Raw genomic sequence first — 106860 nt, forward strand, 5'->3', positions numbered from 1 at the left:
AACATGAATTATTTCATATGTAAAAAAATGGTTTTTCCATTAAAAAATTTGAAATTGAAAAAAATGTTTAAAAAAACACACTTTTTTTCGACTTTGTTCGTCAAAAAAACATGTTATAACAAATAAATATGAAAAATCATTTCATTCATGTTGTGGAGAATTTCATTTTAAACATAAAGCAAAAAACCGCATTCGATTGAAATGAAATCTCTGACCTGTACATTGCACGGCGACTTTGAAAACACGACTTTTCAGTAGAAGCGTTTAAAGTTTACCACTCACTAAAGTTTGCCACTGACACGCACTCACTAAATTGCGTATTACTTTGAAAATAAGTACCGGACAGCTTTATGCTTTTAAAGGCTTATTCCCAGACATATTTAGAGTACATTACGACAAAAAAAAATTTTTCGAAAAAAATCAATTTTTAATTGTATATCCCCCCTTAAAGCAGCAATTAAATTTAATCTTTTGTTTTGGGCTTTGAACTTCAGCCCGAAAAGTAAACCAGCCAGTTTATAAATTTTAATTACTTATTGGCTTACGTCTGTATTAAAATAGTACTAGAAATAAATGAATATTATTAAAATTATTATTAACTTTTAATAGTTTATTCATAGGGAAGACGTATCACCTTTTCTTTTAGTTTAGTAAAGAATTTTTAAAAGCCTTATATTTAGTCAGAAAAGTTTGGAACTTCTAAAATCACACTATAAGGAACCTTTGTTAGAATTTCGAAACTAAAAAAGGATCCACCTAATAGTAAGCTTTTCCTGATTTTTAAAAAGTGCGCCAAAAGTGCATTGGATCCTCCTTATTTCAAAGGAGTAGTATTGGAAAGTCCCAACCTCCCGTGGTGACTTAGGAACGTTGAAATTAAAACAAGAAAAATCTGGCAGCACGCGATCGGACTTTACGTTTCTTAAGCTTATTTACTATTAAAACGTGTTAAAATTATTATTAATACTTATTTTTTAGTATTCAGCTTACTATAAGAATCGGTAAGTGCAGAATAATATTTTTAAGCCAACTTGATGAGTAACTCCTGAATATTTAGGAAAATTACAATAAAAGCTCCTTATTGGCGAGTTCAGATATCACATATTGGGACTGCGAATCACTCTAAAGAGCACAAGCGATGGTATGTACAGATCTTTAACAACATCAAGGGTATACCAAATTCGTCCTACCCCAACAGATTCTTAATCTTTTGGTTATAAATAGCAAGTATCGTACAGATTTACGATCTGCCGCAAGATAAATAAAATTATATTTATGATGATTGCTTATTTGCTTTGAGAGTAATTGCTGAAATTTGTTGGCTGTGGAAACTGGTGTGTGGAAACCCATTTGGCTTCCTCGTAGGTGTTGCGTAGGTGTCAAAGGTCAATGGGTTTTCTGTTCAACGCAGAAAAATGCCTGTGGACAAACTTGCTCAACGGCTCCAAAATGCCAAGCGGAACGTCGACGAGTTTTCTGCCTGCCAGGCTGGCTGGCACTGCAAGCCTGCCAGACTTTGCTTTTGACAAACTTATTAAAAAAGTTTCTGCCAGTTGGCAAATATCGTAATCATCTGCATTTCAGCTAGTACAGAGTTATTTCCCTCCTGCGACTCATCATTTCCAGCATAATCGGCCCCTGCTATCTTTGGCATATGCCCTCCAAGTTGAACTCGTCATTCCCAGACGATTTCAGAGGAAAAAGTTCAGTACTTTTCAATATGCTCTATCCAAAGGCCTTCAATAAAGTTTTGTTGTTATTAACATACCTATACTTTTTTCCCCTCCTGACTAAGTACGTTTAAGTTTATTTAATTATATTTTAAATGATAGAGAGTATTTGTTATTTAAGCAAAATATTCTTCCTCTATATGTGTGATTAATATGTAAATAGTTTTAAAAGGCTGCCAGAGTTCAACTCTATAATGAAAATGCTTATTATCGTTGTTGCTGCAAATTAATATTTGCATAAAAGTTTACTAGTCATTTGCCTTGCCAACAATTTTAATTAAAAAATTTTCCCTAAAGTGTATTTATATTAATTTCGTTTTCTCGCACATATTTTTATTGCTCATATTTTTTTAGTGAAAAATAATACATAAAGTATGCAAATTTTTGCTTTATAAGTTTTGTGTACTGAGAGAAAAGTTCTGAAAGTCACATAAACAGAGTAATATAATCTAAATTATCTTTAATAACATTATTTATATATTGGCATACTTTTGGGGTTTAGAGAAATAGTTTTTATAAAATATATACTTTTTAAGACAAACTATTTTCACACTGGCTAGCCATAGGGGTCTTTTGGCTAGTAAATTACAAATACGGACAGTTTCTGGCCAACGGCCATCCCCTTCCATTTCCACCATAAATCTTTAATATATGCGTTTGGAAAGTTAATGCAACAAGCAAAAAGCAATCACACAGAAAAAAATTTCATTAAACGTGTAATTTCTAATCTAGTCAAAGACTATAATTTTAAGGCGTTTAATAGATCTTTTTCTCTGTGCAGTGGCCACAAAAACCAGCATCCTCTCGGACTTCATAATTGCCTCGCGGTGCTTTGGCTAATAGAATAGGATGTGCACCACATGGGCAATTTTCAGCAAATTTGTCGCACAGTATGAGTGTGTTTAGAGTACGTTGCAGCTGTGGCCACAGAGGCCACGAAGATCGCAGCCTCCTCCTGTCCTGGCCAGGCTAATTAGTTGGCCATGAAGCCGGCAACAGGCGGCATAAAATTCGAGACAAGAGTCTCCTTCGCTATGCCATGACCATGTCGAAGATCGGAGGATGCCAGGAGGACCGGCATGAGGAGGGGGCCGGTGTCACCAAAGGTTGATTGGGATCAAGGTGAGAACGAAGTTGTATCTTGTATCTTGAAGATGCAGTTGCCGCCACCGCGGAGCCATGAATTGTTTATTTAATGGTGGGTGAATGGGAATGTGAATGGTGTATGCCAAGATAACTTGGTCCAGACTTGGTAACAATTTGGTAACAAAACAGTGCCTATTGAAATTGAATGGAATATTATTTCTGTTGGCCACTTCCTTCTGTATATCCATAATATCATGACCCATTCTTTGGAGAAACTTTCCTCTCTCCAGCTAACGGTTAAACTATAGAATTACTTATTAACAACAAAATGCAATTAACTGAAACCATGACCGTCCGAAAAAATTGCGACTCTGAAATTTCAAGCCTGAATAACGAAAAATACTTGGCCCGCCACATGACAACGGAAATTAAATTGCATGAAATTGGAAAATTATTACACGCAGCCACAGAGAGATGGAGGAAAATGCATTTGCATAGTATTGGGTAGCCATGCAATTTGGCCGGCCATTTAAGCCAAATTAAGGCTCCGCTTGGCCTGGAACCCCGTCTTCGGCGGCTTCTCCTTTCGATAGCTACACTATTCGTACCAACATGTGTGTATATATGGAGTGTGCGTGCTGGGGACCGTCGCATGCAATCAAGGCTGCAATTTTCTTAACCAGTTTCTTCTAACCAGTTGACAATTCGTGTGCGTAACGCGGTCTATAGCCTGTCCGTCCGCGTCTCTCGGGTTCTGGCCATTTTTCTAACGATGACACGACGTGGCTGGGAATGAAACCGAGATGCCGACTACACCTAGAGAAGTATTTTTTCCACTAGTCTGTGGTTAGTTTTAGTAGCTTGTGGGTTTTTTGTTTCAGTGCCTAGTCACATCTTTGGTTCTAGCATCGGCATGCATCGCCAATCAGTTGGCAGTTTGTTTGGCTTAATCGCCTGCGTAATTGATATGCGAGTGTCTGTGTGTTTGAAAGGCGGGAGCCGAGGTTCTCCTTTTTTTAATTAAACTCCACAGCTCGTTGGGTTTTAGCTGGTAATTTAACAGAGACATTAAAGCCGCGAAGAGAGACGAAGCTGGTCAGCAGAATGGACCGGAGATTGGGCCAGATGCTAAATGGATGTGGAAATAGAATGAGATGACAGCGATTGATCTGGGGGAGAGCTTGTGGTGGGTCTATGGGAGATGGATTGCTTGGCTAACAATTCCACATGTTCTGGACGATTAGATACACCTTAAATAAATCGGTTCTGCTCCTTAATTCCATGCTTTCAATATAAAAAGAACATTTCATATAGTGATTTAGAATTTAGTACAAAAGTTTGCTTGAAAATATGAAATATATTTGGCTAACCATCATGGCTCTGGTATATTTTGCTTCTGCCCAAAGAACTAAGGAAAATTGTAAAGGCCTTCACTATTGGGATGAAATAAATCAAATTTGCCTAGCTTTACCAAAATAACGTAAAGTGAAATAATAAAACTTGATAAAAATTCATTTATTACTTTATTATTTTTATATTGAATGTCATATATAGTCTAAAATGGGGGTATAAAATTCTGCTTCTGGGAGTAATGACCTTTCCTTTAGGCTATGAACCTTTTCTAAAGGAAGGCTAACCATTAAGTTAGTAGTAAGAATAACAAGATAATAAACAGCATACTTACATATACAGTCAAAATAAAGATCTATATCCTAACTATATTAGGGGACCTACATATACATATACATATGAACATATTTTCATATATTAAGAAGCAATGAATTTTTTTTGATAATAGCCTTTTTGAGTCAAATGATTGGAAGACCATTTCTTTGTTTCATTTATTTATTCGAATGTGGCAATTGTAATTACAAATTGCGGACTATCGGACTATAGCCAGGCACGGGCCGTTAACCCCTTCCGTTTAACCCCTGGCAGCCGGTGGCCAGTGGCCGGTCGAAAAAGACAAATATTGGCCGCAATCACTCAGCTGTGAAGATGCCGCAGAGCAAACACAAACAGTGGGAAAAGCAGCCACACAGTGGGCTCCAAAAGCAAAACATTGGCCATCATAATACGCCAGATAGCCAGACAGACAGTAGTGGCTATAAATATGCGAGTGCCAGCCAGAAAAAGGACGAAAAATCGAAATGCGAAATACGACCGATGGCAGCCAAATAAACAAAAACGAAACGGACGTGCTGGGAGCCAAATGAAAAGGGGGCGTGGCAGCCATTGAAATGCCAAAAACGTAAACCAGAGGAGAGAATTCAAAGCCAAATATTGTTTTTAAAATGGCACGGGGAAGGGGATCCAAAGAAAAGCCACACATACCCAGAATGATATTGTTTTTTAAAATGTTTAATAAGAAGAGTTTACAATCGATTGGAGTCGAAAATGTCAAATTCGAAGAAGTATTCTATGAAATATGATTGCAATTCTTAGTTACCCGCATAGTCCTGAAATTTGTTGGACCAAAACCACACTAAATTAAATAACTAGATTCAAATTATACTCTGGTTAACCAGCACAAGTATGTAGATGTCGAGGGAGTGGATGCTTCGAGTGATTACGAGTCCAGTGAAGCACACTCCACACTTGGAATGTCGCAAGTACACTAGCAACCACAGCAACGTTGTCAGTAACTTGAGCAACATTCGGGGGCAACATCGGTGGAGAGCAATCTTGAAATTTCCGATTATGTGCGTGACTTTGACCCTTTCCGAGAGGCAGACCCATAAATTGGGCTGCAAATCAATTATGTTGCCCGTCTGCAAGTTCTTATCTTGCATGGGGCTTGATTATAATCCAAGGTCAGTCCGGGTCCCAGATCACCATGAATATTTTAAGCACGTTCCCAGCATTAATTGATATTTGCAGTAATACGGATAAGTCAAGAGCGGGGACAGCAGCGAAATGAATAGCGAATGTGCTCTAAAGTGCCATGCAAAAATGTTAGTAAAAGGTGATACTTGTAAGAATAATAACCTATGATACCTTTCAACTTTAAAATCATATTTAAATTAATTATGGAGCCTTAAATATTTTTTATAAAAAAGGGCAACATTTTTAAGATTTGTACAAACATTTATCCTAAGGGTGTCTGTAAAGGGAGCCTCTATAAAAATTTCTTGTAGAGGATTTAGTGCAAACAAAACGCTTTGGCAAACGCAAACAGCATACTAATTAATACCTTACGCAGTTAGTATGTTCATTGACCTTGGACCTGGGCCAAGAACTTCATCTTAAAGGTCTGAAATAAATTACGGGCTTAAATCAACTTAGGTGAAGTCGGCATAGCTTTAGTGCAAATATTAGCATTTTAATGGGGCACTTGAAAGAATTTTTAAGTAAATTAATATACTCTAGTAATAAAATACAAACAAAAATTAAATAAAAAAATTTACTTGTGCGTCGGCCGGGAATCGAACCCGGATCAACTGCTTGGAAGGCAACTATGCTGACCATTACACCACCGACGCCCCTTGAATAGTTCTGGAATTTTAACCCTCATGGGTATCGTTCTCTCTCCAAGTCCGAGCGACTAGTGTTCTATATATAGAACAGCTGGCAGTCGCGCTTAAAAACAAATAAATATGGAAATCGCTGATGCTCTCTTATCAAATGGGGTCGCTGTGGCGGCGACTGTGAAGAAATCCGGGGTTTCGATGAGTCTGCAGTATAAACAACCCGATTTGGCACGGTTATGGCGACACTTTTGTGCTGATAAGAGAAAATTTAAAGCAGGCATTGGGAAAGCATCAATTAATATAATTTGAAAAGGTTAACCCACAACAAAAAAAAACTGACATAATCATTTGATAAATTGACCACTGACTTCGATTGATCAACTTTAGTTCCACTGGCATTGTTGTCTCCGAAAGCTTTTTCATGCAAATGCACAGCCCCCAAAGGTTACGCACCCACTCACTGGAAACAACAGAAACTGGGTAACAAAGGGTTAAAGCCAAGCCACAGCATGCGGTCCACGAGCCAAACTATTTATTACACACCAACCTTAGATGTTTTATTATTTGTATTTTCCGGAACACAAATGAGCCGTGTAAAAAGAAGCCTAAATAACCGAGTCGTGTTTGGCTTGATCTCTGACACGGACTCGGACTCCCTAAAGGTTTTGTGAATCGATCTCCCTCAAAGGTATTTAATTAATTTGTATGATCGTCGGACAGCGTGTCGGTAATTTCCCGTATCCGAGGATGGAACAGAGTGAGTATTCTGCCAGTCCTAACAAATTGCAGGCCATACATCAAAATCCATCAAATGAATGCTCATTTCGTGTGGCTACCTTTTTCGGTCATTCTAAGCGTCCCATAATTGATGGGACACGGCTTGGCCTAGAGGCTTTCATCTTGGCCTAAAGGCGGGGAGAACAACGGGTTGACACTGATTCCAAGTGATGTCATTGGCGGAGTTACCGACTCTGGCGCTGGAAATTGTCCAAAACCTGTTGCTCTCCCTCGTAACTTATCCATTTCTATATGGCTTTTTGTTGGTTCGCCTATTGAGTTGTCTACTTTGGTTAATTGGGTCCATTATTTGGGGTTAATCGCCTAACAAGGTCCACTCTTTTTGTCCAGTCATGCTGGATTATTGAAGAAAGAGAACGGAGTTAATCTTTATTTATATCGAACATAGATTCGGTTTTGGAATCGATTATGCCGTAGCAGCTCCAATGTGTAAACTTATATTAAAAACTAATAAAAGCAAATAACATTTTAAAAGCAAATAAGCTCGCTCCTTCAGAACCCCTCAGCCAGCAATTCACTCGTAATGGCTTCGTTTAATGGCCGGACTGTAAGAGTGCATATAGTACGCGGTTCGAACTAATTATGCACTACAAAAACTCGGCATTTAACAGTCCTTGAAACGCATTCCGTACCAAATTACATATGCAAACTGCCATGAAAAAACTGAAGAATGGAAGGAAAGCCAGTAAAAAACGAAACGGAAACTGCATAATCAAAAATCACAGCAAGCGGTAATCAACGGACCATATATTTTCAAGATGCCTCCACCCCGCCTGGTCGATGAGGTCCTCCATCCTCCACATGCTCCACCTGGGGGAGCCCACACACAGCAACTAAGTAAGCTGGAATTGGTCAAAACAAGTCCCGAGAACCAAAGGATACCTGCCCAGCCACACTCGAAACAAATGGGATAAAGGATGTTGTGTCCAAATAATGCCCAGGATTGTATAGATTCTTGGTTTCTCTCAGTGCTTGCCGGTGAATGGGCAAAATTTGTGCCGCGTCTTCAGAAACCCCCTCATGACCCGCCTTATTTGCCTTCCTTGCCACATGCGGCGTTCTGTTGAAAGCAACTTAGAGAGCGGTTGTCTAAGTTTCCAGACATTGAACTTGAATATGAATTTTTAATTGCATGCGGCATGCGAAACTTGCTCAAGCCAATTAATTACGCATCGATTTGTGACTCGGCAGGTTTTCGCATATGGCCCCAGCTCCATCTCCAGCTCCATCTCTAACCCAGGTCTGGCCAGAAACCAAACCGCCTGATGGGCAGTAACATTTGCATTTGACAGTGGGGGCCACTTAATTGTTGGCTCTCTCCGCCTTCTGACTTGGCAACTTTCGGAAATTGCTTAGGGGCCAGGCTCAAGGGACGCGGTATGCCAGCTGGATTGGCTCGAAGAGATCAAAGTCATTAGTTCTCGGCCAGGGGAGATGGCCAATTCATCAATAATTTCCTGGTAAATCGGTGCAAAACTGCAGTCTGTGTGATTGACAACTGAGTTGGGCGAACGTACCTCTGACCTTAATTCCTGGCCATCATCCGGAGGAGAGCTCATGAGTCATGGCCCGGAGTTAACCAAGTTAACCAGCTAACCAAGTTAACCTGTTTCAGTTTCTGTTGCCGTTTCTGCTCCATGGCTTCGGCCTGTGGCTGAAATGCCAGCCTTGCTGGTAAATAATTTTCAATTAACTACACGTATGTCCCGGCCACAGGCCCATGCAGCGATGAATAATAATTTCATTTGGGCTCCAGAGCTCCCTATATAGGATATATATAGTGCGTTTATGTATGGCCCTGAATTCCATTTAAAAAAGGAGCCGAGTATATAAAGAGGTGCGCACTCTCCATAAAAGCAAACTAATCATACAATAAATGAATCCTCATCAATTCATAGACAGCAGGAGCCGGGATGAGAGCATCCATCCTGTTGGCCCGGTGAGTAAGCCGGGCCGATAGAGCTCCGAAGGAGCCTAGCCCCCAAATGAGCAAACAGAAAAGCAATAAAATTTATGTTAAGTAGCGCGGCCATAAATAGCCAAAAGCGGCTCTGGGGTGAGTGGCTATCGGACGGCGTCGTCATCATCTTCTGTCCTTGACAATAGCCGCAAAAAGTCACAGCATCCACTGGAAGAAATACATCCCCAAATGTCTCCATCAAGTACGAGATGACTGTCATAAGGAAGATACCTTTTTCCGAAGTGTAACTCTGCGGCGTTGGGGAGTGATGCAAAAAATCATGAAATCGTGGAATGATAAATGTCAAAGCAAATGACATAAATAATCGAATCGAGCGCAAACTCAGTCAGCCATGAAAGCGATGTGTTCCGAGGAGTCGGGACGTTCCCGGAGATAGATAGTATTCCTCCTAGTAGGAGGAGGAAGTCCGCGGCACTCGCCTTGGGCCTAAGGGCATCCTATCATCGACATTGGCTCCATAAAGAGAATAATCGCAGATGAAAGAAAAGGAACTGGGGAAGGAGGCTAAGAGAAAAATCCTTTAACGTCACCAAGTGTGGTCCATGAGCACGAGCCTCTTCTGGCCATGATTCCAGTGCCAATGCCAGGAACACGGCCAGGGCCAGGCAAAGAGGCATTCTCAATTATTGATAGATTATTTACTGTCCGCTTGTCCGTCTGTCCGTCAAGCAGTCAGCCAGTCAGGCAGGCAATGACATTGCCAATGGCCATTGTGCTCGGTTCCTGGAAAGAAAAGCTCCGTCACAGTCCCATCCCACTTTGCCTCTTGCCCGCCGCCTGTGATTCTTGTACGCGACTTACATTAATCATTAAGTGAAGCACTCTGCCTCAGTCCATCCACTTTTAGTCTCCCTCTGGGTGCGTGCAATTTGTAATTCCGCAAAAAGCATCAAGCTGGGACTCCATGCATCATAGTTCTCAACTGGCAGAACTGGAATTTGCATTAACACATCAACGAATCATCACCAGGGAGTGGTCACCGAGTCCCAAATACTTCGTTTATCTTAGACAAACGTCTTCCGAGTGACGAACCCTACTGAAAATTTTATAGGCATTCCCCTATCTATAAATCATTATCGACTAGCCGGTAATCAAAATAAAGAACTTCTTCTGGCTCATAAATCGCCGAAGAGGAGGTGGAAATCGAAAAACACTTTCGGAACCCAATTTTCATTTCCCACCTTGTCGCGGCGGGACCTCGGGGAGTTCCCCGGGGGCTCCCTGCCCCTTGATTTTCGATTTCGTTGCCTGGCGGCACGGCGGTGGTGCCTGCTGCACACCTTTATGGCTCATTAACGACATGTCGTGGCAGCCACGATAACTTTTGCATCCAACAAGGCATCCGGCCAACCGCCAAAAACCTGGAGCCTCCTCCAGTCCACCAACAAACAGAACGAGCCCAATAAAAATAAAAACTGTCTGTCGACCGGGACTGGACGACAATAAAACAAAATGGCAATTTACGATTTTATTTACGAGCTGCTTGCAACAGGAACAGGGAATGGGTGAGCTGAAGAGTCCCACACTTGAAAAATATTTATTGAATGCCACAAGGAAAACGTCTTAAACTTTCAGACTTCACTGTCCACAGTGTTACTAATCATTGTTAAGAAGCTGGTGTTTTGATTGTTTCTCTATGTGTAGAGTACAGATCCATCTGCGAAGGTGACTTAAGGAGTTTCGCGACAGGAAACTTCAAAAGCAGCGTGCGCCCCAAACAAAAATTTGTCATGCTCATTGCTTGAGAGTCTCGAGTCCCTAGTACAAACCCCTTCGAGTGAAATGGTTGTCTAAAGTTGTGGAACTGCATAAATTATACGATTCTGGCATAGATGCGGCCACCAGGCGCAGCTGTCAACGCCCGTCCGCCCCATGGGCCTTTCCCATTTCCCATTTCCCCGCGTTCCGAGTCCGATTTTCCGCCCACAATTGTGAACTGGAGCAAATTGTCTTGTGCCTGCAACTTCAAACAAAAAGAGAAAATTGACCGACTGCCGCACCCTCGAATAATGCATTTTAATGGGCGTTCCACCCAAACACACGCACATTGCACAGAGACGCCTCCTATTTTTGGACCGGGTCCAACCCCATGTCTATTGTGTGGTGTATTTTTGGGCTTCGTCTTAATTGAAAGTTTATTAGAGGCATTTGTTGGGCCTTTAATGAACTGTGTTATGGGCTTCAGGTGTGAGTTTTTATTTCGATTTGGGGGAGGAAACCGCGGAATTTTGGGGTTAACCGATTCTAATGGCAATTAGTCTGGAGGAGGGATAATTCAATAAGTGTCAACTGTGAACAAATTAAGGGATTACGGAGAACGGTCATAGGTGCATCTCAAGTCTGAAACTACACTTTCAGCCAACATCCTTTAACATACGTTAAGTTCTTAATTACCAGTCCCAGTACTTTGATCTCTCGTCACTCTGTACTCTTGCATTTATTACAATAATAAAAGTTCACTTTAAATTTCCATCATAAGAACATCCAAAAAAACAGAAAGAGAGACGGCGAACAAATCGTAAAAACTTCCCCAAATCTGTTTTTCATTACGCCAGAATAAAAAGATTGAACCACTAAAGGAATCTATCCATCTAGACGAGTTAGGTGTCTCGGAATTTAAGAATATGGCTCTGAATACGAGGCTCTCTAGTGGCGGTGGCGCGTAATGCATCATAAATTCACATTAACACTTTGCAGACATGTGCGCGGCTGGCTCCCTTGGGGGATATACCATACACCCGTACACTTTTTCCCGACTCCCGACCCCCAACCTCCTCACATTGTAGTCTGCTCCGCATTTATGGAGCTCATTTTGCGTTTTAAAAGATACATTTTGTGTGCCATTTGTGTCGACGAGACTGGGAGAATTTGTGCATCTGTTTTGGTTAGATTTTAGATGCTGTTACACACGACTTTCATACACTACTTGTGGAGGGTATTATTGGACTATGAGAGGTTTTGCTTAAGACTTAAGATACATGAAAAGATATTTTATAAAAGATACATCAGTGAAAGGTAATTAACGAATCATTCCGATGATAGTTCATGCCCTTAATTGATATCTCAGTTTTCAATCGTCCCTTGGAACTTCATGACTTCTCTTGTTATTCTTAGAGTATTTAAAATTCTTTATGATAGCTATCTCCTGCCCGCATCTTGGTGGCCTGGGTTATGTTTTTTCTGCTGTTAAAGATGCAATAAAGATTTTTTTTCATCTTTTGTGGCTCGACTTGGCAGGCAGCGTCACATCCACAATATTTACTTTTTAATTTTTTATTGCCCATTTGAGTGTGTGGAAGCTTTTGTGCATTTGTCAAAATTTTCACGATTTACGATCGACATCATCATCATCAGGAGAGACTCCCCATCCTCCTCCCAGAGCCGAGGCGCTTAAGTCCACAGAAGGAAGGCCGCCTCGGTTTCCATTTCTAGCCGAAAAGCCGCCCGACGACAGAACAAGATTTATGTTAATTTGTTGTGATTTATTGAATGATTTTTTATGGGAGTTTCACGCATGCTGCTGGCCTGAATTTTTCGTCCGCTCCCCCAGAAAACAACGCATAGTATTTGACAAAGCCAAATGACATTTTGAGTGCTCCGCATGTTTGGTTAATTGAAAAAAAGCAAAGGAAACCGCGTATTGAATGGAATGAAATTGAAAGACTCCTTTTGGCGCAGTTGGAGCTCGTTGTGGCATGTTTGTCCCCCTACTCCTTTCCTCAATCCTCATTCCTCCACTGCCTAACCCGCCGCCAATATGATCAATGTGCGTCTGTCATGCAAATTTAAATTTGTCCAAAACGAAAGGAGAGGGAACCGCAAGAAGTCCCAGCCAGATCTCAACCGAAAAAGTTGAAACACAGAGAGAAAAGGTATGAGATTTTATAATCCAAAGAAGATAAATTATATCTTGCTTTATTTACATTTAAAAACTCTATTATTAACTGCTTAATATTTGAGTTTTTAAAAAGATCTACCTTTTTTTTGGCTCTGCAATAGGCTGATGTTGCTGCCGGGCCTAGACAAGCGGCAAGTTAATTTATGCACAACAGCAACAACAGGCGGCGGCACGGCAACAACACAATGCCAATAAAGGCTTCGAGGCAGACACAGCCACAGCTAGAGCAACAGCAACAGCAACAACTAGTTGCAACTTGCAACAACGGCAACAACAATCTGAAAATTGTTTATGCGTCTGCGCAGCCGCAACTTGGTCGTCGCCGTCGCCTTCGCCTTCGCTTTTTCTTTTTATTTATTTTGCTTTTTAGCCTCTGCAACTTGTGGCGCGTTTAGTGTTAAACGCTTGATTAAAATTCTTGTAACTGCAACACTTTTGTGGCATGTGTTGCATTCGTATTGTTGTTGTTGTCTGCGATCTTTATGGAGCGTGTTTTGTATCCTTTTCTTTTCTTTTCATCGCTGAGGCTTGAGCGGAGTACGAGTATCGTATGTTGCATATACGTATATATGTACCTACCTTGCGGCCATGCGTCCCGACTTTTGTTGTTGCACGTTCATCTTGTTCTTTTTTAATTGAATTGATTTGCATTTTTCACGCAGGCGTTGCTCATTCAGTTTGCACTGCTGTCCCGCTGTTTGCATTGTCGTCAGTGGGTTAAGACGAGGGGTTTGTTGAAGGTCGGCTCGCAGGGAAAGATTAATATTGGCGAAAGCAGGAAATGTGGTCATTTAAGACTGGCATGTAAATTGAGCCAAACTTAGAAGAGCCAAACTTGAACCTCCTCTGAAGGAAACTAGCTTTCTTGAAGTTCTTTTTCCCCCAAAAACCATTTAATTTCGGTTAATTATAGCCTTACATGCTTCAACACGCCCCAACTACTGATTCGAATTGAAAATTGTTATTAATTAATATGTAATTGTAATGGGCAGGCGACACGCCGCAGCCCACATATGTAGCCCACTCCAGTGGGTGGCTAGTGGGCGGTGGTGTCAAAATCGCTGCCGGCCTTAACAAATTAATAAATTTGACCAGACACGAGAAAACCACATAAATCAATTTCAGTAAAAATGCGCTAAACAATCATAAATAATAATTAAATGCGCTTCTCCAACTATTTTGGGCAATAAACTCGCCTTTTGTTGGATAATTAAAAACTGTCCGTAATTATTGAAATTTGTGGCATCAGCGGGCAGACACTGGTTAACCGAATGGCGCGTAAATTGAAAAAAAACCAACAACAAGAACAAGAACAAATTACTCACCAAAAATTTAATTCGATTAATTGAGGAAAAGTTGAAAAATTGAAAAACGAGCCGAAGGCTGTCATCTCTCTTACATGGCTCGTTAGATCGGTTCCTGTGCCTATTCCTGTCATCTATCCCGGCCATTTGTAACGGTTAATTGGGCAAAGGGTAGCTGCTACACTTGGCCCACATCCACATATATCCGATAGCATAAACATCCGAGCTGGTCAAAGCCAACTTTCCACTTCTAATTGCACATTTGTATGCCTAATCGATCTGTCGGATTCGATTTGTTTCCCCGTCTCTCATGGAATTTGTGTGCCGTGTTGACTTTTTTTCAAATACTTTCCAAATACCTTCCCACTCCCCAATGCTCTTTATATTTCTGTTTCATTTGCTTCTAGCCCGGTCGAATGGCTTTGGCCAGGTGTCCGTTTGAACCGTTAAAACAAATGAAGCGTGACATTTTCCACATTTTCTTCTCGTTTTTCCGGCAAATGTCAGGAAACTGGAGGGGATAGGGGCCGAGCTCTATGTAAATTGGGTGCACGACAAAGGATTTCCATGTGATTGTCTGTCTGAGCAACCAATTGCTCTTAACTGGTTGGAATTACATTGATGAATAGGTGACGAGGGGGGTTAAGGGTCAAACGAGTTATAAAGGGTCATTAGAAACGGAAGGGGCAGTGATGTGATACCTGGTACGTACCCCTTTCATAACCTCTCTCGAAGTATAGTATCAATTAGAGGGTATCCTTTAGTCATCTGTCATTGTCCTAGCCATTTGGAGTCTACCAGTCCTGTCTGAAAAGAAAATAACACCCATTGGCTTTATATTTTCTTCTTCAAACTGTCATAAGCTCTTTGAAGTTGACTTTGTCTGCCTTCTCGCTTACATATCCATTGCGTGTTGCAACAAATGCTGGTCATGTAAATCCCGAGCTGCAAGTTTATGTGTTGCATGCACTCTCCCCATGCTGATACACACATTTTTATAGATATTGGAATAATGCCGCTGCCCAGACAGCCACAAAACCCACATGCAATTCCATTTCGCTGTTGCACGCAATTAAAATCTTCATTAGCCGCGTTTAATTTCCACTTTTGATTAAAATAAGAAAAAAATACAAAACAACCAACAACTGGGGAGGGAGAAAAGCGAAAAGCAGGCAGAAACGCAGAAAAATCTTGTGACATGTGTCGTTGCTTATCGCAATCAGCCGCTAGCAACAAGTGGAGTTGCAACAGCACTGGAAAAAAAGGGGAAATCATGTAACTATTTAGGAAATATAAGCCAGGAGAAGTAATGGGTATCATACAGCTATGAAGTTTTAAATCTAAGAGGAAAAGGATAGCAGAACAAGTACCGGGTATCACAAAATTGGAGCATTTTCTCACTGTGTAATGATGGAAAAGGAGTCGCCTGTCTGGGGCTTTCGGTATCCGGTCCTCGCCCGACTCCTCCAGGACTCCTCGGACACTTTGTCTGATTAACGTTGGCCGCGAGTCGCTATCAATATTGGGCCTAAGTGACAGTTGAGTTGTTTATCAATTGACAGTCGTTGTTGGCCCGTTGCGGAGATTTAGTTTTGAAATAAAATATAAAAAACGTTAAGGACGCGGTGGCTTAGAGGGGTGTGAGGCAAGTAACTGTTAATAAGCTTGTTCGGCGGCCTGTGAAAATGTTGATTTTAATTAAAAGTCGTTGCCGCTTGGCGGAATTTCTGCTTTTGGCTGCTTTGCCTGCTGAGTCTCTGCCAAGTTTCTGCTGTTTTGTAAGCTGTATTTTAAAGCCCGATGCTGTCACGATAAAAAGCCAAAGAGCTCATGTTCAACAACTAAGTAGTTGCCACAAGTCAAGATATTGTGCGAGTGCATAAATATTTTTCCTCGTGTTTCCCATTAAATCATGTTCAAGTCGGGCGGCCTACGCAATGTGAAGTATACTGTTCTCACCGAGATAACGATACATTCCCCGATTTTAACCATTTATTTGGCAATAATAAATACGCCAAGTGAAGGGCAATTTTTTAAATATTTTTCAAACTCACAGACTTAGAGCTGAGACCATTTGTTTGCACTTTCCAGTTGGTTTGCCTCAAGTTCTGCTTTTAATTTCTGAGGCTTGCTTCTTGCCGTTTTAATTGGATTTCTTTTGCGGCCACAAACAACAGCAAACTTCTTGGCCAGCCAGAACTTTTTACCCACTCTGGACATGTTTATTACTTGGCCACAATTAAGCCGTATACTACTGGCTAGGAGACAAAGGCAGCTCTCCTGCTGTTCTTGGTCTGTAGGTCAGTGGATTCTCCATAGAGTTGCAGTGGCTTTGGATAGCCCACTCTCTAATGAGCTCTACCGGGGGAATGAAGTTCAATGTTGTGGCTTGTAAATCTCCCCACATGTGCTCCACTTTCCGGGGCCGAATCCCATTTCCATAAATATCAATTAAGCGAGAGCAGAGACTATCAAAAGTGACAGAAACATGTGGATGCGTCTCAAGTTGCCTCCGGGCTGCATGGCTGCCGGACTGCCTGGGTGCCTAGCTTCTGGTTTCTGGACCGGCTAACTGGGTGACTGGCTACCTGGCCTACGCAGTTTTATAATTGGACAATTTAGTGAGGTGCTGCCAAGTTACCCCAGCCCAGCCCCCTGACATTTCCACTTAGACCATCCAATTGAGCTCATCAAGTTTTGTATTCCGTAGTCTATAAAATGTGAATGCTACCATTTGGGCGTTGAAGCATAAAAAGTACTCCTCAATGTGGGCGGGTCTCCATCGAAATTGGAGTCGTGTGCTGGGGTTAAAGCTACGCTCCAATGGATATACCCCAAATTCAATTAGTCAAAGTCATAAAGCTCCGCGCTGTGTCGCCTAAGCGGCTTAGTCTTCCACAAACACTCACGAAAGTATACGAAAATTGTTATGAAAATGCTTTCACTAATTTCCAGAGCTGGCTGGCTTCTAATTACTCCAGCAAACGGTGGGGGAAAACCGTTTTCTACCAAGATGATGTTACTTAGTCACTTGGCATCCACTAAGCGGTCACTAAGCGTCAATATTTCATGCCTAAGCCTATTACAGATTATTGTGCCAGCTTACACGAGACGCGGATGACAAGTGTGGCGGATGGAATTCAGTTCCAGGACGGGGGGCTGCTGACAAGCCTTGATTGGAGCCCTCATTGGGCGTCTTATTTGCATAATGTTGGATAAATAGTTGGGGAGCCTAGCAGTTGTCAATTAGAGGGGAAAAATGCCTCTTCCATAAATTCAGTTTAACTTCTGGCTCTCATTAAAGCCTCGAAATTTGATATTTATGAAAAGTAGAGCCTCCGATTTTGTTGGCCAACCTGCCAGGCATTTGCACTCTGGGGCTGCAAACATTTCATGAATTCATTTGCGCGACAGCCCGGAAAATGTGTGTGTTTGCCAAAATGAAAAGTTGCCCAGCCAGGCGGTAGAACAAACGTGATTACCAGCCAGGCAGGCTTTCCCCTTTAAATGGATCGGCTCATCATGTGGCAGGCTTAGTTGCAAAGTAGCATCCCGCAGAGATGAAGCTTCAGCTTTTCCTGATCGTGTGCTTCGTTGTTTTCTGTTCGGGCAGGAAAACGAAACCCTTGAAAGGAGAAATTTTAAACTGGATAGGTTCTATAGTTTTCCCGCCAACCACGCCTTCGACAACCACTTCCACAGACTCATCCAATTCCACCAGCACAAACACTACAAGTACCACAACCACAACAACTACCACCACTACCACTACCACTACCACCACACCACGGCCGGTCGAAAGTCCCTCCGGTGAGAGGGATTGCCCCAGCTGTCGATGTGGTCAGATTAATACCCTGAACAAAATAGTAGGGGGCCAGGAGACCCGGGTGCACCAGTACCCCTGGATGGCTGTGATTCGGATCTACAACACTTTCTACTGCTCCGGATCCCTGATCAACGATCTCTACGTGCTGACAGCTGCCCATTGCGTGGAAGGGGTTCCTCCTGACCTCCTTTCTCTCCAGTTCCTGCAGCACAATCGTAGCCAGCCGCATGAGGAGCTTCGCATCCAGAGATCCGTCAGCAGGGTCAAGGTGCACGAGCTGTACAATCCCCGGAACTTCGACAACGACATAGCTCTGCTGCGGCTCAAGCAGCCGATGGATGTCACCAATCCTCGCCTGCGACCCATCTGCCTGCCGGTATCCTATCACAGTTTCGACCACGAAGTGGCCATCGTCACTGGCTGGGGAGCCCAGAGAGAGGGAGGTCCTGCCAGCGACACTTTAAGGGTAATCTCTTCCTCTAATCTATATTCATTTTTCCCAATTATATTACTCCTTATCCCCAAGGAAGTGGAGGTTGTGGTCCTAACCCAGTCAGATTGCCGGAATCACACAACCTACAAGCCCGGACAAATTACAGACAATATGCTGTGTGCAGGATTCACTGCTGAGGGAGGCAAGGATGCCTGCAGCGGAGATAGTGGAGGCCCTCTTCAGACCGTCTTCGACGAAATTCCAGGACAGTACCAGCTAGCCGGCATAGTGTCTTGGGGAAAGGGATGTGCCCGACCCCAATCCCCGGGGGTCTACACGAGGGTGAACCAGTACCTCAACTGGCTGGCCAGGAACACGCCAGGAGCCTGCCACTGCATGCCCTATCCGGAGCAGGATTATTAGCAGAGTCTTCCAAAAAAGAAAATAAAATAAACAAAAAAATGTCCCATAACATCGATCATGCAAAGTTTGTAACTTGTTGGCCAATTTTAAGCGAATGTTGCAGAAACTACTCCGGGGAGCATCTCCCCCATATCCATAACCACATCCTTGACTGCAGCTATTGGCAAATAAAAAAGCCACTCGAAAACTGGGTTACAACACTCGAAGGCAAGACCAGACCCTTCTAGTTCCTCCTCCTTGGAGGAAAGTTTCGAAAGCCAGAGGAACGAGGCCATGTATCTCGTACATATAAATCCCAATTTGCCAGCGAAATATTTTGTGCAATTGTGATTGTTATGCATTTTGCATTTTGCATTTGTGCAATCGTGAAATAACTCTCTCCCAAGGACACGGCAAACTCGCAGGAGTAAGTTTCATTTCACTTATATTTGCGGTTAGTTTCTGGCAATCCAGGTAGGGCTTATTTATGAAGTTTACGACTCGGAAATGGCACAAGATAGCCGGAAAGTTTATAACAAATGTACAACAAATTACTTGCCGTGGGAAATGGCAAATTTGGTTTCGATTTGTTGCTTATCGGGACTTAAATTCGAATATATTTGGGAAGTTTTATTCGTCATATATTTGGGGTAAAGTTGTAACTGTTCGGCACCCAAAAGCGTTTCCCATCAAACCAAAAATCGCCGAAACCTCACCTCACCTCAAACCTCTGGGAAGTGCCGTGTGGAGCTCCATAAAGCATAAAGATGCATATGTAAATAGTTTCTACCAGCATAGCGGCCATGCAACATTAAAAATCTTTACGACTCGTATTAAAGCCGAACACAAAACCCAGGGGGAATATGCGAACAGTAAAGTAAACATTAATGCCTTGCCAATAAATTTGTCTCACCACCAAAACTCGTAAAGATTTCCTACTCAGCCCCATAAAGCAGTCTCGAAAAAACAAAAAAAAAAACAACCGAACAGGGAAAAGGCCTGGGTATGGGCCTCTGATGTTAAAGTACTGCCGACCTGCGTGGATTTCCAGCTAAACGACAAATAACTTGGCATTTAATAACTCAACAAGCTCCCCTCGCCTCCTCTATTGGCGGCTTCATTATAATTCAGCCAAAGTCCCGACTTTATTTCAGGTTCCATAACTTAATACTTGCGCGCTTTGTCGCAAAAACGAATTTATGATTCGAAACGAAAGCCCGGATTGGGAATTATTGTGTGTGTTCCAGAGTGTCTGGACGGTATAAAAAAAAACGTGAGAGAGAAATAATTATTTATGGATTAGGAGAGTTCTGAATCTTAATTTTGAATTCAAAAATAACGACAAAGTATCGATTAATTAGGGCTGTCACCATTGAACCCCAAAACACCTAATTTTTCCAACACACATGCTTTTGTTTTCAGGACTACTTGACTGACAAGTGCTTTCACTCCTTTCCCATATTTTGGTCTCTCTGTCAGCTGATTGGTGACGCAGTCAAAACATTTTCCATCCAGCTCCCACTCACATTAAAAAATATATAAAGCTTGCTGAATTCGATTCCAAAAAGACAACAAGATCATGTCCCGACCCAGGGCCAATCGGAGCGGCCAACAGATGCGGCGTATCCCTTTCGACGAGGAGTTCCTGGGTATCGAGGAGGCCCCGAGAACCGAGGAAGAACAGTTGGTCGAGATGCTAGTTGAGCCGGGTCGGACTTCCCCGACGGACCACCTGAACCTGCTGGAGTTCCTGGACACGCTCGAAGTGCCCCAGGAGCTGGCTATATCGGAGTGCGACGGCGATATGCAAGACAGCACAACATGCGAAGCTGAAGAGGATAAGTGGCCCACTCCGCCCCCGAGGAACCACACCGCCGTCAGTAGCACCAATTCCAAGCAGAACCAAGAGGACGTGGAGAACCACCGAAGGATCTTCCGACAGCTGGGAAGGAAAGTGCCTGAGGCGCCCACGCAGCACCCCATTCTGGACTACCCGTTTGTGATGAAGCTTTTTCTGGCCGCAGGCAGTGAAGCGTTTCCTTTCCTTAAGTGGACGGAAAGCGGCCGGGAACTGCAGGTGGACTACGTGGACTTGCAGGACAACCTGGCCAGCGGTATGTCGATGTTCCGTAGTCGCAGTGTCGTAGAGTTTACGACGCAGCTTATGGAGTTGGGTTTTGAGAGGCTCTGGTCAATGACCTCCGAGGATCCCGAACGAGGCCGTATCCACCTGTTCTTCCAGCATCCCAAGTTCTCGAAGGGCCAGCTGGTGGAGCTGAAATCGCTGGTGGAGGATACCGGCCAGGACCAAGTCGAGGAAACCCCGGGTCAGTATCGAGAAAGAGAGCGAGATCAGCAGAGGGCGCGGATACGAGCCTGGGATCTTCACAAACAGGAAGACGAAGAGGAGCTGCAACTGCCACCGCTCCACCAGGCACCCTTGTCCCACTTGGACCGGATGAGCAAGCGGGGCGACCTGTGCAGCTCGATCCACAACTTTCGCGCACCGCTGCAGATCGTCCGCTCTCGCTTTCAAACTCTGCTGGCCTACCAAGTGGACTTGCAGGTGTTGAAGGATCACAAAGACAACGCCACTTCACCGAAAGGAAAAAAGGCTCGCAACATTTCCAACAATCAGACCACGGAACAGACTCCAGCACCTCAGGATATCACCTCGAAGTTCGTTAAGCCGCAGGAGTCTGTGATAACCATTGGCATCGGCCAGGCACCGGACTACGCCGGGTATTATGGGTCCGTGGATTTGAGCAAGGTGAACGAGTTCTTCTCGGAGTACCTGCCCCGTTACGGCGCCAAGATAACCGGATACAAGGAAATCGTCATGGACGCCACCAACAAATCGAACGGCTTCCAGCAGAACCTCCCCATCGGCATGGACTACTCGGACGAAGACGACGATGCTCTGCCGCCTATAGCCTCCTGCAGCATGGAAGTTGACATTGACAGCCAGCCCTCGACTTCAGCAGCGGCCAAGTCTAAAGCCACGAGTCGCAAGCCCGTAAACGACGTGGACCTGGAGCTGGCAATGCAGGAACTGTGCGATGGTCCCAACCCGACTCAGGCCGTGAAGAATCAGACCGCGGGGCCCACCAACAGCAAAGCCAAGCCCAAGCCACGGGGCAGGCCCAAACCCAAAAAGCGCCTTGAAAAGCTGCTGCAGTCCAGTTCCAGCGAAAACGACGACGACAAGGAGCTCCACCCATTGACGCCGACCAAGGAAGCACCAGAAGTGGTCCCTTCCAGGACTATAATGAAAGAGAAAATAGAGCTCGTGGATGAGGAGAATGGGGGGGTGACGTACATCATGGAAATCGAGGTGCCGGACGTTGGTCAGATGGCGCAGGAAAATGAGCACAACCCGGATCACTTGATAGAGGAGCTTCATGAGATCGGCAGTGATTTTGACGAGGCCGAGGTCGTGGAGAAAGAGGTGGAGGAGGAAGAGGTGGCGGAGGAAGAGGTGGCGGAGGAAGAGGTGGCGGAGGAAGAGGTGGCGGAGGATGAGGTGGCGGAGGAAGAGGTGGCGGAGGAAGAGGTGGCCGAGGAAGAGGTGGCGGAGGAAGAGGTGGCGGAGGAAGAGGTGGCGGAGGAAGAAGTGGTGGACGAAGAGGTGGAGGCAGACGAGGAAGATGTGGTGGAGGAGGTGGAGGAGGAATCGGAGGAAGAGGATGAAGAGGAGGATGAGGTCGAGGAGGACGACGACGACGATTACATCGCCAAAAACGTGCAGTACCGGACCGATCCGCCGGCGAAACGGAGGCGCTACGACCTCCGCAACTCGAAACGGAGCTCTATGTGATGGAGACTAAAAAATGTTATTGATTTCCAACCAAATGTGGTGTCCCTAGTTAGGAAAAAACTTAAACCAATTGTAGACAAATTCAAACGGCCGATGGCAATGCTGGAGGCTAAAACTCTGCCTTCAAACCAATAAATGTTACTCTTAAAATACTATTTTCTATTGAAATCTCTATTATTTGTATACTAGACTATCTTTTGGTCATTCTCCTCGAATCGAATCTTATTTATTACTTACCAAAACGCATTCTTTTGACCATCTCCACTCGGCGTATCTGTGGGCCTTTCCATTATAATAACTTTTGTGGGTTTCCTCGGCCGGGACATATGGGCAATTAAATCGCTTATCGCCCTTTGATCTCTCACGCCCTCAGTGCCCCATTACCGGGCCAATCAAAAGTGTAATATCATCTGGAAATATCATACCGCTCCGAGCCGAGAGCCAGCACCCACACAGACCCATCGGGGGCACAATCAGTCGAATGTTTACAAGTTTTATGAGCCACCAAATAACAAGACGAACAACAGGCAACAGGCAACTGAAAACGAAACCAAAAACGAAACCTGAACGGTCTTTCGAGGCGGGCCAATCGAGAGTTCATGTCGAAGGGTTTCCAGATTCCGGATATCTGCGGGGAGATTGGATTCGTTTCGGATTCGCGAGAGGCGCAAAAAATAAGCATCTTTTATATATAACTCAGCGTGAGCTCAGACACGATTTTATCGTCTTTAATTTGGTTTTTATTTGATATCATATTTCAAGACCCGGCCGAGGCCAATCGAAGAGCCTTGCCAAAGCCCCAGACGCGGCGCAGGTCGGTCGGCGGATCCGAGTCCCTGGAACGCTTTTTTTTTGGGAGAAAGAACTTTGAGTCAAGACGTCATAATGTCATAAAAATGTCACATACTTTTAATAATTTTATGACAGCTACAAAATCATAAACAAAACGCTCTGACAGCAACAACGCACTGCGGCTGGGAGAGATCTTTTGGGAGTCATCATAATGAGATGTGTCATGTTTTGCCTTCCGAGAAATGTTTCTTGTTCTGCGTTTCTCGGTGGCTTTTGGCTTAAAGGGAGAGCGGGCCTGATGGCCTGGCTGCCTGCCTGTCTGCCCCCCAAGAGCCTTAATTGTGAACATGACAGCCTGATTATTAAATTTGATGTTTAAATGATGAACTGGAAAATATGGTGATATTCGATATGAAATAGTGAAGAGCAGAGTGACAAAAAGTGGCTTGGCTTAAATACCTTGCCATGGTTACTGGACTCCCAACTTCGTATTAAACTTTGGAGCAAAAACAAACACCCCACTACCTTGGTTTCTGTTTGAATGCATTTTGTGTATTGTTTGTCATAAATCTATTGTGATACATACCCACCTCGTAACGCCTCACCCTTTCAGCCGCGGTGGAGTTCAAAGGAGCTCCCCGTATCAATAATAATGGGACAACAAAAAAGGCCGCCAACTGGACTGCCGCCCCCAGGATGGGGTTGGAGGTAGTCACCAGAGCACAATAGCTTTAAATTGACATTTACATGAATATTTAATGAACATCCTTTAATCACGAGGCTTCCGCGGCGCACTCCCTAAAATATTCCGACTGATGGAAATGATTTCAATGGATTCGTGAGGTCGCTTTAATTTTGTTTTTTTTGGGGGGAAGTGTGATAAACCGGGACTATGTAGTATGATATTCATACGATAATTTCACGTGTCAGCTCCTCATAAAAAATATTAAAGCGTCGTAATTCGAAACTGGAATTAATGAAAAGCCTGATACTCTTTTCGGGTCTTCTTGGCTCGTATTAAGTCCAGAACTCTTTATATATAATATATTCATTTGATTAGTGAACCATTTCGTTATTTTACTATTGCTTTTACGACTTGTACACAACTGAAATTATTTTGCGAAAATTTTCGCTATTTGATTGTTGTTTTTATTGCTGGAATTATGGCGCTTTTTGATGACAAAGTTATAATTTCTCCAAAAAAATAGCGAAGCCCATGAAAAGCCGAATTTTGGCGCAAAAAAGAGTGTTCCAGCACGCACGTGATTTTGACAATGTTTCACCCTCGAATTTTTTCATAGTTTCCTGCACTTTTGATGACGAAATGAACCAAACTTTTTTGTGACGGAAACCCTGCATGGAATCATGAAAAAAGCTTAGCCGATTCGGTTTCCAAAGGGTCTTATCTGTTACACTTGATAGCCGACGATCGACTTTGTTTCACCGCCCAGCGAGATCTCCCGGACGAATCAATATTTTGAAATCACATTCCTCATTGAAACGAAAACATTTAAAGGCCACCGCCGGCTTTTTGTTTTAGTTTTTATTTAATGCGTGTCAAGTGGTCATAGATTATGAATTTTTATGGTTTCTGGGAGCTACCCTTTTCTGTTTTCCAAGCAATAAGCAATAAAACCCGGCTATGACCTTCAACCCCGTCTTTTTCCGGCTGTCTTCCTTCCTCGTCTGGCGTCTGTCTGTCAATTGCATTTTTACGATCTCGATTTCCATTTCGATTATTTTCGTTACTGCCAAGTGAGTCACTGCATCAAAGATACTGTCCCTGAGAGCTTCACTTACTTACTCCACTGGAGTGACTCATGGAACGGCAATGGAGATCCAATCCATCAATCAATGTGCCAGAAACCAAGCCCCGAAGAACCTACTTTCCTGCTAAACTCTTTCTTTGCCTTTAGCACCAACTAATTAATGTCAATGAATTATTTTGAATAATTTTTAACCGCACTGGTGTGGGACCTTTGACAATTAGCGGCTAAAATATGGCATGTAAGAAAATCATTTTTCAAAACACAATGCATATTAATGATCTGGCTTGCATGTTTCTTTCGAAAGAAGTGCCATAATTAAAGGGTGTACAATGAAGATCATTAAGTGGAGAATTTCTGGGAAGTGCCAGAGGCTAAAAAATTGATAATATTGGCAAAAATCAGTCAGGAATCTTTCCTACAATCTCTCACCCATGCTTAGCTTGACTAATTGAACGCCTAATATCGTTTTCCCCTTCTGCTGCTCCAAAAAACTCACTCCCATCAACACTGGAAGGCGACTCCCGGTTTCTGTAATTCGATATTTTCGTTTTCTAAAAATTTTTCACTAAATGTGTTCAAGTCCACGATATCGCTTTCACCCTTGTGGTCTCTTGGTTGCAGTGTCTTGTCTAATGAAGCGTTTAAACTCCCGTCTGTGGATGATAATTAACGCAACTCCATTTCCTAACTGAGCTCAAAAAAAAGGGATCTCATTAACCCTTGACATTTGTCACACGAATTTCTGAAGGATTTCGTGTCCTGCGGAGTCCCGGTGGAGTCTCGAGTGGATACCGAGTTGATGTTGAAGTTTTGAGCTCCTTTTGTCTGCCCGTACAAGTCAATCTACGTGACATCCTTTTTGTCCGGGTTCTTACTCCTGCTTACTCCTTTTTAGTCCTTGCTACCCCACACCCACTCCCACAGGCACTCCCCCACCCCTGGAGCTACCAAATTGTTGAAACAGATGTCAAATTGTTGTGCATTTTGTATTTTTTTTCCCGCTTTTCGCTATTTGTTTTCTTTTCTATGTCGTCGGTGGTGGTGGCCCCTTTTGTTTTCGTTTGTTTTGGTTCATTGACTTGGCGCGGTTTCGAATTTCTGTGAAATAGTCCACTCCGCCCCCGCATTCCGAGTAGCACCCTTCTAGGGCAACTCCTCCAGGGTCCCTCAATCGATTGGCAGTCCTCAAATGGAGCAACCTGATATGTGCTCACTCACTTTTGGACCGAAAGACACACATGTGTGTTTTAAATTCGGAGATCCTTCGCTAGATAGTGCCATATAGAGTTATGAGTCGAGGTCGTATATTTATAAAACCACATTATACCGTGAAGTTATGGTTGTTAGCGTAGATCTCTATATAGATCATTTAGTTCTGAATTTACAGGGTCACATAAATTATTCATGTATTGTAATGTGTGGGTTATCCGCAAGATAAGATATCTAAAAGATAGTTTATTCAAACTTAGCGGGAAAGTAACCCTTCCCTCTCGAAAAGGTGGGCAACTTGTGGCAGACACGCAGAAAGTGCGAAAAATCATTTTGCGATAAATAATACAACTTCATCAGCGACAAACGAAGAATCCCCAAAAGCGTGTTCCCCCCTCAGACTCCGGTTCCGAGGCCCTTCAGCCAGCTAAGCGTGAGGCGTGCATAAGTGAAATGTGCACAAGATACAAGATACAAAGATACATCCAAGACAGGCAACTACAACAACAGCTGTAGGAACGAGAAACGAGGCACCCGAAAAGGTAATTAATCATCGTCATGGGGCGTGTGCACGATTCGCTTAACGTGCGCCTTTGGCGGTGGTGCCACCAGAACCCCAGTCCCCTGCCCCCAGCCCTCAGTTCGGATGGGGGTCAGAGTTTGGTCTGTGCAGAGTCAGACAAAACATATTACTCAAGGCATTTCCATATGGTCTACTTGAACGTGGCTCCATCCCCCCAAAGAGGGCGTCGTGGCAAAGGCGTGGCCTGGCGTGGCAATAATCATAACGAGCTAAATTAATGCGTTTCATTCTACATCAAGCAGAATTCCCGTGCAGTTTTTGCAGCCTCCTTCTGTGTGACACATTTGCTGATTTAGCAACTTCTCGTGGGGTCGGGGATGTGGTGGGGGATGGGGATATTTTCTAATATTTTCTAAGCGTGTGCATGGCGCCTTCAAAACTCTACTCCTGCTCGAAAGTTTTGCAGAATATTTTTAATTGATTGTGTGGATGATTTCAGCGATTCTGCGTGCCATTTCATTTGTTCAACAGGGCATGGCGGGCACGTATTTATTTCTTCTGCCAGCTAATTGGATGTTGGCTAATTAGATGGTTGGTTGGTGGAATTATAGAATCACCTCTTCAGAATAAATATATCGAAAACCCTTATAGATCTGAGATGACTGGTATTGGCCAAGTTAAGCTCAAGTCTACCTGTGGCCGGGAAACAAATTCCCTTAGTCTCTGGGAAAAAATCCACGTGCTTATCTGTCGCGATTGCGAGAGAATTTATTGGAATAAACAAAAAACAGCTGTTTATGGCAAACAACAACAAGAAAACACGAAGTATCTGAGAGATACGACAGAGAAAAAGTACCATCCACGAGCGAGTTGCTATAAAGAGCAACGAAACCAGTATTGGGGATATTTATGGCAGGTTTTTAACTCATGCGATAAGCCAAGTAAACAAAGCTAAGAAATGAGAATAATAATTATTATTTATACATAAAAAATTCTGCTAAAATTAATTAATAATAATACAAATTTAGAAAAATTTCTAAAATTTATTTCAAAATTATTTGATTATTTTTTAACATTATTTCTGGCTCCAACAAACATTCCCATATACCAGCCGGTTTCCTCTTGAAAACTCCCCCATATCGCTGCCATAAACCCGACGACCGCCGAAGTGCCGCACGAACAAAAGTCGGGAAACGACGGTGCTGCGACGAGAAAAACTTCTGTTTGGAAATTCAGTATCAAACAGAAAATCGTATCTTGCGGATGCGGAGGTCGGACGCCGATTCGGATTGGAAGCCCCGCCAAGATACATTTACGTAAAAAAAAATCGCAGCGCGTTTTCGGCTTTAATCAGGGAGGAAGCGAAAAGTTTTCCGGCCAAACCCTCCCGAGTTCTGGAGGCCATAAAATACAATTAGAAAGTGCAAACATGAAAAAGTAAAGAAAACAGCGAATAATAATAATAAAAAGTGGCTTTAAGGATTCTCCTCTTGATGCCCTGGGTGTGTGTGCGTGTAATTGGCCTGATTGATAACCGCTGACAGCCTTCCGTTTAGAATTCCGGCAATTGTATTACCAAAATCAGCCGTAAAGTGTGTCCAAAGTGTACCAGTTCCAGTACCAGTGAGGTAGAGGGGACCCGGGTCCAACTGCTCCTGCCCAAATTTTGGGGAATTTTCAATTAAATTTAATCACATCATCACGGACTATACACTGACAGGGACTTGTGTCTAACAAAATAAAGGATTAATTGATATCTAAAGAGTTGTTTGTCAGGAGTCTCAAGTGTTTCCCAAGGAGCTGCAAATATCAATAATTATATTTTCTAAAAGGTAAGTCTGATGTGTCTTAAAAGAAAGTGTAGATTCTCCAAAAAGGCCATGGAGCCACCGAAAGTGTCAATTGATTGACAGTCTGGTAGCTTTCCGGCCCCTCCTTCTAACTTCCTACCCGTTATGGTCAATTTCAAATGGGTCAAGTGGGTAGGCTTTTGGGAATGCCAGGCAGGTCTGACACTTTTTTCGGGAAACCAGCCCGACCCACCCCGGAGTATGAATTAGCATAAGTGCATAAAGGTATTTCGGAGTGTTATCCCAAGCTGGCATCTAATTAAGGGCTGCATTGGCTGCACTGCATTTAAATAGAAGTTGGCGGCAGTTGGTTGGGGTCTTTGTTTGGGGCCTTTTGGGTGCCTCGGCCTGTCTGTCTAATTATGCGGCGTGAAAATGCAATGCATGTACAAATATTGACGCGTCACAGTCAGGCTCTTTGAATGTTATTGTGGCAGTTGTTAACAGTAATTTCTAGTTGTTGGCTTGTTTGTGTTTCGGTACGCGTGTCTATTTAAAGTGGATCTCGTATCGAACAATATGAGCTTGAAGTTTAAACAGTTTAAAGTGCCCGATATCCCTTTGTTTAGACAGGGGGACATGAATGATTGATTCAAGACAAAACAAAGGTATAACACCCACGTAGTTCAGAGTATCTTAAAGTTTAAGACTAATCCCAAGATGATTGCATTTAAAATGCATCTGAGACAAGGTCCTGCTTTCACCTTAACCCAAAGCTGTCACTCCTGAGGAGCTGGTTGGATTTAAATCTAGTTCAAGTGCTTGGAGAGTAATTAGTGAACATGTGAATGGTCTTGCATGAGGTCTAGAACTAGAAGAAAAGTGGAATTCTCCCCAAGTGGCCGCTCAAGTGGCTACGAAGGCCCAAGGATCTCCGCCAGCATGTTAATTATAAACATTAGAGCCGCCAAGCTGCAGGAATGGAAATTGCTTTTTAATATTTTCAGCGTGCGGAGGATAAGAATGGAAAGATTTCCACTTAAAGATTAGGAATGCCTGCACCTACGCACTCCAGTGACAGACAGGGGTTAAGAGTCAAGTGAGAAGTAGAAGGTGCAAGCGAGAGGGACGACAGGCTCTCGCTCCCGGATGACAGCCACTGTCACACGTTACGCATTAGCGATCTGCCATCTCGCTCCGATCTGCTGGGATGTATCTTGTATCTTTTGTATATTTAGCTTGGGGGCTTGTGCAATGTTTGTGTAAGTGTGTTGGATCGCTCACAGCTGACACAACTGTTGGTCTTAGCCCTCCTCCTCCTCCACCTCCTTCCCTAGGCCTGTAGTGTGAATGAGATGTGAGCTGCATTAGTAAATGGAGTTAAGAAAAGTAAGTACTTTGTCCCGGTACTTCCGGCTAAGGTGTTGACTCTTTCCGAGTAATTCCCAGAAAATGTGGGTGAACAGCTGCCTTTGTTTGGGGAAAGTACATACTCTCCTTTTTTTTTTTTTTTTTTTTTTGAAAATTAATTCAAACTCTGTAGGAAACTACATTTAATTTTATTCGGTCCTATCTTTTAATCTCACCTTCGAGAGCCGCACCTAGACCAGAAACCAGAAACTATCTGCGAATGAATAATCCTTTTGTGACGTGAATAATTCCAGCACATTATCCCCAACCCCTCCCCCTCTCCATGCCACTCCATGGCATTTGCTGGCCAAGTGGTTGCATTTTGGCGGTTTGGCGAATGGCGGTTTGGACGGTTCGGCGGTTTCGTTTGGCGCTCGTTTTGGGAAAGTTGATTTGTTTGAACTGATTATGGGCATGCTCGGTGCGGTTTGGCTTTGAGCTTACTCCTGCTCTCGGATAACAGTTTGAAATAAGTTGAAGTCGAATTTAATTGGCCAAACTATCTGGCTAACGCTTGCCTCTGCCCACTCCAATTAGACGATCCACAGCCCCGTTGACAAATATGCGATGACATGGAAGACGTGACTTATCAGCCAAATACAAAGCAACACCAGAAGGTGGAGGAGATGCACGTTTTGATGTCATTCTCTACCTCCGCCCTAGGTGTGGGGCATTAAAAACTAAACATATAGTCTTCCCTTTACGGTTTGCCCAACAGATCTCACAGATGCCTACACCTGTCGTCCGACTAATTTATATCTCGCAGATAAAGCATCGCATGACATGTGGTGCACACTCAAAGTTATGGCCAGCGTTGACCAATATGAAATCATTAAACAACAAGATAAAAGGAGAGATGACGACAGCCAAACAAATTTGTTTAGAGTTTCTGTAATTTGCATAATTGAGGAGGAGCCGGAGGAGGGGTCTTGTCTCTCTGGTCAGTATTGGGTTACAGATACAAACATTCAGATAGAGTCTAAAGTGCTGGACGGAGCAAGGTTGGTGACATTTTCCGTGGAACTCGGACGGTCTTTGAATGATTGAGTTATGGCCGAGATCCCAAAAGATTTTGTTCATATACTTGAGTTTTGAATTTCAATGAGGTACATAATAAGTCTGGCATGTTTATGATTGAATTTTGAAGACTCACCTGAGCAAGTTTTCTATTTCCCACTCGTTTGAGTTCATTTCCTAATAACCATCAACGGCAGGATATATAAGCCTTCTGAATGTTTCAGTTCTGACCAGTTAACTGTTTTTTTATGAGTGCCTAGAGCCAGTGGAATATAATTTGTGAGCAACCCATCCATCTGCCCACAATGATTACGCAATTTGCATACCGCTCACGTCGGCGCCCGGGTGTCAGGATCTCGGAATCACTCAGAGCTACTGAGAGCTGCCAGTCCAAAGCCCAAAGCCCAACCGAACTGGAAACCGAAACCAAATAGAAAACTGCGTTAAATTATGATAAAGCCAAGTCGTTTGGCCACAAAAGAAGCCCATTCGCTTTATATTCAGCTCCCTGCCGCCTCGACCGCAAAAATGAACTGACCAAATGGCTCAGACGAGAAAACATTTTGCTAAATGCAGTTTGGCCGGGGAGATTAGTGCGAGTTGATTATTTACTTTGGCTTCAAATTGTGCAACGCAAATAAACGGAGTTGGGCTCCAGCTCCAGCCACAGCATTATTATGTTAATGGCAACGAAATGCAGTTGCAGTTTGCAGTTTGCTGCAAGCAGTTCTCGGGTCTGTTGCTGAACGTGTTGTCCATGCGGGTCGTAAATTTCACTCCATCTCCTTCTGGAAGCCAACATAGCTCCCAAGCCAAACAGCCAAAGTCCACAGCCAGAGCCAGACCGAGGCGATGCATGTTGATTATTTTTATTGCAATTGACAAAACCCGGCCGTTGTAATTGGCCAGCTGCTGTTGGCCTTTCCTTCTGATTTCTCCGCCTCTAAAGACCAAAATCTTTTCTTTAGAAACTGTATTGTCATTGTAATAAGCCACCTTTATCTTCTATCGACCCATAACTGTAAACTTTTCGCACATAAATCTTGGAAGCTCCTCGTGGGTGATCGCCACACAAAAGCGCATCTCATGATTGATCATCTTTCTATAATTCATTAATGTGACACCCACGCCCGCTAAAAAAAATAGCCAAAAAATAGATGAGTTTCTTTTGAATATTTTAATAATCAATAAATTATTTCAATCAAGGAGGGGAGCGTTGCACGATGATGCGCCCGCATACGACTCGGTTGTCTGAGGAGGAACGGGATGAAAAATGATTCTGCTGAGTCAAGATAGCGCGAAAGAGACGGCACCAGACGGGGGGAGAAAGGCGGCGAACGATTGGCAATAGTCCCGGGGAGCTAATCTTGTCGGGGCAATCGCGTTGCGATTATTAACCCTCATAAATAATGCCCTCGCACACACAGTAGCCATAACACTCGGACTTGCGACACAGACTCCTCATTTTCATTAGCATGTAAGTCCCTGGGAGTACACAGGAAGAAAAGGACCTGGCCTTGCATTCCTCCTTATCACTGGGCACTCTTCTAATAAATGTTTTCCAATTTTCATTGTGGTTAGTAATTTTTTCTTGGCAAGCCTATTGTTGTCTGCGGCTTTTCGGTGAAAAATAAAAGAATCAGAGGTCGGGTAGAGGCCGGGAAAATGCTTTATCATCTCAGGGAGTGGGGCTGGAGGCTCGTCTTTGTTGGCTTATTGAGCCGTAACTGCAACTCTGTTTGTTTTTCTCTCGTTATAATTTTTTTGTGGTTTTCCTCATTTTTTTTTGGTTATATCATAATTTTTTTTTTGCTGATTAATCATCCTTTGTGGAGGGGGTTATCTGGCAGCTGTTCTTGAAAAAGCGGTGAAAGTGGCTGGAGCTTAATTTTCTTGTGTTTTCATAACCGAAATGGGGTTATCGATGAAATTAGTTAGCAAAAATTTTAGAAATCAATATTGTATATCTTTAAAAATATCCTCTATTTTACCCTCTAACCTCTGCCATCCTGCCAAGTCATCATTTTTCACGTTCTACCCGCTTATCCTGTCAAAAAATGTATTCCTTTTTTTATACTTTACCCCAAAAAAAAGGGAACAGAAAGGTGACCAGCTAATGCCGCTTTCTAACCATTATAATTTGCGCGCTTTTTTTGTGCCATCTCACCGCAACCAGAACCAGAAAGTTATAAATCATTGGCGGGGCTATATTTTTAATAGAGTTGTTACTCGTGTTTCCATTTTTTAAGGGTCGATTGCGGTTGATTTTCCATCTTAATTAAATGCCAGGCTAGTTGGCCGTTTTGAGAAGGGTTGTGCTAACTCTGCTGTAATCTTTTAATTAGCAAACATAATTCTCGTTTTGACCTTTCGATAACCCAAGCCTTTTTCTTTTTTTTTTGCAGGTGAGTGGACTTTCCAGGAGATATCTGGGTGTATGACAACTTTATAATCAACAAAAGGAGAAATTCGTTCATTGAGAAAACTCAAATCAACTGAAAATCTTTTCACACCCGAAAGATACCAAGATACAATAGAGGTAGGGTGATGGCACCGGATAGGGAGGGCTTTCCTTTTTTCTTTTTTTTTTCCAGCCAGCCTGGCAAACAAAGCGGTTTTGTCTGTTTTGAGTGACAAAACCGCAACAGACATTGACTTTTCACTGGTTTTCCTCTCCCCCGCCCAGTTCTGCCATTGGCGAAATCCCCAAAAACTTTAAAGAACCAAAGCCAAGAACATTGTCATCATCATCATCATTGGGTAGCCCAGCATTTCCTTCCGCTTGTTAGGAACGTTTTTTTTTTCTGGGGAGCATATCCTGCTTTTTTTTCTTCTGGAAGCTAGCGTCACATTTGACGCCCCAGAGAAAGCGGGATTAGAGTGATGGGGTGGTTTTCGAGGGTCTACTATAACTACCTTTTGGCATATGGGTTGGCTTGTGGTCTTTCTAGGCCCGCATGATTGATGGTTCTACCAAGTTTTCCACACCTGTTGTCACTAGAAAAGTTGGCGAAAACTAAGCCAGGCCGAAAGATGTGCCCTCGATAGGGTGAAGCTCTATAAAAATGGAATAGCCCAAAGGGAAATATCCCTTATTATGGTTATTATTGTCGTTTTCAGATGGGCTTCCCCAAGGAAATGGATATTAGAAGTTTATTATAATATTTCTTGAAATAAGGATTATTATTTGGTTTTGAAATTGCAGAAGATTTGAATACTCAATTCTCAATTCTACTCCTAACTCTCCAATGACACGAAAAACATCTCTAAGTCTCCTAAACAAGCTTCTCTTTTGGGTTCTTCACTTCCGGGACTTGTACGTCAACGTCAAACTTTGACAGATGCCAGCCAGTCAGCGGAGAAAGGAGAAAGCAGCTGGCGAGCAGATGGGTGGGGGGAAGGAAAAAAAAACCAAAGCATGGATTTACTTTTATTTTATTACTGTCATTGTTGCTCGCTCGTCTTTCCTTGCCAGCTGCCGGGTGGGGATGGGGTGACGAAAGGGGGTTGCGAGTGGGCGGTATCCTTTGCCGTTATGTGGCTTTTGCGTAAGGATACGAGCCCCGTTCATGGTCGTCGTTATCCCTTTGGCTCGGCGACTGAGGCGCCTTTATCATCCATCTGAGTTTTCCCCACCCACTCCTCGTCCTTTGTTATCTGCTGTTTAGTCAGGCCAGGAGGGAGGGGAGATGGCTGGCTGATGTTCGGGGAAAAGGGAAAGTCCTTCGCTGGCTGCTCCTTCGACTGGCAGCTTTTTGGCAAGTCGTAAATTAAAAATGGCTTAATATGTAAATCCTGCTCCCCGGAATCCTGTTCCTGTTTCTGTTCCTGCCGTCTCCCTTTCTGGCTGCAGATTAGTTTTGTGGATACTTCGGCTTACGCCTGTCCCTGTCTTTGCTCCAGTATCTAGCTCCATGCATCTGGTCTTCTTTTCTTGGACATGGTGCTGCAAAATGTGTGCTCACTCTTTGTGTGGGGTTAATGCTGTTTTTGGGTCCTTTTCACCCTGCCGGCCTCACATGTCTTGTTTTTGTTTTCTTTGCTGTTGCGACACTGATATGCTTGTGTTGTCATTAGTTCCCCAGCATCCGATGAATCTCCATGTTGTCATGTTTGTTGCAAAGTCAACTCTTGGATAAACTTCTGTCCCCGGATGTTGGTTACCTCTCGAATTGATTCAATAAGGATTACCAATCTGAAATAGTTCAAGGCTCGGACTTAATGTGTCACTCCTGACCCCATTCACTGGCCCATAAATTCCCACTAATGGCCACTTTGCATCACTCCAATCCTCCCGAAATGGATTTCCATTAATTTATTCCCTTTTGCGAAATGCAGTGTCATTTAATTTCAGTTTTTATTCTTATTTCCCCAACAATTTGTACCTCCCTCTGGCCTGTGCATGTCGAAATGCATTTTAGTAATTATTTTAGCTGCTTTTCACTTTTGTTGAGGGCAGTAATTAACATTCGAGCGGTGGGGCAAGGGTCATTGCAGAGGGGCTTGGGGAATGGTGACCCACTCGACAGTTCTTTGCCAACTTGGTCATAATTTAATTGCCTTTATGACTTTACTAGATGAGAATTAATGTTTATAATTTATCAAATTAATGTACATATATTACCTTTTACACGCAACTAAAAAACTGAGTGAAATGTAATCCCTTTTTGTCGACTATAATGAATTAACGATTAATTGCAGTGTAATTGGTCAAATTTATAAAACTAGCCACTACTTGAAATTTAAACTCTACTGTTGAAACCCCACAAATACCAACCTCTACAAAAGCCCATCACAAGCCCTTCATGACCGAGTGACCGATTTCCGCGCCGGCTTCTGGATGCGAAAGGTACAGAGCAGGTCCTCGTCCACGCACATCATCGCCCCGGCATTGTCGAACTCCCCGCAGTAGTTCGGCGCCGAGAATATGGTGATCAGTTGCCGTTTGGCGAAGAACTCGTACCCATCCTCGACCACCTGGTGACCCCGACAGATGAGGGTGAACCCGAACCGATGCAGGAACGAGCTGACCACGTCCGAGCCGAAGGTGTAGCTCACGCCCCGCTCGTTGGGCCCCCAACCGATCATCTTGACGTCCGGGTCCGACCAGAGGATGTCGCAAACGACCCCCGAGTCGGGCACCTCGATGGGTCTCTGTATCTCCCGGATCTGGTCCAAGCTGAACAGGTGGGGACTCAGGCCGCCGTGGCAACAGAAGATGGTGTCCTCTATAATCGCCGCCAAGGGCATGCAGTTGTAGCAGTCGACAAAGGTGCGCCACATCTTCACCGTGTAGCGTCGCTTACACTCGTCAAAGAACCCGTAGAACTGATTCAGGCTCGCGCTCTCGTGGTTCCCCCGTAGCAGAAAGAACTTGTCCGGGTACTTCACCTTCAGGGCCAGCAGTAGGGTCAGGGTCTCGATGGACCGCTTCCCCCGATCCACGTAGTCGCCGAGCAGCAGGTACGAGGTGTCCGGCGGATAGCCGTTCGAGTTGAAGTATCGCAGGAGGTTGGCGTACTGGCCGTGGATGTCGCCCAGCAGGTTGATCGGGGCTGGGAGCTCCAGCAAGGAGGGCTCCTCCAGAAAAAGCTGTCTGGCCAGGGTGCAGACAGTCTCGATCTCCCGGGTGGTCAGCTGGACAATGGAACCGAAGTCCGCCGCCAACTTCAGCTTGGCTATCAGCAGGTCCAGGTTAACACTCTCTTCGATTTTGAGACCCTTCCCACCGGAACGCCTCCTCTCGGATCTTTGGAACAACTTTTTCATTTTTTCATCGTTTGATCCCGAATCCCGATTTCATATATCCTTTTTCCGTGTTTTTTTTTAATGAGAATTTAGTGCATTTGTGTAGTAAGAGACTATTGCTTTCGTATATCGTTGGGTAGTACTATTTTGAAGTCCTCAGTGATTTGTGAGTCAAGGGGGATACTGTTTCAACAAGTTTTTGCCTGTTTTTTAATACTTCCTTTTAAATCTCGGATAAGCAGAGCACATCTACTGTCTCTCAATCAACTAAATTCGAAGTACCAGCTCCATCTACCCCCGGCTTTGGGTGGAAGCCCCCCTTCCGCTCGCATTGTCAGAGTCCGCCCTTCATCTTTGTGTGAGCCATCGCATCCGTAGCTTTTATTTTTCAAATCAACATAATGGACACTTTGCCCGACGGCAGCTTCAGCCAGTCAGTCCCCCGACCAGTCCCGGGTGTTTAGCCAGCTCCCCCCCTCTGGCCACGTCCATGCATACATATAGACGAAAAAAATGTATAAAGGCAACTTCAGTTTTGGACTTTGACAGCTGACACAGAATGCAGAAAGCAACGCACTTCGGGTGGGTGGGCCATCCCAGCCCCCCAGCCCCCAGTTTCCCGCAGCCCAAGAGGGTGGATCAACCCCCTAGACTTGGAATCTTAAGCCGAAACCTACCGCAGATGCAAATTTTTGTACAGAAAACAAAAATATTTAAAACTTGTTAATTGGTTTTTAGTTAAGGATGTTTGGGTATGAGCTTGGTAAACATCCATGCTTCTCAAGAGGTACCAAGAATTTACAGCCTACCCTTCACTAATTTCTCTCAGTGTATGCCACTCATTAAACATTTTGCTAACTGCAACTTGGAGTGTTGTTGCCGCTTTCGGGCCTGTTGTCATGGCAAGTGTCACAACAGTCGCCTGCATTTTGTTGATTTTACGAGCATGTGACAGGCCGAGATTCTGCGAATGCATCAACCCTGAACCGAGAAATGGAAATTGAAGAGCGGGATGGAGATGGCCTGTAATCTGGGAGCTGGTAGCTGGGACTTGAGACTTGGGAGCGGGCAACAAATGTAAGTCGTGTGATTAGTAACGGATTCCGCAAAGGGGCGCTACTGGGCGGGGTTACCCAAGCACTCAGACCTCCACCCCATCTCCCAGATCTCTCGTTCCTGATCCATCAAGCTGACAGGACTGTCGCGCTGCCCACATATGAGCATTTTTCTTTGAAGAAGAGTATTCAGAGCCTTGACACAGACCCTCAGCCGGTCGCAGCCTTTTCCCATTCGGCCACTGTCACCCAGCTTTGATTTTCCTTGGATTTCCTTGAAAAATCTTTGAAGTTTTTGTGGAAATTATGTCTCTTTGTTTAGGGCTGCTGGTGTTGTGCAAAAGTAAATACGAAAGAGTTTCACACGCATTATTATCACTGCACTTTGCATTTGAGGAGAGAGTGGGGAAATGCAAAGATTGCAGCTATTTTTAAGCGGCTTCTGTTTGGGGCAAGTAAACACAGCTGGACAGAGCAAGGGTCTGTTTATTTGGGAGGGTCCCTGCTGGGGCCTTGGTTTTTCTTATCTGCTCCCCAATGCTCCCAACTCTTTCTCGCGACTCTCTATCCCGCTGCTCTTATCTGTACTCTGCTTATTGTTGCCCGCACACAGAGTTACACTGAGAGAAATCATTTTAAGTGATTTTAGAGACCTTTATTACTTAAAATTCCTTTTATATTTTCCTTTTATATATTTAGTATCACTTTATTTTAATATATTTATCAGCCGGAGACATCCGTCCCCTCATTAATTGCATGTGTCGTTGTAGTTGTTAATTGCTTGCCGCTACTTCTTGGACGCACCACTCCCCCAACCTCCCAACTCACTCCACTGAGTAATCACTGCACCCATCAATGTGGTAGTTCCTTCCATACTGATGTTGCTGTTGTTGGCTTTCGCTTAATGGGTTTTTATTTGTTTATGCGACTAAGAGTAAGGGTATGAGTAAGAGTATGAATATGAGTGTGAGTGCATGAAGATGAGGGATGCCCCCTGCTGACCGCTCCGCTCCATCTATCCATCTCGCCCGTCTTCCTAGCCTCGTCTTGCCAATTTAGCCGCCTTTTTTCTGCTGCTTTCCAGCCCCCCATGAGAATTTTTACAAATGTCTCTAATGACAAGTGCTCTTTGCTGTGGGGAGTGGGTGGTGGTGGGCTAGAGTTTCAAAATTGTTTATATTTAAGTGGGCGCGGCGTAAAAATTTTTTCCTTCCAAGTTTTGTTATTAATTATTTGTTTGTTTGGCTTTTTGAAGTTCTCGAGATTTGGGGAAGGAGGCAGGGAGGTCGCAAAAGTGGGGCAAGTCTTTTGTTTTTCTAATTAATCATATCTTAGAATTTTTTTCCTCCGAATATTTATTAATTTTGAAAATAGTACGGGCCTGTCTTTAAAAAAACGGGGAATTTCTAACAAATCCCCAAGCGGAGGCTATATCTTTGCCAATTTTTATCCGATTCTTAAGCTGAGTATCTCAAAAAGATTGTAGATAGATTCTCCACAATTCTGCATCAAAACATAGAACACGATTTTTTAATGGATTTTTTCTCAATTTTTCCCATAAGACCTTTTTAAGAAATAAGAAAAATCTGATCCTGGCCAATTGCATCTGTTCCTGGTAAGGGGAATTTCCAAAGGATTAGGGATGTCTTTTCCAATTAAAATTTAATCCAAATCCATTTTTTCTCTAACTCTACCATCCATAATTTTTTTTCTTGGCTTTCATAACAAACCATCAATCAGGCTTTGTCCAATTTCTTGTTCCGAAATACAATATCAATTAAATATTTATTGGGAAGGAGATGCAGAGTTTTCCCCTACAATTTGCCCTCGGAAAACATTAAATACATCTGTACACAATCCCGAACTTAATTAACATTGGAGCTAGGGGAAATGTCATATCATAATTTCGATTTTTGACATTCTCGGGGTGCGATGGGTGCAGTTTTTGCGGGCTGTGACTAATTAAACACATTTATGGAGTGACAAACATGACACATGAGCCCTGTAAGGGAAAGTTGTTCCTACTGCCCTCATATACAGAACGGGAAAACCCACTCAGCTGACCCCGAGTGTTCATGTTTGTTGCTGTAGTTGTAATTATGTGTAACTCGGAAAGGACAACTGTTGATGTTCAATTGTCCTCGTGTGACCCCAAAAATGTTTGCTAATTAAGCAATGAAATAGTCGTCAGTAGTTGGAGACTTGAAACCATTTTAAAGCAAAGAACCGAAAGAATCTGGTAGATTCTGGCTTGTAAAGAGCGTTGGGATTCCTGCTGAGAAGGTGACGTGTGCCGCTGAAGCTTTTATGCCTTTTCGGAGCTGTCGCCGTTCACACACTGGGGTCCAAAATAAATATAAATCAACTCGGAGGATCCTCCATCCACCTCCATCGCCTCTTTTTGGCCAGAAACAAAAGACTTCGCCGAACAAAAAACTATAAAGCGGGCGGGGGAGATAGACGGTTCTTTTTTGTTTATTTATTCATCGATTTTTATACTCTGGCAGGGACAGGGGAGTGAAAAACTTCTTGTAAATGGAAATGCATTTTCGATAAGCCATTGAAAGTCGATTTTCCTCCACCGAAGGTGCCCCTACCCCTACCCTTCTTCCCCGTTCCCTATTTTCCGACTAATTGTGCGTGTGTGTGTCTGACGTTGGGTGGCATTTTCTTCTCATTTTTTAGGGAAGCTGTTGTTTGCGGAGCTCCCACCGCTGTTTCGGTTCCTATTGATTTCCAGCTGTTTTTCCCGCTGCTTGTTCCAAATTAATTTCCCCACTAAACGGACTTTCATTGTAATTCTAATATTCGGTTTTTTTTTTTGTGGCTGCAGATGCGTGTTTTTCTCGGTTTTATGGATATTTTTATGTTTTAATATTTATGGTTTTTAATGTTCATATTTAGTGGTTTAAACACGACTCTTCTAAGTTCCTTTTTTATTGGCTTGTTCTGCAGCGGAAATCGATCGTAAAATTGGAGACTAAAGCCTAGCAATGTTCACACGCAGTGTCCCCCCCTAATAATTTACAATAGTTTATAAAAATACAAGAATCTGAAAACTCAAAAGTCACGAATAGGTTTTGATTTTGAACGGAAATCAAAAGAAAACAGTCTGAAAAGGACCTCGCCACTCGCAGCCATTTCCTCTTCTTAAGTCCTGATCCCGAGTAAGTCCTGAGTCTGCTCCTTCAGTTGCTGCACTTAGGCAGCTGGAGAGTAAACAATGGAAAGCTGAAGAAATGTGGAAGCGCTGGCCATAAAAGCAAGTGCTGCACTTGATCAGCTTAAATCAAACAAAATGAGGAACAACATTCCAGCCAGCAAGTCAAGCCAACTCGACACGTCGATGAGTGGCAAAGGGGGTGGCTGACGGCAAAGTGGGCGGTAGTGCGGTCGTTGAACGTCCATCCATCCAGTCGGTGGTGGGGGAAACGGAGATCTGTTATATATTTTTCAAACATTATAGCACTTTACACTTTTCACACGCTAAAATAATATTTTTGCAGTCCAGGGGGTGGGGCGTAGACTTTCAGGAGGAAGTGTTTACTCTACTCCATTTGGCCAAATCGCCCCCCGACGCCCTGGTCCTCGGCCCTTTCTCCTTCGGCCTCTGCGGGCCACTCTTACTGAGTGTGGGCTGTGTAAACAGAGGAACAGCAAAGGGAAACAAAAGCTGAGGCAGCGCCAAATGTCAAGTAGCCGTCAATTGGACGGGCGACACGGCCAGAAGCTGCCGAGGAAGGGGGCCAGACATCAAGTTGGGACACTTTGGTTAACCAGAATCGGCAAGAAAGACTCCTGCCAGCCCAGAAGCAGGCCAGAAAGGCTCTATACACCAAGAAAAATAATTATTCTTAAAGTAATTATAATATGCCATCTAGAAGATTGACCTCAAAACGTTTCTTAAAAGAATAGTCATACTTCTTAATTTTTAATTTTTTATGAAAAATACCAAGATAGTCTTTAAAAAGTATTAGTGTGGCCAAAGTGTTTGCATTTCCATCCTGTTCTTCAGCCTTGTCTTTGGGTTTTCAGTTTTTCCTTTTCTTTTTTTTTTTTCGGCAAACACTTTTACCGTTGACTCTGCTGGCCTTCCGCCGCTCGTAAGTGGGCTTTTCCTCGCTTTTCCCTGAAAGGTGGGCTGCAAAAAACCGCTTAGCATGTTTACCGTTATGTACATTCGGCACTTGAATTCGCCGCGTTGCATTAGTTCGCCGCACACGCTCTTCCCGTCCCGAGTATGTGTGTGTGTGTGTGTCTGAGCTTGCGGTTAAGTGCAGGCGCCATTTTGAGGTGAGGAGAGCGGTGGCAAAATGGAGGAAAAGTGTGCGGAAAAAAGGAAGTTAGAGGAGCGCATAGAGGAGTTCCCAACAACTCTGCCGCCGTCGCCAATGTTTGCTCTGTTTAACCCATAAAAGTGCTTTAAGCGTGTGTGTGCCAGTTGGGCTTTGGCAAACATTTTTTGAACCGTCAAAGAGTCACGCACACACGCAGGCAAACAGCGGAAATGGAGCAACTCTGGCAAGCGGAGCCTCCAGGGTTGTCAGAGCGGTAGAATAGTGCCTTTGTGGAAACTGTACTTTGTGTAAGTCAACTAATACTGCATCTACTTCTTTTACTAATTGAGTCTTAGAGGCTTAAAAAAGACAATGCCTCATTCTTACCCAACCCTGGGGTAATTACTCGTTTATCCACACAAATCTAAAGCAATTAATTAACCCAAACATACCTCCATGTCTCGATAATCCCAGGAAAGAACTTGATCTTGGGTAGAAGTAAAATTTAATTAATATCACAAAAAATCACAAGACAATTGCAGAAGGAGAGACGAGAGGTGGGACGCTTCTAAGCCAGCGACGTGTTGATGTCCATTTAAGTTAATACTGATTAATGCTGACAAATTAACTATGAAATTAATCAATGTCCGAGTATGTAGAGCAAGTTGAACAACAGCGGAAAGTCAAAAGAGGCCTACGATGATAACAAAAACGAGGCTGTGTGGCTGTGGGGCTGTGGGACTGTGGGGCGACGGGTCCTCGAGGGGTCAGACCTCTGTTGTTTGTCACTTGTGACGATTTATCAATGCCAGCATAAATAAAGAGACGAGAGAAAGCATTTCATCAAAGTGTCAGGCAGATTATCAACTCGGCGACCGAGACGGCAAATAGAGATGGAGATAGCCACTGCGATGGAGCGGAATTGGAAGTGACTTGGAAGCCCATACAGTGCGTGTTCGCAGTCCATCAAACTACATGTGATAATTCCAGGTTCATCAGCATTATAGTCAACATAAAAAAAGTCGACTTTTGTGTTTGCCAACTCAAGTATTTACTTATTTATACAGTGAGGAGACGTCTCATTCGGCATGAGACCATTTACCATGCAAAAGTGGGCATAAAAGTTCCCATCATACCGTCATACCATCCACTTCTTGCGGATGATGCTGATGATGATTGAGCAACGGCACGCAACGACTTTATCTTCATTTTTTGGCATCCGAAATTGCATAATTTATTGCGTGTGACAAATCATTGAGGAGCTCGACAACTACTTTGCATAACTAATTAAGTCGCCAGGAAGTTGGACATGTCCTGGTGTCTATAGGATTTATTTACCCCATCAGCTGTTGTTGACTTTCACCATAGAGAGGGCTTGGGGATTATGGAAATGGGTTTGTTCAATCCACTCTGAAAGCATTGACTTTCCGATTAAAACTAGATTTTTCATTCATTCGTATCTCTAAAGAGTCACCAAGCTCATCGCCTTTGATATTCATAATAAAGACATTAGGGTTTAGACTCTCCGGAGGAAAAAAAGGCCTCGAAATCTAAATGGGAATGCGTCAGCCAGTAATTGGAAAGCGCATGGCATAAATTAGCGGCTAAAACACACCGACTTCGAGCCGGTTTCAACAAGTTCTCGTAAATATGTATCTCGCAGCCCCACAAAGATGTGTCCACTTAGGAGATGTCACAACACAAGATGGGGACCACGGATCGTGCCAGCGATGGTTAATTGTGACCATTGGATGCCGAAATTTATGGTAGCATTCGCGGCGAGCCGGTCGCGCTGAGAGCTTTGGAGAGAACCCCTGGCTGAGAAATAAAATAGCTAACTTATGGACTGCAGCGATTTCCAGAGTAATCTTGACCGGCATTGGTTGCATGCATAAATTTCGCAAATTATGTGAGCTCCCTCTGAAACAGAAACACAAAAAAAGCGAGTGTCCCCGACCGGAGGCTAGCCAGTGAGTCGAACATCAAGCCATCATCCTCCCCAAGCTAATTGAACCCGTAAATCGCAGTCCCATTGCTCCTGGCATCGAAGAGAACCTTTCCTTCAGACCACCGCTCTCGGATGCTTTGTTTTCCCTGCCTGGCTTTTTTCTGTAATTCGGTGCCATTTCCTCAGTGGATTTCGCCTAGGGGACTTTTCACTTCGAACACGACTTGGCCGTTGCATTTTGTGGCTGTTACGATTGGAAAGTTCGAATTTTTCTGCCTTTTGGGGGAGCTCTGTCATATTTTTGGGCGGTGTCGTGGCGAGAATAGACTAGAGTGCTAGAAAGTTAACAAAAAGCAGAGGTTTAGGCCAGAATCTGATGCCTGGAACTCATGACTACGTTTGACTTTGCATATTTTAATAATATCCCTTTAAAGTTGAAACCCAGCAGCTGTAAAGCAAAATTCAAATGAGATTCTTATCAAATAGGCTATATGACAACCTCAAACCACAAAGATGAAAGGAGTGTGGGAGACATGGTTACTTTCTCCGCAAAACATGTCCTGCGGCAGACTACAAGCTCGGTAGACAATTAATAATACTTAAAAGGGCAACAGCCCTGGGAGCCGAAGGGCGGGGCAGCTGTCTGGGGATTCCCCCTCCCAAATAATGGATAATACGTGGCACACACACACACACTCGCCTAGTTTCGGGGGTGTGTGTTGTTTCAGGTAATGAATAATGTGCACTCACCTGGAAGCATTAAGCCGACATTCCTCCACCCCTCGCGGTGAGTTATTTGCAACATTTTTCGTTCCGGCAAACGAAACCGAAAAATTATTACAAATTACATTCGTATGTTTTGACTTTAATTGAAATTAGGTGCGATAATGAAATGCATTTTCTGTTGCCGAGAAGAGGGTGCCCTTTCGACCCTCGAAGGTGTGGTCACAACATATGGCAAAGGTCAGAGGGGTGTTGCCTTTTTGTTGAATCAAGTGTGGTCACTTATGTGGCAATAAGCCGGGAGTTGATTTATGATAGGACATGTGGGTTCCCCTGGGAAGGGCGCTTACATCTGCCAGAAAATGAATATGTTTTTACTAATATCCTTTTTCTTTCTATTTTCAGGTAATTTTTGAACCACTTTCTATCCGTAAGTTTGAATAAAAACAGTTGCATTTGAATTCGATAATTTGGTAATGCCGCGAAAAACGCAAATCAAATAAAAACAAAATCATATTTGGCCAGCAATCAATATCGCAGGCAATGCCTTCCATTTCCAATTCATTGCTATGCAATTTTCAAATATGTTTCGGATTTTAAATGCGCCTTTGATGTCTGGTTTGGCGCCTGCCGCCGCGCTCCATGGATAGCCATTTCCCATTTTCCCCGGCTGTGCCACCGCGCTCCCATGGGAGTGGCAACATATGCAAACGGCATTTTGTGGCTGCATCATTAACAGCATGAAGCCAGGGGCGTCCTAAAAAGGGAGAAGATCATGGGGGAGGTCAAGGGCTCTCCTTTGGCAGACAATCGAGGGCCTGGCAGAAACAATTACATTTCAATTTGGCTGATGTCAAAATCAGTCTCGAGGCCCCATCTCGCTCCAGCCACTGCTCCGAATAATTGTTAATTGAAAATTGTTGCCAAATGCAACCCACACAAACAAAGGGGAGTCCTCGGCCAGGGTGCCGCATGTTGCATGCGGCCAAAATATTTATGCATTTAAACAATGCCAAATGAGAGCCAAATGCCAAATAAAAAATTCACATTCAAACTTGGCTTAGTCTGGCTCGGCAAAGCGGCCCGGAATTTCCATAAATTATGCGCAGCTGGAGAATGGCAGATTGTCGAATTTCAGATTCGATAATCATTTCATCAATTTTAATTGAAAATTTCACACAATTAAGTACCAAAAGCGCATTTGTGGCCCCTCTTCCTACAACATATTGAAATAGTTTGTCGGGAATTAAATATTTTGGGGAGAATTACGGCGATGATCCGGTTCTATTAAGGATGAAAAAATAACAAAGACCAGATAGAGAAATCAATTAATTTAAATCTTCCATCATAGACCACATTTCTTTCATTAAAATCACACTATTTGTGGCTTCTCGCCTTTAATTGTTTCATGGCTCTAATAAACGCCATCATTGAACCGTAATTAATTTAATTTGGCCTTAAATGGGAGTGTTGAATGCACTTGTTGGCCCTTAAACACTGCTAATTGCTATTCAAATAACCAATTTAATTTTAGTTTAGCCATCTGCAGACTATCAGAAACAAATCATTATACAACTAATGGTTCCAAGCCAGTTCCCAAGCTGGTTGTGTCTTTTTCTATACCTTAATTACCCGAATCATCAATAAAACATCAAAGCCGAAAGCCGGCTGCAGAAAAAAAAACTAATTTGGTTGAGGAAGGCTGAAGAAATTCGCTGCCACCTGTTTTGGGTCATCAACATCCCATCTCGGCTAATGGTTAATTGCCTTTAAGAGCGCATTTAAAACGCGTTTTCTTGGGCGGTGTGCGTGTGGAACTAATTTGCACTAGCACTGGCTCCATCTCTACCCTCCTCATATCCTGGGAAGCTTTTAAATTTTCGGAGTTTTGGGGGCGGAAATCCAATCGAAATTGGTGGGGATTTCGTTTAACTCGTTTCCGGCTTCCTTTGATATTTCGGGAAATCAGGACCCGAGGAAAAAATCAAAATTGAGCTGTCAAAAGTTTAAATATTTGCACAAACTAATTAATTTTAAAATAATTATAAATTAGAGGAAATTGAAATTATTGATATAGCTAGTACAGGGTTCTGACTTAAAGCCTAGCTAGTCTCCTGCCCAGGCCACCTACTCTCATCGAGCATATTAGCTTTCTCCGCCGTTGGCTGCAGTCATTAGTCGGAGAAGCAAACAAAAGCGTCGAGTCCTAATTAAATTATGACTACGTTAATGTACCGTTACACTCCCACTCCCCTTGCCTTTTAGTGGCTTTGCATGTCCCAGCTCATCAGCCGCAAATCGCTACTAAAACACACACACACGCATAGCGCCGCCAAAAAATGGTGTAATTTCAGTTTCCTCTTCCGCCTTTGGGCTTTGGCTTTTGTTATTCCTCCTAGCATTGTCCTGCGTCCTTATGTTGACTTCCGTTTGCCTTCGTGTCTGCCATTTGGCGAAATGTAAATAAAGTAATTAAAGTAATAAAATTTGTTTTAATGCTGCCAACGCGCCAACAGTGTGTCCTTCGGTGGAAAGGTGATAATTACGCTTATTTAATTATTTATTATGGCCATTTTGATGTGAGCTTCCCCAGTCACCCTTTTCGAACGTCCTGCCGTCTCTAGCTATCTTCTATTTTGTCACTTGGAAGGATAGTGTTTTTTTTTTCTGTGCAATTGTCGATTAATTTGTTTATGGCACGGAATCGTCGCGTTTGTCAGGTGGCTTCATCACTTCCTGGTGCCTTTCTTCCGAATCCTGCTACTATTTTCCCTCATTGTTTGCTTGCTTTTGCTTAAAGCAAAAGCATGCTTTTTAGGTGTTACCCTCTGAAATCGTTTGAAAAAGTTGATCCTGGTTAGCTCCACTCCGAACGGAAAATCCGGAAACACGACAAATCAATTAGGTGCCCATTTCATGCTCATATGAATATCCATACTCTACATATCCGTATATCAATTTTAATTTAAATAAAAACCAAAAAAAAAATGAAAGCCTGAACTGCAATCGCCATGGAAACTATGAAAGCCAAAAGTTTTTTAGCGGACACAGACGGATGTAAAAAAGAATTTTAAATTAAATACCAGACAGCACAGACAACGGGAATAGCAACAAGAACTGCAGACCCCACCATCACTCGGAAAATGTACGACCCAAAAAAAAAAAAGGAAAATACAATAAAAAACGAGCAACAAGCGAAACAGCTTCATTTGAATGGCACGCGAGGGTGCCTCTTGAGCTCTGGACATGCTCCAACCTCCTCCAGCCATCCCTCCCATTCGTCCAGACAATGTAATGAAAAAACTTCTCACTCTTCTGGAGGCAAAACAGAGCCGAGTTAGGAGTATCAAGATGGCCAAGAGAGCACAACAAATGTCTAGGGCGCGAATTAAATAGTTGCCATTTTTTTCGCCGTTTGCTGTTTTCCTGGGCTGCTGCCCCCCATCAGTAAATAATTTTCAGGTTCAAGTGCCATACCATTCCCCAGACCCACTCTCCCTCCTGGCTCCAAATTACACGGTCTCGGCACCCACCCACTAATTTTAGGCCCCGTCCCCCCGTTTTTCCGGGTTTGGCCCGCATAAATAACGCCATTAAACATGTTCGAACAAGGACAGGGGAACATTTTGGTAGAAGGGGCGTTATGAGTGGGTGTGGATGTGGTTGTTCTACCGAGCGATACATTTTTATTCAGACGCCCATTTCAAGTTTTCCTAAACCGGGGAGATACACTGGAAATAATAGCTGAGTTTCAGATGAGAAAAGGGACCTCTCGGCAGCTCGACACTTGCAGATTCGGTTTCAGCTTCTCGTCCTCGGCATTTAGCTCTGCCATATATCAACCGATCCAGCTCATGTGTCTGAGCCCTGTCGTGCGGTTTTCGGCCAGTAGATGGCGGCAGCCTGTTCAATGTCCTGCCATCCTGCTATCCAGGCAGGCATCCTGTTTCTGTTTCGGTTACTGCTCTTGTGTTGCCCCGAGTGCTCGTGCTCGTGCTACCATTTCCCCTGCCAGGCTTTGGCTTAATTGCCAAATGTGTTTAGGTGCGGTTTCGCCTTTCCATTGTCCTGGCTCTCCTGGCCGTGTGCAAGCGTTTTTCCGCACAGGAGAATTTAACACAAAAAAAAAAAAATAGGACGTGCCAATGGAAAAACAAGGAAAATTGGAGCTGGGGAATGGGAATGGGCAGCTACGTCCCGGATAGACCAGCCAACATCTGAGGCCCTTTATTCGATACATCGCACAAATTTGCATGTTTGGTCCGTTCGTTGAGCCGAGGGCAGCTTTTGAAGTTTTATGGTTGCCATTTGATAAGTTGGCCCACGAAAGCCCATCTATGGGGCGGAGAATATACTGCTGGTTTGGAGTTTAAACTGTAATTGTAATTTTCTTTTTTTTTAGATTCCCCGCAGCTATTCTTTTTAGTCATATATGCAGCCTGACAGGCTTCACATTTTCCCATTCTCTATTTTACCAAGGATACCTTTTATTTACGTTCATCAGCTCCGCCCCGGAATAATTGTAGCATTAGGGCTCTAATTACGCCCCCGCACGCAGCCACAACCTCTGTCTTTCGGAGTCTAGACTCTCTAGGCCTATTTCTTGGGGTCAGTCTTGGCCAGATTTTGGATCGAAACGCGTGGCTCTGTCTGATTATTGATTCCGCGGGAAACACTTCAAAGACCCGGCCTAAAAGAGCCGAAACACAAATGCAAATTTCGAGTAAAGTCACCCCCCAATTTTTGTGGCGCTGTCGCTCGATTCATTTCAATATGTGCCGAGGGTAAATTATGAAACTCGGGGCGTTTCACTTGTTAAAACAAATTATAGGTTTCGTTTTGATTATTTTGAGCTTTTTTCTCCTCTTGTTTCTGGTTGGCGGTAGGTATGTAGGTAGGCCCCAGTGTATAATAATACGAATTCATTTGCATATTTTCCAGGCCTGGGGAGCGACTTGGGGAGCTGAGTGGAGCAACCATTTGTCAGCTGCGAGCAATGGGAAATTGGCCGCCGGGGAGGAGGGGGAGAGCGAGTAATGAAGGCCTGGAGGAAATGCCAGTCGGATTACTGGCTGCGAGTCCTTTAAATGGGTCAAAGTTTAGGGGCTGGGCCGTGGATGATGTTTCCTCGCTGACTCTTTCTTTTTCTTCTCTCACCCATCACCGGAGTCATCCGCGGAGTCATATTGAATCCATAAATCGATCTGTCTGTCACTCCAGCGGCCCACAAATGTGTCAGACCGAAGTCAGATCAACGCCACTAAGCGGCATATTAAATGCCAGGCCATTGCATCGCAGAGGCGAGCACTCTCTTCTCATTTAAACTCGAAACGTCAGATTATTAAACTTTGATAAGGCGCACACAATTATATATCATATATACGCGGGCCGTGGGCAGCATTTGAGGATGACTCTGGAGCTGGAGCTGGAGTTCATCCTCTCATCCGTTCCTGCCTCTTCCTTCGAGATGTGTCGATTACAATGGCAATTTCAAGCCGTCTGACGTCTGATGAGGATCATCGCGCTCACGAGGCATGAAAAATTATAGCACGTAGTGCTCAGTCGGAGGAGATTCCCCGAAATGATAATCAGAGAAATCATACATACATGCGAGCAGAGGACCGACTCCTCCTATATGGAAATATAATGCATTAATGATGATGAGCCGTGGAGCCTGTCTGGTGGGAAAAGTGAACGTTTGATTGGGGTCACCGGAGAGTATTTAAAAGTCCTAGTCCTAGTCCGGAACCCAGTGCCCCGATAGCCATAATCAAATCAATCAAATTGAGGGGCTCCGCCACAACCACGCCTTGCCCCTTTCACCCCAAAAACTTAATATAAATGCAAATTCAAATCGGAGTCTCGGCCTGAGTCGGACTTGGAGAAAAGCCAATGCGTAGCAAATTCAAAATGAAATGAAACGAATCGCCCGATAGCTGGCCGGGCTTAGTTTATCCGACTTGGTCTCTACTTTTCCATGGAAATGCATTAAAGTTTGGCTGGGAGATGAAGTATGCGCACAAATCACTTGGTTAGGCTGGGGATCCTACTTCTCTTTGGCATTTTTTTTTTGTGGCCAGCAGGTAGGCAAATAATCGATTGGGGAGTCTACAGTGGGTAGCCAAAGTAAACACCAACCAATGCAGAAATACCTTTTACTTTATGGTTTTTAAATATTTTTCCAAGAATTTCTCTTAATTATTTTGAACCATCTGCATACATTTTTTTGCGTTATTTTATCTTGTGCATCCACTGTAAAATATTATTTGGGTTTATGCAAAGCCAGTTTTATCTGATTAAGCCTACACCCGCTCACAGCCTCCCCCGGCTTGGTTTCGGTTTATGAATTCCATCTCTGTTGAGCTTTGGTTACGCTTTTCGGTTTTGGGTTTGGGGCTTGGGTTTTGGCCATGGCTTGAGTTTTTGGGCCTCGGTTTCTTTCGATTTCAAAAGCCACAAAACCCAGACAAAAACGCATCGTTAGCTCTGTTTCCCTGGCCTTTGTGTTTCTGTGTTGTTGCCGTCGATCAAAATGCAATCAAAATTGTGCGGGCTCCTCCTGGCCCGAAACAGCCTCCGTCCGGGGGGCTACTTTGTTTGATTGTGTCCGGGGCACCACAGAATAGTTTGTAGCTGGCTCGTAAAGATTTCTATCGGAGCAGACGGAGAGCTGGCTGGGGTTTCGGTTTCTGGCTTATTATTTATAGTAAGTGTCTGTTTGGGTTTGTAATTGATTTTTACAGTTCTCGGCTCTGCGGTCGCCGTGAGTTATAAACCCCGGCCCAGATCCGCATCAATAGTGGCTCAAACGGTTTCATAAATAACATGTTCCGCCTTTCGTGATGGAGCGCTGAATGGAACTCCAGAGCCATTAAATGGAAATGAAAGTGGATCTGGTAGCCGAATGCATGTTTCGAGAGTCGTGTGAATAGTGTTAGTTAGTCCCGTCCCAGAACATATTCGTTTTATCGGAGAACACACCAAATCGGACTTTTCCATCGATCTTAATTGACCTTTCAATCGCGGCTATCTCAGATCCCCAATCCGAACATGTTGAGCCATTAGACCCATTTTAAATAACCCGAAAAACCTTCTAAAATACCCCTAAAATGCATTAAAAGTGAAAAGAATAGAGGCAAAGGAAGAGGAGAATGTGGAACGATATAATCCAATTAATCCTTAAACGTTTTTTAAAAGCATATAATTTAAACACACGCCGACGCCAGCGAGCGACAAAGAAGCCGAACCCGAAAAAAATTAAAAAAAAAGACGAAAACAGAAACAGGAACCCACACCCAGGGCTCTGAAAGAAACTACAATGGTAACACACGACCCAACAATGCCAAATTCGATCGTCTGGGCCCCAGTTCGGATCCAGTAGGCCCCTCTGCCTCTGGGGCCCAACCACGTCTCTTTTCGACTGCGATTGCGATCGCGGAGCGGAAGGTGCGTGAACAATGGAAACAATCGAACATAATTAGGCTAAAGTGCTGCGGATAAAGGCGACTCCGACTCCTGCTCCTGCCCGGCCTACCCAGCCCGGCTCGTTCATAAATAAAAACGACAACGCAAATAAATTGTAGCGAATTTTTATAATTAATTGTATTGTCGTCGTGCTGGCGGAGGGGCTCCCATTGAACCCATCCGCCCAGCAAGGGGTTAAGCCTCCACGGCAGCAGTTTTGCTGATTTGTCGATAATGATTTGCACAGTAGGCGGTGGAGGGAGGGCGGTGCATTAAGAGCGCATTAACAAATCCCCTAATCAGGGCTGGCAAATCATCCGCCGTGGGTGTCACTCACAGAGTCTCTTTTTTCCGGCGGCTTCGGGTTACAGAAACCAACTATAAACACCACAAGCTCTGTTTTCCATCGTGGGTTGCATTGATTAAATGTTTTTTGGACGGGGGGGATATAAGGGGGTTTAGCTAAATTAGTAACAATCGGATTAAAATGATTTATAACGAAGGGGCTAACATCAAAGGATTAACTTAATGAGTTATCTGGGAAAGGTTACTTCCAAATTGGTTCAACAAGATAGGAAAACAAGTGAGGTCTTCATTAACTCTGTAATTTCCGTTTTTTCCATTTTTGATTTAAAGACTCCATCTCGAAAATATTAATAAATTATTGATTCCCCGTTAAAGCCGAAACCGGCAGTGGCCCAAAACTAATCCAGCGACTTTGTTGCCACCTTCAAAAGGAGACTTATTCCTCATTATGCAAGTCGGTAAGTGGTATGTCCCAGTATCCTCGCTCGTGTATACATTACTTCTGCCTGGCTGCTTTAATTCGCTTACTTGGCAGAGCCAGGGCCAGATCCAGAAGCAGGGCCTCCCAGCCTACATGGACGTATGTGGCTTTGGGCCTTTCTTCTATTTTTTCCGCTTCTTGTTGGCTTAGTTTCCTGCCTGAGCGCTCCTCCAGCCGTCAAAGGCACAGGCTCTGCCTTTGAAGTTAATCCAGCTCACATACACTTCTGACCTGGCCCATGCCGGCGTCGTATAATTGTGTTTTAGCATTTAACTTTGGCTCCTATATTTTTCCATGTCCTCCGCCGCCCTCCTTGCCAATTTTGGAGAGAGCTTCTTTTCGAGTCCTCACCGGGACGGGGCTGGGGTCCATTGTTTGCCTAATTCTTCGCCTCTGGGGGAAACGAGGGCTCTAATTCCAAATTGGGTGATAGATGATTCGAGTTGGAGAACAAGTTCAAGTAGCCCGCTCGTCTTTCAATTAGCTGGGAGGGAGTCGGCGAGTTCTGAGGCCCGTAATTAGGAGAGTATGGAACTCGAACTTCCCGGGGAATGACTCCCGACAGGCCTGCGAATTCGAATATGCTTTTTATTTGCGTAATCACCACTTTGGGTACAAATTGTCATGCACGAAGCAGCCATATATCTTTAATATTTATATGGCTATATGGCCGAAAGTAAACACACTTTGTCTTCAGCCATATGGATGTGTTTTATAGACAACCACCTCCGCGAAAGCCGCAGCAGCTGTTACAGCATTTGGCAAGAGCCTCAAACGAAGACACTCTGCGCCTGCAGGTAATTTATCTAATAAAATTATTATTACCATATATTATAATAAATGAGGCTTAATAAGTAGGCTAAGATATAGGAAGAGCGCGCCAAGTGAGGTGGAGAGATTTTCCATGGCTCCCGTCTCTGGCCCCTGGATTTCCTGGGTCACGTGCCGCTTTTGCAATTTGTGGCGGCGTCTCGAGTAAAACCGCACAAATGTCTTCGCAGACTGGGACGGGCCGGGCTGGTCCGGGCCGGCAACCAAAATAGCTAAACAATTTGAAAAGATGTCGCACAATTTGACGACACGGCACGGGAGCAGCCGAGGAGAACGACACAACCATGTAGACGAGACAAGCGACACGGCGACGGCGCATTTGAAATGCAAATGGGCAACACCAGCAGACACGCCCCCCGTGCCTCCTCGAGGGGCGAGAAAGTCTAACAAATCGACAGGCTTTAGAGCAAGAGGCAGCAGGGGGTCTTAATTAAGTTTGATTTAAATTTTAAAGTTTGATTTTCCGATTGGAGTTGTGAATATATAGGCCCTATTGTAACCCCAGGAAGGTGGCCTACAAATTACTTAATTTGGCAACAAGGAGAGGGCCACAAATATTCCTGTTAAATTTTATGTTCTACAACGACTAGAATGGGAGTCCACAATTGAAATGGCGCTTAATTTTTTATGGCCATCGCAAACACTCGAGTCAAACCCCAGAACAACAACCACGTCCCCGAGTATCCTTGACACAGGGCGGGTGTCCTTATCGCCCCCAAAATAAAAACAAAAATAAAGCTTGTGTTTTTTTGTTTGGCAAGTTCCTTTTCCAACCGCCACAATTTTGCGGTTTGTAAACTTTTAGCCTTCTCCCTTTTTTTGGGTTTTATTTTTTGTTTTGGCCTTCTTCCCAGAGTCCTGTTGCCTTTTTCACTTGCTTTCCATTATTTTGTTTGCATTTGAATTGAAAATTAGTGTTCCGGGCCACTCTTTCGGCTGCTCCCTGCTAATTTATCATGCAGCATTCCTCACTTTCCATTTCCACTTTCCGCCAAGTGTTTGTTTAGGCTTTCTTACATAATTTTATTTATGACATGTTTGATTGGGTCCTTTCGAGAGTCCTTCGAGAGGAAGGCAAACACTCCGAAATCCTTACAAACGACTTCGGGTCCTGGCTGAGTTTATGCCGTGGCATGACTCAATTGCATGGCCCACTCGTTTTCCAGAACGAGCTCCGTTCCGACCTGCCAACTTGCAACTTTACAATGTAATAAAGTCCAGTCGGACGTGCCACTCGACAGACACGAAACAGTGCCCCTCTGGAGAGTCCTGGCAGACAAAAGGTGTCCACTCCAGACTTTGCAGACAGAGATAATGAGTTCCTAATTTAAATAAATCTCCGCTCATAAATTAAAAACTAAGAGAGAGCTTAATGAAAACAATTATTTTTTGTTTCCAACTTATGGCTAGCTCATTATAAAGTCAATCGCCGGTAGCTCCTTCCTAATTCATTATCCTGCAATGACCAAAAGAACTTACAAATTTCGCGTATGAGTTCCCGCTGGAAGACTCGCCAATAAGCCACATAAATCAGTTTCTGGCCACGGCAACTGTGCGCTAAATGCCGTGACAGCCGCAAAGCCAAAGAGCCTAGTGGGGGTACTCGGTACTGGGTTCTGGGAAGGAATAGGAATCGGATTCGGAGTTGGAGTCGGCGTAGATACGTGAGGCTGGGATGGGAGCGAGGCAAAAAGTTTGGCGCATACCAAAAGTCCTTGAGCCATTGAACGATCGATCGAATCGGCTGATATTGGGGGAGCAGAGTCGCAGGCATCTCAGCCAAAGATGGTCATCTGGCCGGGCTGCCTGGCTCATGCCGCATGCCGTCTCTCCCCCAGCATCGATTCACATTTTTGCTACGCCGCATTTTTAGCCAATTTAAAGTCTAATTTAAGCAGGCCCATTCGCGACGCACGTAGCCAGGTGAATCCGACGGGGCTCCGCAAAGGATTGATCTGGTCTGGCTAATTTTGAGCACGTACGCATATAAATTTCATCAAAATTCCAGCGTTTAAAATCCAGCGAATGGTGAATCGCGAATCGGGAAATGCGCATCTTGCCGCATCCAAAAAGGACATGCCAGCCAGCCAGTCGAGTAACAAAAATAAAATTTATATTAAATTATGGTAAAGGGGAGGGAATTTTTGCATTTTTTGTTTGACTTTTTGGGGGAAAAAGGAATCCGGCCTTTATTGTCTGTGTCTGGCTGGCCTTTTTGTCACTGAACGCATAATAAACATGTTTATTAACATTTTCGGATGGTGCTGCCGGCAAACAATAAATTAAGAGCGGAGGGCAGGAGACAGCTTGTGCAACATGTTGCATGCAACATTCATCAGCGCCATGGGGCGAGATATTCTGCCGAAAGCAGATTGGAGAAAAATGAAATAATTACTTTTTGGGCTCAGAATTCCTGCGGAGGACCAAAGCCAAAAAGGACAAAGGCATTCCTTTGCAGTTGCAACTTTAATATCCGAATAGATGTGTGTCTTGAATGTATTTACCAAAAAAATTACGGAAATATGCAGATTTTAAAGGCCTCCTTTAATGCAGCGCTGAATGATTGAAGCTTGGAGGCATTCCGGACTCCGGACTTGATTTAAAAGCCACTCGATGCGACTCGCCGTTCATTAAATGCACTTTATTGGGCGCGGAGCGGGGCGATCGTCGCTTTTGCATTAATTTCACATGCAATTTACGCTGATTTATTTGATCTGCAAGGGACAGGCGGTGTCCCCTGGACTTCTGGTCTTCTGTCCCGACTGCCGGCCTGGCTGTCTGTCTCTCTGTCTGTTTGTCACTCAGATAGCGGCGTCGGGGATCTTGAACCCTCTTCCTAAATTGGCTCCAACCACAAAAGACTGCTGCCTGCCTGGCTGCCTTGCTGGCTGCCTGCCTGTTGATTTGATCGATTTGTGTTGATTGCCTGTCAGTATCGGGATACAATGGCTCCTGCTAGAGGGGCAGAACGGTCTGGGGGCAGCTCTTGTTAGGTGTCAGTCGGGGCAGTCAAGTGTTAAATATATATATGGGCGAATCGGAGTTTATGTTAACTAAAAGTGCATAAAATCTGCAAAAGGAGAAGGCCACGCCACGCCATGCCATGCCGGCCACGAGATTCAAAGTCCGACAGTCGTGTCAGTCAGCCAGTCAGTCACTCATTCAATTCACTTGGCTTTTTATGCTGAAATGGATTTTCTTTTCTTGGCAGCAGTCCCCGGGTAATGTGAGATTTCTCTGCGGATTGTGTGGGTCTTGTAAAGTGATACTGGGCTTGGCCCCAAGCCAGGCTTGCGAGCTCGCTTTGATTCGGTTTATGCAAAAATCGAGCTGGGCAAATCACATTAATGGAGTAGGGGCTTTATCCCCCCATTTCGGAGATTGCTTCGGTCACCGATCCATGTCTTGTATATATATTTTATGCAATTTCCCCCTGCATAGTGGCCTTTGTTGCTGTGATATTTGAGAGCTCTGACCATTTTGGCTGCATCTTATCATTCTAACGTAATCTTAATCACTTTGCCCAATGCTCATTCATCCAGATCATCAATTTTCCCCCGTCTGTCTGTGGCCAAAAGACTTCCACCATGGATGAATTGGCTTCAAGACGTCTTCAGCCGAGTTCGCTCTTCTTAAGAGTCTCTGGTCTGGCTAGGTCGGGTCTGGTCTGGTCTGGTCTGGTTAGAGCACTTTTCCTGCTTTTCCTCAGCTCATTTCTTTTGTGTGGTGCTTTGTGTTTCTACATTTGCTTTTTATGCCGCTTCAATGGAGCTTTTGCCGCCTTTATCAGATTTTCAAGTTGAAAGATTTGCTGTTGCCCAGAAATCACTCCCCCAAACTCCCCAGTCAGACCACTTTCCTCGCGCGTGCTTCCCGGGCTTCCTTCGGGTTCCCGGGTTCTCAATGCATCAGTCAACTGACAACGCCCAGGAGTTCACCTCTTCACCTCCGATTCGACGAGTCGCTCGGTCCAATACCAAAAAACAGCATTTGCTACTTAATAGTTGCTGTTGTTGCTGTTATCGCTTCGCAATCTGCCAGTTCGACCCCTTATGGGCCAAGTTAGTTAGTCGGGAGTGTGGCGGGAGGTCGGAGGCGGGAAATTCCCCTCTGTTGGCCATATTAAAAATGTATATAAAACTCTTAAACAAACCTTGCCTCGACCGAATCTAGCTGAGATGGTCAATGGTCAGTGGCCACTGACCTCACACCCTTCTGCACAGAGAGAAATGGCTTTCCAATACTAGATATAATGCCTGGAAATGCTATAGATAGTATACTTAAGAATAAAATCTAAAGAGATGACATAGCATGAGTACCGGGTATTAGATACTCATCAAGCTCTGAGTCTCTAAACTCCGAATTTCTTTTCAGTGCCAGACTGAAGCTCCTGCTGATCCGCCTCCTACTTCTGTTGCTGCTGCTCCCTGTTGGTTCTTTATAGATTTCAATAATAGATTTTCGAGTCGGTTTCCTTCGGCTGCGTTGCCTTTGCCGTTGCTGTCTGTCTGCCATCCAACCAACCAGCCAGCCAGCCTGCCTGCCTCTGCTATTGCTGCAATTTTCGTTCATTCGGCGTGCAAAATTGTTTTCGGACTTATTTTTTTGCCATTGGCCATGAACCCGCTGACGGCTCCTGGCTCTTCCAGCTCCGCTGGCTCTTTGCTCCCGGACTCCTTCTAATGTGTTTCTTTTGTATCGTTTTTGGTTTTTCTGCTTTCGGTCGCAATGCAGCTGTGCGTTGAACCTTTTGCCAATTGCAATTGTTTCAGTTGCAAGTTGCTGTTGCTGGTCTTGCTGCTATGTTGCCGCCGCAATTCGTAGTTTGCTTGTTGTCCACTTAAAGTGCCACATTTGGTATAGCGAAAATTGCAGAATGCAATGCATGAGGTCAAGCCGAGTGAACGGAGACCCCTTTCCGGAAATTGGCAACAGCGAGAGGGTCTGGAGAAAGGAACCCTCATTTGTGCGAAAGCGATGAGGTGGTTTTGGCTTTAATAGTTATTTAGGGGAACTTATATAGCCATCGACTGGCAATCGATAAGCGATGAGGGAGATCCGGTTGCATTACTCTGGCAATCAGATCAGATTGTTATGAAAATGAATTCCTCAACCAGGGTCTTCTTAAGAGATTGCTTTAATGCTCTTTAAACAAAAATTAATTGCTTGGAAAATTGCTAATAAGCTGCCAGCAAGAGGGGAGATTCTAGGAGACTTGCCAGAGATTAAGATAGTAGCTCCAAGGATGTGTGGGATGTGACTTGGGTGCCAGAGATGCGAGGGCTCCTTGTGCGTTTCCTCAAAGTTTTCCACGCAACTCCCGGGCACAAGTGCAGGGAAAACACAACCGAGGAGGAGCACAAAGGTAAGGCCTTGTAATCGAAGAAGGCGAAGAAACAGGGGAGTCCTTGTCCTGAGGTTACGTTTAGTAAGTGTGAATTTGGTGTCATCAGTGGATTCTGGCGGGGCAGCCGCAGCGAGGGTCAAAGACAAAAGTCAGCGGAAATGTGCGAGCTTGGCCCGGGGCGCAACTAAAATTGGCAATGAAAATAAGCGTAGATTACGAGTGCCGTAGCTGGGAGTAGAGTTCCTGGCCATCAAGCGAAACCCATCAACGTGTAATGAGAAAAAGTTAACTCGCTTCCAGGCATCTTGTTGTTTGCCGGCGTGTGTCTCTGATTATATCACAGCCACGGCACCCCGAAACCTTCGCCTGGACCTCTGGTGTCATTATCTGTAGCCCCCAGACCGAAACTCCGAAACCGAAGATGCCAATGGACACATGCTGGTCACTCCGCCGGCTAAATGCTTCCATTTAAGTTGTAAAATTTAAAGGCAACTCATAAACACAGCTGGAAAGTGAGAAGTGTTAGATGCCGGATAGAGTCATTTCTGGAATGGCTTCAATGGGCCTCCTAAGGGCAGAAATAGAGAACTTCGACTTTGTGTTTCAAAAAGTGTTTAAGAAGTGTCGTTGGGAAACTTTTGGGAAGCGAGTGTATCGCTTTAATGCTCTTTAATTCACTTTCCATTACCTGAGACCCAGACCTGAGACCTTAGCCCCGAAAACCTTATGCAACATAAGGGTACCATTAACCCAGAGAGGAATAAATCAATTAGGCACAGTTTCCAGCTTACATCATTAATTCACTTTTATTTCTGCCCCATACCACAAAACATATACAGGCACAAATTATGTCAAAAATCGGTCTTTGAAGCAGACAACATTAGTGGATAATTAACACGCCCTTTTTTTAAGGGGGGAGTGTCGGCCGGACCCCAAACTTTTGGCCAACTTTGTGATGCAAATGAGATTGTAGCATGCGGCGCGCTACAATTTATAGTTCGAGTATGTGTCCAAATAATTCACAGCTGGAGGTCCGCCCCCGCAAACAGTATATGTGTCATGTATATCTATTGGATTTTGTTAAAAATTTCATGCTGCGCTTGATTTCCGACCCGACAGATGCGTTTCACGTCAGAAACTCCAAAATTCCATCAGCTAATGGCATGCAAATTATTAAAATTAGCTTTAGTTTTACCCACTCTGCGCATAACTCATCTTCTTTTTATCTCCTCTCGTTGCAGGTAAACTACTACGAACCACTATTTTTCCCACAAATCGGAGTTACGAATCCCCAAAGTGAGTTTTGAATGGGTTTTAATGCGATTTGCATAAATTATGTGGCGGGGAACTCAGCTCGGGGTGTTGTGACACTCCGTGATGTGAGTAATCCAATTCAGTTTCGATTTTGATTTTGTCATGAATCAACTAGGTGGGGCATCCGAAAAACTACAGAACTGATAAATTTAGTTACTCTTTTTTGATAAAAGTAAGCATCGGAATGTCTATCCTGGAGCTGACAGTTGGAGAGAATCCATTTAACCGCGATTATTTATCCAAAGTCGGGGAAACCCACACGGGGAAAATATCTTCACACGCCTCGAATCAAATGTCTGGCTTCGTCGGAAGATCTCCGGCAGGAACTCCTTTCCGAGCTGTCTTAATGATGCCCAGATTAATGTTTGTGCACCACAACTGGGAGAAAACCCAGCCGCCTCGGGGCGAGACAGTTTCCACCGCAAAACCAACTCGGCGGAAAACTGGAAACCCAATCAGCCACATGAGCAACGCCTTTTGTGCCAAAAACCGAAACTTTAACTATTTATTACCAAATCACTTGGGGCTGACTAACTGACTGGTTGACTCGTTGCTTGGATATTCAAATGCATTAGCTTCGAATGTCAGATATGACAGCTGCTGCTTTTTGGCTGTCCGACTGTGTCTGTATCTTTGTATCTCTGAAGTGCTTGGAGCATGGAGCTGGAGCATCTCCAGCCTTCATCAGCGTCAAAATATTTATAACTAGTTTGGTGCACTTTGGAGACAGTTGGAGAAATGGGGTAATCTTTGGATTGGAAAGTTAATATTATAGATAGAAAATAACTGGGAGTACCTATAATTTATTCATGTATTTCTCCGAGTGCCAAACGATTTCGTTTTCAGCTGCCCTTACCGCCTTTTTGGCCAACTGGCTGAGAGCCGTTGTAGCCAAATTAGCGCCTCCGGCCCTTTTGACATTGAAAAGGGTCTAATGGGTCGCGTCTCGTTGTCTGAGACTGTAGCCTCCCAGCCGTTAATGATCCAGAGCAGCATTTGGCTAATCGATTTATGATGTCGGCGGGAAAACGAAATCTGGGATCTGAGGAGATAAGGTGGCAACAGTAGCCCCCGACAAAGACACAGAAAGCAACTTTAAAATGCCACCCAAGATGGGGAAACATGCGGCTGGGCTGGGGGAAGGGGGAAAACAAACTTTAAAAACTATTTCCTCTCGGGAATCAGGACTCTGTCTGCCCTGGAAAGGATACTGGAGAAAGTAGCGTGAAATAACAATAAGCAAGAAATAATCATGTTGCGCCAAAGAGGAAGCTCAAGTCCTCTCCACGCCCTGTACTCCCGCAAGAAGCCAATCATGTGTAAAATGTCTGGAAGATGCTTCTTGGCCCAACTATTTTTGGCCCAAAGGAGTTGCATGAACTTGTCGTTGTCAAAGCCTTCAAAATGTCAGCGAAAGTGGCAGCATTCTCTCGGAAAATCGAAAGGAGTAGCTGTTGAAGTTTTCCAACTAATTGTTGTCAGTAGTTTTCTTCAAGAAACCCTTTAAAATTTTTCCTATTTCCTCCTCAGAAAGAACTGCTTTCTTTCATTAGCTTGGGGCTCTACATTCTTTGAGAATTCATGCCCTCCTAGAAGAATTCAGAGCAACATCAAAGCTAAGTAAGTAAGGCAGTTGTCGCATTAGCTGTGATTATTATCCACTCACCTTGGTATGGAGACATAGTGCCACACCCCCGACTTTCTCAGTCTCCTCCGCCAGAGACTCGGGCGTGTAGGTGTTGATTTGTGTTGTCTGCAGACTGCATTGAGGCGAGAATTCTCCGAGAGACTCTACAGGGGCAATTGAATGTTGAGCAACTTGCCATATGAGTGCGGCAGTGGATTAAGCTCTTGGGCAGCTGGCATTGAACTGTAATCAGTGTAAGCTGTCAGCCATTGGTGTATGCGGACCAGAAATGTATATTCATTCATTAAATTTAATGCCCCGTTGGGGGAGGGGAGATCAAACAAAGTCCAGGCACAAAGCTATCTCCGGGGATCAGGATTATAAACCATCGATTGGCCCTGCTCAGGCCCACATACAAGTCCGAAAAAAAACTAGGATATGAAGACCAAGTGGCGACGACTAAAGTTGTTGCAATTGAATTTGCATAAATTGTGGCCAGAGTTGAGTTCCTTCTGGTTTACTGGCTTGCTCTGCGGTTATGCAAATTCGACCTACACTCCCTCCCGAAGCCCCCTGAAGCCCCCTGTACAGTGTGTGTGTGTGCATTTGAAAATGCATAAGATTTATCCAAAGATTGCTGTCCATTAATTCAACTTGGATTTACTTTTAGCATATTTTACTACATGCACCAGAGAGACTTTTTGCATTCACAGTTCGATTCGTTTTGGGCTTTGGACTCGAATACGCAAATTCTTTTTTTTATTGCCTCAGAGCCCCCCTTGCCCGGCTCTGTCCCCTCAACTACTGGCAATAAATTTGCATTTACCCACAAAATGTTTTGAACTACGGGCCGATTTACCTTCCCTCGACTTACTTCTGCGGCTGCATTTATTCAAATCGGCTCGGATACGAGTATCTGGCAGATATTGCCCGATCCGCCAGATCCAAGTTTATTCAGTCATATTGATTAGTTTTTGATTGCTGGCATTTAAGTCGAGAGATGACCTTTTGGAGCTGCCATTGCCCATTTGGCTTGCTAATTTCGGACTAAGCTCTGGCCAAAGATGGAACTGTCTCTTTGGGGACTAAAGTGCGGACATAGCACCGCAAAATGCTCCTGATCCTGATCCTAACCGTTTTTGAACGCCTCTGGCCAAAAACTATTTAGGACAAAGAGCTTTTCTTGTGGTTTTCCCCCAAAAGGCAGCCGCAAAAATTCTATTACATTTGTGTCAAGACACAAGGTATTTGTGCTCGTCAAAACTGGGCCAAGAAATGCACTGGAAATTTGGCCGAAAAACCGAAAGACAAACTAAAACTAAATGAAATTTGTTTTGGGGCAAGAATGCGGGGCATTCGGGCGAAGTGCAGGGGGAAACCGCAGAAACCTCTGATGGAAAAATTTGTGTGTTGGCAAAAAGCAAACCAAACACACATGCAAATTTAAATCCATTAACTGGTCAGAGTTTTATTCACAATTTATGAGAAGCATTGACAGCCGGCCGGAGGTGGGTCCTTGTTTTCAAATAAACTCGAACATTGAGGTAGTTTTAAGGATTTAATGGCAACCACAGCCATGCCGGGCCAGGTCCGAACTTTAGGCTTGTTTGGACAAACAGGACACACGGTTGGCAATAAACCCAGCGCCCAAAAACAACACACAGGCGGTCTAACTAACCAATAAACCCGGAATATCTACGGTTTGGGCAGCTCTATTCTCCGTCCTCTATTTTTTATTTTGGCCACAAACGCTTTAAATATTTGAATGGACAGTCCGAAAATAGTTTGGGCCAGCTCCAGTTGACATTATTGTCGTTGGTTTTTTTTCTGTTTTGGAGGCCAAAAAGCCCGGGAATAAAGTTGTCACTTTACACACGATTGGGCGATGAACACAGCCTGCCTCTGCCCCTCTTTCCTGTCCCATTTCAAGGAGTCGGATTCCTTAAATATTTCATGATGTGAACTGTGCCAGTCAAGTCATAGGATATTTCCACGTCGAACCTGAGGAATAGGGCATCTATATAGGCTTTATTTGAACTATTTTCTCGGCAAATTATGTACATTTGGAATAAGTTTAAATTGCCGGTTTCAAAGTAAAGGTGGAATGTTGAGAGGTTGAGAATTAATCGCCACAGGACAACAGCTGTGCCTTCAAATTAGAGTGTGTAGGTTAGCTAACTCAAACCAAAAATTAAAAAAGACCAGTTAGTAATTATCTAATAACAGGGATTTATTTTGGAAATAGATTTTCCTCCATTAGTCAACTCCCAGCCGTGCCCTTTTCGACTTAAACCAGCGACAAATCAAGCCAAATCGAAGCTATAAATTTCGATATTCTGAATGTCTCACCTTCCAAGTCGGTTGAAATTCAATAGCGGATAAATGCAGCTCACGATTCTCAACAAGTTCCAGGCCAAAGCCAAAGCCAGGGCTAAGTGCAAATTTGTCACTTTAGCCGGAAGACGGGCGGCGAGAAGAGTGATGAGTCTGTTAGTCAGCCGGATAGGTTTCCACTTTAATCAGAGATTCGAGTGCAGCTGAATAAACTTTTATAGTTCACCAAAAAATACATATATTTCACAAACATATTCCTGCAACTTTCAGAAGCTCAAATTACACATTCGGAATTTTGTTTGCCAACATACAATATTTTCTATTTCTATTTTAAGTGAACATGGCTTTCATGTTGGTATTTGTCAATTTGGGGAAATTGGCATTTTATATGGCACATTTGTGGCTTATACCTATACTGTGGCCTAGATGAAAGAAATAAAATAAATGCTGGCCATAAAAATTACTCAAAATCATATTATTTTCGTTTGATGGAAGTCGTTTTATTTGCTCTTTAATATTCATGGCACTCCGATCTGGCTCTTCCCCTACCCAGGATATTCGTGCTTTTTGCTGGTCTCGTATTTAATCAATTAAAAAATGGGTGTACGTGCGCATTTGTGGCTCCACCCTAGGATTGCCCCAAAAAAAGCAGGATGGGATACCAAATGCACATGTGCAGCTTTCACGAGGACCTCCCCTTCGAGTGGGGAATTTTAATTTGAAAATAATAAAAACCAGCCACTCTCGCCCGTTTTTTTGTCCGCTTTTTGTTCGTCCTGAAGCCTGACAATGACAGGAATCGAGTTCCTCCCAGCTTTTGTCTAATTGTCGCCACCACCCACACCACCCACCATGATAATGCAGTCCCCAAGGTCTCGGAGTGCATGGAAAAATGTTCGCATATGTTGCGTCTTTTTTTTAGGGTCTGGGTCTGGGTCTGGGTCTGGGGCTGGCCATTTGGGGAGCGGGAAGTGGAAAGCTATGGCTGGGGGTGGTGTACCCCCCCGGATGACCTGCCCTGTCTGCTTACGGGGTGCGTGCTGGTCTGAGTGCGTGTCTGTGTGTTGGCAAACAAATTACAGCTGCTATTTTCAAATCATTTGGGGCCATAATTTAGGTGTGTGTCCTTCCGTCTCTCCCGTTGGCTCGTTTTGCGTGTTCGTGCCCTTCAAATGGCCAAAGCTTGTTGGTTTTTCCTGACCCTTGACCCCCTCCCCGGGCCGGACTGGCCAAGCTTGGCTGTCAAAATTAATTTGAACTGCAAATTGTGGATGCAGGGAGATGGATTTAAGTAGAATGTTATTAAAGCCCTGTTTTGTAGTCTCTACTATTTGGCTTAAAACGACCTCACCTATTTGGCTTAAAAGGACCTTCAACGAGCTGCTCTTGTTTATTCGACTGTCTGTGCCTATTGGCAATAGTAATAACCATAACAAAAATACCGAGCAAGTGCGAAATGCTGGCAATAAATCAAATATGCGACTGAGGCGGCAACCTGCACTTGCCACTTGCCACCTCAGCCGTGCAAACAAAATGTATATATGAAAACATACTATACACCTGCCACGTAACACCGCCGAATAGGAGCTGTGAAATTTTCGCTTTCCGTGTTTGGCATTTCAATTGGAAAATGTGCGCACATTCGCAATGAAACTCAGACAACGGCCAAAACAAGCCAGAATTTATGCTATAATTTTTTTGTTTTATGAGAGGACGATAACAATCATTTTGAGTGTTTGCTTTTGTTTTTGGGGGAGTGTGTACGAGTGTGTTTGTGTAGAGGACGAAGGGAAGAAAAAAAATGCATTAACATTAGCGATGTTTTTGCCTTTTTTCATTACACAAAATTATTTAATTTCCTGGAGGCGGCACGCAATTTGACGAGCGGCTGACGGGCCGAAGATCCTGTAGGGTGCGGCATGTGTCTGCTCCTGCCACCCTGCTATAATGGTGATGAGGACGATGATGATGATGTCCTGTGAAAAATGTACCATTTTTTGCCCTTCGGAATTTCCTGCTCTGGATTCTGGGAACTTTTTTTCCGTTTCCGCTTATTTAGCGTTTATCGGAGGCCAAGTTAATGACTTATGGAGGTCATTAGCATTTCAGGCAGGCTTTTATCCTCCTAGGCGACTTTAATCTTCTATATTTTTATCCGATTTTCCGAAGCAAACCCCCCATTATTCGCGTGACATTCAAAAAGTGCATTCACTTGTCGGAAAGTGAATGAAATCTGTTTGCAATAATATTCATCAAAAGCGACAACAGCCACTGGTGCGAGCTCCCCTCTCGACTCGGCTCCGGATTGATATGATATATAAAATTGCATTTATCAGCAATCATGTCAACGCCAAGAGAAATATGAAGAGACATCATCACTTCCCCCGTGGCACCATCACGAAAGAGTCAAGGATGCTTTCCGCTCCTCATATGCAGACACTTTTTTTTTGTGCTGCTGGGGAGGAGTGGGAGTGAGGTAGAGTTGCGTGGAAAATTGTTCGCCACAAGGAACAAATTCACTTCACACCTACACATGGTGGGCGCAAAAAACGAAATCGAAACGGAAGCAGGGACTGCTCCTCGCCAACAGGAAGTGCATTTGGCCCGACTTTACTTTTAGTGTCGACTTGCCACCGTGCCATCGTGCCACCTTGCTACGAGTGCAGTCTCCATTCTTACTTACAAGTATTTGGCGCCATTAAAATTATTTCTTTTTTCCCCATTTTGAGAAAAATAAGAGGAGACAAGTTTTATGCTTGTTTGTCGGCCGCCTGGGGGCGTGAAGATGTCTGAGTCGGAAAATAAATTCCCCCAAAGGTGACACATGTGACTTTTAAAAGGGTGCTTCAAAACATGCTTTAATATCTCTGAAACTATCTGGAATATTTTATACATTTTTTATGAGCAAATGCCAAACTTCATTAGCAGTAAAGAAGCCCGATAAGTTCAATGGGGAAATTTAATTTACGAGATTCGCTAATGAGACTATTTGTGGAACCTGCAAAATCGGGGAAAACTTTAATTCCCTGTTTCGTTTTAAGAATTCATTAGCGCAGAGGGGCACCCGGAGCCCCGAAAAAGTGCAGCATACAGAAGCTGCTTTAAAAGCCAATCCGAAAATAAGTGGATTTCGAGGCCTTTAAAAGCCCAAAGTGTCAGTCTGTCAGTCAGCAAGGCACTTGTGCTCAATCAGAGAGTGGGTGCTCCTCCCCCGCTGCGGAGGCGTTTGTATGCGGTGTGTGGTGAAAGGGGGCGGGGCAGCGATGGGAGTCCCATAACTCAAATCATCTGAACGGCAGAACAGCAGCCGGGGCCTAATGAAGTGTCCCAAAGTATCTGTTAATAGGTGAGGAGCGACGGTGACGGAAAACCAAATTAGAGGGAAACAGAGTAAGAAAGCCTCACTTTTTATGATCCGGCATTAAAAAGAAGAATCTCTTTGCCTATTTTATGGCTTTAAAGCGAAAAAACGGTAGACTTCAGACTGTAGACTGTAGAAAAAGTGCCAAAAGCTTGTTAGGTGGAAAAACGTTCCTCATCTCCCAGCGACAGCATTTACATTTTGACTGCTGCCCCTGAAAACAGCATCTCGACATCAGCTTCAGCATCCACCATCCACCATACAGCCATCCAGCATCAGCATCATACCACATCAATCAGCAGCACTGGGCAACATTAAAATGGTAATTTAAAACCGCGAGAGGAGCCTCAGGATACCCGGCAGTGGGAGAAGTTGGGCCAGATACGAGGGGGGACTGAAAGCGAGGGGGCGAAGTCATCATGCCGACGTTTTAATGATTGGCCGTTGGCTTCTTTCCACCGTCGTCTCCACTGCTCCACTGCTATGCAAAAATTGTATATCCTCTGACTCGTAAATCAAGGTTGCAACACCTAACCAGGTGCCCGGCGGAAGGGGCCGGAGCTCGCAGGAAAATCGAGGAAAAACCAAACTCTTGGGCAGACGCAGTAAAGTGTTTTGAGAAATGTCACCCGTGGGGCGTTTTTGTCATTTCAAAAAGTGTTCAATCAACTGTCAGCGAGCTCGATTCCTTCAGCAGATTGAATATATCTGCCAGATACACTGTATTACCTTAGAGTGCCACTGTTGGACCTCTAGGACTGGGAGTTCTACCAACTCCATAAACATTTAATAATTTAATAATCTGGACGGATTTACTCTCGGGGCAATTAGCCATTCACAACTCGTGTAAAATCAACAAGGCTGCCTGGCCACTTAGGAAGCATTTAAAATCCGCTTACCACCGGCTTTTGCTTAGCAAATGACCCACAAATGAAGCTCAAAATACGAGCTTGCCCGCCTCCTTCTCTGGCCTCTTAAAGCCCTGTTCCACCCACGCGGGTGTTGGGTTTCTCCCGCTGAAAGCAGAAGCGAATTCTTTCTCAAGTGTCTCATGTTGCAGAGTCTCCCCCACCAGGCTCTAAATCACAAAAAACCACACCTCCTCGACCCGAACCAGTTAGTGGAACTGAACTTTGAATTAAGTTGAGCGGCTTCCGTCACAACAAGCGCTTACTTGCTCCTCAGGCCTGGTAACTAAATACTTTTACGAGTGCGAAGGAGTTCCTCAGGTTACATTCGGAAACATTGTGATTTACAACGGCTTGAACTTAAGGCGCGAAAAAAGACTTTTCTCATTAGAAACATTGCTTCAATATGGTTTTTAAATTTGTCGTGTTTTTTTCCAAGGGGTACCCTCAAAAAAATTTGGGTTTTCTAGTTTCCCCACTTTTGCTCCTTCCGATGGTCATACCTCTGCCAATTGGTATCCGATCAGGAAATAAAGTACCATTTTGTAATCAGCAAACCCAGAAGCGACTTTCCTCATTCAAAACATTGTTTAAATATCGTTTTTAAATTATTCGAATTTTTTGATTTTTTTCCAAGGGGTACCCTCATAAAAATTCGTGTTTTCTAGTTTCCCCACTTTTGCTCCTTCCGATGGTCATAGCTCTGCCAATTGGTATCCGATCTGGAAATAAAGTACCATTTTGTAATCAGCAAACCCAGAAGCGACTTTCCTCAATCAAAACATTGTTTAAATATCGTTTTTAAATTTTTCGAGTTTTTCGATTTTTTTCCAAGGGGTACCCTCATAAAAATTCGTGTTTTCTAGTTTCCCCACTTTTGCTGCTTCCGATGGTCATAGCTCTGCCAATTGGTATCCGATCTGGAAATAAAGTACCATTTTGTCATCAGCAAACCCAGAAGCGACTTTCCTCATTCAAAACATTATTTAAATATCGTGTTTAAATTTTTCGAATTTTCCCTGGATACACCCCTAAAATTGTGGGTTTTTCTAGTTTCCCCACTTTGGCTCCTTTCATTTTTTCATATTTTCCGATGAGACACCTGGTGAGGACTTTTTGGAGAGGAATGCCTTAAAGGATTCGTGCATTAATCTTAATTTAAACCTAGAGGATATGTTGTTTACTATTGTTTTTGTAAAAGTGTATAATGAGTCCAGCTAAGAAGCGACTTTCCTTTCCCAAAAGAGACACAAAGTTAACTGGCTTTGGGAGTTCAGCCACGTTCCCCAAACAATTTCTGGCGAGAGCAATTATTTGTCTAAAATAATTGCCAATTGGTCGCTGAAAAAAGCGAAAAGCAAAAGCGGAGAAACAATACAGGCTAGACATCAAACAATCAAAGTTCTAGGGGTCCATCTGGTCGCTGGCTTTGACTTTCGAAATGGAGAACCCGGAGATTTGCCAATTGTTTCGGCTGCTTGTTAGTTGTCCAGCGATTTCCGTTTCCGCTTTCGAACCTTTCCGCTTTTCGACTCCCAGTGGTAACTGTAACTCCTCGGAATCCTGGATCCTGCAGAGTCCTGGCACTCTGAGCTCGGTGTCTGGCATTGAAATGAAAACAAAAGCCGAGCCACAAAGTCAAAGCCAAAGCCAGGCGAGAAATTGGCAATAGCTGAAGCGAATAGGCGACCAGTGGCTGGTAAGTGGGAGAAAGGATTCAGCGGGAGGGTCTAAGCCATCATTGGTGTTTTATTAATGGCCGAAAGGGATGGCTGGATCAGAATTTCTGCTGCGTGGCTGCTTTTGGCATTCATTTCGTGGCCCAGACGGCCGCCCTTTTGTCTGGCCCGAAACAATAACAACAAAGCAATGAAATCGAAAAACGTGCTGTTGCCCAAAAGGGAATTTTTATTTGCCGTCTATCGGCATTATTGACTTTCAGGCTCTCACCGTCAGCTGTGACCAAAAGGACGAAAAAGTAAAAGGCAAAAAAAGTAACGTCGTCTGCGGTTTGCTTGGGAAAATACACTGAAGGTTACATAAAAATAATATTTCGGGCTTTGTGGGGCGAGACTCCCACTTTGTTTGCATTTCAACTTTCGTTTTCAATTTACGGGGATTTCTGGACTCCTCGCCCTCATAAACAGGGCGTAAAATGCACCTGAACTGCAGACAATGGGCTAGAAAAAGGTAGTGGCCGGGTGGTCCTTAGAAGTTATATCCAGAAAGGAAAAGTAATACAGACACGGATTTGTGGTCTATAAAAGTGTTTCATTTCCACTCAAACGAGTCTTAAAGCTGTGAAAATCTAAACCCTTTTCGCCGCTCAATGCCTCCTAAGTGGTTACGTTTCCAAATGATTCTCGTTATAATAATTTTGCGTAATTAGAATAAATGATGATTAAAATCATTAAAAAGTTTCGCCCAAGCGCATAAATTTCCAGCATAATTCAATTGCCGGCGATGAATTTTAATCAAATTGCCGAGAACTCTGAAAGTCAGTCGAGAGCCGCAGAGCCATCGATTACATCATCTCGTCAGCCAGCGACAGGCGGTGATGGGAGGGTGGCTTGCCGGCGAAGGAGACGGACGAAGGTTGTCGGCTTAGTGTTCTGGAGTGTGGCAAATAAATTGACATTTAGCTGTGCGTGTAACAAGATCAAGTATACGCAACGGTGCCTCCGCTGCCAGGTATTCGACAGTGCAAACAGTGTATGCTGCTCATTAATGTTGCATGGTGGCTTCGCCTGCTTGCCTCTAATCGAATCTGCCCCTCCAGCTCCTGCTTCTGCCATACTTCTGCTTCTGCTGCGGGTTTTCCAACATTTTCCAAAACGTAAACCCAACTGACAGCAAAGCAACCAAGTTTTTCCCCACGACAAGAGGTCATACACAGTACGTCATGTTGGAGCGAAGAAAAGCAAGTGGTTGGTGCTTGGACGGGGAAGCTAGGAAATCTATAACATGCCACCTGACGTTTTGATGTGCCGATTAGTTCGTGTCCTGATTGTGTCCTGTTTGCTGCGGTCGTTGCACGGCTTGTGGGGGGCTCAAGGGCCTGGCAAGAAATCAGGGATGGCAAGCTAATACTCTGTCTTTTAATTTCAAAACAAACAACTCATTAAAACAGGAAGAAGCTTAGATGACTTGCCAAACAGTGTGCTCTTTTTATTTTCAATAAAGTAAATATTCCTTGCCTGCAACCCTGAATGGCCTGCGTGCCACCGCCCCTGGCTTCGTGTGCAACAGCGTCTTGCATGTGCAACAACCTTTTCGGTGTCCAAACCCCCAGTTAAGTTGTTAGCCCCGTTGACAGTGATGAAAACTTTGCTGACAGGCCAGAGCTGCCAGCAAATTGGTTGCTCAACGGCGGCAAGATGAGGGTCCTGGAGAGCCACACACTCCACCGAGCAATCGATACAATTACCGGCTGCAAGACACAACTTTATGGATTTTCAAACACAACTTTGCCACTTCTCCTGACCCAGATTTCCATCCTTTTCTATTTCCAGAGAGATGAAATAATTGCCGTCAGCCAGCCAGGCAGATAGTCTCCCACTGGAGGACACTTGATCCTCAGAAAGGTAAGTCGTAGTGTTTTAGTTGCTAGCAACTCTGTAGTCCTAGTTTTTGGCGGAAATGGCGCATGAAACCAATTTGCTGCCCTCACACCTGTTGAAGAAGCAGATTTAAGAGACTTTTCATCAAATTTCCTGACCTCGAAGCTGGAGGAAGCAAAGGGACGAACAGAATTTAATGCAACACGGAAATGCCAGAACGGAGCTCTTTTCCAGAAATTTTCCAGAAGCTCTTGCCATTTCCGCAAAAAATGCAAAGAGGATGTGGGTTCTGGGAGGGCAAAGGTAAATAGGGAAATGGGCGAGCATCCGAGCAAAAGTAAAAGCAAAAGTAAAAGTCCAAGACCAACAATGCGAATCTGCGAACCGCCTCGGGGGCCACACACTCCAGTAAACAGTTGCTACTTCGGCCCCTCCTGCCCTAGTTCTTTGGCCAAAGTTTTGACAAAAATTTAATTAAATCCACGTCAAAGTCAGGCGGCAAGAAATTCAACATTACTGGCTTCGATGTCAAGCAACAAGTATCTAAATATTACGGGTTTTCCGCGCAAGTGGCCCAAGTAAGCCGATTTTCAATGGAAATTCCCATTGTGCATTCGGCAAATATGGATCGATGTTGCCCTGGAAATACGGGTTGCTTTGACTAAATAAATTTAAATTACATTTACGTGCTTCCTCCGCCATTATTCTGCATTCGGGGAGCCATGAATAAATAAACTTTATGCGTAAAATAATTCAATTATAGGCGCCTCACATGTGCGTGAGTGAAGGGATCCTACCGCTTTACAAGGACCTTTTTGCGGCTGCCCTCCTGTTATAAATAAATGGCTCGAAAAATTTTTTTCGGGTCCTGCCAGAGTCAGTTCATTGATTTTCATTGAGTTTGCTTTTGATTTATTTTTACCGGAAAAGGTTCTCCCCTTGGCTTATGAAAAATATTTATGGCTTAAATCGATTTGCATGTTTTTAAATAAACTGGTACGGGAAGAAGTCTTTGCGTTCAAACACCTAATTGTCAAGGAGAAACTTTTGGCCGTAAATCACCCGGCTTGGATCAACAGGTTGCCAGAGCCATGCCCATTTAATTAACAATTGCTTTTCCCCCAAATATATACTGTATGTGGGAAAAAAATAAAAGAAAAGCGAGGAAAGCCAAGCGGAAAACTCCCGAAAATCGATGAACCGACCCCCGAAAAATTCCTCTCGATTCCGGCTGCCAGTTGCAATTAAAAGGCCATGAATCCAGATCTTTTGTGCTTCCTTTGGCTACGCCCCCGCCCCTCTACGCCCTCATCTGGCGGCAGTGTGGGGGGCGTGGCTGCCTTGGAAAGTGAGACACTTGAGCGGAATTGAACACCAACAGCTGGCATTAAGCGATGTCAATTCCAAAATGGTTCCTTTGTAATTTATTGATTTAAATGGGGGGACTGGAATCTGCGAAATGCCCTTAAAACATTTAACTTTTTTAATTTTATTTTTTTATTGCATAATTTAATTTTCCCCCCTTCTGTTGCCCAACAGTGACTTGCCCCTTTTATTTTTGTGCTAATAAAATTATGAACATGTTAATTCCTTCCACTTATTTAGCTGCCAATTAATAAATTCTCAAAAATTCCATGTCCCCCTAGTTTTTCACATTTTCTTTGCTTTTTCGCCGCACTCTGCCCCCTGCCGGGCTGCCCTAGATGTGTCTGGCATATTAATGAACATTTGTTTCTTCGCCGGGGAAGGAAAATTTATGGGCTCAGGTTAAATTCCTGGGATTCTCCTCTGTCGTATTTCGGTGTTTGTTCAGTTCTGTTCGGCGCTGTTCATTTGTTAAATTAATTTATGTTTGTTGACTGTAAAATTTTTACAACATATTTTGCATGAGGACGGGGCAAAAGTATGTCTCTCGTTTAACCCTTTTGATGTATGGGGAATTTATATTTTTGTGACAGAAACTTAATGGAAACGGTTGGGAAAGCGCCAACTTGTGCAACTTTTGTTTGTTAATAAATAGTGCCAGAGGAGAACGGTTCGAGAACTGCTCGCCTTAATTTTCTGGTACATTTAATTCGTCCTTCTCTTATTCGGTGCTAGCCAGCCATATATCCCGACCTGACCCACACACATTATCTTGAATTCTAAACTCAAACTCACATACTCGGGCCCATAAATACTCACCGCCCGCCCCTCGAACAGACATGCCCGCCCCCTGAACTTTGACCCAAATGGCGGAGCTCATTTGCATAGTCGTCCTCTCCAAAAATAAAAGTACAAAATAGGGACTCCCTTAAAGTGAATTAAATATGAAATCTACTTAAATATTTGACTGCCCCGAGTGGAGCGCAGAGCGTCTCGTATGTGCGATGGTCCCTTAACCCATTCGTTAACCCCTATCCTGCCACTACCCCTTCCCCGCCAAAAAATATAAAACAAGCAACCCCCAAGTGGACAATCCAACAAAACAAAAGAACCCAGCAAAGCGAGTCTCTAATTGTTATATGTTTATCCGCAAAGCAAACTATGACCGCACCAAGAGACCTACTCCGAGACTAGGGGGTATCCTGGTCCAAGGACTTTCTCTCAGTGCCTGTGTGTGTTTGTGTTTGCTTTATCCCTCTAGTTGACTTTGGCAATTTTTTAATGTGCGCCACTGGCTCGGCACTCGGGACTCGGGAGTCCGGAGCCCAAAATGTATTTCTCTTCATTTTTTATGCATGTGCTGTGGGGTTGGAGGGCGAAAAAAAGGTTTGCGTGCCAAATTATTGTGCCAGTGGCCTAAAGCTTGTTTTTTTTTAGCCACCATTCCAGCTGGCTCATTTATTTCCTGGTTCCTTTTTTCTGTGCCAGCAGCCAAAACGCAAAGTGCGTTGTACTCTCTCCCTGTGTGTATAGTATGTTCGTGAACAGACTACCAAAAAAGTATCGATTTTTAGATTGTCCAACAGGACGTATGAGCGATGTAGGATGGTGGTTTATTAGAGCTTTAAAGACCCACATTTAAAAGTGGAAAACTCTTCAAGCTCCACTTAATATCTATTGCAGTAAGCATGTGGTAACTCCCAAGGATTGCATCTCCTTCGTATCCTATATCTCAGGCTTAAACGGAAGCATAAACTTGGTTCTCTTTGCTCCAATTCCCACCAACTCAACCAACTCTATCCTGGAACAATAAAAACGAGTTAAGGATCTCTAAACCATTTTAAACATTTAGTGGACCGCAGCATCAAAAAAGCGAAACAAAAAGAGTAGCACGAGCAGGAGCCTGGAAATGAACACAGAAACTGCATATAAAGATAAAATATTTCATTCGCCGGCTCTTGTGTCTTTTTTGTTCCGTAGACTTAATGCAATTGTCGCATTATTTCTCTCGTACTTCTCCGGCCACTTGGCGAAACACTCTGCGGAATGATATATACACGGCGACAGATATATATAAGAACATACATATATATTTTTAAATACCTCACACGAGCAACTATTCTTTTCGCCCATGCTCCTCTTTTTTTGGATGGCTGTTTGTTGTATTTTGGTTTTTATTTTGCCGCATGGCGTCTCGTCTGGCGTCTGCCACGGCGTCTGCATTTGCCGCGAGGAGTGGCAAGGGCTGCCTCTGGTTATTAAGCCATTTGGTGCTTCTTGGGAGTACGAGGGGCTGTTGCAAATCAAGCAAAGTGTTAAAAAAACCAAATTAAATTAAAATTCTTGGCCTGTAGAGGGTCGCCGCATCCCATATGCGCAAAGTTTTTATTTTCCCAGGCTTTAACATTATTTTCCTGGCTCAGCTTAAAGAAGACTAGTCAGGACTAAGGAGCTTATGTCGTCTGTACAACAAAATAGTTTATTTTTAAAATATACAAACAGCAAATCGACCCAAAGTGCATCAACTATTTAGAAGACACAATTTTCCATTTAGTTGTTTTGATTTTTTGGCAGCCTCCTAATTGCCAGCCTCGGAGTCCAAACAACAAAAGACTTTTCTTGCCAAGCGACCAAAAATTGCATTAATTATGGGAAGGAGGCGGGAAAATGCTGGGAAAGCTCTGGCCACTGCACTCCCTGGTGACAACAACAATTCATCTTTGATGGCAAGTGCCAGGAGAACTCATAGACACCCGAGACCCCGGACAATTTGTGCGTGCGAAATCTGGGAATTCGTTTCTTTGTTTTGCCAGGGAAGAGTGTTTGCCTATCCAATAATTCTGCGGGGCAAGACCAGGAGGAGGCCCCAGCCCCGGTCTCGGGGTCTCTGGGAAGAGGAGCAAATGCTAATCTTGATAAAAATAAACGCACTCGGGCACGTTGCTACAGAGAGAGAAAATAAAATTGCTACAAGTATTTCTTCAACTAGATGGCTTATTTCTTCTGGAGAAGAATTCTTCCTTATTGTATTGTCAAGCTTTTTGGGGATTCTTTATTTCTTTCCGTGTGGAGCTAAAGCGGGGCGAGCAAAGACAGCATCTCACGTTTTTCGTCGCATTTTCAATTTGCTTGGCATTTGCCTGCACTCTGGCCATTGTCAGTCGGCTACCCTGCCCCTGCCACGAATCCCTTGCCCCCACCCGACCCTTCCCAGACCTTCCGCCGCCGTCCTCCCCAGACCCCGGCTACCAAGTAAGTGAATATTAATATTGACTTTGTGTGCTCTTCGCATAGTTCACAAAAGTTTTTCACCTTTGATTGCTTGACTTGACTTGGCTCTCCTGCTAGGATGCCTTCCTTCCTTCTGGCTGCCTGTCTGAACCCTGACCTCACCTCGACTCCCCCCCAGTCACGCGGGACCCCTCCACTGCCATTTGTGGCCTTTAAAGTCAATGGCATGCTCAGCGGTTCTTTTTCCTGGAAAATTTATGTGCAAACTTTATGCGTGGCACACAGAGTCCTTGGCTTTCCTCGCTCGCTATTTCTATTATCAGCATTTGTTGCTCAGCCCTGCTCTGCTCTGCTCCGGTGCCTTTTTTGCCACTCCCCCTCCCGCCCACGCTCTGACATTATTTTCCCATTTTTATGGCATTTAAGTTCAAATGAGGAACGTGGGATAAGGATGCTGGCTGCCCCTCGGGTTTCCGGTTTCGGGTGTCACTCCTAGAGCTCCCCACCTGGGGAAACAGGAGACAAAAAATCCAAAAAACAGACTCCAACAATGTCAATATAATTAAATGAAGCTTATAAAACTGAAGAGGGAGAGGGGGAGGATGAGGGAGGTGTCCTGGGTCCTGGCATTTCTGGCAAGCACATACAACTTTGTTGATTGGATTTTTGGTTTAGCTGCAGTCATAAACTGAATGAATATGGTGGAAGATCTCGGAGGAGGGGCCATACCAGAAGACAAGCCTAAATGAGATGAGAAAATCCCGGAAGGAATATCTCGGATTATGGCCGGCTTAAAACTGTAAGTCCTGGAGAAAAACTTGTACAAAAATTGATAAGCCTGTTAAGGACGAAAATATTGATTAAAAAAGCTTCTGCCAGGCTGCAGTTTTTTGTTTGCCTTGAAAAGAGTCCTGGAGCATGTCCTTCTTGTTGATGCTTTGACACTCTTAGTTGGCCTTATTTAATTAACCCATTAAAACGAGCCGGGTTCGATCTGTTTCTGGCTTGCACTCAAAGTGCAGGCCCAACTTTGGACTTGTTGTTTGGCCTTTGACATGGCCCGAACCATTCGACTGCCGCTTTCGGCCACTTTCCCCCACGGGCAGGCAGTTTGCTTTCAAAATATTTGCCACAATGAAATCATGCTTGTTTGTGTGTGTGTTTGTGTGGCACCTACCACCCCGCCAACCACTTATAGGCCTCCAGCCCCCCACGCCCCACACATTTTCGGCGGCGCGGGCCACAGAGGGTTGCTTCAAAGTTGAGTTCGCTTGGCGTGCGAAAGTTTATTAAAAACTTTGTGTGCTTTTTGCAAACAAACACAAACACACAGCCACCCTGGCACACCCCCTACTCTCCCCACACCCTTCTTGTATTTTTGTAAAAGAAAGAAAACAACAAGAGCAACTGCCATGTGAAACTTAATAATTCACACGGGAGTGAATTTTTCACAATTTTCACTTTTTTCCCACTGCAGCCCAAAGAGGCAAGCGAAAGGCAAAAATAGCAAAGAGGAGGTTGGACTTTTTTTTTTTTGCCAATTTTATTGAAGCGTAAAATATGAACCAGAACCACAAAACTGAATGAATGAATGGGCGAGTGGGCGGGCTGAGGCGGCGAGGCTTCAGAGGATCCTGCGGAACACACACGCCTTGTGTGTGCGAGGGCTTTCAACTTTTGTTGACATTATGGACCCTCAAAAGTTTGCGTTTAACTCTTTATTATTTGCTTTACAGCTAGTTAGGGCTATTGTTCGCTGTGTATGCCTGGGCGGGGTCAGAGGGCAGGGCTTCTCGGTCCATTGTCTGTGCTTTTGTATGCAAATCGGAGCCCGAAAGACAGACTCACGAATGGAATTGAAAGGCCAGCCTCTGCTGTGCCCCCCTCGTTCATAATTTGTTAATTACTTAATTGAGTGTTGCCTTTCGGCAAACATGTAATTTCGTCTAAATGGGGGCTGCCAGCGTAAGAGGATTGGGGATTTGTATACACCAATTTAAAGCCAGGCATCTCTCTGCTTAAATATCTAGTCCTGTCTGCCGTTTGCTCCTTGATTTTTATGAATATGTATTTTTGGAATGGCCGCAACTATTAGACGCTCTGGCAGACTGCATTATGCAAAACTTATAAGCCATAAAATGCAGCCGACTGGGCCTAGACCCTGTCAGCAGGCCCCGCACGACGGCCCTGTCCCGGTAAGTCAGCAACTTTCGAATGCAAAGTTGTCAGCACAAAAAAGTTAACGCCTAGAGACCCGACTAAGCCGACTCTACGGTTCTCCGTTTCTCGGCTACCAGTTCTCGGTGCGCAGTTCTCAGGTTCTGTCTGAGTCTCGACTTTTATGAAATATTAGCCACCAACTTATGCACATAAATCTTGCAGTGTCGTACTTGCCGCAAAAGTTTTTCGTGAATGCCACGAAAAAAGGACCTCGAAGTGAAAGATTCCTCCCAAAAAAAGGTGTGAAAATAATGCAGAAGCCGACGTTGAGTCCTTTAAAATATCCCATTTCAAATTGCCAAGTATCTTCATTAAAATTTACGCTAATTTGCACAGCAAGTGCCAAGGATACTCTATTGGCAGCAGGAATGGCAAGGAACTAGGGTTTTGGAAATAGCAGCTAGAAGGGGAAAGGGTCTATTGTACTACAATATTAATATTAACTCATTTTGTCCTTCTTTCTTTATTTAAACAGCGCTCTTTGGAAGCCAACATGTCCGACAACAAGTGGTAACGTTTTAAGGCACCACAAACCGGAAAAGAGGAATAATTATTGAACCGGAAGCGGAAGAGAACAAGTAGTCAACACAAAATGGCCGCAAACCGAGAACAAGCCACAACAAGAACACCAGCCACAACGCCCACAAGCAGAAGCAGGTCCTGGTTAAGCGAAGGGATTCCAGGATTCTGCCTCCTACTGTCTTTGTTCATCCTCCTGCCCCTGGAAAGCCGGGCCTTCTGCCCCTCCAAGTGCCAGTGCCTGGGCGGGGAGGCCAACAATCGGGCCCTGTGCGTGGACGCCGCCCTGGAGGACGTGCCCATTCAGTTGAATCCCGAGACCAAGTACATAAATCTCACCCTGAACCGGATAAGGAATCTGGCGTACTCGCTGCCCTTCTACGTGAAGCTAGAGATCCTGGACCTGTCGCAGAACATCATCGAGACGCTGGGCTCGAAGAACTTCGAGTACCAGTCGGAGCTGCGAACCCTGAACCTGAGTCGGAACCTGGTCAGCTCGCTGCACAAGCATGCGTTCAAAGGACTCACTAACCTGCTGCTGCTCGACTTAAGTTTCAACCGGATTGAGACAGTGCATCCCACGGCCCTCAGCGATCTGGCCGCTCTCGTGGAGCTGGACTTGACCAACAACAACATCGTGAGCCTGGAAGACAACTGCTTCAAGGGCATGGGCACCCTGGAGGTGCTGGTCTTCCGGAACAACCGGCTGCTGGACGTTCCGGCCACCAATCTGTGGCACCTGCACGCCCTCAAGTCCCTCGACATGTCCGACAACCTGGTTGAGTTCGTCCGGAACGACAGCTTCGAGGGACTCAAGGAGCTCTTGGCGCTCAGTCTCAGGGGCAATGTGATGAGTGAGCTCGACGTCAGCGCCTTCGAAGGACTCATCTCGCTGAAGCATCTGGATCTGGCCGACAATAACTTAACGGTTAGTATAATTTATGATATATATTTTAAAGTTTCCTAATCACAAATCAACCCCTTCTCAATATTTAAAATCCGTTTTGTTTAAACGAAGCCCCAAGTGTGAAATTGAACAAACACTCGTGCCTGGCTTGACTCATAAATTTAGACACTTTGCCAGGACGAAATCCTGTGAGCAACACTTTGCCAAAGCGGATTTCCCAACCCCCCTGCCTCGTTTAAGTTGGTCCTTCCTGGCTGGGAGTTTTGCCTGCATTTTGCATACGCAAAATTAATAACCATAACTCTCGTGTTTCGCACACACACTAGCTCACACGCACTCGGCAATGGAGTCCTTTCGGCCGGCCCATGTCCTTTCTGCTATTTATGCATGCAAACATGTCCGTGTCGGGCTGATTTCTGCCGTTTTTGCCGCTCCAGTCCAGTGGGCGATGTTGCATGGTCTTTGCTCAGGCCGCCCCCCTCTCTATTCTAGTTCCTACGCCCGTTTCCTGGCAACTGAGCTTGCTTTAAGCCCGCAACTTTACGAGCAGACAGTAGACAGTCCTGCAGGAGCGTCGAACTTAAATTGCGGAGGTCAAGATAAAGAAATGCGAAGAATCTCGAACTCGAGTGCTCAAACTACACTGTCTTTGGAGATTTAGACGCCAAATAGTGCTGTGAAATGCTATCGATTATCGCTCTTTAATATCTGCCTTAAAGCAAGTCCTTTAAACGAGACGGCCAAATCATTAGAACACGGTAGCAGAGCTTTCGGTCGAGTTGAGCATAAATCCCCAGGCTCAAAGGTGAAATTGCATGTCCAGCGTCCTTTTCCACAGCCAGAGACATGGAAACGAGGGGCCTCCCAAGCCAGAAAGTCTCCAGATATGCGTTTTTATGTAATCAGAGACAGGACAGCACTGAGAGAAATCTGGAAAGGAATGGCCTTTCAAGAAGCATCTCTCCTGACAGAAGTAAAAATATATCCTTCAGTGCAGTTATAGGTGTAGTTGGCAACAGCAGCCGACTGTTTATGCAAACTGATGGATGCAACGCAACCGAGTCCAGGATCCGCCTCCTTTCACTCCGTGCCCGGACGTGCGGGAATCCCGGGCCGGCACATACTTATGGTCGTTACGACGGGATAAAGTGTGCGTGTATGTCCTGTCTGATGGCTGCACAAGGATTTCTAAGCAGGTGCAACAGCAGCAGTAGAGGCAGCAGCCAAAGCAGCAACCGCGTAGTCAACGGCAACTGACGTTGCTGAGGAATTTATGGCGCTCGGAATCAGTTCGAAACTACTTAAAATACCTTTTGGCATTTTGTAGTTGAAATATGGTCTGCCATGGTCTACCGCCCCCGTTTCGCTCACCGACCACCGCCCATCCTGCGAGTCCTGCAAACCTGTTTGGGTATTTTCAAATGGCATTCTTTTTCCCATTGGACAGATTGTTGTTTTATTATGCAGGAAGCGGGGAAGGGTGAGTGCAGGATCCGTGGATCTGCCCCACCGACATTCTGCCCCATTTTGGCATGTGGCTAGTATATAAAATTGTTGTCTACATCTGCATAGTTTTCCCGGAAAGGAGCCGGCATTGAAGGGGCATTTGTCTGGAGTCTGTAGAATGCAAAAGTTGAATATGATTTATGAAGTGTGTTGAATTGAAGCTCAAACATGAAGCGGTCTTTCTCTGAAAAGCATATACCATTGACTGAGAATTAATTTCAAAAGGATTACCATTACCAATAGTAATGTTGCTCAATTTGCTGAACAGAGATCCAAAATAAAATGAAATAAATGGAAAAAGTAAACATTTTCCATAATTCTAACTGTGATTCCATTTTTCCATCATTTTCGATTCAATTGAATCTGTTTTAAACTCTGGACAAATAAAATCATTTTATTTGAATAGGAGGCACGGACAGGAATAACTTGTGCACAATTTTACATTTTCATAATTGGGAAAAAAATATTTTGTTCGCAAACCAGAGGCAGGAGGTTGATTTTATTCACTAAGTGCATAAATATACACAAACACGGCACTCATCTCTCAGATTAAACAGAATAATTTCGAAAATATTCCGATACACAAATGTATATAGTTTTGATTTTATTTTTACTGCGAACTGTGTGTATTTATTTTCATTTTTTTTTTATACATTTATTGCATAAATTTTGCGTTTCGATGCACAACTGCAGAATCGTTATACTGGAAACTCTTATGTTGTCTTTTCTGAGAATTTCCCCATATGTGCGTCGGGGGTAAATAAATAATGTTTAAGGTCGAAAGGGTTAAAGTGTGTTGGCTTTCAAGTTTTGCGTTTTATTAGATTCATTTCTTTTAGACTCTTTTTAGACCTCGAAGCAAAAGGGAAATGGGAAATTAAGTTGAATAATCAAAGTCAATATAATTTCACTTTCTTTTCGGGTACTTTTCCACAGTTTCCACTCACAGGGGGGGTTGCAGGGGGAAAAGCGTTTTAATTAGTCCAGCAGTCGGCGCTTTCCTTTGAGAGCAGTACAAACATAAAGGGTGGAAGTGGAAGGAAAAAACTGTTGCCATTTGGTTAAACAATTGCCCGGCCTGGCCTACATTGCGTATGCGTAATGCTTTTTAATTTTCAACCATTTTCGCCAGTGCCTTATGAGCTGGGACTTGCGTTTGAAATCATTTGCCATACTGCTCCCTGTGTTTTTCCCAGTTTTTCCTGGTTTTCCATGCCATTTTTTTCCGGCTGCCCCCAACCTAGAAGTTCATTACGTTATCGCAGAGTGTGTTCGTGTCCGGACGCTTGGCACGTAGCTTCCGACACGCCAAGGGAGGGAGTTGGCAGCAGTGGGATGAAGGGCTAACAAAGGAAGGGCGGGGAAGGTGAACACAACAGGCGCCCAAAATTACAGCCAAAAGCTTTCGCCCGAAAGGAAGCCTTTTCTTTTATGCATGCCACACTCCTCGAAGCTGTCTTGCTGCTTGTAACAAATTCGTTGCAAGATTGATTTTATTGCCCCCGAAAACAGAGACGAATTTGTTGGCCAGCGAGTGATTGGTAACGAAAAAAGGGTAGCAGGAGAGGGGCCAGCAAACCGGGCCGAAAAGGAAGTACATGACGCGCGTTTCCGCTTCCGCTGCAGTCGCTTTACTATTGATTGTTACTTGTTTTTTGGTTTTTGTTTTTTTCCTAGTTCTCTACCATTGTAGGGTTGGTTCGAGGGATGACCCTCGACCCTCGGGCCGACCGCAAAACGTTTTTGAGCTGAGTGGCCAGCATTAATATTTGATGGGATCCATTCAGCTCGATAAAAGTTTTCATTTTTGTTTTGAATGCTCTCTAAAACGAAATACCTCTATCATTTTTTATTGCAGATGGTGCCCACCCAGCAGCTCTCGAAACTTTCGAACCTCACCTATCTCAACCTGGGCGGGAATCGCTTCTCCCAGCTGCCCGCCGTCGCCTTCCTCAACTTGTTTCATTTGCGCGAGCTGCACTTGAGCCGCCTGGACTATTTGCAGCACATCGATTCGAGGTAAGTTGCCCCCCGACTGTTCCAAACTTTTTCAAACACCCGAACTGGGTCAGAGAAAACGAAACTATTTGCTCCTCGGGGCGAGAGCTAACAATAAACAAGACAGCAGGCACCCTAAGAGCCTGTCGGGCTTCCTCAAAAGTTTTACGTCTTTTTTCCTCTTCCAGAGGCCAAAGTTCAGTGTTGCGGCTATAAAATAATTTGGAACTTAACTCCAAGGACCTAAAGTCAACACTAAGCTAGTCTAAGCTCTTAATTATCTTGTGTAGAGTTTAAACGCCAACTATTTTCCTTAAAACTTGCTTTGGCAGATGAATCTTTAAATGCCCCATTAAGTAGGCAATAGGTTGTCGAAGCCCAGCTCACAAATGGGCTTTGGATGGGCAATTGAAATTCGAAAACTCTTTGAGCCTCCGACTAATCATACAATTCACTTTCACACACTTGCACGTGACCTCCACGCCCAGGACCTCAAAGCAAATAAGTGCACTGAAAATAAATTAATAATTTGAAATGTTTGTGCATAGCTTGTTTAGATTAAGTCCTTAAGGCTCATAGGGTTAGGGCCTTAGTTGTTATTTCCTGCAAACTATAACTTTTGTGGGATTTAGAACTGAGTTTTATTTTTCCCAGTGTACTGCTCAGCTGCAGAACTAAGCGGCAGACAAATCATTATTGCTCAATGCAATCAATCATGCCTAATACGCTTTGGTAATAAGATGCCACCGCACAAACGCCAGACGGGTGGTTGTGGGCGGCTGGCTGGCAGAAGCCTGAAGGCGTGGCATGAGAGAAATGCTTGAGCTCAACTCGAGCATATGTTAATTCAATAATTCCAGGCAATTTTCATATCAAATCAATGAGCGAGTCGGGCGGAGACCCCCTTTGACTTGGCCATGTCAATCAACCACCACCAGCAGTTGAGGCAGCATCATGCCTCGTGCCCGTGCCCGTGTCCGTGCCACGCCCTCTGGGCGACATGCCGCCTTTACAATGACATTAACATGACTTACATGACAAGTGCCGAGCGAGATAGAGATGGCTAGAGGATGTGCAGAAAGAGAGGCGAGAGGCAGCTCTTCATAAGCCATTTAAATGAGTTTAATTTGGAATTTTCGTTTGATTTTCTTGCCCCAAGTTTTGTGGAAGCTTGTCCTCGTTCATGTACATGCCACACGCCACCCTCTGCGCACCACCCTGGCTGCCTGCCCTCCGCCCTCAGCCCCGTCTGTTGGCCTTTGTAATTGCTTTTGCTTTTTGTTTGGCTTTTGTTTGGTCTCTGTCTCAGTCTTGTGTAAACTTTTGCCTCCCCCCTCGGCTTGTTCGCAGACTGTTGAAATTGTTGCTCAATCTGCACACACACAGCCATGTGTGTCCTGTACGGTGGTATGTCCTGTCTGTGTTGACTGATTTGCAAACTAAATTTCTGACAAACCAAAGGATTCACTGTCGCATTCGCCAGATTTTCCTTCCCTATGCTAATTTTTGAAGGGTATGCGTTGAAAGCTAGTTGAAAGGATATAAGTTGAGTTTCTTTAAAATATGTCCTGCCAGTTCTTTTGGTTCAAAGACATACTTTTCCGTACATGACATAATTTCCTGCTTCAAACAAAAGGAAAGGCAACGAATACAAAATTCATTTGTCGAAAGGAAGAAATATTGAGGAGGTCGGACGAACAATTCGTCCTGGGAAAAAGGAACACCCACCTTCACCGTACACTTTCCTTAAAGGAAATAGCGCAACACTTTAAAGTTTCAGAGTCAGAGTGAAGAGAAAAGTGGAAGGAGAAACCCATACCCCAAAAGACCGAAAGGACAAGCGACAGGGACATGTAAATATTTATGCAAATGCGTTAATGAAAATCTGAAATGCGGATAGGTTTGTTGGGTTGTTACAAAGTCAAGGACTGCGGGGAAAATGACGACGGAAGAGCAGCGATGGCGGCACGGTGATACCAAGGTTTATGGGGCGACAGAGGATACATTTCCCCATAACCCCGACATGTGTGTGCTTTTGCCATCCTTTCTCGTCCTCATCAGATCGCTGCTCATTATGGAAACCTTACACCTAAACAATCAGCGCGAGTCCTTGCAAAATTCATTAGGCAGCGGCACGTTGTCCCCAAAACTCCATCCACCACCCACCCACCGTTTGGTGGGGCAAACAACCCTTCGGCACAGGACCAGGAGCCCAAGGACAGAGGTGCAGGATATCAAAGGGAATATGAAGTGAACATGACTTAATAGCCAGAAAGCCAGTGTCTGGTAAAAAGGACCTTAGGTGTCGGTCGGTTTATTTGGTTGCGGATTTCAAAATTGAAACTAATTGTTTTAAAATTCATGCGCGGTGGGGAAGGACATGTGTGACATTTGTTTTGCGGCAGCTTTGGGGTGGTTTTCATGCTCCCCAAAAAATGTTTGACCCTGCCTTCTGAATCCTGGGGATAATTCATCCAATTTAAGTGAAGTTTAATGGCATGGAAGTTGTTCTTTAATGGCTTGGAATTCAGAGTGTAGAATGGATTAGGAAATTAAATATTTTTAGTAATAAACTAACTTTAACGATAATTGAGTTGACTATTCAGCCCCTTTCTCTTTTCATTTTTCACCTGTAGCCAAGTTTTGAGCTGTTGCTAACTCATTATGCCAATGTTTAGCATTATTTAAGTTCCCCTCCTTGTTGTCAGGCCTCTACCCGCTTCAAGTGCACCCGAGAGCTGGGAAACATGCATATGCATAAATAGACAGTCTTAGAATTCACCCCCTGGCCTCTGTTTTTTGGGTAAATACGCATAATAGCTACTCACAAGCTGCTGCTGTAGCTGCCACCTTGAAATACTTCCCAGCTCATAATTTATGGAAAAATATGGCCAAGAAAGGAGCAAGGAGGGGGCAGCTCAGGCCAGGGCGGACCAAGCCAGGCCAGGCCAGGGCAACATGTTTATGTTTTCCTGTTTCCGTAATTTCTTCCTGTCTTCTGCAGCCCTTTCTCTGGCCTTTGTTATTGTTGTTAGCTTGCATTTTTTAAGCACTCAGTCTCGCGAAAATATTCATTGCATACTTTTGTGAAAGACAAATAGACGAACTCGGGTTCAACAGGGTCCTGCCATTGTGTTGTTGTTGGCTCTGCCTTTGTTTATTAAGATCCTGGCATCTCCGCCCTGTTGGCTCATTAAGCTGACACATTTTCCTCCCCGATGCTGCAGCGTTTCATTTAATTAGGGGCCAGAAAAAAACTAACTTTCTACTGCAAATGGCAGTCCATTGAGTGTGTATTGAAAGTTCCATTTAACGTCCACTTTAGGCCCTCTTGTCGTTCATTGGAAAACATGAAGAATGTCGCCAGCACAAATGTTGTCATAATTAGCTCTCCACGTATAGTTTTTCAAGTTTCTGACATAATTAGATGACAAATATAAAGTTTACCTTTTTTTAAAGCGACGGAATTCTTTTCATAAATTCCAATCAAACTTTGCAGAATAGATTCACTTTTCGTCGCACATCTCCCTTTCAGGAATTCAGTCTGCAATGCACTTTATGGAAAAAAGAAAACTTCCAGCTTGAATGACTTTTTTCTGCAGGATACTTGCCTGCAATGTTATTCATAAATAATCTATAATTATGTGAAATTAAAGGGTCGGGAATGAGAGCTTTTTCTGTCCCTGCCATTCCTGTCACAACGCCCACTTGGGTGGATGGGTGCGGCAAATTAAAGGACCTTACAGGGCGTATGCGTAATTTAAAAACGTTTAAAATGTCATTAACAAATTGCGAAGCCATATTATTTGATAATGTGTCTCTGGGCCAAGTCGATTGCGTGTTGGCAGGCAAGATTACGGGCTTAAAAATGCAGGGGCGGGGTAGTTGTCAACCAGGAAAGTCTGCAGGGCTCATTGAACTTCGGGACTGGGTCCTACGGTCCAAATCAAAATCGAGTGCCCGGACTCAGTCAATGGAGCGCATATGCAGGGAGTTAGCATATCTCTTCTCATATTTTGTTGTGGCTGAAATGTCAATCAAATGAATAGAGAGAAGAGGATTTGCGGAGCTGAATCGACGAAAGGATTGACTGCCATTCAAAACTATATCCAAAGCGACTGACAAACTGTTTGACAGACTGACTGATTGACTGTCCAGACAGGCTAGCTGGCAGGATGGCAGGATGGCGGGATGGCAGGATGGCAGTGTGAGTGAACTCTGACGCTGTAAAGTCCTGGAAATCGTGACTGAACCCTGAGCGAACATGGACAGCAAACATTTCAATCGGATTCCCAGCAATTCCAATTCAGATTCGCACACACATTTGCATATGAGTAACCCAAAAGAAGCAAACGGAACAAGGCAAACATTTATGCCTCATACACACACACTCCGTACACACACATGGCAGCCATTTCCGTTTCCGCACGTTTGACGTTGGTGAACGCAGACAAAATGGAGGAAAAAAGAAAGCCCCCAAATAAAGGAGGCCCAGAGGAGGACGACGAGAGTCAGTCAAAAACATGAAACATGCAAAATGAAGTTGGAATCGCGGGGCGAACAAACGAAAACCAAAACCAAGCCCCAACCAAAATCAAAGCCAAACAGCAAAGAGGTGGATCGCAGTTGCCAGGTCCCCCAGGACCCCCGGTCTGTTTGCCTTGTCACTTGGTTTTTTAGGCAGTTGCACTTTAAAAGCCCAGAGCCAACAACAGGTCGATGCGATGAGTTAAATCATCAACCTGTAGAGTCCAAAAGCCCGCAAAATCCTGCAAAAAGTTTCTTACGTGGTTTTCTCCTTCGGTGTCACGTTTTTGGGTTGTTTTTTTGTGTTTGTCGCCCGCTAGCTCGCTGGCTGGGTTATTTGCATAATATTTGCACAAATAATTGAATTTATTTTTTGCTCGTGTGGCTCGCAGCCGGCTAAACTGTTTTGGGCAAATTTCGGCTTATGTCGTATGCAGACAGAGTTTGTTTTGGGATCGCTAGTTCCCCGCCAGAGCCTGCAATTGAAGCTTCTTTTTCACGTAGTTAAGTTAAATGTTAAACTTGCCATGAAATTGAATGTTCGAATGGCGGAAAGATAGTGCTGGAGTAGGTGAGCCCGCAAAGGAGCTATCCGTATGATAAGTGTGTCTGGTTGGGGTTGTCTGAATCAGTATTCGAGATGAAATTAAGGTTAAGGGGATTTGCAAGTACAGATTTTCAAGACAGAACTTTCAAATGGAAAGGCAGTGGTTGCACTTCCTTACAGAGTCCCTTTCCTGTTTACATCTATTGATTTAAACCAGTATTTTTCTCGGTGTGAGGTTTAATTAGCCGCCCGGCTATCTCGTCCTGGCACTCGTCCCATCTTTTATTCCCGTTCGTTTTAATTATGCAGAATGCACGATGCATCAGCAGTAGCATCAGCGTTAAACTTAAACGCCAGGCAATGAAATACATGAATAACATACATACATCCAGCAGTTCCAGCAGCTCAGCCGGCATACCCTCCCCACACACATGACAGCGTCAGCTCCGACTTAAGCGACATGGATTTATTTTGCCTGCGTCTATTTCAACTTAATAAAAGCAGTAACAGGAGCGGCGTTGGCAGGACGAATGTAGGGGAAATAAAAAGGGCAGAGCATAGACTGAGGGAACGGATGGGAGGGAAGGAATTAAAGGAGCTGAAACCAGCAGCAGGAAGGACGACGGCGGCAGCTGACACAAGCTGCATGTTATTCGGGCTCCGTGGAGCGTTGTCGTAAATCCCTGCCAAGTTAAGTCAACGCGCTAAGTCGCTGACTTGGAGAAAAGGATGCAAGGATGCGAGGATGTGTGCCCTGAGTAGGGCAGTGCATTACTCGATGGATAAGACGCCAGAACCAAACCCTACCGATCCCAGTTTCAGATGTTGCTGCTGCAGAACGCAGTAAGTGCAACGTGGCGTATGAGCAACTTGGCGGAGTGGAGAAGCAGCAGGAGTAGGAGGTCCTGACTCGACTTGCTCCGCTGACACAAAGCGAATTTGTCGCTTTTAAGCGTTCTCAAGCAGGCAACATTTCATTTCAATACTTGCCGGCTGCATTTCATGTTAAATGAACGCATTTATTGCAGTCGCAGTTGCAGTTTCAAGGATCCCTGCTCCTGCGTCTGGATACACACGTCTGGTATATCCTGCAGCCCGAAAGCGCATTGATTTGATAAGTGGCCGCATTTTGTTAGACGCTTCGGGACGTTCAGTCGACTATGACGGGAGTGATGAATTCCAAATGCAGTGCCAATGGGAACGAGAATTGTTTGTCGGCACTGAGGGCGGAATTCATTAAAGTGAATGATGACCCAAAGGAGTTAAAATTGGGAAAGCTTGGGCGGTTTGGGAAAAGTCTTTTATCAAAAGTTACAAACCATCGAATTATTTTAGAAATCAATCTTATTAATCCTTATTCTCTTCTTTCTTCCAGAGCCTTCGTGGACAACACCCACCTGCAGACCCTGCACCTGAACAACAATCCCCAGCTCAGCGACATCCCCATGCGCCTCTTCCAAGGCAACCCCAACATCCTGGAGGTCTACATGCAAAGCAACAGCCTGCAGACGCTCTACTCCGCCCAGTTCCCGGTGGACCAGCTCCAGAAGCTCTACCTCGGCGACAATCCGCTCCAGTGCAACTGCTCGCTCCTCTGGCTCTGGCGGCTGGTGACTGGAAACTTCGAGGGAGTAGACCCTGGCCTGGAGCACGCGGCCGGCGGAGCAGTGGCTGCTCTGGCCAAGGAGGCCGACTCCGGCTTGATGGACGACGAGGAGCAGGCGGACGACGCCACCGCCGTGGCCAGCACGGACGACGGGGTGGCTGCTCTGGCCGCCTACATAGCCGATCAGCACATCGTGAATGCCCTGCACACCACCGAGCCGAGTGCATATGAGCTGGCCACCTCAGCCTCGAACAGGAACACTGGAATCCTGCGCATGGATCGCCAGCAGATCGGTTGCGACATCTGGCGGGACAAGGTGCGCACCCGGAGGCAGCTACTCTCAATGAGCGAGGGCGAGATCACCTGCCCCGCCCACATTGTGACGGTGGTGTGCGCGGTGATCACCTGCCTCCTGGTGGTGATGATCGGCGTGAGTGTCTTATACTACCTGCGCTTCGTCAAGCGCCGCAGGAAGCTGCTCCACGAGCGAGGACCCCTGAGGACGAGCAAGTCTATCATAAACGTGCACGATCGCATCCTGCAGGGCCACACCTCCGGGGGCCTGAGCATGAGCATGACCCTGGGCGGCGGCCACCATCACACCAACGGCCTGGGCATGGCCCTGAACTATCCGCATCACGCCCAGACCCTGCAGGCGCATCACCACTACCACCAGGCCACCATTCCGCTGCAGTCGCACGGTGGCGGCGTGGGGCACGAGTACCAGCAGGCCACCCTGCCTCAGCTGGACAAGCTGGAGCTGGAGCGCTACCTGGCCGCCCAGACCATTGCCAACGAGTACCGGGCTCTGAAGCCCTGGGAGCTGCCCGTGAAGGAGGCGGCAGACGACGAGCCGGAGCATCTCTACGAGCGGTTCGACCACTACGAGTACCCGGACACACACACCATGACCAAGCTGAAGCAGGCGGCGGCCCTTAACCACTCCACCACCACCTCCTCCGGCGGAGGAGCCCCCTCTCCGGTGCCGAAGCCACACGTGGTCTACGTATGACGTGGCCGTAGCCAGGGCGAGAAGAGGGGTTTCCAGGTGGGCACGGATATGGAAATGGTGGGGCTGAACCACAGCCACCACATCCACAACAACAACAACTACAGGGGCTGTATGCAGAATGGGCAGTTCTGAGCTGGAGACTTTGGGGACTCATCCGGAGGAAGAGGAAGGAAAAACAGGGAACGTGTGGGGCTAACCTAAGGATGGAGGCAGATGATTACAGGGTGTATTTGGCAGAGAGATGTGACAATTAATTTCTAGTTTAAATTTCACTTCCAAAACCCTCTACTATTAAGCCCAAAACAATGATGGGTTTGTCAAGTCAAAGCATATGTTTGGTTACAAAGCAGCTCCAGTAGAACATTATGTAAATAATTTAAAAGTTATCAAGTCAAAGGGTCAATCCATCTGCCAAATACACTCGTCAGTTTAGGTTGCATTGCATTTTTTTCTTTGGATTAACAAAATATTTAGAAATGAGTCGAGTCACTCGCAACAAAGTTTAACAAGCGTCAAATGAAACAAGGGATATGTCTACGTGTATAGGAAGCATACAAATATTCTTAATGACTTACCGCATAACAGATACTACTCATAAGATACGTATACTAACCGCTAGCCTAAGGAGGGAGTACGATTTCAAAGAAACACCCATGCTGGCCCCAAAATACCATAAGTAAGCTAAGCTGCATTCAAGTCTCACTCACTCTTTCTCTCACACTCATAGTTACAGTGGCATTTTGCATTCGAATATCTAGATAGCGTTAGTGGGTAAGGACCTTACAAGTGAATTTAAATAATTATTAATACGAATACGGACATGTAGGAGAGGCGAGGGATGGGTGTGCAAGCTAAAGGACCTTTGACTTCGTTGATTTTCAAGCTTTGCTGAACGTGGCCCATGCTAGGTCGACCCCTACCCTGGCAGAAAAAAACACACAAGAAGAAACCAAATGGGGACCAAATAGTCCAGTCCAGCCCAGCCCGAAAGTAACCGAAAGAACCCAGCTGCCAAAGGGGGATAGCCTCATGGGCCACGTTCCAAAGTTTCCTATCTGTGGAGAACAAAAAACATCTCGAATGACAATATACGAGGACGTAGGCGGGAATCTAAACAAATTAACTTATAACACCTACATTAATCTAAATCTTAGTGAGCCAGAACTCAAAGTTAAAAAATAATAATATAATTTGTAAATAGCTCCACTGTACGATTACTGTAAATAATTTATGAAATGCATTTAAAGGCATTAGTCAAATGCACAGATTATTGGTTTAAGAATAAATCATTTTTAAAAAACAATAATTCGGAATCAAAGCTCGTTTGTTGTTAGTTTTTCGTTTGACTGTGAGTTTGATTTTGCGAATAATAATTTAATTAAAAGCGGCGACAACAGCAACGCAAATAGCGAGCCAAACTAACCGGTATTTGCATAAAATAGCCACAGACACACAGGCACACACAAAAAGGCGGAAAAGCAAGTGTAAAAAATATATATTTCTGAAATAAAAAATACATATACTGTATGTCTGTATACTAACAATAAAATAAGCAAAATCAAAAGGCAGCCGAGCAGCACTGCACGGAATGCATTTAGAAAAGCACACAGAATCACAGAAAACATGAAACAGGACTCTGAAAATGAAATCTAAATAATAATAAAATAAAACCCCAGTTTGTGTATAAACGGGCCGAGAGCCAGGCAGGCGTAAGTTTAAATTTAATAATAACGATATACGCAAAAATATTTAATTAAATGATAGAAACACCCACAGCAAAAGCAACAAAATGTTATTTCTTATACGAAGACTGAAGAAAATGATGAAGCGAAATAAAAGAAACAAGAAATTAAAAGAAAAGTCTTTCTGTTGCCGAAAAGCAAAAGTGACAACCTGGAAAATTGTGGGACTGTTTGTAATAAATCAAGGATTTGCCTAGATGAACTCACCAGGTCCTTGAAGTCCTTTCCCCATTTGTAGCATAAAATACGACAAATCTAGGGGCCTGCCTGCTGACGGCAGTCGGCAGAACAAAAGAAATCCATGTAAAAACAAATAAAATGCTTGTACTTCCTTGCATCCAGCGAGTGGCCCCAGTGAACTGCAAAAGAAGGCATAAATCCTGGGAACAAACATAGCCCACACCCTTGTTAGGATAAGTATGTAGCCGAAGTGCCTCGGGCAGTGGCAGCCCAAAATATGGCTCAGTAAACCAAAGTAAGTAAAATATTTACTGGCCAGTCAATTGTGTTGAGTTGTAGGTCTGCGCCAAAGCCCTTAAGTCCCAGCGAGCTACTGCAGTCCTGCAAAGGAATCTTGACAGCCAGTTAACCTACGTAGTATGCTTTGATTCATTATAAATTCCACTTGTGTTATTTTTGTTAAATATATTAAGAAAAAATCCCAGTTCTTTGAAATGGCAACAACGGCAGCGCTGAAGCAAGGAGACGACGGATTTGGAACGGTTTCCATAATTTTTTACACAGCTGTTTCCGAGGCGGAAGAGACTACAAGGAGTCCCGGGTTATTTGGCGGGGGCTTTATAGCCCTGATGGTGATCTTGGTGATCCTGGTCTGCCTCTGCATCATATGTCTGCCGCTGCTGTTCCTGTGCGGCTGCTGCGGGATGGCATGCTGCGGCTGCTTGGCGTGCTGCGAGGAAGGACAATGCTGCGGCGAAGGATGTGGTGGCGGGGGCGGTGAAGGTTGTTGCGGCGATTGTGGTGACTGCGACTGCGGGGATTGTGGCCCAGACGATTGAATCACTTTTTCCATCATACAAAAAGCTTACCATCACAAAGTAAACTTTTTGGGGTGCTTCAGTGAGTAGGCTTTCTTAGACATTAGACTTAATTTAAAATTTTTACTTGGTTTACACATTCCTAACTTTCTACTTTTCCACAAAAAAAACCGACGATGGCTGATGATTCAGACAGTCCTTCGCTGGATGAACCAAGCGGAACTACGATCAAGGATGGCCTACTGCTTGTATCGCCTATTATGCACTGGACCACCACGCAAGAGCCACTTATCATAATGGGCGCCTATGGCCTACTGTTCATACTTCTGGTGATTGCCGCCATCGTTCTGGTATGCACGCTCTTCATGATGCTCCTCACGTATCTGGGCTGCTCGAAGGCCTGCCAACGCTGCCGCTACCTGAACCGCGAACTGTTGTAGTCCTTTCAACAGCGTCCTTGTCGCCTATTAAAAAGGAACTAGGAACAACATTTAAATTTGTATCCAAGTTTTAAAAATTATCCAAGTAGTATGTCGTATGAATTGATTCCATATAAATTGAAGTTCGTTATGTATGAAACACCTGAGTTCGAATGGCAACTAATAGATTTCTGGCACGATATGCTTGCATCCGGCGGCGGCGGATAACACGACAAGAAGACAAGTAGGATTAACTTCTTTGGCTTCAATGACCTCATGATCATGCTCATCGCGATCCTTGTCTGCATCATCGTGCGACTGCTTCTGGGCTGACAGGTTGCTGTAATCCGGGCAGCAAGGAAGGCAATAGGGATGGTTGCCCAGATCTAGTTTGCCCGAAGGTCCGCCAACGCTGCCGGAAACTTAACTGCGAGCTGCTGATGCGTGCATTTTGAATGTGTCTTTGGAAAAATCTATAAATTTATAACGAAGTTGTAAAAATTAAAAATTAATATCTATTTTTCGATATTTTATTTTACTTTTTTCCTTCTATGTGTTTGGGAAATTGGTCTTCACAATCGTAGTCTTTGAAATATTTCCCCCGTACCTCTAATAGTGAGACGAATGTAAGCCGATTAACCACAGCCCGGATGATTACCAGAGAACACTTGCCCCTGGGCAGGAATTTTCACACAGATTTCCCTCTTGGGGCTGAGTGCATAAATTCCGGGCATCTGTGCAGCTGCACGAAGGAACACAAAACACTCGTCCTAGTCCTATTCCTAGTCCTATTCCTAGTCCTAGAGCAAGTCCAAGTCCAAGTCGTAAATGCACTCAGCACTTTGTCAGCTCTCAGACAGGAAATGCAGTTGCCATTTTTCTTTTATACCCGGCACTTTCCACCCAACTGGCAGCCACCGACGGCCACACCCCCGGAAAGTATTTCTCCAACTGTCTACATTTTTCACTTGCCATCCATAAAAAGTATCAGTTTTAGTTTCAGTTTTAGCTCTCACATGGCAACATGGCCAAATGGCTACACGGCTAGTGTGTCTTCGTGCCAGTCTGTTGTTGTGACGTCTCAATTTTTTCCAACGCTTCCATATTCAGTTTCATAATTCTGCCCCGAAGTTCTTCCTTCTTTTCCGAGGCACATGACAAAGTTTTCATTGCCGCCAGAGCACAGTTTCCCTCAGCCGTTGAAGTGCATTAAACAAAGCTCTCAAACATTGTTTGAGTGCAGAAAGGACGTGTTCAAAATGTGTTACTTAAAAATGGCATTTACGGACAAAGAACTTCTTGGATTTTAAGGCTTTCCCACAATAATTGCGTTTTGTTTGAACAAGCTTTTTGCTATAAATACTTTTTATTATATACTTGCCGCTTAGTATGTACTCGTGTGGATGTTTAATTCTCTTATCAGTCTAACCTAAAGGCCTTTTGATCCGAGGGCCTAATCTGTGAACTTGCCCAGCCACTGGACGAAATCCCTCAGCTTCTCAAGTCTGGGGGGGCCGCCCCGGCTGAGCGTTCTCTTCCAGCGTCTCTCCACCGCCAGCCTGTCCTCGTTGTCCAGGGTATCCATGTGGCGCTTCAGCTTTCTGTAGATCACCCTGTTCAGCTGGGTAGTCCGGGTCTGGACTGTCCGCTTCCAGCGATCGAATCCATTGCGCTCCAGGCAAAGGGAGATCAACTGACTCTCGATGCTCGATAGCTCCACGGGGTCCCCCTTGGTGTCTGAGTCGAGATAGTCCTCCACCACATCGTAGAAAGCATTTAGCTTCTCCTCCGTCTTAGTCTCATTTACGGCGGTAAAGGCGTCGAATCTATCCAGGTAGCCCTGGATTATAGAATTCTGGGAGTCCAGGATGAGTAGGTCCTCGACTACACTGTCCACCAGCTCGATGGCCTGGGAGACTAACTGATTGCTTATAGTGGCTATAGCTTCGTCCGATTGTTGGTATAACCTATGGCGACTCTGATCCCCGGAGCATTGAATCACCGAGGGATACAGCTACAGATACAGAAAAGAAGAAAATAAATTTGGGTAGGATAGCTACTTGTGTCCCGACTTACCATGGATAGGAACAAAGAAACCAGAATCTTGGTATAGCTCATTGTGAACTGCTTCGCTCAAATGCCGTCTGTCTACTGAAATAACTTTGCCCGCCGATTTAACTCGGAAGCAGCACCAAACCATAGATAGTCTTATCTCCATTCGAAATTTCCATGCCGATTCAGAGGCGCTTGTCTAATTGATAGAATTTATAATTATTTTATTTATAGATGACACATGACGGCACAAATCTAATGACGTTTCTTGGAGTGAAGCACCTCTTAGATAAGGTCCGGCATTATAAGATTTACAATTCATGAATGGGACTCAACTTGCGGTGCTTTCTGTGATTCAGTTCTAGACAGAACGCTTTTTATCTCTCCTCATGGCAGCTGTGATGTGAGAAATGTGTCCCAATCGGTAAAAAAAAAAAGGCAGAGCCGCACAGCAAAACTATTCATGGCGTATACGCAGCGTTGTCCCGACAATAATAGTAAAATAAAAAGTCCACTTAGTCAGCAAAGCCCCCAGGACAATGGAATGTGTCTGTGTGTGTGTGGAGCTCTGTCCTGTGATAAATGCCTGAACTAGGTCAGTGGCGGATGATGATGGAACTCGGCAGAAAAACCGGAAATAAAACGCCGATTTTTCGTATCAGAGTTTTGAAATTAAGTCGCTGATACGTCCCTGCCCCATCCAGCCACCATTTAGAGTTTTTCGAGTGGCCAACAAATCCCCAAAGCGCGCAACTGCAATTTCAACTCTGATAAGCGAAGTTTAGTACCACTAAAGGCCTTAAAGCCAGTAAGACCTTAAAGCATAACCGAAGCTAATATACCCTGACAGAGATTGTGGCAGGTACTTGGTTGAATACTTGTCTTATCGGTGAATGTTATAACTTCCAGAGATGGCATTTTCGAGTGCTAATGAATTCATTCAGAACCTTTATGGAGACAAGTCCTATGGAGATTTAGAACCTTTATGGAGATCAGTGACTCAAAAGGTCAAATTTTTGTCCAAAAAAAATATGTATCATTTGATTCTAATTTTTTGGCATTTCTGTGTGGAAAAATGTTTATAACTCGACTAATACTTGGCAGATCCACAAATGTTATACATTCCCGATCATAGCTCTTCTGGAGGCATCCTTTTTAATCAAAACCTGGATGTCAAAGTAACATCATAATTTTTGCCAAAAATTGTTAAAAAAAATTTATTTTTCGACTTTTATATTTGAATGTAGATATAAGGAGACTAGAATCCCGATTCATAAATGGTATTCCGTTCCTGAATCCGTTGCGAATTAGTTGAAATATTTACTAAAAAGTGACTCAAAAGGTCAACTTTTTCCAAAAAAAAAAAATGTTAAACTTTAAACCTATTTTTTTTTGTAATTTTTGGGTGGAAAAATATTCATAGCTCGACTAATACTTGGCAGATCCACAAATGTTATACACTCCCGATCTTAGATCTTCTGCCAGCATCTTTTTCAATCAAAGCTTGGGCAAAAAAATTTGTGACTAATTTTTTGTAATTTCCCTAAGGGGTAATATCAATATCGAAATGTTATGATAACAAAAAACCCATAATTGGAAGAATTAGAAACTTATTAAAAACCAACAAATTTTTTAAAAAATAATTTAATTAACAAATTTAAAATAAAAATATTTCCCTTCTCATGAAGGGAATTGCAGAAAATAATGAGAACATGATATATATACCGAAAATAAAGTTTCCATTAAAAATTGCATAATCAGACAAAAGGAATGCTGTCCAAGAGCATAACCAAGAGCCGTGCTCTACTAAGACTATTGTACTAAAAAAATAAAAAAAATAAATTAAATTAAAAATTAAGAGTGGTCGATAAAGTCCGGGAAACCAAAAAATCAGGAGTCATGCGTATAAATCAAAAATAAAGTTTCCAATAAAAATATTATTAGCAGACAAAATGGAAGTCGTTTGGCAAAATATTTAAATACACCGGAAACAGCAAAAACTTCGAGGAAAAAATTCAGGAAAATTATTCATATCTCGACTAATACTTGGCAGATTCACAAATGTTATACACTCCCGATCTTAGATCTTCTTAGAGCATCTTTTTCAATCAAAACCTGGGCAAAAAAATTTTGACCAATTTTTTTCAATTTTTTAAAGGGATAACATCATAATATTGGCCAAAAATTGGTGAAAAATTTTATTTTTCGACCTTTATGATATTTTAATGCAGATTGGAGGAGACTAGAACCCTGATTCATAAATGGTATTCCGTTTTTAAATCGGTTGCGAGTTAGTTGAAATATTCACTAAAAAGTGACTAAAAAGGTAAATTTCTTTAAAAAAAAAAAAATATGTAAAACTATTCCAATTTTTTTGCTTTTTTGAGTGGAAAATTATTCATATCTCGACAAATACTTGGCAGATTCACAAATGTTATACACTCCCGATCTTAGATCTTCTTACAGCATCTTTTTCAATCAAAACCTGGGCAAAAAAATATTGACCAATTTTTTTCAATTTTTTAAAGGGGTAACATCAACATCATATCAATATTGGCCAAAAATTGGTGAAAAAAAAATTGGTGAGCAAAAATTAAATAAAAAAAAGTAAGTGAAAAAAATGATTTAAAAAATCTAGAAAGACACCATCTATCTTTGAAAATGTTTACTTATTAAGATCCAATTTATCACAAAATGCATTTAACAAAAAATAAAAGAAAATAAGGATAGGAGCAACCTCATGGGGCAGTTGCTAGAGAATGACAACGACTATTTTGGTTCATAAATAAAAAAAAATTAAATAAAAATCAGAAAATAAGAGTGAGAGATGTTAGGGCGTTGAGACCCAGAACAAATCTGGCTATACAGTTCCGGGGTAGCTCTATTTATACAAAAAATGAACAGTTATCGATAAGATCTGTCAAAATTGACAGCTTTGAAAATGTATCGATTTAAATTTTATAGAAGAGGTTAAAAATCGGCACAATTTTGTGGAACTTTTCACATGTCTTAATGCAGATCGAGTGGGGATTAGAGCCTTAGGTCATAAATGGTATTCCGTTTTTATATCACTAGAGAAGTTTTTTGATTAGTTAAATATAGTCAAAAAACTTCTTTGATATAGTTAAAATAGTAAAACTATAGTTAGATACAGGTTAGTTAAACGGCAAAATAGTTAAAATATTCGTAAAATACTGCCTCAAAAGTTTCGATTTTTGCTTGATAAAGTATATTGAAAACTCTGTTCCAATTTTCAACATTTCATTATGGAAAAATTATCATAACTTTCATAATACTGGACAGACCCACAAATGGTATACATTCCCGATCTTAAATCTTTGAAAAGAATCATTTTCAATAAAAAACTGGCAACAGAAATGGTAACCCATTTTTGCCATTTTTTTCCAAAGGGGTTCATCATGAATTTTATCGAAAATTGGTAAAAAATTTTAAGTATGTACCTTAACGGTATTTTAATGCAGATTGGAGGAGCCTAAAATCTGATCCATAAATGGTATTCCGTTTTTGAATCGGTTGCGTATTAGTAAAAATAATCACTAAAAAGTGACTCAATAGGTCAATTTTTTTTTCAAAAAAATATATTCCAATTTTAGGCATTTCTGAGAGGAAAATTATTCATATCTCGACTAATACTTGGCAGATTCACAAATGTTATACACTCCCGATCTTAGATCTTCTTCCAGCATCTTTTTCAATCAAAGCTTGGGCAAAAAAATTTGTGACTAATTTATTGTAATTTTCCTAAGGGGTAATATCAATATCGAAATGTTATGATAACAAAAAACCGATAATTGGAAGAATTAAAAACTTATTAACAACAAATTTAAAAAAAAAAATAACATTTCATTAAACAAATTTAAAATGAAAATATTTCCCTTATCATGAAGGGAAGTCCAGACAATAATGAGAACATGATATATATACCGAAAATAAAGTTTCCATTAAAAATTGCTTAATCAAATGAAACCAATGCTGTCCAAGAGCATAACCAGCACGGCTAGACTAAGACTATTGTACTAAAAAATAAAAAAAATTAAATTAAATTAAAAATTAAGAGTGGTCGATAAAGTCTGGGAAACCAAAAAATCAGGAGTCATAAGTGTAATTCAAAAATAAAGTTTCCAACAAAAATATTATTAGCAGACAAAATGGAAGTCGTTTGGCAAAAAATTTAAATAATTTTTAATAATAAAAAAAGTTTCCAAAATAAAATAAAGTTTCCATTAAAAATTTCATAATCAGACGAAACGAATGCTGTCCAAGACCCTCACGAGTGCGGCGATCCTAAAACTATTGTACTAAAAAAATAAAAAAAAAATAAAATTAAATTAAAAATTAAGAGTGGTCGATAAAGTCCGGGAAACCAAAAAATCAGGAGTCATGAGTATAAATCAAAAATAAAGTTTCCAATAAAAATATTATTAGCAGACAAAATGGAAGTCGTTTGGCAAAAAATTTCAATAATTTTTAATAATAAAAAAAAGTTTCTAAAATAAAATAAACTTTCCATTAAAAATTGCATAATCAGACGAAACGAATGCTGTCCAAGACCCTAACGAGTGCGGCCGTCCTAAAACTATTGTACTAAAAAAATAAAAAAAATAAATTAAATTAAAAATTAAGAGTGGTCGATAAAGTCTGGGAAACCAAAAAATCAGGAGTCATGAGTATAAATCAAAAATAAAGTTTCCAATAAAAATATTATTAGCAGACAAAATGGAAGTCGTTTGGCAAAAAATTTAAATAATTTTTAATAATAAAAAAAAGTTTCCAAAATAAAATAAAGTTTCCATTAAAAATTGCATAATCAGACGAAACGAATGCTGTCCAAGACCCTAACGAGTGCGGCGGTCCTAAAACTATTGTACTAAAAAAATAAAAAAAAACAAAATTAAATTAAAAATTAAGACTGATCGATAAAGTCCGGGAAAACAAAAATCAGGAGTCATTAGTGTAAATCAAAAATAAAGTTTCCAATAAAAATATTATTAGCAGACAAAATGGAAGCTGATTGGCAAAAAATTTAAATACACCGGAAACAGCAAAAACTTCGAGCAAAATTTAAATAAAAAAGAGTGAAGTGAAAAAAAAGATTTTAAAAATCTAGAAAGACACTATCTATCTTTGAAAATGCTTACTTATCAAGATCCAATTTATCACAAAATGCATTTAACAAAAAATAAAAGAAAATAAGGATAGGAGCAACCTCATGGGGCAGTTGCTAGAAAATGACGATTATTTTGGTTCATAAATATAAAAAAAATTAAATAAAAATCAGAAAATAAGAGTGAGAGATGTTAGGGCGACGAGCCCCAGAACAAATCTGGCTATAACAGCTCCGGGGTAGCTCTATTTATACAAAAACTAAACAGTTATCGATAAGATCTATCAAAATTGACAGCTTTGAAAGTGTATCGATTTAAATTTTATAGAAGAGGTTAAAAATCGGAACAATTTTGCGGAACTTTTAACATGTCTTAATGCAGATCGAGTGGGGATTAGAGCCTTAGGTCATAAATGGTATTCCGTTTTTATATCACTAGAGAAGTTTTTTGATTAGTTAAATATAGTCAAAAAACTTCTTTGATATAGTTAAAATAGTAAAACTATAGTTAGATACAGGTTAGTTAAACGGCAAAATAGTTAAAATATTCGTAAAATACTGCCTCAAAAGTTTCGATTTTTGCTTGATAAAGTATATTGAAAACTCTGTTCCAATTTTCAACATTTCATTATGGAAAAATTATCATAACTTTCATAATACTGGACAGACCCACAAATGGTATACATTCCCGATCTTAAATCTTTGAAAAGAATCATTTTCAATCACAACCTAGCAACAGAAATGGTAACCCATTTTTGCCATTTTTTCCAAATGGGTTCATCATGAATTTTATCGAAAATTGGTAAAAAATTTTAAGTATGTACCTTAACGGTATTTTAATGCAGATTGGAGGAGCCTAAAATCTGATCCATAAATGGTATTCCGTTTTTGAATCGGTTGCGTATTAGTAAAAATAATCACTAAAAAGTGACTCAATAGGTCAATTTTTTTTTCAAAAAAATATATTCCAATTTTAGGCATTTCTGAGAGGAAAATTATTCATATCTCGACTAATACTTGGCAGATTCACAAATGTTATACACTCCCGATCTTAGATCTTCTTACAGCATCTTTTTCAATCAAAACCTGGGCAAAAAAATTTTGACCAATTTTTTTCAATTTTTTAAAGGTTGATGTTACCATCAACATCATATCAATATTGGCCAAAAATTGGTGAAAAATTTTATTTTTCGACGTTTATGATATTTTAATGCAGATTGGAGGAGACTAGAACCCTGATTCATAAATGGTATTCCGTTTTTAAATCGGTTGCGAGTTAGTTGAAATATTCACTAAAAAGTGACTAAAAAGGTAAATTTCTTTCAAAAAAAAAATATGGAAACTTTATTCCAATTTTTTGGCTTTTTTGAGTGGAAAATTATTCATATCTCGACTAATACTTGGCAGATTCACAAATGTTATACACTCCCGATCTTAGATCTTCTTACAGAATCTTTTTCAATCAAAACCTGGGCAAAAACATTTTGACCAATTTTTTTCAATTTTCCAAAGGGAATTTGGAAAATTGGCCAAAAATCAAAAATCAAAATCATAATTTTGGCCAAAAATTGGTCAAAAATTGTATTTTTCGACCTTTATGATATTTTAATGCAGATTGGAGGAGACTAGAACCCTGATTCATAAATGGTATTCCGTTTGTAAATCGGTTGCGAAATAGTTAAAATATACACTTAAAAGTGACTCAAAAAGTGACTAATTTTTTCAAAATAAAATATGCAAAACTTTGGCCCAATATTTTGGGTGGAATATTTTGGCATCTCTGGGTGGAAAATACCTTTAGTTTATACCTTCCATAGGCTTATACCTTCAGCCTACCTAGTAATATTATTTTAAAAATCTGGGAAAGTAAAAATCTAGCAGGTTGTGGTGACCGTCAACCTATGTAGTCTTTAAAAATGACATTGTCAAAATATTGATACCCATTCGGGTGGCAATCAGGGTATCATAATCAAACCCAACGACTCCGAAACAATTACCTCCTTGGGGAGCGGGGAATCCTCGTAGACGCCGAAACAATAACCAAAAGTTTGCCTCCGGCAGGACACCCTTTCTGTTTAGCGCAGCCCCCGGAACACAAGTGCTATAAATTGCCTCAACAGCGCCTGCTGCTGTTTCCTCTTTCTGATTTTGCCCCACCACGCACCACCCAGCGCCCCATGCCACCCGGTTGCATGCAAATTTCAATAACTTGTATTCGGGTAACCCTTCCGAGCAACTGACACTGAATATCAAATATGAGTTGGAGCCAAAAATTATTTGCATACTTTCGGGGATGCTTGCTCCAAGCCAAAAACACGCAAAGCGAAACAAAAGTGGAATAAAAAATGGTGAATATATTAACACTTAAAAGCACCGATGTCTTGGATACTCTTTATTATGCTATTTAGAAATAGAGGAAAGCTTCATGCTGAGTTCAATGGAATAATTAATAATGCATCTTAGATATAACAACTTTTAAAAACTCATCTTTACTACAGTTGTAAAGGCTCCACCTTGGATAGAGTAACTCCACCAAAAAAGGAAGAACCCACAGGAACTACAAGCAGACTCGCACATGTGGCGCGCTTTTGGTTTTAGTGGGGAGGCACCAGGAGCAAAAAAACAGGACCAAAAAATCCCGAGGAAGCCAGAAAAAAAAGGGAAAATGAAAGCGCCGCTACACAAGCCTTGTAAGGGGGTGTAAACAGCAAGAGCTAACCTTTTTTTTTACACCGAAACGAGTTATTTATTGCATTTGCAAATTTTACACAACATTTTGCAGTTACCTTCAGCATAAAATCCTCTTCCCCGACAGAAGGCGTAGCCGAAGTTTATCGCGGTAAAAATTGATTCAGTTTGTACATATTCTGGGGTATATATTCCTGGGGTGGCAGACTTTTGTGTAACACGAAGCTGCAAGTTCAATGAAGCCAAAAGGTGTTGGATACTCCCCTTCCCCGAGCCGTAAAATTGATGCGCAAATATTTTCATAAATTTGTATGCCAAAGTTTCAGGTGTCATGTTTGAAAATATCCCAGGACCAACAAGAACGCTCGAATAAACGAGAAAAATCGAGTGCGAGTTCTGGAAATTTGATTTTTGTGGTGGCAATGAAATTTTGATTTTAGTCATTTTTTTTGAGGCGATAATACTGGATGGAGCTGTGACTTTTTTGTTGGGAATGTAAAGAGATTATAAAAATGTAACAGATTTAATTTATGGGTCTGTGAATTGCTTCGTATTTATTTTTTGAGTTCAGATAATAGGAAGCAAAGTGTTGTGTAATACCTTGAAGCACTCTTACTTTCCGCAAACCCTTTCGCTGAGAGCTCCCCTCCAGCATAACTAATTCGCATGTCCTTCCAGTTGGCCACTTATCTGCGCTGAAATATGGGGGACGTCGTGCCAAATAAAGGCGACCAATAAAAAGTGTGGCCAAGATAAGCAAAGTGGCCCGGACAAAGCCCGCAAACAAGCCAGAAAAAGGGCCAACCGAAACCAGGTTGCGAGTTGCTGCAAAAGCTAAACAAAAGCCGGGGTATGATTTAAGTTTTTTTCTTGTCTGTGCTACCTCCAAATTGATCAAGATATATAGGTATACATGTTGTGTGAGTGTTGCGGGGCAACCTGGTTAAGTGCACAGTCCGGCTGTCAAGATAAGTTCCTGGTTAGGTTTTCGGCTACACTTTAAGCCCTTAATATGTAAGTCTAACTTTTGTTTAACTTTGCCGCTTCCAGTCCTTTGCCGCTTTGACTCCTCGTGTTTTTCCGGCAAGATGAATGCTTCTGCTTATCTGGTGGTCACTTTCCTCCTCCGAGGGCTCCTGTCAAACGGTGTTTTAGTGCCCGAGACAGGATACTCTTGTCCGTTCAGTGCCCTTTTATCCTGGCATCCTGGCATCCCGGTGCTGAAAGCGATATGTCTGCGCTGTGGGCTGTCCTTTTTACCCTCCAGCATCCAGCCGGGATATCTTTCAGCCTGACAGCATCTTAACTAATATAATGCCCAATTTTCTGTGGTTTATGGCTTACAACTGTCAATGCCTCGTCGGACCATCCATCCATCCAGACCTATCCGATCCGACTGTGGCACTTTCCTAGTCTTCAATCCATTGAAAGCTCGTTATTTAAATTGATATAAATGATATGTCCTTCGTTTCTTCTCGGCCCTCCCAGCCTTTTTCAGCTCTTTGTTTGGTCAGTGCTTTGGCGACTGTGCCTCGGTAAGTGAATTTCAAATCAGCGCTAAGTGACTTTGATTTATCATGGTGCATGAGTTATTTACCCACCCCGACCATTATTTGAGCAATTTGCTTTTGACCAAAGTGCAAACAAAGTGTCTTGTGTCTTTAGACTTGGGTCTTGTGTCTTGTATCTGTAGACCCAGCTGTTGTTGGCCAGGAGCCCGCATGCTCCAAACTGCAGGCAAACAATTAGCTCAAGTGGGGCTTCAGATTTTCAATCACTTTAACATCGGATGAACATATACTATATAGTACGCAACTCACCCGCATTAAAGCTTCCTGTTTTATTGGGCAGTTTGCGCC

The 106860-nt window shown here is 43.4% G+C and overlaps 5 protein-coding genes, 1 long non-coding RNA gene and 1 other non-coding gene across 8 annotated transcripts; 4 read left to right on the forward strand and 3 right to left on the reverse strand.

The window, feature by feature from the left end:
- The first annotated feature begins 3294 nt into the window (after positions 1 to 3294).
- On the forward strand, positions 3295 to 4330 carry LOC138926059 (uncharacterized). The gene is made up of 2 exons (XR_011442379.1): positions 3295 to 3640; positions 3698 to 4330. It is a non-coding gene; the product is annotated as an uncharacterized lncRNA (long non-coding RNA).
- A 1896-nt stretch (positions 4331 to 6226) lies between these two features.
- TRNAG-UCC (transfer RNA glycine (anticodon UCC)) lies at positions 6227 to 6298 on the reverse strand. The gene has a single exon. It is a non-coding gene; the product is annotated as a tRNA-Gly (tRNA).
- Positions 6299 to 17821: 11523 nt separating this feature from the next.
- LOC108124975 (trypsin-1) lies at positions 17822 to 18949 on the forward strand. The gene is made up of 2 exons (XM_017240939.3): positions 17822 to 18559; positions 18620 to 18949. The coding sequence occupies exons 1-2, from the start codon at positions 17828 to 17830 to the stop codon at positions 18947 to 18949; spliced, it is 1062 nt and encodes a 353-aa protein (XP_017096428.2). The 5' UTR covers positions 17822 to 17827.
- Positions 18950 to 20311: 1362 nt separating this feature from the next.
- On the forward strand, positions 20312 to 22879 carry comr (cookie monster). The gene has a single exon (XM_043210262.2). The coding sequence runs from the start codon at positions 20508 to 20510 to the stop codon at positions 22743 to 22745; it is 2238 nt and encodes a 745-aa protein (XP_043066197.1). The 5' UTR covers positions 20312 to 20507; the 3' UTR covers positions 22746 to 22879.
- A 5410-nt stretch (positions 22880 to 28289) lies between these two features.
- Positions 28290 to 95296, forward strand: Fili (Fish-lips). 2 transcript variants are annotated; one of them, XM_017241220.3, is made up of 6 exons: positions 28290 to 28870; positions 72492 to 72563; positions 79831 to 80802; positions 84146 to 84306; positions 90735 to 94799; positions 94910 to 95296. In XM_017241220.3, the coding sequence occupies exons 3-5, from the start codon at positions 79948 to 79950 to the stop codon at positions 91975 to 91977; spliced, it is 2259 nt and encodes a 752-aa protein (XP_017096709.2). In that variant the 5' UTR covers positions 28290 to 28870; positions 72492 to 72563; positions 79831 to 79947; the 3' UTR covers positions 91978 to 94799; positions 94910 to 95296. The 2 variants fall into 2 exon arrangements, with proteins under 2 accessions (XP_017096709.2, XP_070134524.1); XM_070278423.1 differs by lacking the exon at positions 94910 to 95296 and having other exon boundaries at positions 90737 to 91335.
- PpN58A (Protein phosphatase N at 58A) lies at positions 35599 to 37179 on the reverse strand. The gene is made up of 2 exons (XM_017241222.3): positions 35880 to 37179; positions 35599 to 35828 (listed from the first exon to the last, which is right to left on the reverse strand). The coding sequence occupies exon 1, from the start codon at positions 37022 to 37024 to the stop codon at positions 36059 to 36061; it is 966 nt and encodes a 321-aa protein (XP_017096711.2). The 5' UTR covers positions 37025 to 37179; the 3' UTR covers positions 35599 to 35828; positions 35880 to 36058.
- A 1187-nt stretch (positions 95297 to 96483) lies between the features above and the next one.
- Positions 96484 to 97969, reverse strand: LOC108125244 (uncharacterized). The gene is made up of 2 exons (XM_017241371.3): positions 97213 to 97969; positions 96484 to 97150 (listed from the first exon to the last, which is right to left on the reverse strand). Exons 1-2 carry the CDS (start codon positions 97252 to 97254, stop codon positions 96590 to 96592), a joined length of 603 nt encoding a protein of 200 aa, XP_017096860.2. The 5' UTR covers positions 97255 to 97969; the 3' UTR covers positions 96484 to 96589.
- Positions 97970 to 106860: the final 8891 nt, after the last annotated feature.

Source organism: Drosophila bipectinata, chromosome 2R (genome assembly GCF_030179905.1).
Source record: "Drosophila bipectinata strain 14024-0381.07 chromosome 2R, DbipHiC1v2, whole genome shotgun sequence".
In the NCBI taxonomy this organism is placed as follows: domain Eukaryota; kingdom Metazoa; phylum Arthropoda; class Insecta; order Diptera; family Drosophilidae; genus Drosophila; species Drosophila bipectinata.

Coding starts and splice junctions, on each gene's coding strand:
- LOC108124975 (XM_017240939.3), top strand. CDS start 17,828: ATGAAGCTTCAGCTTTTCCTGATCGTGTGCTTCGTTGTTTTCTGTTCG. Junction 18,560..18,619: donor CTGCCAGCGACACTTTAAGG/GTAATCTCTTCC, acceptor CTTATCCCCAAG/GAAGTGGAGGTTGTGGTCCT.
- comr (XM_043210262.2), top strand. CDS start 20,508: ATGTCCCGACCCAGGGCCAATCGGAGCGGCCAACAGATGCGGCGTATC.
- PpN58A (XM_017241222.3), bottom strand. CDS start 37,024: ATGAAAAAGTTGTTCCAAAGATCCGAGAGGAGGCGTTCCGGTGGGAAG.
- Fili (XM_017241220.3), top strand. CDS start 79,948: ATGGCCGCAAACCGAGAACAAGCCACAACAAGAACACCAGCCACAACG. Junction 80,803..84,145: donor TGGCCGACAATAACTTAACG/GTTAGTATAATT, acceptor TTTTTATTGCAG/ATGGTGCCCACCCAGCAGCT. Junction 84,307..90,734: donor TTGCAGCACATCGATTCGAG/GTAAGTTGCCCC, acceptor TCTTTCTTCCAG/AGCCTTCGTGGACAACACCC.
- LOC108125244 (XM_017241371.3), bottom strand. CDS start 97,254: ATGAGCTATACCAAGATTCTGGTTTCTTTGTTCCTATCCATG. Junction 97,151..97,212: donor TTTCTTTGTTCCTATCCATG/GTAAGTCGGGAC, acceptor CTGTATCTGTAG/CTGTATCCCTCGGTGATTCA.